The following is a 144,179-nucleotide window of genomic DNA, read 5'->3' as shown; positions in this document are numbered from 1 at the left end:
ACTATCTCCGACTATCGAGAAGTGCCAGCATCTTCTTTTCACATTTGAAATGCCAAGGACAACTTACTCTTGTACATCTTAAGACGTACCAGTAGAAGGATAATTAGAAATTCCCACCTTTTCCCCTTTGAGAAAAGTTGGGATCTGGCATTTTCCAAAGTAGAAGAGGATTATACCCAACATCTCTCAAACCGGTGATGTTCAATTAATAATGCCTTATTAATGAACTCTGAGATAGGTTCAGCTCAGACTGAGTGGACTAACTCATCTTTATTCACTTTTATGAGGCCTCTATGAAACAAAGTAGCAAGGCTCCATTCTATCCAAATGGTTTCTGCTGTCAAATGTTGAAAACAGGTGATATAGGCCTTGCTGGGTTTTGCCAAGAGCTTTCTCTTTGGACAACTCGAGGTCTTGTCATCCAAGCTGAATAATTTGACAGGCATGAATCTTCTGTGGCTATTAAAGGGGTCACCCTAGCTCATGCTGAACCACATAAGACATCAATTATATGACCAGCGTTAGCCCTATCTGGAGCAAATTGAACAGGACAGAACGCAAAAAAGACCATCAGGGAATCCAAAAATTCCTTCAACATACTTAGGTCTCCAGGATAACGTGGAATAGCTGAAGAAACAATAGGAAAATCAGAGGTTCTAACAGGAAGAGCTTGACGTAGAGCTTGGTTTCCATCAAAACCTGTTGTAGTTCATGGGTCTATTGCTGGAACAAAGCTTGACTGGATCCATAATATCCGACTGAGGACAAAAGGTTTGGCATTGCAGTCTGTCATGCACTAAAAGCCTTGTGACAATCCACTGACTGAGAGGAGGTAAGGAAGTCCAGGTTTTAACAGTCTTGGTCTGCCGCAGGTAAGGGCAACACCCCCGCCTTCTAGTAGCTAGACTGTCATCAACACATCAAAGCAACTAAGCAGCTACAACACATCAAAGCAACTAAGCAGCTAGTGCCTTTCAGAAGGAGCCTCAGGGCCTCATTTGGATTTTTGCAGAACAATCTCCATCCTGCCATGGCAACGGTCCCAAATCCTCCATTAGGGTGACAGAGTTATGACTGCCGTATTTAGATCTATGCAGTTTAACCTCCATCTGCACCGATTGAGTGTACTCCATCGAGCGAGCCGTAATACTCCATCACCGTCGGAATGGCGGGATTGAGTTGACGATATGTAGTTATCACAGTTGTGCTGGCAGTGTGCCATCAGTGGTCCCCTGGTGGAAGGAGCCCACTGCAGGACCCGTTCAGCACTGTATTATGGCTGTGGCTATTGAATGGATGCTATCAACACACACCTGATATATCTTGCCCAATCGTGAACACCTGCAGACTGCGCTATAATGCACACTCCTTTTCAGACCATGATTCTTTGCCATTCCACTGCAGCAGAGCATTTTGATGCTGAATTTGCCACATAGAACAATTTTTCTCCCTCTCTGTTTTTTTAAAACTTTTTCTCACATTTGTCTTTTTTAAAACAGCTTTTAGGACATTAGTTATTTTTTTTCATTATAGCAGAGAGTAGGAATCCACATTTAACAGAGGGAGAATTGTCAATCATGGTGGATGGAATTATTAGAGTAGAGCCACAAGTGTTTGGAGCCCAAGTACAAAATACAACTAAACCTCAGAAAAGGAAAATGTGGTCCAAAATAGTTGACAGAGTGAATGCTGTAGTAAACAATCTGTGATAACATGAGGAAATTAGGAAGGGGTGGAACGCCCTAAAGGGGTGGGGGACAATGCGCTCCATGGCCTCCATGTGTCACCTGGAGACCCAGAGGACTGGTGGTGGTTCTCCCAGCCCCCCTTACAACTCTTTCCCTGGGAGGAAAAGGTTTTGCAGATCCTCCATCTTGAAGGTTTGACAGGAATCCCTGGAGGAGTGGAGATTGGTAAGTTGAACTTCACAATGTCTCACTAACCACAAATGTAGTTTTTGCAATTTTGTGAGCTGTTCAGAATGTCTCAAAATCTTTATCAAAACATATGTAGCTAAACTTGGTTCACCAAAATATCACGTTTTATCCAAATTACTAGCATCATGGTTGTATCTCATTTTACAATAATGCTCAAAATGTTCTGCCAGAATGTGTGTTGTTCCCCATGGATCATCCCATGCATTTGCCTACTTCCTTGCATTATTTTAATGTATTTTGTTGTACTTAAAAAGACAGGTTCCAAGTTCCACCTCTTTGCATATGAAGGAACAGTGCTTGTATGTGTTTTTTCACCTATTTACATCATTCACTTAAGTGTGTACATATTGTAAATATGTGTTTTTTTCACTGGAGATATTTAAATAAGTATGTTTGTCTCACATATTAACAATTATTGTCATTGGTGTTTACCAATTATTACAACTACCACACTGCCCTGTCTTTGTCTATGGAAAATAATAGTGGAATATGATGTTGTTCAACCTCACTTTACTTCCATATATGCACATATGTCATAGCGTTATGCATTTGTCATTCACCATTTCAAGCTATGTATGAAAATGTCATGTGTTGTGTTGATCTAGTATGTTGTCACCTTCTTTTTACTCCACTGAATTTATATAATTTCTTACATAATTCTATGGCCCATTTTTATATTTTTTGACGCACAACTGCGCCAACGCAGTTGTGCGTAAAAAATTATACCGCCGGCTTACGCCATTCCAAAGCGCCATGCGGGCGCCTTATTTATTGAATGACGTTAGTTGGCGCTGCGGACTGGTGTGCGTAAAAAAAAATGACTCACACCAGGCAGCTCCGACGTAGGGGAAAATGGAGGTTGGGCGTCAAAAAATGGGGCAAGTCAGGCCTGAGGCAAAATTCAGGCCTCAACCCGATTTGCGCCATTTTGTTTGACGCCCAACCTCCATTGACATGACTCCTGTCTTAGCAAAGACAGGAGTCATACCCACTTGCCCAATGGCCATGCCCAGGGGACTTATGTCCCCTGGGCATGGTCATTGGGCATAGTGGTATGTAGGGGGGCCCAAATCTGGCCCCCCTATGCCACAAAAAAAAAAACGAAAAAAAATACTTACTCCAACTTACCTCAACTTCCCTGGGATGGGTCCCTCCATCCTTGGGTGTCCTCCTGGGGTGGGCAAGGGTGGCAGGGGGTGTCCCTGGGGGCATGGGAGGACACCTCTGGGCTCCTTCTGAGCCCACAGGTCCCTTAACGCCTGCCCTGACCCAGGCGTTAAAAAACGGCGCCCATCAGGCTGGGCGCCGTTTTTTTAAGGCCTGCCCCCTCCTGTGCATCAAAATGACGTCAGAGTATAAATATGGGGCACAGGCCTTAAAGTCATTTTTTGGAAGGGAATGCCTACCTTGCATATAATTAATGCAAGGCTGGTTCCCCGTTCCAAAAAAATGACGCACATGGTGGAACTTTGACGCCCGCGTGGTCGGACGTCAAAGTATAAATATGGGGCAGGGTTTGCGCCGATTGTGCGTCAAAAATTTTGACGCACATTCGGCGCAAACAGATTATAAATATGCCCCTTAGTTTGTTGAATCAAAGAATTGCAATAATTTTCTGTGGCATGCTGAATATAAGTAACATTGATACACAATTTACTTTGCAATGTCCATAGGATGCCCCATCCCATTAATTTCAATAAGTTGTACTATAGTATTTATTTTAGCCTGCTAAGCCTCTCAATTCGCCTCACTACTGTGTTGGGTTGACTGTCCGGTAAATGTAATATACACTTTCGAAATAAAAATGTTAATTTCAGGAAATCTCTTCAACATTATTACTGAAGTTTGGATTTGTATAAATTAACCTGCATGTGTAAAATAATAAAAATTACACAAAGCCCTCGTCATTCTATTAATCATATTTTCCACTTTTAGGTTGCTTCATTTGTAGCAGAAGAGACATTTGAGGTACAATCCAGATTTTTTATGTCATATTGCTTGTAATTCATATTAGGTCCAACACCTAAGGCCAGTGGACCACCATCTGCAAATGAAGATTCCTCCACTGCAGACCAGGGTCAAACCTTCAGTGAAGACACCACTTCTGCAAATCCAGATGATGTGGAGCTGCCTGGTCCATCTAGCCTTTCTGGACAGACAGCTTCAGTGAATCTCACTATGCCCACACCTACACCTCCCACCCCAGCTGCAATAACACCTCAGCCCCAGGATACCTCCACTTCCTTTGTCCACAAGAACATCACACCAGTCTTGTGCTCCCCAGTCCTGGCTGCTGTTGAGCCGCCACCACCACCTCCAGTTCTGCCAGGAGCCAGTGGGATGGGGCACACTGCCTCAAGGGCACAGGTTAGTAGGGGTTAGGGTCATGAGAGGGAATCAGTGGGCCAGCAAAGTGAGGCCACTTGGATAACCGTCACCCAGAACACAATCAACTGAATCTTGGAAGCACTACAGCAGTCCCAAGATGTGATAGACCAGGTCCTTACAAAGCTATGGGACATGAAACAGCTGCAGAGGGAGCACACTGTAGGGATGCAGAATCGCAACTCCAATTTGTGATCCCTGACTGGGGTGATGTTTGACATTTATCGTTATATGTGCAGGGTTTTTCCTATACCATGTACTTCTGTCTGTGATCCTTCAATATCTGGACACAATACACCTTCCTCAGCCACAGACAGGGAGACCCTGCCACAACAGGAAAGTGTTCCACCTACTCAATTCTTTGCAACTGTGGACTGACCCCCAGATGAATATCTCGCCCCCCAGCCCCCATTAGAGGGGACATTCATCCAGACCCTCAGGACAGGATGGCAAGACCTCCATCACCACCTCCAAGAGACGTTGAACATAATTTCTTAGTGTGTGTATACCATTCACTCTGTAGACTATTTCATGGACACATTTACCTTTTCTGTGGACAGTTGTATTTTGTACATTCGACTTAAAACAATTTATGCTCATTGTAAACAGTTTTTTCCACCATGATTGACTTTATTTCTTTTTTCTTTTTCCTTTGATTTTATGTCTCAAACTATTTTTGGTTAATTCATGTTAATAAAATAATTTCACAGAACACAAGTCAACAACTGGTGTTGTATTTATTTTGGTATTTCCTTTTTATGTCTTTCTTCCAGCGTCACTTGTAAAATATATTAATCAATAGGTTTTAAACAAAAATAGCATTAAAAAATTAGGTTATTTGTTTCCTATTTCTAACAAACTTTAAAAAAATGAAATCTCAATATATTGATGTCATACATTTCTAATGAACAATTATTAACAATTCTTTGTCCAAATTTGAGATAATTTTTACACCCAATGCATAATCCAAATAGTCTGTGCCATTTAGACTTTGATTCCCCACGACCTTGACACTATGGAAGAAGGGGAAATAAGACAAATAAAAATATGAAATAGGCAAACTATTATTGATTTATGTCAGCAGATGGAACCAGACTTCCTGCCTCACAAAAGGAATGCTTCATTAATTACACCAACAGTCACAATCATGGCAGTACTACATTTTGTGGCCAAAGGATCATTTCACTACACTCTGGCTGTGTCTGGAGGCATGCCACAACCAAATTGTAGCGGTGTGCTACAAAATGTTCTTTCAACAGTGATGAAACACATCAACAGCTTCATACACTTAACACTAAGTGAAGATTTAGCCAATGTGAAGGGAGATCAGTATGCTATGGCTTGACACACACACATGTGGATTGAGCAAATTAAGAAACACATATTGCCTTGGTTACAACTTCTAACAGAAAACAAGTCTAATACAATCTCAAGAACTTCCACTCAATCACTGCCCAAGTTGTCTCTATACTGGATCTATACACCCAAAGTGTGTGTCTGTCTCAGGATAAACCCATGTGTCCTTTTTATTTTCAAATAGCAACATATGACTGCAAATGCCACAACTTTGAAACGTCCAAATGAAGATGACATGGTGAAGGATCCTAAAACAGAACAACAAGGGGAAATTAATGATTTCACATAAGAAGATTGACTCAAATTATAAGTTAGAAGCACACATATATTTAGCACAAGCAAAGATAATCTATGTCAATAAACACAGTAGTCAATCTATGGAAACTTGGGCCCATATTTATAAAAAATTTGTGCCACATTTGCATCATTTTGTGACGCAAAAGCTGCGCAAAACTACAATATAATTGTATTTTGTATGTTTGCGTCACTTTTGTGCAAAAAAAAATGACGCAAATGCAGCGCAAATAAAGTATAAATATGGGCCTTGGATCAACAAACATCTTTGCCCTGGACTTTCCTGAACTAACCATTACTGCTAGATTACCATCACAGACTGATATGTTCACTTGTTTACAAGTTGTTCTGACATTTGATATTACATTATGAAAAGGTAAACTGACACTCAGGTGAAGAAGTTGTGAATAACACCTTGATCTATGTCAATTCCTTCCTCTTCACCACTGTCATCATCAGTGAGCACTTCAACACCCTTGCCTGATGGATTTTCATAGTCTCCATCCTCTGTCATGATTGGGATGTTCCGTCGCATGGCTATGTTGTACAACATACAGCAGGCAACCATGATTTGGTGCATCTAATCGGGTGAGTAGAAGAGGGCTCCACCGATCTAGTCCAGACATTTAAATCTGCCCTTCAGGAGCTTAAAAGCCCGCTCCACTGGCCTCTATGTTCTTCCATGGGCCTACTTGAAGTGGCCTTTGCCTGGCGGTGTTGGATTCCTCAGCAGTGCTAACAACCATGATCATTTAGCATGGACTGAGTCTCCTATTTTAAAGTAAAAAATATTTTAATAAACAATATCTCATCCCATTGTACATTCCTAAACTATAATTAAAGCAAAGGATCCTTGTGTCATAATGTACTTGCCAACAGGCCAGGCCCTTTCAGGTCCAAGTTATGACACTTCCAAGGGTATGGTGCTGTTCTATAGCACAACGGAATCATGTGTTGACCCTGGGAAATGGGCACACCCACTTGAGATGTGCAAATCAGGTAAGCAGAAAACATGCACATTGATTGAATGAAAGTTCTTCCAATTGCCATTGACCTGTTCCCTGGCGTGTGGTGGCACCAAGGCAATATGTATGCCATCAATTGCTCCAGCCACATGTGGTGTGTTACCCAAAGCATAAAAATCTCTCTTCACATTGCCAAAATTCTGATGTCGTGGAAACTGGATGAAGCTGTTGATGTGACTCATCATTGAAGAAAGGACTCCTTGTAGCACACCACTGAAAGCTGGTTGTGACATGCCTCCAGATACTGCCACAGTGTATTAGAAAGATCCAGTGGCCACAAAATGAAGTACTACCATGATTTTCACTTTTGGTGTTATTGTTGTTGTATTCCTATTGTGAGTCTAAGGATCAGGCTCTAGCTGGTGACATAAATCCAGAATAGTTTGCCTAATCAATATGAACTTTTTTTTAAATGTCCCTTTCTTCCATGGTGGTAAGGTCTGGAAAAGGTATGAACACTTGAGGCTGTTGTTATCTACCTGTCCCTGGGTCCATATGTCTGCATTTGAGTAAGAAAAATTATCACTGAAAAGGGGAAAACCATACTTTGCCAAGCAGCACAAATCTCATGTCTCAGTAAAGTTATATATATTTTCGGTACATATGTGTACACATCATTTACTAGTGATTTTACAACTTAGTACAAACATTTTTGACTTCATTACTTTTTTAATGTGTAAATGATTTATTTGGAATGTATCATTTACACATTATTATTTCTTTTTTAATAAAATTCAGTCAATACAAGTATAAAATACACTGCATCACTATTGAGCTAAAACACAGCAACACATTACATTATAATGTGTCAAATTTAACTAAAAACAGTGTTGTATATATTTTACATTGGTAAAGAAACTACCCACAATTTTGAGTGGTGGTGGCGCCCTCAACATTTAAAAATACACTGGTTCACATACTAAAATGGTAGCTGTCTGATCTTGCCGTCAGGACATTGGCAATCTAATGGCCATCGGCGGAAGTTGATCTCGTAGGATGAATAACACCCCATCACGGACAAAGGCATAGGCTAATGTGTGTGACAGCTATGTACAAAAGTCAGTGGCTGTGTTCGTCTCAATTGAAGATTGTCTCCTTTGCGTACATGTACGTGGTGTTAAGTAAAACGCTCACTTGCCTCCTTACACTGCATCCATCAACAGCTCCTCCACTTTTGCTGCTGTTATCATACTCTAGAAACCAGGATGCCAGGCAAGGTAGGTGACAGCCCCTAACTGCTCAGCTGAGGAGTTGGAACTCCTCACCATGGAGGTCTTGTCTCTGTACAGCCAGTTCTATGGGAATGCAGAGGAACAGGTACAAGTTTGGTTGGAATAAGTATTTCTAACTAACTTGTGTCTTCTTAAGACACAGGCTAATTTGTCCCTCCTAGCTGATGTGTTGTGATTGGAGCGTAGTCAACTCAATAATTTGGCATGTGACATGATGTTTATCAATATTTGAAATTTCTGTAAATTAAAAAGAAAAGCCAACTGAATGAATGAGGTGACTTTTCATTTCTATTTATTGACATATCAAGATTTCATATTACCACTTGCATGATCTTTACTCTCAGTGGCCAGTAGACACTGTACCATAGGTACTGGTGACAAATGCAGCTATATGTCAAAATGAGAGAAATGTAATATGCAAAAAAGAAGCTGTCAGGTTATGGACTTGTCTGAATTTTTCTTTTTTCATTTTAAATATCCCCCATTTTGAGAGAAATGAGGAGCTGTATGGTTTAGATATGTCACGGTGCCACATTTGGGAAAGAGTATATCCTCTGCTGCAAGTACATATGCCACTGGCTATCAATCGCCCATAAAATTATGTCCCATTCTTACACACATACACACCTGTTCATACAGCACCAAAACCCATGCTTTCACTGATATACATAGCAGCCCTACCATACCACCCATAGTCATTGTATGTGGTTCAGATCATTGTATCTGACTCTTATAAGATTAGGCATTAAGCCAATATAGCTATGTGTGGGATTGTGTGAAAATAATGTACAGGTTGTTAGCCTCTAGTAACTCACAATGATTTGGACTAATCAGAAGTGGGTTTCACTACACAAAAGGTTCAGACCCCTGGCCTTCATGACGTTTGTGGCCTGGTTTGGTAACATGAGGAGATAGAAAGCTTTGAGGGTACTCAACAGGTCACTGCAAATTAGTATTTCCTAGGAACTTTGAAATGTTGGTGAATAATCTGTACTGATTGTTTTAGAAATGCTTGTGAGAGGTGCGGCAAAATTGTGTCACAACACTACAGACAAACAAAATGACTCAACACATATTTTGCTTTCCTTTTTCTCAGCTAAACAGGTCAACGCCCATAAAAAGTGAAATATCTGGAAGGCCATCACCAAGAAGGTGCAGACCATGGGGTACTATAAGCAGCGCGGCCTGCATTGTAGGAAGAGGTGGGAGGACCTACGATGCTGGACCCGCAAGTCAACTGAAGTCCAGCTTGGCCAGTTCTCTCAACGAGACAAGCGCATGCACTGTACCCTGACCCCACTAGCGGCCCGTATCTTTGCAGTGGCCTAACTGGACCTTAATGGGCAACTGAGAGCCCAACAGCAGCATCAAGGGGGTGAGTTCTTGTTTGTAGCTATTCTTGTTAGTTAACTTTTTTTTATTTACAGGAAGGTTTTATGACATCAACATGAAGGTTGACATACATCCAACACACACAAGGATTTCTGGAAGTATAAGTTTTGCAGAAGGTGCCTAATGATGTGTTAGGTGTATTGATTTGTGCTAAAGGTTGCCACTAGATTCCTAATCACAAGCCAAGGACTATATGGAGCAGACACATGGCGGCGTAAGAAAAAAAGTTATCTGTATTTTGTCTACGTTATGAGGAAGAGTTGTACTAAACAGGCCCCAATTCTAGATTGGGTTAGTTGTGATGCTCCATCACAAATTTGAGTAGGTAATGTAGACTCTATTACAGGTGATATGGCATACAAAGCACTTATAATACAGTTGACGTTTCTGACTTCACATTGCTGAGTTGGTACAATGGCCAAACAATAATAAGCATCTGGTCCAAAAGGAACCTGTCCAAAGTACACTCATTCGTTAGTATGCACCCACTCCAACACACACAAGCAGCACATACACACACAAACACAACAGAAAACAAAGGCACACACACAAACAATATAGAGACACCACACCCACCACCACCACCACCACCACAAGAATATTCACAGACACAACACCCACATGCACAGCCACTACCACCACCAGCACACCCTCAGACACCACATCCACCATACTACGCACATGCACAACCACCACCACCAAACTCACAGACACCAGACTCACATCCATATCCACAAGCACCACCACCAGCACACCTGATGACACCACACCCAATACTACACCACCATGCACAGCCACCACCACCACCAGTACAACCATAGACACCATACCTACAACCATACCCACATGCACCACCAGATCCCTGAGCACCACACCCAGCACCTCAGCAGCACACCCATCCACACACACACATACATTAGACACAAACTCCCACACTCACCCAAACAACTAACACCCAAGAAAAACACACTCAAATGCATACCACATACACTAAACACACAGCCAATTGCACTCTCAACAGACACACACACATCACCCTCTGCCTCTGCCTCTCCCTCTACCTCCCAACCCCAACTCCCTGCCAACAAACCTACCCAGTTTCCTAAAGAAGATCTTTTATGTGCCCTGGTCTTGACCCCTTCCACATCCCTAACCACCCCTCCCAAATGTAAACCCACCCCTCCCAAACCCCAAGCCACCACTCACAAACTCAAACCCACCCCCTTCAAAACCAAACCCAGCCCTCCCAAAACACAACCCCCTCTCCCAATTAAGCTCATTGAGGTGCCTGCTCTGTACCCAATAGAAGCCCCTTCCTGAGGAGGTTGTACTTGGCAGTGTAAATAGGAGGCAAATTCAGGGCCTGAGGCCCACATGCCTACGCCTTGACTCTTCAGACAGTTTATTTCTTTTTATTTTCATTTCATGGAGAGAAATATCTCATTATTTCATTACAATTTCAATAATTTTCAATACCTCTGTCCTGGCGTTAATTTTACATTATTAGTAATTGTTTTCTGATACTGTTATTTATGCCATTGTGTGTGAAATACACTTAGGGCCAGATGTAGGAAGCCTTTTGCATGTCGCAAACTGCAAAAAACGCAGTTTGCGGCATGCAAAAGGCCGAACGCGATGCTCATCCTCAAATTGCATGCGACTCGCAAATAGGAAGGGGTGTTCCCTTCCTATTTGCGACCGCATCGCCATGCTGAGTTGCTTTGTGACCACGAATGCGGTCGCAAACCAACTCGCAGTTACCACCAGTGTCACACTGGTGGTAACTCATTCGCAAAAGGGAAGGGGTCCCCATGGGACCCCTTCCCCTTTGTGAATGGCGAAAAAATATTTTTTCAGAGCAGGCAGTGGTCCTATGGACCGCTGCCTACTCTGAAAAAAACGAAACCAAATGGTTTCAGAAGTTTTTCCTTTTTGCAACTCGTTTTCCTTTAAGGAAAACGGGCTGCAAAAAGAAAAAAAAAACTGCTTTATTTAAAAAGCAGTCACAGACATGGAGGTCTGCTGACTACAGCAGGCCACCATCCCTGTGAGTGCAGGGACTCGCTATGGGGTAGCAAACTGCGACCCACCTCATTAATATTAATGAGGTGGGTCTTTGCGACCCCATAGCGAGTCGCAGAAGGTGTCTGAGACACCTTTCTGCATCCCATTTTGCGAGTTGCAATTTGCGAGTCAGTCATTTCTGATAGTAACAAGCACAGGTTTTATTTTTGATATATGTATATGGTACATACATTAGTTGTCTACATTTGTGATAGCTATGATAATTTTGGTGAAAGAATTTATCATGTTACTGGACAGTTACACCAAAATGATAAATGTTTCTATTTATGTGACTTGAGAATGCATGTGTGTTTATTTTAGCATGATGTGTTAATGAAATACACATATGCATTACACAGGGAAAATAACACTTTAGAGTTAAATGGCATCTAATGTTTAACAGAAATTGCATAAGCCAAGGGGGAATGTGATCTTAATACATCTCTGACATGTTTGAAGTTTAGAGGTAACATTGGTTGTACATTCTGTGTAAACCCACTTGTTGCATTGTGTAGTGCAATTACTGCATTATATTGGTTTTATCTACTTGCAATTATGTGTACTGATGGTAGTTTAGGCAAATTATTACACACACCTGCATAGACACATTTCGATTTAGGGATTGATGTGACTTTTTGTGTGGGTGCCCATTGGCATGAAGGCAGTTAGTACCAAATTAGTGAGTATTAATGATATATTGAGGTGTGTTTTTTAAAAGTTTTTCTACCTACCACATTACACACATATACAATGCACATCATTGTACTAATGCTTGCAAGTATTCTTAAACATGCATGAGTCCACTGTTAATGTACACTGACAATTCTGGGGATAGCAGGTAAAACAGTCACTTACCTTGGATTTCATCTACAGCAGAGTTGATTTCTGTCTTGGTCCAGTAGCAGCAGCAAAGACAGGACCTGTTTGATCTGGTTCCTGGTGGCAAGAATGGAGAAAATTAAAAAAAAGGTGTTTTGAGCTGATATCCCTCCCAATCCACCAACTCAGGTCTTGAGGTTGAGCTGCCACAGTTACATTGTGGGGAAGGCACATCATGATTGGTCCGGTGGTAAAAGTGGCTGGAGTCCCACTGCCAGCCGCTTTTGCATATGGCGCCATTGACGGGTGTGAGAGAACAGGGCTGATATCAGAGGCTCCCCAACTTTTGGCCCCCATTTTCCACTTTTTGCTGGTGTTTTTCTGACTCTGATGGTGCCATGGGTACTGCTAACCAGTCCCTGGGCCTGTGCTCTGTGTAAAATAAGTATGCAAATTAGGCTAATTATAATTGGCTAAGTCAACCTACCTATAAGTCCCTAGTATATGGTAGGAAATGTAGGTTTAGGAACCCCAGCATAGGTAGTGCCCCCATAGGTGCACTGCTGAGATGCCCAGTGTCATTTTAAAGGCAGGCCTGCCTTGCTGGCTGCTTTTAAATTAAAGTTATGTGCAAATTCGACTTTGGAATTAAAAGTAGTTCCAAAGTCTTAAACTACCTTATTTTTACGTATAAGTCATCCCTAAGGTGTGCCCTATGTGCCCCTAGGGCTGGGTGCCATGTAACTATAAGCAGGGACCTTATAAAATAGTTTTATAAGCCCTGGTGAGTTAAAAACAGCCAAATTCGATTTTCCCTGATTGTAGTGAATGGCCTCCATAGGCTAGAATGGGGAGACTTTATTTTAATTTTAAAAGTCCCCTTAAGTAACAGATACCAGAAGTTTGGTATCAAATTAATTGTTATAATAAATCCCACGACTTTCAGTTGTTGGATTTAATATAGCTTGTTCAGGTAAAGAGTTTTAAACTTTAAAAGTTGCCAACTTCAGCCCTGTAGTGTTTTTGCTGCTGTGCTCTGATTGGCCAGCCTCTGGCAGCCTGGCCAGGCTGCCTTGATGAGGTGTGAAGTGGCCTGGCTCCACACAAAGAGATGTGCCTGTGGGAGGAGATCTCCCCTCAGCAGAAAGAGAGGCAGGAAGGGGGAGGGCTGCCAAACTGGTCTTCAAAGGCAGAGAAGGACATTTGGAGCAACCCAGCAACACCCCCACATCCTGCAAACCCAGACAATTAGGTTCCCTCTTGATTAGATTAGGAGAGGGCAGGAGATGGGTGTGTTTAGGATTTTTAGCCACACCAGTGGGGGGGCTCAGCCAGATGTAACCTCCAAAAATCACTTTCAGCCATGATGGATTTTTGAGGAATGTTGCTCCCTAGGATTGATTTTTGCCACACTTCCCAGGAAATGGTCATCACAGGGGGAAGGACCCTGCACCTGATTGGAGAACTAGGAGCCCCCTGTTTTTCACCCAGGAGCAGGGATAGAACTAGCAGACCTGCACCCACACCTCAGGTGCCTATCAGATTCCAACAATGAAGAACAACAGGAGAAGAAGGACTGCCCTGCTGGACCCCTGACTTGCACATGGACACTGCACTCTGGAGGACTGCACCAGCTGCACACTTGGGCTTCACCACTAAAAGGACTTTACCTGTCTTCTACTGCTTCAGGAAGGGACTCCCTGTTTGCTACAGGTACAAAGAAGCTGCCCAGAGTCCCCTATATCAAGTCCTGCAAACAAAGCCCAGCTGACCAGCGTCCAGTGGCCATTTGAGGATTCTGACCAGGTGCATTCTGGGAATTGTAGTCCCAACTCCCAAGGCGCAACTCAGAGCTTCTGGAACCTTGGATCAAGTTGTAGACACTTCAAGGACACAAAGGACCTCTGGAAGAAGATCCAGAAGTTTGGAGACGTTTGGAGTAACTCCATAAGTTGAAGAGGTGAATTGTGGGAGTTGTAGTCCCAGACCCCAAGAGGCACACCAGAGCCTCTGCACCCTTGGCTGGTGCTGTGGACCACTTTCCTGAATCAAACACTTCTGAAAGTAAGTGTGACAGTGTTACCTCATGGGTGGCCTGAACTCTGGACTTTGTTCCTTTCCAGTGTGACCTTTTTTTAACCCTTTGAGCGCTAGTTGTTTCTATGCGCTAGAAAGCATTAATTCTTTAAAAAATTCATATCTCAGGTTCCCCGTATCCGATTTTATTCGTTTTGGTGTCATTTTAAAGATAAAAATATAATCTATGTTTATAAATTGGTTTTGGATTTTTAAACTGTTTCCTGTGTTTTATTTAGTTACTGTTTTGTGATATTTGCATGCTTTACCCTCTGTCTCCTAAGGTAAGCCTTGTCGCTCATTGCCAGGCTACCAAGGGTTGAGCTGGGTTTAATTTCCTGAGACCTAACTGGACCTAAATGGAGGTTAGTGGCCTGTTGCTAAGTGTAGGTACCTACCTGCCCTTACCAATAACCCATTTTCCAACAACGGGAGTGTACAATCCAGGCAATGATGGCAGTTCATCAACGGACTTTCATCTATGGACCCACCAATATCTAAATAGGGTGGGAAATCTGACAGAAAATCTACGGCAGGACCATTTCCACCAAGATCTAACTCAGCCCTTAGTCTGTTTTTTGTTAAAATCCCCAGCATGAGGAAGCTGCAAGCTGTAGCCGACAAAGGCTCCATGAGTATGAATACCCCTACTGCGAGGTGCCACTGAACATGGTATGATGCTGTTGAGAAGAATGTAACTGGAGCTGCTGTAAAGTAAGGCCACTAGTAATGCACATTAGGTGGATTGATGAGTAGGTAGTTCTCGCTCTTCTCTTGGCTATCTGGGCACTTTTTGGCTGAAAATATTTCAAGTCCCAACTGTTTGACATGGGCTATCTGGGCACCCTGAGCACCACTTCCGAGGGCCCTGGACAGGCGGGGCACCACTTGAAGGATCAGGATTCACTAAGGCAGAGTGCAGGTGCTGGTTCAAGATGGCTGGAGCCTTTTCTGTCTCTGAGGCTTTGATCAGGAGGCCAAGTAACTAGTCCCCGGTGTTAATCTGGAACTCTTGTCTTTGAGAGATCAAGCAAGTCTCAAGCAGCAGAGCAGACCTCTTAGACCACAGGGCAGGCTTCAGACTACAGGACAGTCATCTTGGTGAATAAGGCCAGTCCTCTGAAGTACACAGCAGGCCACAGGCAGCAGGGCAGACCTCTGAGAGTCCTCCACTCATCTATAAATGAACGGAGGAATGGGTCTGAAGGTCCTAATTGAATACCTGGTGCCAGCTTTAAAGTGAAGGAAATTTATAGAGTCCCCCCCACTGATGGTGTTGGAATTTCCTTCCTCCCTGCCCTCACCCCAGGATGGCGGGGGCACAAAAGGCTAGTGGGGAGTTATTTTTGTGTATGCTGAGGCAGCTGTTTGAAGTGGAAATAGGACCTCACAGTAGTGAAAAACATGTGAGCGTTTCACAACCAGTGCATGTAAAACTAAAATTTGCATGTCTTGCTTTTGAAATACAATGCACCCTGCTGTATGGGCTGTCTAGGGTCTACCTTACGGATTACTTATTTGAATTAAAAAGAAAATTGTAGGCCTGGCAATTGTTTTTTTTTTGTCAGGTCAAATTGACAGATTAAAAATGCACACTGGCTGCAATGGCAGGCCTGAGACATGTTTTAAGAGGAAAGTTAAGTGGGTGGCACAATAACTGCTGCAGGCACACTAGTAGCATTTACTTTACCAGCCCATGGATACATGGTTTACCACTTAACTGGGGACTTAAAAATAATTGAAATATGCCAACTAGGTGAAAACCAATTTACTACATTTGGGGTGAGTTAGCACAAGCACTTTAGCTCTGGTTAACAAATGTAAAGTCCACAGACTCCTAAGCCCAACAACAACAAATTCAGCAGAACAGAAGAGGAGCAAACAAAACATTTGGGGGAATACCACCCTAAGGTTGACAGGTCTAACACCTGGTTACTTTAGCCCACCCATCCCTAGTACCTATACTATTGGACCTATTATCCTACCTAAAACCCTAGTGTCTTTGCACAAAACTATATCTTTGTGTGTCAACCCTACCTACACATTAGTGTATCTACTCAAACCTAAACACCCTAGCATCTACCAACACTTTTCTGATGTAACCTCTACCCCTTGCCATACCTTAATCCCTCTACTGTAACCTATACAGATACACATTTCCCCATGCCCTAATCCATCTAATCAGTCATACCTGCACTGTTTTCCCAACCCATCTATACCCCAGTACATTTATGTCAACCTCTATCTTTGCAACCCTAATACTTCTTCTGCCCTACTGTATCTTCAACCTATACTTAAGTGTAAGATATCTGGGTTGGAGGGTTCCAGAGAAGTCAAATGTCACTGTGGATTATCCGTAACAGCAGAAATATTTTGCTTCTTGTATCCTGTGGCTCCAATGATATAAGATAAGTTTTTCAATACTTGAAAGTCTTTCAATATAAAAAAGTGTTTAAACAATTAAAAAAAGAAAGGCATGCAACTAAACATCCCATTTGAGATAAAACAGTGGTACCCTGGACAAAAGGTGCCTTTTCGAGAATCTGTTATAGGTGGGGATGTTTTATTCCGTAATTGCGATGCCGGACACAAGACTTTGATGGCAGAGGGTTGATTGTGGTACTTGTAATGAAGTTCTTAAATATAATAATAAAAATGTTCTTTATGCTTAAGCTTATTTGTGTCTATTGTATAACTAGCTATGCATTGCAAGCATTATTTGTCATACACAGTACAAACTATTTGACAGCTTCCACCCACATAGGGGCCTCAATTTAGGTTTAGCTGGAAAACTGTTCAAGTAATTCAGCAACCACAATTTCTGGTAACATGGGGTACAGTAGTTTGTGGCTGCAGCAGTACCACACTGTTCTGAGTTTAACCATGGGAAATAGGTATTGATCATACAAGCTAGTGTCTGTACACTGATTTTCTGATGTTCTCCCTCATTCTAGGCACTTTTCTCTGCTCACATTTCACCACATTTTTCCTGGAAACGTCAACCATAAAATTACATTTACACTAGAATCAGACTTACCAAAATGCTTACGATAAGGGCCTCATGTCAGCACTCTCTGACAGTGAAGCTACTCTTCAATATGATGTGAACATTAAATGAATTTACCACAGATGTACACTATCACACATAGAACCTAGTGTGAAAGTAGTTAAAAGACAGGTCTGCGGGTAGAAATTCACATGATCTATTTCAAAGAATCAGGATTGGCTGATATTTATACAATGAGATATCAATTCACATAATCTGCTAGGTTTTTTTAGTTTTGGGAGATTGGGTATTCAAGTATGGTGCCCAGCAAAATACTGCTGCGCACCCACAAATACACACTTTTGGCTGTCCACCGATTTGACAGGCCAATTCACACTGTAAAAACATGCACAACCACACACATGAAAAGGCAGGACTAGGGTTATGATTCAAATGACCTCCATCCTGACCCCCTCAAGCTACATAACTTAAACCACTGAACATGATGAACGTCTCACTACTACAGACACTAGTAGAGAAACCTACAACTTCTTCATCAGGTCAGCCAAATATGATGTCGACTTCCAAATATTGTTCAGCCACCACACCTATATATCCGCCGCAATTGTTGAGTGTTAACACACAAATTCATGTTCATGTTGCCATATCTTTCCCGGATAGAGTAGAGTGTGACCCAGCAAGAGTTTAGCTTGTCTTAGTAGCCATTCCTTGAGGTGAGACTCTTGTCTTGAGACTTGGTGGTGAATGGACATTTGTTAATAAGGCCTGTGGTTGCTTAGTGACCTTAGCCAAAGTAAAAGAAAGACTTTAACAGTGTAATAGTTAAAAATTTTAAACATTATTGGTATGGTCATTTTTATAAGTTTCAACCTCTGCATGCCTATGTTTTTGTCAATCGAAGGTTGCACCACCTGGAAACATTTTAGGATAACTGACAGAATATCAGAAATAAAAATATTGTGTGGACAGAATATCATGTCACAAATACCAAGGACTAAAATATCTAGAAGGTAAGTGCAAGTTGGTAAGTATAGATTTACTATTCCTAGCTCGACGTCTATGTACCTTTAGGATGTGTATCATCAAGGTACATATATGTGGCATTCTGTATAGTAAAACTTTGCTTACCTATAGAATTTTACCTTGACAATATTTTCTGTCCTTGATATTCTTGGCACAATATTTTGTCCACACTGTATTTTTCTCTGATATTTTGTCTAAACACCAATGTTTAACTACATAATTGTCACAGAATTTGTGTTTTACCTTTTACCACAATCAGCCGACATGAGATTTTACTTCTCCTATTCTACTAGTTTTTCAGGACTTTCGATTGGTGTAAATTGTAGGTTTGGGAGAAAAAGTATTCAAGTGTGGTGGCCAAAAAAATATCAGTGCACGCTCACAAATACACGCTTGTTTCAGTTCACTGATTTGGCAGGTCATTTCACACCTTGCAAAAATGTGCAAAACCACATGTGTGAAAAGGCAGGAGTAAGGGCATGATTTAAATGATGGTGTTAATGGGCCTTCATCCGTGCCACTACAAGCTACATAACTTAGATCACTGTATATGATTATCATCTCATTAGTAGACATACTAGTAGAGATACCTGCACATCCTTCATCAGGTCAGCCAAATATGTTGCTGACTTCACCAATAATTGTGGCAGTTCAGAGACCCCATCTACAAATCTGCCACATCTTTTGACAGCGTTAGCACAGGAATTCATGTTCATGCCACCATACCTTTCCCTGATGGAGGAAAGTGTAACCCAGCTAGAGCTTTGCTTGTTTTATTAGCCACCCATGGGGATGAAACTCCTGTTTTAGGGCTTAAGGATGCAGGACCATTGTTGATGTGGCTGCTTAGTGACCTTAGACAAAGTAGAAGAAACACTTCAACACTGTAATATTTAAATGTTTAAACATTCCAACCTCTGCATGTATATGTTGTTGCCAATCAAAAGGATGCACCACCTTGACACATTTTGAATGTTTAATAACATTATGATTAAATAATTCATATTTTACCTCTGAAATTATATTTTATAGCAACACACTTATGAAGCCAGTAGGTCTGCTATTTGTTTTAATGCACCACATATGGGAAATGTTTTTCAGGGACTCAGACTTGCTAGTGCACAGAGCAGTAGAGGTGCCTCCAGTGCAAGGGTTTAGTGTGCACCCTCTGTGAGATCTTTTAGAGGGTATCATCAGAGTTATTTGCACTGCTCTATTTTAATATTTGTTAAGTTTTGTGTAGTATGTATTTAATAAATGTTTGTTGTATTACTGAATCCTGAGTCTCTGTCCCACATCATCTCCCCAGACTAACCCTTGGAAAACTCTCCCTCACTACCCTGAGATTCAAGTGCTTAAAATAAATACTTAGTTACATATTTGAGGATCCACAATACAGGAACCCCAGAACACCAGAAGTGAAAGAACCGCAATTCTTACAGTTTGGGCCCAGTATCCTCTATCTGTCCTGTGAACCTTTGGCCCAGAATTCTTCCTGTAAACCAGAACATCTTTCTCCCAATTTTATTGGCATAGGCTGACTGTTAATAGCTCCTTTCAGCAGCACACAATTTATGGGATCTTAGATTAATTAGTCAGTTTCACCAATTGGGTGGAGTAGCATTCCCCCCCCCACCATTGCAAGCACAGCAAAGGTGAAAAATAAAATGAATTTATTATCATTTTTTTTTCACTGCTTCATACCCGAACCAAGGAGCAGGGCTGGGAGAGGGCATCGCTGCTGATTGGCAATGTCGTGGATCCATTTTAGTTTGCTTGGGAATAGGAGATTAGCTTAGCTTTGGTTTGCATGCTGGTGCCCTTTCACCAAGATAAATATGCTTTGTTTCATTATTCATTTTAGCAGTACTTGCAGTTCTTGCATTTTATAAGAAATGTTTTTATTTTATAATCAGTTGCTATTGTGTGAAAGCGTCATTATCAGTAAAGTAGGTATTGGATTGTCATCAAGTCCCTTTGCTTCACGTTAGAAAAGAACAGAATGTGAACAAATTAGGCATTTTGTTATCATATTGCTGATACAGGTTTGTGCACACAATCTAGCGCTTAGGTACATACCCAAGTCAGGATGTCTGCACGGACAATAATAATGGGCCTTATAAAACACTCTGTGAGACCAAGGTCAATTAGAGGGGGGTTCCATCCAGGATATTCCACCTATACTGCACGTCACTTTGCAGCAGACCTCAGCCTTTGTGACTCTACGAAGCCTGACTGGAGGCAGACCTTGTCCTAAGGTAACGGGGCTTGGGGCGCGTCTCATGGACTTGGCTTGGTTAGATTAGCTTTATCATGCCTTAGTCTCTTTAGGGTAGACAATATGCTTTACGGAGGAATTTGCATATTCATGTTTTTTGCAAAATGTTGGGATTGTTCATATTCACATCGCTTATTTCCACAATCCTGATTTTGTCTCTTGTCATTATACTATTCATTACAGTTCATGTATTTTATTGTAGATTGCAGTCTATTCAATAAATGTATTGAAAACTGTTCTGAATCTTCTTTCTTGCCTGTGTGTGTAAGAAACTTACTTCTACCGAGAGGAAAGGATAAGACTTGTTATACTGCAATTTCCTTGAGAGGATTTCAGAGTCCACTGTTTGGGTTCGGGTGAGGTGCTGCTAGAAAGTCGGAAGGGTTGGGCCGACAGTTGCCAACTGGTGTAGGAGTGACTCAGCCGCCTACAATAAGAAGGGCTGCCGTCCCTAATCTAGCAGTCTTGTTGAGATACAAGAGTCCTTACAACAGCAATAGGGGAAGTGTAGTGCCCACTCTAGTTTAAAGTGTGCATGTCACTTTAGCCAGGTGACTTGCAATGGCCATCCTGACATGCATGCTTTAAACCTCTCCAACCTGGGCTGTCTTAAACAGCTGGATAGAGAGGAGGCACAGGCCCACAGCGCCTGAGGGAGTGTTCAGACAGTCCGCTCCAACCAATCCTAGCACTTCTCTCATGCTGATTAACTTTATCGGCAGCGTAAGAGCAGTGTCTGGATTGGTAGAAGGATATTGGCTGGGGCTACAGGGCTCGTGCTCACACTTCATAAGAGGAGAACACCAAGGATGCTTGCATGAGAAAACTTTTTTTAGCTTTTATCATTATCTTTTTTGACCCACTGACAGGCACTGTGAGAAACTTACACTGCCTTCAGCCTCAATTCCAGAGCTCTCAATCATGACCTATTGTAAACAAAACCAACACAGTTAATGAATCATGATTGAGAGCTTTCACATTGAGCCTAAAGACATTGTTGATTTGACACAGTGCCTGTCACTGAGTAAAAAAAATGAACTTTCCTCTCCTACCCTCCACTATTAAATGCCCCCACCCGCCACTGATTTTGTTCCATTTGATGCACTGGCCTGCAAACATATAAACAGAGGGTTATATCATAAAAAAAGCACATTGTAAGAGAACACAAAAACCTTTATCTGAGGCAGCTGGACAGCAAAAAAGGTGAATCCGTTTGAGCACAAAGAATATATTGCTGTTACGAGCCTCTCGACATCATTGTCATGTGTGTTGCAGTTTTGCTCTATGGAGTCCTGTGGTTTGAAGTTTTTTTCTTTGAACTATTTATTGTAAGGTTGTGTTCAAGAATATTTTAGAGGAAGTCTGCTGCTAGTCAATGAAAAGAGTTTAAGCATTCTCCTTAACTCCGGTTTCAGGACTTTATATATAACAAACATAACACGAAATGCCAAATATTAAACAAAATTACATCAGAATAACGAAAATAATCCTCAGGCTTGTCTCAATATAGAATTCAAATTCTTTTAAACATGTTTGTTTTGTTTAACTGTAGACTCTGTCTGTTTTTTCTTTACTTTTTAATACTACAATTCCAACAGCAGGTTAATGCTATTTTTGCAGTTACTTCAACTAACAGTGATTTTGACTTTGTCCCGCGTTTTGAACGAATATTTTCTTCTTCATTGCTTGCCCCTTGCTTGTTGATGTACTTTGTCAAGGCGCTGCAACTACAGTTCTCTTTCTCTAATGTATGTTTCCTCGGTTCTTTAAAAGAGCTTCATGGAAGCTGCGAGCAAGCAGGGCCGTGCTGCTCCCTGGCAGTATTCCAGGCAATTGTGTTGGAACACCCACGATCATTACATAGAAAGAAACAAAATATGGTTGGCATACCTAAAACAATGTCTTACCGCTGTATACTTTCCCTTGATAGAAAGTTCACAAAACTCACATTCACTATATGCAAAACAAAATCCTGAGAATGATAAAATAAACAAAATGCTTATACCAACTTTTATCCACTCACGACCCAGCCAATTCTTCCACTCTCCCAGAACATTACAATCTTTCTAAAGAGCATTTCAAAACAGTTAATCTACGTATAATATACAATGCAATAGGGTGTTTACAAATTACGATCTCTCTGAGAAGACCGTCTGACACTTTTGTTTTTAATTTCCGAATTATAAAATGTAAATCATTCAACAACGTAGACGTGTTACAGTTTATTTAGCTTTTCTTGTAACCAATTCGGGCATTCAGAGGAGAAGATTTTAATTTAAAAACTCTTTTTACAGATTACATCCATATTTTTTGTTATAGTTATGGCATGTTTTGCCTGGAGAATATACAAATATATTTTGTACGTGTTTATTCTCCTGCGATCGTCGTTTCAGAGGGACAAAATAGAATTGACATGAATTACAGTTTTAGCCGAGAGGAAATGGGTGTGAGCTGATGTAGGAAACTGGCCAGCAAAAGTTTAAAAAGTTCCCCTTGACTGAGTCTGGCCATTTAGTCTAGAGGTACGAATGATTGACAGCCCAGTGATTACACACAGTTTTTATAAGGGTCTGGCAGCAGATCAGTCGTTGCTACACTGCTATTGAAAGAGACACACTATCACCCCTCATCTGTTGGGGCCTAGAGGCAATGGATTATAACAGCATCTGCCAGCAAAGAGAAGGAAAGACGTTCTGAAAAAAATCAAGGACAAATTATGCGCTACAATGTGGTGCAAAATGATACTAAGGAATATTTCTTTTGACATCTGGAAATAAACTGCATCTGTAATGATTATTTTGATTACAAATCTTGACCTCTTGTACTTTTATTGGACAAGGCTCAGGTGAATACCTACAGCTCCAAAGCGCAGGAGAATAGCGAACCTGCAAACCTTTCCAAGTATGCGTTTCCCGATGTAAGGGGATTATTTGGAAGCCAGCATGTCCGAGGCTTCTCACATCACTGGTTCTTTTGTGTTTTAATTCCAAAGCTAAAGTAGAAAAGAAAACCTGAGGGGCTATTAACAAGGCTGGGCGTAGTCCCAAACGGAAGAAAATGAGTCTGGAATATTTTCCGCCGGGGCATTCTCTTGAACACAGCATATTTTTAGTAAAAATGTAGCCCAAAATGTCTAAAATGTAGCTCATTTTATGCAAGATGTTTTTACAGAGCAGAAAGCCTGCTTTTCTTTCAAGTCTATCGCTGATCCAATACTGTTTTCAAGGATCTTTTTTAAATGAATTGGAATACCCTGGATGCAGATTGGGACTGGCCTACAGGGCAATCAGGCAGTACCCAATGGAATGGTCTGAAAGATCAATGCGTGTGCCGGTTTTTTAGCAGTCTGTTGACCCATTTTTTCTGCTTATTTTCAAAACATTCCAACAACATTACCTTCAGCAAACACAAATACACGCAGTCTCAAATACCTTGCAAAATACCAATACATTGATCAAGCTCAAAATAGTCCTGATTTGCAAATGTGGGCAACTATTTTTTAGCTCTCTGGTTCGCCAATGGGAAGCACTTTTATTTTGGTGTCCGGGCCTATTATTTCTTCCAGTCTGACCCCTCCTGGATGACCACTGTACAGTACTCAGCCTGATCGATAAACCAATAAAAAAACAGGCTTAGATGGTTGTAGTTCGGAATAGTGAGTATAGAGTTTCAGGTGACCAAAATATCATGATCAAAATGTTGAAAAACAAAAACATTGAAGCTGTAGTATACTGTCTTGTACGTTGTGCAGAGGCAGCTCATGCTCTTGCTATGGCTTATACCAAACAGATCACCCACAAGACCACAGGAGGCAAAGCGCCTCTAAAACAGCTGGCTACCAAGGCTGCCCACAAGAGCACCCCTGCTACAGGTGGAGTCAAGAAGCCTCACTGCTACTGTCCTGGGACTGTGGCTCTCCACCAGTTCTGCACAACTAGATATAGGTAAGTATAGATTTAGGGGCATATTAATCGAAGAGTTGTGAAAGAGCGACACATCTCTTAAGTTAGGTTTATCAAGTGAGACAAGGCCACCTTGCATGGCCTTTCCTGGCTTGAAAAATCTAGAGTAACACCAACACCACAAAATCACTGTGTTGTGTTATTTTGCCCTGGAAAGGCACTATATGAGTGGAATGTGGGTGTTCCCACACACCCATCCCTGGATGCACTACTGGTAAACCTGAGAATGCATCTAAAACCTAAGCCTTTCCAGGTGAGGCATAATGAGGAGAAATACCTTTTTTCCCCTTGATATGTCTCTCAGGATTGTTTTTGTGCTGAAGGTGTCCCTTCTTGCACAAAAACAATCCTGCTTATAATGCAGGCACCCTTGTACCAAGATGCAATGGTGCCTGCATTGGTGCTAGGGAGCATATTGTGCATCTGTGCTGGAAAATGACAGGAATGCACTGTACAATGTTAAGTACAGTGCATTCCTGCCCTTTCCCTATCATGCAGCGCAACAAGATTATTGGAGGTTGGATGATCCAGTCTAAGCTTAAATTCAACGATGGAAAGTCAGAAGTCATTGTACTAGGCAATGCCCCCCCAGCCTCTCCCCTCTCACTGCACTCTGAGGCTTTCAACAATCTTCCTCCTTCCAAGGACCAGGTAAAAAGCCTTGGTTTTTGGCTGGATTCTCGCCTGACCATGGATTATCAAGCAAAAAGAGTCTCCTCTACATGCTTTGGCATTTTAAGAGTCCTTAGGAAAATCTTTAATCTTCTTCCCCCTACGGCCAGAAGAATCCTCGTTCAAACTCTGATCCTTTCCCGTCTGGACTATGGGAACTCACTGTTTCTCAGTGCCCCGGCCTATGTCATAAAAAAGCTGCAGACAGTCCAGAATGCAGCTGCCAGGCTTCTTATCAATCTTCCCAGACATTTATCCGCTAAGCCTGCTCTTTCAACACTTCCCTGGCTCCCCGTTAAGCAGCGTACCCATTTCAAAGCCCTATGCATTGTTCACAGAGCCCTTCAAAATAAGGGCCCGATGTTCCTTAGAAAGCGGCTATATCTTTATGCCCCCTCTCGAAGTCTGAGGTCCTCCTCCTCCCGACATGTGACCATCTCGCAGTCTAAGAGAGCCTGGGGGGCCAATTCCTTTTCCACTAAGGCCACTCGTCTCTGGAACGATCTTCCCTTTGAACTTCGTTATGAGCCCTCAGAGCAGCTTTTTAGAAAAAAACTCAAGACCATTCTTTTCTGTAGGTAACTCTCTGAGTTCTCCTGTTGCCAGCACTGGTCATGTTAGGTTAGCGCTGGGATGCCATAGGGTAACTACGCGCTTTATAAATCCTTAAAACTAAAACTAAACTAAACTTGCTGCTCTCCCTGATATATTTGATAAATATGCCCTTCCACTAGATTTAATTCACATCTCTGTACCTTGATGATATATATATCATCAAGATACATATATGTGGAATAAGCTATACAAATTCAATGTGTATTTACCTGCATTTTTTTGGTCCTCAATATTTGGTCTTAATTATTTAGCAACTCTGTGTTATATATTCAGTATTCCGGACATACATAACTTAGATAAGATACGGTTTTCTTGAAGATAGGATAAATCTTACTTGAAAATTGAATAATAGGAACATAGGAATTCTATATATAGTTAAGGCAAGTTAAGGGAAATTAAGACTGCACACTTTAAAGAGTCATTAACTTGACAGTAATAATAAAAAAGGGCGTTGCTTGTTAAGGGCTGTTGGCAAATGGTGCCCACTCATTGTATGGACCAAATAGAGAGCATACATCAATCTGCACTCCTAATTTGTATAACTGCAATGTTCAGTAATGGTAGTTAATTCAGTAAGTCTCCCCTCACAAAGTCCCCAGGATTGTAATTTCTAACATTGATGCCCTTCACATAAATACAAATGTACGTATTCTAATGACAACATATTTTTGAGACAGTTTAATTCAACATTTGAGCTGAGCCAAACACATGTTTCATCCAGTATGATGTATGGCCAATTAAACCTTCATCAGGACTGAATAAAATAGCTTCTTATACATGTAGACAGTGGCCCTCAATGTATATCATAAGTCACCTAAACATGCCATCAGGTCCCGTCACCATCACTTTAATAATTACAGGTGCCTGAGAATGGTATTTCTTGGGAAGCCTAAACGCCAATACCCATTTCCCCAGTCTCCAGAAAAAAACGTACATGTTCTTATTTACAATGAGGACAGAATAACAGACATAGAAAAAACATCCAACAGCAGTGCTACCAATAGCAGGCATGTAATTAAATTAAATTAAATTAAATTTAGCAGTAGACACTTTAAAGAAAGTCTAGCATGTGCGTGATGAGGTTGACTTTGCTGAACCTCAAACTTTAACTTGAAGTTGTTGCAGAGATGAAAAATGTGTGTGAAATTCAAAACACACAGTAGCTATTTCTACTGTAAATGTAATTTTAAAGTTGGCGTCTATCCCAGGGATCTAGTTTATAATAAGCAACACAGCCTACTATTTATTTAAAGAAGAGGATGATATAATGGGATTTTTTAAATGTTGTAGCACAAAAGGTGCTGCATCAGAAGCCATAGATGTTTGAAGAAGGTGGAAAAGAAGACATTGATAAATGTGAATGTTACACATCTTGCCAGGTTGGTCAGAGCCAGTGCAATAATAGATGTTACCTGTTGCACCCTACTCTATCAATACAGTAATATCAGCCACTTGGAGATCTGCCCATATGCCCACAGGTGATAGAGAAATAGCTGGTTGCCCAGTATTGCCTTGCTGTAGGAACAAACCAACCTACTGCTGGTATTGGTGGCAATGTAAGGGCTCTGGGCAGGTGGTGTGTGGGCAGTTTGCTATGTTATGTTGATTTGTATAGCGCACTAATCACCCAAGAGTGTATCCAAGCACTTAGGCAAGGTGGGTAGGTATGTGGTCCCAAGGTGCTTACATGAAGAGCCAGGTCTTCAGATTCATGTAGAACTCAATAAGTGAAGAGGTGCATCTGATGTTTTGAGGGAGGTTGTTCCATGTCTTGGGTTCGATGGAGGAGAATGAGCGACCCCCAGTTTTTCTTTTGCGGATGCGGAGCATGTATGTGAGTGAGACTGAGGCACAGCTAGTAGGTTGGTGAACGTTTATGCAGCTGTTCAGTTATTTTGTCCATGTGTTGTGTAGGGCATTGTATGTGTGTGTAACAAGTTTAAAGTGCCTGTGCTCGTGAACCGGGAGCCAGTGAAACTTCCTGAGGTGCGGTGTGATGGGAGTGCGGCATGGGAGTCTGCATATGTGTATTGCTACTGCATTCTGGATGGTCTGGAGTCTGTGTAGGAGCTGTTTGGAGATTCCAGCTTAGAGTGTTGTTGTAGTCCAGCCAGCCGGTGATGAGTGCTATATTAGAAAAAGCAATATTATATACTAAATAATTTAGCTTCTATATTCTATATACCTAAAATATCTTACCTTCTATATTCAGTCATATAATGTTTTTGACTTGAAAAGTTTTTGTCACAATATTCTTGCAACAGAATATTATTTGGTAATTCCCCCTTAGGGTCGATGTTTCTACATGCCTTATTTCGTATTTCTCTGCTAAGAAATAAGTAGGCTTAGAATTTATATATATTTAAACCTATCACCGACTACCCCACAAATACTTATGCAAACACACACATGGGAAAATAGTGATTAGAAATAAAGATACAGAAACAATATGTGTGTGTAACCAAAAAATGTTAAATGAAAGTTCATGGATGAGTGACATTTTTGACAAAAAAAAGGAAACTTAACAGAAGAGGAAAACCAGTTACACAAATAAATATTTTTACTATACAAACATAACAGAAAATGATGCTAGAAATTACTATTATCTAAGATGGATGTTTTCTGGCAGTAATATATACACAAAATAAAAACACAATAGCAACGAAAGCAACTGCTGAAGAAATTCAAAAAGATGGCATGAGGGCAATAACAGCACTAGCACTGTTGCTATAGTACATAATCAGCCACCCCTTTCCAGGAATAATGCAAACTTCAGAACACTCATTAATGTTTTAGCTACCCTGCGACCTACATTTTCCTCTTCTGATGATGCCTATACAGCCATCCATGGATATTGACACTGAGCCTTATCTATCAATATTTGTAGAATTGACACTGAGAGACAGAGCAATAACCCCATATCTTAATAGATATGGTGATGTCCTGATCTCTATCATTCATCCCACGCATCGCAGCAACTTTGGCTGCCACTCTGCATTGAGGGACGTTTAAGCGAATTTACCCATTAATTCCCACTAGTGACCTAGTGGTGATTATGCATATCTTAATCTAGTTTTTTTAAAGAATGTATCACCTGCATCTTAGTAAGAGTGAAAGCCACAGCCATTTCCGTTGTATTTACAATTAGAATTGGTTTTCAGAAACAATAAAATTAAATCCCCAGATGCTAACAGACTGAGGAAGGATGACATCTGGAACTGCTATGCTGCAGTATTTCCATCAATTGCATTTTTTGGTGTTGATTATGGTCCATTAGAATTGTACACTGAGACTTCTCTAGTCTTGATAATAGGACTCTGAAAACCAAAAATAATGTACACCAGAGTTACTTCACAATGCCATTTTGGAGCATGTAAAGAAGTACTACTGTTATATGCAAGTTTACGGAACTTTTTGAATTGCAATATTCATTCGAATAGAAAGGACAGTGCCCTCTTTGTACTTTTAATAAGGAGATTAACTTTTCGGGCCAATTCACAAAGGCATGTAAGGGTACGTAAATATGAACTTCTGTTTTACTACTTCCCATGATCATAAATGCTTTTGTAAATTGCCCTCACAGTTTCTATAGTGCACAGAACTGTAAATCGGAAGCAAAACCAGAACCGGAAGTGCATCGCGCGTCACACGCAAGCGAGCGCAGCAAGGAAGCAGATCGGGCCGCACAGGACGCCGCAGTCCGCTCCAACAACTAAACAGCCCTGAACAGGGCCACACAGCCTCCAAGACAACCCCCACAACCCTCACAGCCCCTGGCCTCCCATCCTTTGGAGCAGAGCATGGCAGGGGCAGGACGAAAGGAGTGTGATGGTGAGTCTGAGCGGGTGAGACACAGCGCGAGTGCGGCAGCCACAGGTGGCTGCTGCTAAGAGAGAGCACCAGCCCTCCACGGAAGCTGCCCAGCTAGGTCTGGGTGTGGCTTGTCGGGACGCTGGAGACCCGCTCACCAGCTGCACTCTCCGGGGGCGGGTGGGGGGTCCTCAGCCCCAGGACATCTAGGCCACCCAGGCCACACAGCAAAGCCAGGACAAGGACCAGGCCACGGGTCATAGCAGGTCACAGCAGGAGCCAACTGGCCCTCTCCAAAACCCCACCAGGATGGACCAGAGCCAACCAGCTGCCAACCTGTGCTACAAAAAGATCACAGCATCAGCATCAGCTGGGCTGGGATCAGCAGGATCCAGAAGGGCTCAGATGGCCCCACCAGCAGCAGCCAGCCATCCAGCCAGCGGGCCAGCCAGCGGGCCCACCCCACCAGGCACCCAGGTCCCACCAGGGCTACGGCAGGAGCGCAGTAGGGCAACCAGCAGGGATCAACAGGATCCTGATCCCGAGGCTCAGACGACTCCATCAAGCAGCCCACCAGCGGCCCATCAGCAGCCCAGAGGGGGGTGCACCCCAGGAATCAAGGTACGTGTGCCGCCACATCATCAGATACCCAATTAGCAGCGAAATTATCAGCCACAACCAACAGACACTTAGAGTAGATGAGAAACAGCAAAGGACTATGAGAACACGCAGCTCCCTCCTCCTGAGTGCCCACAACAGAATCCAAAAACTATTGAGAAAAGAGAAAGCAGCGCCCAACAAGAAGGGCGTGGGAAAGATGAAGCGCGTTAGGAGACATCGAACAGCAATAGAGGCCGACCCCCAGCACGCCAGTAAGTTAGAGGAGTCTAAGGTGTGTACCCCCGGGGAGCATAAGCAGGGAGAAAGGGGGTGCCACAGCACTAGGGGTCAAGGAATTGACAAGTATTTTACACCACCGGGGAATTACGTCTGCCGCAAACCCCACTCTGGAGAATTATTCCCAAGACCACAGCCAAATGGAAGATCCTTCAGCGATAGTGCCATTACACTGGGCACCTCCTGGGAAACCTCTCCCCCGAGTACAACAGCACAAGAATCCATGCCGGACTTGTCCAGCCCAAGCGCATTAAACACTCAACACTCCCATGTACCCTGGGCAATTCACTCGAGCATACCATCAAACCTCAAAAGAGGGAACCCCCTGTGTCTCCTATCATAATGATAAAAGGCAGGGGAGGTGCCGGGACACCGAGACCCACACTCCCAATGAAAACAGCACAGATGGTAACCAGGAAAAACCGGGACCAGCATCACCAGGTCCAGCCTCAGCAAAACATGTAATCTCCCCCTGCTGGGAGGCCACATTTACACAGGAAGAATTACAGGAGGTCTGCAAAAAAGAAAAGAAGAAGTGTACAGAGGAAGGGGGAGAGGCCACCCTCCTCGCACAAACAGAAAAAAGCATTAAATATTCCAGCACTATAGGGAAACAGGCACTTGAAACAGCACAAACCCACAACCACCACCACAGCCGCAAGGACACGAAGGACGCCCTGTGGACTGGTTGGGAAGCCCTAAACAGCACCCTGACATCCATAACTAATGCAACAATCTTCAATACTGATAAATTAGATATTCAAATCGCAATTCTGCTAAATTTGGCAACCTCCACAATGGCAATAGACAACAAGCTGGACAAGTTAAACGCGCTCATTCGAAGAGCACAGTCCCACATGGAGGCTGACAAGGGCAAGGTAAATCAGACATACCAGTGTCACTGTAGCCCAATTTAAGATAAACTCCAAGAACTGCCATCAGTCATGTCAATATTAGTGACAGATCTAAAGCAGGAATTGCTCAAGCGGGGAAATGTCAAGCAGCTCCTACAGAGCCTGCAAGGCACAAACAACTCACAGAAAAGAACATCCATCCATCCCAACCAGGATGCAGCAAGTCCAGCAAGCCCAGCAAGTCCAGAACAGGCTTTAGGATCTTCAGTCGAAGACTCAAACCAGGAACACACAGCCACGAATGGCCCCCTTTGTCTCTGTTCTTTCCAGGAAAAACCAAAAACGCCTCAGGAAAATGCACAATAAAATGGTGATGGAGTCGGAAAGTAAATACTTACACCCATCCAGCCACGGCAATCGCAGTTCACCAGGAGGATACCCTAGGGCAAACCAAAAACAACACACAGCCTCTTAACTAGGCGACTCAAAGTCACCAACCACAACAGTCCAGCGGCTGCCTCCACGGTCCAGGAACAATCATATAGAGCTGCAAAAAGAAGGAAAAACAGGACAAACCGGACCCAAGATCATGGGGGCACTGGGCACGAAAAGCACAATAGGAGACTCAAACGGACAAGAACCCAACCACACAGGACCCATAACCGCATAACCGCGACACAGTCTATAACCTCAGAAGCAACTACACCGCTTCCATCAATGGAGATGATGGACTGTTCTGGAATAAATTATAGATCCACCCCCGGCTCAACACACCAGAAAAGAACATGGGAACAAGAAAACAGCAGTAGCCAGCTTTACTCAGACCAATGCAAGGTGCACACACAGGGATCCTTCCCTGGAAAGGATCCAGAGGGCACAAGCAAGCGGAATCAGGGATCCCAATCGTGAGGGGTCTACACACTGGATGGCTAAATCAACAAAGTCCTTCCCAAACCCTACACACCACCAGCAACACACAAATATAACAAATGAAATGATGGCCGAAGCAGAAGAAAGGGCAACCATAGAAACTGCAGTTACAACAGCCCTGCACACCACAATTGGCGTGAAATCAACAATTAAGCTGACATCCCCAAAAATAACTTTTTGCCCTTCCTACAAATCACAGGGCCCTTGGGACACCCTTAATCGTGGCAATCTTCTGAGAATCTGCTGCGCAATCCAAGGACTGGAAACAATAAGAAGTAAAGATTTGCAATACATGGCCTTCGTAACACCAAAAAAAGATGACACCAGTGAAAGTACAGAAGTCTGCTTTAACAGCACCGAGATAGCATAGTTAGTATTGCCCAAATCAGAGACATTCAAAGACTGGGGCATTGAGTTAAAGGAAACTAGGAAAGAAAAATACCCCTCCTTTCTAATCCCGCAAGGGACAACTTCAGGATCCCGAGCAGCGAAGCAGCAATTTGTTCTGCAACACGCTAAAGGGGCATCCCCTACATTCACCGAGAGCCCAAGAGAGATCTCTATATCCATCATGCAGGGCATCTCACAGATACGGCATTGTCAGGAAGGTGGACAGCAAAATGAGTGATGCGGCTGGTACCAATCCACTTATCGATCCTGACTGAACCCTGCAGCATAATGATAGATCTGGAAGTTGCACTGCCAAAACTTTCCCAATTGGACCACCGCTGTCCAAAAGCAACCAGCTTCCGGCCATCGGCAAGAACTTCTGACAACCTGATAATGCTAGCCATGCTCGCTGAAAAATATACAAACAAAAAAATGGCCCTTTACACCTGCTTCGTGGAATTGTCCAAAGCCTTTGATTCAGTGGACCGGAAGAAGCTGTGGGGGGAACCTTAAAATTCTGCCAGAGCTGCTAAAAGGAATACAGCTTCTGTACTCAGAAAATTGGGCAGGGGTGAAAGTTGGAAACAACGGAAGAGTGTCGGCCAGAATCCAGATAGATAGAGGTGTTAAGCAGGGCTGTGTCCTGGCTCCAATGCTTTTCAACCTCTATCTGGCAGATCTGTGCACACAGCTAAACATCATTGCCTCCCATCATCCCAAACTGAGCAACTATCCCCTAACTGCATTACTATATGCAGACAACATCATCTTACTGAATCTCTCAGGTACAGGACTCCAAAAAGTGTTAAGTACCTTCAATCAATATTGCACAACTAATGAGTTGGTGGTAAACACAGAGAAAACCAAGGTAATCATTTTTGGCAAACAGATAATCAAGAAAACTAAATGGTTCTGTGGTAATCAATCCCTGGAAAGAAGCGGAGGCTATAAATACCTCGGCATCTAGCTACAGGAGCGCTGGTCGCATCACCTGCACCTAAACACCATGAAAGCGAGGCTGGCATCACTGCTTTCCTCATTCCTTGCCTGGCCTCAAAACTACAAACGCCAATCTGGTGTCCACTACTCACAGCGATAAAAGCAAAATTCCTGCCAGCCTTAACATACGGTTCAGAACTATACCCAAGCAAATTGAACGACTTCATGAACATTGCACAAAGCAAGGTGTTTCGCCTTCTCTTCCGCCTCCCACACAGCTCCTCGCCAGCGCAGATTAGGTTGGAATTTGGATTACAAGATCAAACATTAGTTCAAGACAGGGCATTACTCAAATACGCAACCAAACACTCTAAAGGCACTTATTTGGGAGGAAATCAACAGAAATCAGGTGGAACTCCCAAACCCCTGGCTAAAGAGAATTACTCTCGCCATAAAGCACCTGCAGGCAGAGGAGTTATGGCAAAAGTTTTTACCCCATAAAAATTTCAAGCAACTTCTAAACAAACAAATCAAGTTGCTCTCCTGGAGCAAGGACAAAGATAAGTTCAGAATTCGAGGTTTGATGGTATGCTTGGATGACAATTAACACATACAAGGCTCAAACAGCTCAACCTTATATGGCAAAAATATTAAAAAGTCACTAAAAATAAAGGTGCTACACGCTAGACTCGGACTGCTACCTGCATTGGAGACTGAACCAAAATGGCTCAGATCCACAAAGAATGGATGATGCAGACTTTGCACACATCACCTGGAAGACTTTTAACACATCCTTTGTATTTGCCCTGCTCTATTACCCTGGAAAAAGCTGTATCTGAAAAACATTTTTAACAACAATTGTATCAGGACAATCCTGTTTAGTCTGAAAGGATTGACTCCATAACACATGGCCTGTTTTGCAAAATTTATTTTAAAAACAGAACATTCCTTAAAACATGCCATAAAAAATGAAGATGAGATGACAAGCCCTCAACTGGCATAGAAAATGAACACCGGCAGCCCCAGGGCTCAACTGGACTAAAAATCACAAAGAAAGCAGGAATGTATTAATTGTTTTATGGTATTCTTAATGTCTCCACTTGTACGGTTGCAATGATTTTAAGTAATTACGCAATAAAGCATAAACAAACTATAGTGCACAATCTCTCAATAATATCAAGTAGATACCTCTTAGGTGAGTTTGTATATCACTAGTATGAAGGAATCTACACAGACGTAGAGACCCTTAGATACTTTAAACTCTTGTCAAAGGCCCTTTTCTATCCCGAGGACGATAGCTTTGCATTCCTGAATCTCAGACTTTTGGAAGAAAAATTATGTGACTAGTTTTCGTGCCAGATGTAAACTACTCACATCAGTACAGTAACTCAATTTGCATACCACGCTCCACCATTTATTTTGGTTTCTTATGCAAGGAGTCATATTCACTTCTACCAAAACACTCCTCCTGAGACTATAAGATATTGAATTTAATATGTCTAGTGCACGAGCTAACTCCTATTTCTTTCTGGTTCAACATGTTGCATGTTCTTGATGAAGAATGAAGTACTCTCTGGAATCGTTATCTCAGGTATTGTTTTGGCTGCTAACAAAGGGATTATTCATGCTGTATTGATTTGTCTATAGTGTATATGATGCAAAGCACAGTTTTCTGAAATGATGAACTTTCGTCACGTTAACAGAGCATCCAAAAGGTCTAGTGAGGCCTCTCAGTAAACTGCGTCTCACCAGATGCGTGTGCAAGTTACACATCAAAATAGAATCCATTGAGTAGAGGGATACTGATGCCTTCGAATAAAGTGCCGCAGTGATGAATTGGATGCACAGGACATCACCTGGACATGTTGTGTTTGGAGTCTGGGTCAAAACAGGACAACCAGTGGGGAAAGAACTAATGGTGTTTGTTGAGATATAAATAACCGGGGTAGTGAAGAAAATAAGAGACAGCATTTCGACAATGACAGCCATTGCAAGGATCTGTAACTCTTTCAGGTTGATAAAATGAGACATAGCAAATGGGCAGAGGAGAGAAAACATCATTAATTTTCACAATGAATGAAGAGATAATGTAGTGAATTGAAGTGGGAAAAAATAAGAGGAGCAAGAAAACGATTCTAAGGAGAGAGTAAAATGGAGCAAAGCGATAATGGGTGAAGTTTAGTGTGGGTAGAACTATCCTACAGAACCTGATGAAAGAGATTAGGAAGGGAGTGTGGAGTGATAAGAGAAAGAAAGAACTAACAGGGCAGATTAACTGCTTGGGAGCTATGCTCCCCTACAGCTATGGGGAGCCATGGGGGTGGAGAAACTGTAAGGGCTATGAATGAGAACTGTAGAGCAGAGAATCCATCCAAGCACAAGCAGAGAGTCTAGAAGAAGGAGACAAAATTAACAAGCATTTTAAATGCAATGGGTCTCGCGTTTGCTCAAGTTAGAGCTATTAGTATTGTAAATTCCTAACTGGACTTTTCTTGCCACATAAATTGAAAAAGGAAAAGTAAAACAGTTGACATAAGCAAGCCGATTCAAAGCACCACAGCCGCCATTAGCATGAGCGCGAAGGAGAGATACAAAAGGAAAAAGAAGTTTGCTAGCAGTCAAACGTATTGGCAAATGTGCAATTATCCATGTAACAGGGTCGATGGCCAAGGCGGTAACAAAAGTGCCCCAAGGAGGGACAAAAACAAAAAGCATTTACTAATGATAGCAAAGGATTTTTGAAAGGCAAGCCCACAAATGAATCATTGTGATGGGTGTGCGGTGGGCATGGTTAAACGCCAATAGATAGATTAAAACAGGCCAGAGCACTAATGTGCTCAACCTCAAAAACTAGGAATGGATAAATCACTAGAAAGAGAAAGAAACACTGAAAGCATGGAATATTGTGTACAGAAGCTATGGGAAGAGCGAATGTATAGATGGGAGAGAGCTTAGACTCCTTCCCTTCATTAGAAATATGAATAGAACATTGAAAGAGAAGAGAAAAGGCAAACGAGCCAACAAAAATGCTTTCACATCTGACTAACGCCCATCTTTCAGCTCACAATGGCCCCTCTCACTGTTGCACTGTCTGGGCAGCTGTTCAACCTGAGCCTCGCCCTATAGTCCGAAGCACTGAGTAGGCAGTGAGTTAGCTTTCTGGTCGATGTGAGCCACAAGCTGAGGTATGACTAGCTAAAGCACTCCTTAGACCGGGCTTGTGCCAGACACACTCTGAGGGGATCCAGACACACTCTTTGACCAGTTCAAGACCAGAGAGGTGGTGCTACGTTTGCTTTTGTTCATTAGGTTTGCCCAGTCTCCCTGTTAGCTTCACAATTGTTAACATCTGTTACCTCACAGCACAGATCACAGGATGTCTTCCTGGATTGCATTGTTCACAAAAACCGAGCCTAAAAATATTCGAAATTGCAAATGTTAACCAAAGGATTGCTAACATAATACGCTGTATGATGTAACTGGCAAAGCAATTATTTAAACATTGGTCTCACTTAGACAACTAAATGATCCCAATATTCGAAAGCTTAAATATAATTCATTAAGGGCAAAAAGCAGCAATGTTCTATTTCTTTTCCTTTATGTCTTAAACATTTTCTAATCCCCAAACACGTGTTATAGTAGGTCATTCGATAATTAGTCATTAGCCAGCAAAATGGTGTTTTAAATCTTGACTTTATGATCTTCTTCACATGGAAATTGTTCTCGCAGGAAGATTTAGACCTGGCCAGGAGGTAGAAACTGCCTCATGCCCTTGCTACGTTCATGATACTGCAATGAGTACTGGACTGAATCTCAGGTAATAATACTTGCCACCACAGGCCTGCAAATATTCTTCAAACCACTTTCAATAACACAGGTTAAGATGAAAGCATAGTCTCTCTTCCTGCATGTGCAGAGAAATCAATCTGCGACTTGGGACATTAGTTTTGGTGCCAACGTGAATTTCAAGCTTCTCAGAATTTCGGGTTCTGGGCGCCCCTCGTCCCAGCTTCAGCCCTCCATGCAGAACTTGTTCAGTGTATGAGTCCGCAGATAATAAAAATGCAGAGTCTGTATGTATTGGCTCGAGCCATGGAGACTGAGAGATATAATAGGGAACTGACTGAGGAATTGTTGCTGAGAGCAAAGGTCACACTGACCCTACAAGAACATAAAGGTTGTGTAAATAAATGACTACAGAACATGTCAAATTAAGAAGCTAAACCTTCTTTCCTTTTAAATTTTAATCTCTGCGTTTTTGGACAAGGATATGTAGCTTTAGCCACCTTGGCCTGTACTTTCCCTGTTTGCACCACAGTGCACCTTTAAATGTGTGTGCTGGTCACAGACTATGAACGTGTAAGCCTATTACAGTAAGTATGCTATGCCCAGCACAACAGTGGATTTGTGCCTGCTGTGGGGCAGCATATTAGTGAAAGGTTTACAAGCTGTTTAATGCAACTGCCCTGCCTTACATTGTGCTCTCATGCCGTTTTTGCGGGGGCAGGGATGCCCTATGCAGGTGGGTGCAGTGAGTGACTGCACCCACCACCAGAGGGATGTCTGTGGAGTCACTAGGACCTTGTTCCCCCTTTCAAGGATCAACCTGTGAGGAAGTCACTGTTGTAGTGTCCTGCCAGACACATTCTAGTGTTTCCACCAGCCACTCTGCTGTGGCAAGCTTCCACACGCAATCCACACCCATCCAACACAGGCGTTACCAGTCAGGTGACCAAGCTAATAAAAAGGGCTGGGCGCACATGCCCTAGGCTAGTTATACGAACCCAACCACTGTGTCTGTGTCCCCTTTATTAGCAGCATGAGGGCCTATGGCCCCCTACACCACAACTGTCAAGGCATAGCTGGATGAATTGCTAACATTTGTGTACTTAGAACAGATTTCAATAAATCCCTAACTAGTCGCCCAGAGTACTCCATAAACCGAGGTACTCAAGCTGTATGGTGCAAGGGAAGACAGAAATTATTGAGCAGGTGGTAATCATCTGAAGTAGGTGCAGGTGGTATATATCTGAGTTAAATTTCATAGAATCTGAAAAAAGGTCACCTTTCCCAGTTTGGGGACTTGCACTCCACATGGACTCATGTGGAGATACTAGGGCGATGTCAGCAGGAATCATTATTTCTAGCCCTTGTAACTTCCAGCGGAATTAATGGGCAACTCTGACTCGGGTATTAGAAAGAATTCTGGACCTCAGTTTAAGAGCTGATAGCAGACCATGGATAAATGAGATCCAGGCCCTCAGAGTGGCTCAAAAGAGGTGCTTATTAATGGTAGCATGTAAAGAGAAAGGTTTCCGAGCAAGAGAGGTTCCTGCAGAGACTGAATATGAATGCTCGCAGCTGGTTCATTCTGTGAGGCTTTCGGTGTGTAGCAGTTTCTTGCAGAGATTTTAAAGTAAATAACACAGGCTGATAACAGTTTCCGATTAGACTGCAGGCAAGATTGTTTGCGAAGCTTAAATAGCACTGGGCTGGATATGAAAGAATATTCAAGAACCTCAAACTGAAACTATGGGCATATTTACAAGCTCCTAGCTTCTGATGCTCCAGTGGCGCTGTGCACTGCATCATATTTACAAGGCTTTGTCAAGCCATTTTCTGTGCCTTAACGCCGCCATGTAAATATGGGCCCCTCTGACACATTTTTCTGTGGCGGGGGCGTGCAATGAGTGTTGCTGTGGGTGTTCCACTTCAACACCCATTGTTTTTGAATGCACCCAGATTTACAAGAATTTGTAAATCTGTGGTAGTGCCAAAAACACCACCCCAGGTTTGGCGTTAGTATGGTGCAACAAGGAGAAATAAGTTTATTTCTCCTCATTTTTGCTTTTTCCATGTGTGCTGATTCTGCTGATTATGTTTATATGCAGGTAGGGGCCCCTTCTTGCACATAAATAATAATTCAATAATGACAATTTGCTACTTCTATAAGTGCTGCACTCTACAGCACACGTAGAAGTGCCAAATCACCATTATTGATTGTTTATGTGCAGTAAGGGAAACCTTCCTGCATATAAGCAAGAATTTCCTTTAACCAGAAACTCTTGCACTTTTGTGCAAGCATGCCTGCATTGGCCCTGGCAGTTAAATTTAGCGCTAGCGCTAGGAGAAACACAAGGGTGTAACAAAGTTTTGTAAATATGGCGCGTCCTGGCATTTCAGAACTGATGCAGCACAGTGCTGGCAATTTTGGTGCAGCGCCGCGATGCACCAGTTCCTTGTAAATCTGGCCCTATATTTTTTCATCTTTGTGTATTAACTGGTTTGCATGAACTGCAAACCTCAGAATGATGCAGCAGTACCACATGAGGGAAACACAGGACCTGCAGTATTGTCATGTCCCTTGAATAGTATTAGGGCCACCCAAGGCTAATTTACGCACTGCTTCAGGGTCAATGATTCATAATAATGGTGCAGTCCGATACCCCTACAGAGATCTGGGTGCATACAACACAATTGAAAAAACACAATCATAGAAGGGACATGTTAAATTACTCTTCATATTTCTGTAGAGTAATAGTCAACAGAGTCTTTCATATAGAAAAATCTCCTCACCTAAATATATCACCATAATATTACTCTTGTTTTTTGTTACAGTGAGATCAAAGTTGTTAGCTAACAATGTTTTATTCCTTTTTACAATAATCAATTGATACATTTGGCATAAATTACTATCATAATTGTTATACAGTAATGTTCACGAAGGGTTACTCTAGCCATATATAGTTATATATATTTAGCTATACATAGCTAATATATATATAATTTATACTTAGTGTTAAAAAATTAACTAAACATTAATGTTATGCCAAATTCTCTGGTCTAAATTTAACATGGGGAAATTATCAGTGGGCAACTTTTCTGGATGTATCTAGGGGCCCAAAAATCTATAATCAACTGCCACCAGTCATGTGTCCAGGCTGTCATCCCCCTTGAGACTAAGCGTGGGGGAAACCAATGGTGGTTTTCACCATTTTCAGAGTAAGCCAAGAGTGTCCCTGGAAAGCACTAGATCTGCAGTTTGATGGTTTGGTGTATAGAGCCCCCACAAACTCTGCTTAAAAGAAAGAAAAAATGAAAACAGCCTGGGACAAATAAAACATTTAGGGATGGTAAAGGGACTGTGCTGACACTGGACATTAATGCGTACACCTGGTTAATGTCTCATTGTCAGCAGAGAGAATACATTGATCCCAGCCATCATCTGATGTATCTAGTGCAGCTTGGTTATACTCCCTGCTTTCTCCACTTCCATGGCTGACAGGACACTATAGTGCATTGTGATTCTATCCAACTTCTACCTCATACTCTTTCCTCCTCTATTTCCCTTGTACTTCTGACCTTAATCATCTCTCTGTGCCCGTGTCCAGAAGTCCAAGTGCAAGTAAATTTCTTTCCTGATGGTATTAGTGGGCTGGATTCTAAATACCAGTGGTCTGATAGAGGTGCAACGTTATATAACAGACAAGCAGTACTCAAGCAGGAAACCATCACATCCCAGAATTAAACGTGAGAGAGGCCAGCACATGCTGACACCACTTCTGTGATCACCTCAGCAACACCCCACACTGTCAAAGGAAATCTAAAGTCATATAATCAATTAAATTGGTGATATTAAAGAATCTTAGTAATGTAAACCATGTTCTGGTTAGCAGCATGCTGGTTAGAGACTTATCTGAAACAACCGTATCTGTTGAGCCAACCAGTGCTTAAGTTGAGCCGGTGGTTGCAGTTAGGGCCCATTGGCACTCATATTTGGGAGAAAAATACATACAAATACATACATGAGGGTAAGAAGTAGGAAGAGAAAGATGGAAAAAACACAACAAAGGGAAAAAGCAGGGATGAAGAAGAACCTTCACAAGTGAAATGAGGCATGGAGTCTCTGATGGTTAATTAAAAAGGCATGAGGTGGAATCAAGACTATGCAACCTTGGTATTCAGCACACCGATATCGAAATGAAACACATATAATTTTACAAAGTAAGAATTAGAGTCCACCATTTGGTTAACCAAATACTATTCTCAAGAGAGCTTGTATTGCCTTGCACAGATGACAAAGGCGTGGACACCAGGAGAAACATCCAGAGAACAGTTTGGCATGGTCGCTTCATCTTGCTGCCAAGTCATAGAACGCCCTACCCCGCCACCACTGCACTTCTCCCTCACTGACTAACTTCAATAAGGGTCTCAAGACCTGGCTTTTCAACTGACCCAGCAGCACAGCACCTGGGTATGCATGTTAGCACATCTGACCTTAATAAGTAAACTTACAAGGGGACGCAAATAAGTCAATGAACCTTTTGACTCGCAATTAAGATGTTCTTCCTATAGCTCCAGTACATAATCAATACCCAATATCAATAATCAGCAACAATCAATAACATCAATAATCAATGGAGTCAGTAATTGTCACGCACCATGACCTTTCAGTCATGAATAACCACACCTTTAGTGGAAGTTAGGATGTTTATTTCCATATATTAACAATGCTAAGGTCATGTAGATTAATCTCAAAATCAAATGAAACACATACAGAAACAATACCGGCTGTACAAAGTGGCAGAAGAAACGTAATCTCAGCAAAGCTTGAACTACAACACATTCTAAGATTACAGTGCATATTAATAACAAAATCAACTGCGTCAAAGTGATTACATACATTCGATTTCAGCAGAGAAATTATTGTGGGTGGGTCCCACTAAATGCCCTGAACGTGGAGACAAATCTGACTTCATACTTTACCAGCTGCCAATGACATCTATTATGAGGCCTGCATGTTTTTTTGTAAAAATGGATGTGTCTAGTATACAACTATTTGTGAGTGCTGGAGTGCAGTACAAAGATCTGGTTAATGAAAGGAATACACAGAAAGTGGGTGATGGAGTGGATGTAAGCAAAACAAAGGTGTTAGACCTGTCATCATTAAGGTGGTCTTACCCCAGCATTTTGGCCTCTCTGCCTCCATTTTGCTGGAACTTTGTTTATTGGCCTTATCGCTCCGAGTACCTTACCACTGCTAACCAGAGCAAAAGTGCATGCGATCACTTCTTAAAGTATGGTAATATTGGCTTATCTCCAATTGGCATATTTAATTTACTTATAAGTCCCTAGTAACGTGGACTACATATGCCCTGGGCCTGTAAGTTGAACGCTACTAATGGGCCTGTAGCACTGATTGTGCCACCCTCTCATATTTAAATATGCCTCAGACCTTCTATTCCAGAACCTGTATGTGCAGTTATATATTCCCATGCCAACCTGGCAAAATAAACTTTTTGCCAGGCCCAAACCTTCCATTTTTTTTTACTTATACCTAATTATACATGTCACCCTAGGGTTGGCCCTGAACAGGCGAGAGGGCAGTGTGCAGTGTATTTAAAAGATATGACATGTTTTTTTAAATTTTACATGTACTGGTAGTGGAAAACTCCTAAATTAGTTTTTCACTACTGCAAAGCCTATCACTCCCTTGGGATGACATTGCAGTAACCTTATTACATTTTATAACTGTAATTTCCAAATAGGAAGCAATATCTTCTTCATGTGTGGTGTCTCTTGAATTATATTTTTTTTTAAATCCTAACTCATGGTGAAGTCATATTTTGAATTGCAATTCTGAAAATGCTACTCTTAGAAAGTTGACATTTTCCTGCCTTAGCCATTTGGTTCCTTCAGGCTGTCTCTGATCATATGACTGGTTGTAGTTGGCAGCTTGGGTCTGTGTGTTCCCCCTAGACAGCTACACACAATGGGAAGCTTAGGTGTGACCGAATGGGCTATCATTGGTAGAATGGGGAGGAAGAGCTGGGCACAGCCCCACTTTGCGTGAATAGGCTGTGTCCTGCCTCCACACAAAGGGCCTAATGACCCTGCATTGTCACTCCAGCTAGCTTGTAGTCAGAGCAGGGGAGGCAGGAAATTCCATGCACTTCAAGGTGACTGTCTAGAAGCTTCTCTTATTTTCCAGAACCATGGCACCAGTATATAAAAGAAGGACCTCAGACACCACCACTTCAGTATACTTCTGGACCTGTAGATATTCTGCCAGGAAGAAGGACTGCTGTGCCACTACAAAGACTGCCAATATGCTGGCCTGCTACTCTGAAGGGGCTGCTGCCTTTCTGTGCTGATCCGCTGCCTGCTTCCCTCTTGTCTGAGGAACTAGAACTAGACATGCCACTTCATCTTAAACCCAGCACCATTGAGTGACTCAAAGGACTAGTCGGTTGGCCTCTCAATTTGAACTTCAGTGACCAAAAAGACTCTCCAACAACTCCTGGACCCGCCTTCAGTATGTTCTTGACCCCAAGTGGTGCCTCTCAGGTCCTGGACCCTTGGTTTGGTTCTAGAGCTCTTGAAATGAAGCTTTAGGGCTGTTGCAACCACGCCCATTTGCATGAGAACCACACCACTTGCACTGAAAATCACTGCAAGCCACTGCCAGCATGTCTATTTGCTCAGCAGCAATAACCACTTGCATGGGACTGCTAGCACAAAGCACCAGCCCGTCCATCCTCGGCACCTAGCCTGCTCCTCATGTCATGCCGGCTACTACCCATGGCACTGTCCTTGCTCTGTGAGACCCTCACCAACGCAAAAGGGAATCTTGGCACAAAACTTGAGAAAGCAACCCATCAGCTGGACTAATCTGGGACTGTATCCGACCCACTCTCCAAGTCTTCACTTTGACCCAGTCCAGCTTGACCAGGTAGCCCTGGTGGTGCTATATGCATTTAGATGCTATATTGTTGTTTATTCTCTAAAAATGCATAACTCTGGTTCTCCTGGTTGCACTTTTAATTTGGTCTTCTTTTATTTATTAAATTAAGCCCTATTTTTCCACCGTGGTGTGGGGGAGTTTTTGTGTGATGTTTTCACTGTTTCACTGTTTGGAATGCCGCACAAATACTTTACACATTGCCCCTAACTTAAGCCTGTCTGATCTGTGCCATTCTAACAGGGGATCAGAACAGATTAATTTGAGGTTTGCTTGTGCCTTACCTTGGCTAGGATTGTGGTTCCAGCTTGACCAGGGCTTTCACCCTAGTCAACCAACAACCCAATTTCTAACAAAAGGACATTTCTATCTGGGGTCCATTATCTGAAGTGATAAACGTGGATTAGGTCTTGCTTGGAGAGAAGGCTTTCTGTTCCTCCTTGATGATCAGAAATGAGGGCACTTGTTTTATCATGGTGGAGAGGCTATTCTTCCAGAAAGTTATGTATGAAATATCATCCTACAAAAATGTCATAGTTTGAGATCAACTATCACAATATTGTAACAACAATGATATGTAGGTAAGATTAGGTATATCAGGTATATATATTTACAATTTTCAACCAAGTCTCCTGGATATGTCTTATGTTTTTTTCAGAAATACAGATATTGTACAGTCTAAAGTGAGTCAAAGAAAATATCTTGGTTGTTTACATTAATGATTTAATGATTTTAGGATGGTGCTGGGACAATACTGCATTCATATGATATGGGTCAGAGTGCATTGAGGCGGCTTGAAGGCTCCCCATTTGAGAGGGGATTGAAGTACATCCATGGGTCTGTAGGTATTACTAATGGAAAGGTGGCTGTATATCTACTCGATTTACAGTTGTTATTAGTTGTTAATGGCATTACATATATCTTTCAAATGTTTGATAGGTTGGTTATAATTGGGATTCATGCAGTATTTCGTTTCGTTTCGTTAAACTTTATTTCGGCAAATATTGCCATAAAAGTCAAGACAAGAGATAAATACAACATACATATATACATTTCACAATTAAATATAAGATACAATACATACAGTTGGCAAGAAATATATGGATGTCTCCATGATTAAGCAATACCGCATATAAAAATATAAATATCAATTTATAAATTAATTAAAAGCCAGAACTAAAAAATTAATTAACTTGGATCGAAGAAACAGTGCATCATATACCTATACAAGGAAGGGAAAGAGCGGGCCACCTAACAAAATATTACAGTTTGTGACCAAGTCGTTTTCTGATAAGGTACACATTAAATAAAAATCTACTTGTGCCAAACACCACTAATTGTGAAGTATTAGACTGAAATATGCGCTCTGCTTCTTTGTAGGATCTAACCCCCACATATTTACAAACGGGTTTGATCCAACAATCCCTTGGTTTCTTGTATACTGGGCAAAAGAAGAGTAGATGAACAACATCTTCTTTAGCCCCTAAAGTACAGAGAGTGCACAATTCACAACCTTTTACCCCTCCCCAATTGCATATGTATGCATTAGTCTGTAAGACCCCATACCTAAACTGTAGATATAGTGTTTTTGCCAGTGGAGGACCGATCTCATCCAAAAATTGTTCGAAATTAGGTGTATCTTTTATGTTCAAAAAATTCAAAGTCAGAATACCAATCGATGAACTATGCAATAGCTCTCCGTTGACATAAGACCAAAAGGTGTCCTTTACATATTTCCTGGTACATATTGTCATATTCTGAGGAGCTTCCCATAGGTGTGATAAACCTAATCTCTCATACCACTTAGATACATATTTTAACCAAGGGGTATTCATATGACCATCTAACTGAGTTAATTCAGTCAATCCACTCTTGTAATCACTCAACTCCGGGGTTACCCATAACCTAACCCAATACAGCAGTGGTCTTAATAATGCTTGATAATCTGCTCTTTTAAGGTTAATATCAAGAAAAACAGGAACTAGAGGAGTTCTTGTCCGTATTTTAAGTAGCCTTCGTACAAAGTGGTTTTCCGTTTTTCCAAAGTTATTGTTACAATAGTAGCCCCAGAGTTCAGCACCATAAAGGGCGGCCGATTGGGCCTTCGCTTTATATACTTCAAGTGCCGGTGAGATTGCTTTAGAATAACTAGCTCCGTGCACTTTTAAAATAGGCATTGAGTTTTGTTTAAGGGATAAGATGCTTTTATCCATCTGTCCTTTCCAGGACAGGTTACTATCCAGCATTAACCCCAAATAATTATAGCTCCCTACCTGTTCCAATTTTTGATTCTCCAAGGACAGATTATTCCTGAGGGATTTCTTGGGGTTTATGGACATATACTTAGTTTTGGTAGGATTTATTTCTAGCCCCTTCCCCACACAATACTTCTGGAAAGAATCCACCAAATTTTGCAAACCTCTCGGAGTTTGAGAAATAAGGATGGTATCATCGGCAAATAATAATGCCGTAACCGGCTCACCACCTAGCTTCGGGGAGTCATGTACACAATTCCTTAAATAGCTCGGAATATCATTAACATATAATGAGAAGAGTGTAGGTGCTAACACGCAACCTTGGCGCACACCACGATCTACAGGTATGGCCCTTGAGGTTTCACCTTCTTTTCCCCATCTAATTTTTGCATAGTTCCCTGTGTGAAGCTTGATAAGTTCTTTAAGTAGTTCCCCAGGGACCGCCATGTTCCTTAATGTAATCCACAACAAATTGTGCGGAACAAGATCAAAGGCGGTCCTTAGATCCACAAATGCCACATAGAGACTACCCTTCCTTATGTTTATATACTTCCAACAGATGCACATAAACCTAAACACCTGGTCAACCGTACTGATTTTTATTCTAAAACCAGCCTGATATTTGGTTAGTATTTTAGTCTCTTCAATCCAATCTAAAAGCCTATTTAAAATGTGTCTGGCATATATCTTTTGTAAAATATCTATTAAACTTATTGGGCGGTAATTACTTGGATCATAGCGATCACCTTTTTTAAAGATTGTTATGATTTCTGCCCCTTTCCATGAATCGGGGATCGGTGTGCCTGCCACAATGGAATTACTCAGGTAATTTATATAAGGCCCCCACACATCCACATCATATTTTAGTAGATCGCCGGGAATTTTATCAGGGCCTGGGGCTTTGCCCATTTTCACAGCTAATAAAGCCTTATTAGTTTCTTCTAAACTAAAAGGTAATGGAGCAATACTCATTTCTAAGTTTGTCTCATAGTCCCCGAAGGACAAACTCTCCTTTTTATTAGCATAGAGCTTAGTGAAGTGATCACACCAAGTATTTTCATCTAGGAAAATATCCTTTGTTGATCTACCCTGCTTATTTCCCTTGGCGATTAAATTCCAGAACATGCTCTGATCCCGTAACTTAGCTGCATTCAAGAGATCCTCCCAAAAACTTTCATCCCATACTTTTTTAGCTTGGGCCATAGTGTTTTTGTAGGCTAGTCTACCGCTTTTTATATCCAAACAGTTCCCGGATTTTACTGCCTGGATCAGTCTTGATTTTGCTATTCGACAATCTTTATTATACCATGGGTACGCGGTCTCAAGATGGTTCCTTATCCTATTACTATCTTTTTTATAAATTTTACTCAATAGTGGAGTTAGTGCATCCACCAGCTTAAGATGTAAATCAAGGACACCATGTGTTCCCACTAATGCTGACTGTATGTCTCCTACCGTCTCAGTAAATACATTGTAAATATTTATCAGCGTCTTTTCTGTTCCCAGGATATATGGCCATCTTAGAGCACGCCTGTTATTGGTTACCTCTAGCTCCGCGACCGTGGTATTTAATAAGGTCTCTTCTTCGGATCTAATAATAAATGATTGAGAGTCCAGCCATTGTTGGAGGGGGAAATGATCACTCTCCGTCCTATGGTCTATCTTAAAATCCGTTATATGGTCCCATATATTCCGGGTAGCCATTACAAAATCTATAAGTGACCTGGAATTTCCCTTTAAATAGGTTGGAGCTGCTGGTCTGTCTGATCGGAATCGACCATTACAAGCCCTTAGATCATGTACCGCAGTCAACTGTAAAATCTGTAAGGCGGCTTTTGTGCTTTTAGCTGAACTTGCAGATTCTAAGGGCAAGATATCATTAGCAGCATCTTGTTCATCAAGTAATTTTTCCAACCCCAAGACAGGCTCATATTTACAGTTAAAATCCCCACCAACTAACACCTTTACATTATCTCCTAATGAATCTAAAAAGGAATCCAAGAGTTTTACCACCTCTGATTCCTTGTTAGATGGGGACGGTCTATTATATATATTTATTAAGTGTATAGTTTCTTTCCCTCTTATATCAATTTTAAGGCCTGGTAGGTCCGGAGAGGGGAAGGATAACTGGGTGACATCTATTTCTAGAGTCACTTTAACCCAGATAACCAGCCCCCCTGAGGCTCTACCTCTAGTTGATGGAATAGCATAAGAACAGTATGTTTTATACCCCAACCTATGGGGGGTTTCTACCATCCAAGTTTCCTGTAGGAATATGATATCGTAATTCTCAATATAGGAACACCATACCACATCCTCAAGGTTCCTGGCTAAGCCAGCTATATTCCAAGATATCAATCTAATATTTGTTTTCCCTTTTACACAGGGTGAATCTAATACTATTGGTAAGTTGTCTTTTTCTATAACATCCTCTAGTTCAACTAAAGGATTTAACTCTTTGTCTTGATTATAGTCTTTACTATCATCATTAACCTCCATAATCACTGTGAGGCACTTATCAGGTACGCCCAAACTGATTACCTCGCTCAAAATAGAATAAGGGGATTTAACGCTATTTATCAATTTAACTGTCCATGAATTTCTGGGGCTCGAAGGTACTATAAGTTTCGGTTCTAAATATTCTATACTCTATTTTTGCTCCCACGTCTGGGTATATACTAACATTTCTGTGATAGATTCCCCTGCTCGTGGGAGTCAATCGTTTTCATCCAAAGTACTCAGTACCGAAAATCTATTTTCAATTGGAATATAAAAATTTGCGCTTCTACTATTAGTCAAAAGTCTGTGTTTTTTAGAAAATTCTGATGTACTGGCTAAATATCTATAAAAATAACCCAGAGGGTGCACACCCACGTCAGACTCCTCTACATCCAAAGAAGCTGCTCTAAGAAGAACAGTCGCAACATGTTGAGGGTGCCTAAAATTAACAATTACACAATCCCCCTTACATTTTTTCCTCGCGTTTCCGATCCATGGTACCCGTCTAGTAGACAGTATATGATCGGATAGATGTGGGGGGAAACCACAATTTTTGTTTAACCAAGCAACTGATTTCCGTTTGAGAGAATCATGTGATTCCTCACGGAAATTCATTGCTGTTGGGTCTAAGGGAGGAACATTCGAAAGGGCTATGACATATGGTTCACAATCAGGTGGAAGATTAATATGATTTGGTCTGTTCACGGTAGTGTAGTGTACCTCACGATATTAGATGCAGCTGCTTTCATATGAGAGGTACTATCCACCATACGTGGTGGCTCCCCAGATTCTGGTAAACATGACCTCTGTGCTACAACCAATTGTGCAGAGTTACCGGATTGAACGGGTAGCTCAGACTGTTTCATAGTCTGTTCCTTACACATCTTATCTAAAAGACCACCCAACCTAGATACCTCCGTAGATAAGAATTCAATTTTTTCCATAAGAGGTTTAGTCATATGGTCTAGTTTTTCCTCAAATAGCTTAGCGATGTGACCCAAGAGATCACAATTCACATCGTCCTTATTAATTATAATCTCGTTATTAGCTACATTACTTCTATGACCATATTCTATTGTTGGTTTAAGATGTACGTTCCCCCGCTTAATTTGCGTTTTTCTGCATTTTCTAACAGCTCTCTTAGGAGGAGAGTGAGACAATGCGGACTCACTCGGGGGCTCCAATGGGTCTTGAATTGGTGGTTCTAAAACTAAGGGTAAAATGGCTGTGTTTTCCAAAGGGGAAGCCTCAATATTAAGGGAATCCACCATAATAGAACCGCTACCATCGTCTACAGAAGAAAAAATTTCTGAGGTAGACTCCTTCCCTAAGGATTTCCTTCTATCAATGTTTATCTTGCTCACCATTTTAACCAAGTAAATATCCAGGGTGGAAATATTTTTAGCCATTCTGCACCACCCTCACGTATATAACAACCACTACTAGTATTAATAAAATACTCAATGGACTGTCTAGTATTTATAGCCCTGCCCTACACAGAACTAATATATCGTAACAAAGTATAGGGCACCTACATATATCAGCAATAACACAGAACAACAAGTGTATATGACCCAGAAGGCGCAATAACTCAATTAAATGGAGCCCAAGTATACGGCTTACTAAAGCGTTATCAGATTAAATAGAAGCAATTAACAGCTTAGCGAATTGGCCCAACCCGACCCCTTCCGGCCCCCTAACGGCCACACAACGGCCCGCCCTTTGCCCGGGCTTAGCCCGGCGCGGCCCGCGCGCAGTCCCACGAAGCGGAGGGCAGGATCAGTTTAATAGCGCCTTCGGGTGTGCAAAATTCGTTGGTTCCGCTTCCAAGTGCAAGGGGACCTGGATAATGTAGTCCCGTCCTGTCCCGACAAACGCTCCCCCCACACAGCGGTCGCGATGTCAGGCGACGGCGGGGGGAGACGTGGAGGCCAGCAGAAGGAACAGCAGCCCCGAGGACCACAGGGGCACAGATATGGTACAGGTATGCAGCACGATGCGGGCGTAGGTAAATTCTGCAAACAGCCCCCGCTCAGCTAGGGGCAGGATCAGTTTAATAGCGCCTTCGGGCGCGCAAAATGCGTTGGTTCCGCTTCCGGGGTGCAAGGGGACCTGGATAATGTAGTCCCGTCCTGTCCCGACAAACGCTCCCCCCACACAGCGGTCGCGATGTCAGGCGACGGCGGGGGGAGACGTGGAGGCCAGCAGAAGGAACAGCAGCCCGAGGACCACAGGGGCACAGATATGGTACAGGTATGCAGCACGATGCGGGCGTAGGTAAATTCTGCAAACAGACCCCCATGCAGTATTTGAATTCCTTGAGGACTGTTTTGCTTCTATTGAAGGGTGTTGGAGATGATTGTCTGTAGTGTACTGGGTATCCTTGATTTCCGTGATGTGGTTCTTCAGGACTGTTATATATTACTACATCTGCTATTTATGCCACAATGTCCCTGCCTTATTATTGCATGTTTGCTGACTATGAATTCTTCAGTGTGCAGGCAGTGTTGCTTTAGATGAGTTCTTTGGCCACAAACTACATGTGGCGCACTCATCGTATACTTTGCTTAACATGGAGTGCTACTTGCACCCCAAACTTTAGTGATAAGTAAACAGTACACCATATAACTTTCAACATGCAAATCCATACTTGCCCCCAGGGTATATGCCTTTTCCCTGCTGTGCAGCCACATGCGTACACTCAGTAACGCTAAACCATAGTTGGAGGAAGATGTGAGTTTTATATAGTGGCAGTGTTAACTCATCTAAGGTAGTGCAGATGGTTGATATGTCTGCTGCAAAGAACGTGTGTCACGCAAAGAACAACATTTTATGTGCCTAGCACAGTGGGTTACTGCTTTTGTCACAGAGATTCTTTTGTTACTGTGCAGTTCATAAGCTACAATCATAATCTAGCACAGTGAGCTATGAACTACCATAAAAGAGCTGCATGCAAACTGCATGGCACAAATTAGAAAGATCTGTTTTTTCCGAGTCTTTCATTTTCCTTATGCTGCTAAAAAATGGTTTGCTTGCGTAGAAATACATTCTTGCTATTAAAGTTAACACTAACCACTGTGTTATGTTCTGAGTCCTGAGTTTGGGCTTCTCCAGACCAAGCACTCTTAGAAAATGCCTACAAGTGTGGCTGACAGGGAATCCTACACCTTTTAGTCCCCTGTAAAGAGTTCCAACACTCTACATTGGTATGAGATGTGCTATAAAACAAATTAATTAAACGTGACAGAGATGAGTGATGAGAGGCCCTTATGGTTTTACTTCCTTTCCCCACCACATATTTATGTGAAAAAGTTTTCTCAGCTTATGTACCTAAAAATTTAAAACAGAAATCGCTTTAGAAATGTAGAGTCTTACCTGAGAATTTAGCTTTACTAAATGAAACCAAACATTGAAAAGTTAGTTGCCGAGATGCAGCGCCAACCTTCCCATTAAAATTGTTCTTTTTTTTTGCATATTTTCTCAATATAAAGTAATTATACCTTTAGTAATTTGAGTATTGTTTTTGGTTTGTACTTGTTTGTGTATCTGTTTGTGAATTACTCTTTTAATGTTTGAAATTTAAACCGTACAAATTGTTTGGGGATCCCTGGCTTCCAGAAATGATTCAGTGGGGTCCTCAGAAGTCAAAAGGTTGGGAACCACTGTTCTAAAATGAACTTTGCACTAACTCACTGCAAACAGTGTTGAAATGTCAATACTGCCAAGAAGGGCTCCATCCTAATATATGTCAGACCCATCTGTTTCCTACTCCTGAACAAATAAATTGTTCAGGTACTCCTTATATCAGTGCTTTTGACTCTGTAATGAATTTGTGCAGTGTGATAAAAAAGAGAAATATATGTTTTTATTTTGATGTTGTATTTTATTCCAGAAACAGCCATTGGTGTAGTGATTACTGGAACTCAGTAGAGATTGTGGGTACATATTTGGAACTTTTGTTGATCTCGCTTTGGGCACTGTATCTTCAAGCAACTTTGGTTTGGCACTGCATCCAGCAAGCCCATGGTAAGTTGAATCTGCTATGAAGTACAAAACGATAAATCTGACTCCTGTGCCCAGTTTGTTACGTTCACAATCTTCAATTGAAAGCCTTAAAGTTTCATTAAAACGTTGTGTGCAAGGTGACTGCACATGCTTAATTTGAGCCAGTTGTTTCTGGTGAGGGGCATTGGCACTTATTTTTTAGGGCAAGCACGTATTTTTCTGTACAGGCATTTATTGCAAGCAAAAGACACAAATGGGAAAGACAGAGGAAGAGAAAAATGAAAAAGAGTCACAAAAGGAGAAAGCAGAAAGCTGCAAGAGTGAGCTGAAGGGGCAAGAAGTGGCTGTAAATGGATTAAAGAGGACAGAGGTCGCTTCAGGATTATGCTGCCTCAGTATTTTGTGCTTGTACATTTAATGGCAGGCACCGCGAGTTTCAAAGGTGAGCTGACTGCTATAGTAACATTTAAAGCAATATTGAAGATAGATGATAAATGTTGAACAATAAGTACAAACCTCCATTCAGTTGGAGCAAAACCGTGATTATGCCCTTTTCAGCACTCTTTGTAGTGGGGCGTTAGTGAATTCAATATAATGATCATTTCGCTGATGTAAGTGATCAATGTTAATGTGCATTCTCATAGTTGACATATTGGGTGGATGAATGAAAAGTCCAAGAGAAAGTCATTTTTGTCATTTCTGTGGAGATTAAGAATTTCAGTGCTATCATCTTCTGTTGACAGGCTCGAGGTCACTCTTACAAAATCTATGGTATCCATTAGATGTTCTTTGCTAATTGTTAACATAGCTGTTAATTTACACTATTTAGGAATTTTTGTTGTCAATCAAATTCTTAGTCTCTTTGCATTTTTCTAAAGAATTCGGAGACTTGTGTATTGAATGGTGTGATTAAATGTAGTTTATAGGTCTTCTGTAACCAAAACGAACCGTTTTAAATCTGAACTTTCACTATTCTAAATAAGGTGTTAATAACCTGGGATAGTATCACAAAAAGAGAGAGAAGTTATGGGCGTCAATTCACCGAAATGCCAGGGGTAGCGGAAGTGACACTATGCGCCCTTTGACCTCCACCTTTACTCAGACACACACTTACACATACACACAAATTCACACTTACACACACTCTCTCTCACATAAACACTCACACCCGCAATCATGCACACAACATAAAATTAAAAGCGTTTTTACTTACCTCAGCTGACATGGGAGGGCATATTTATATTTATTAATAAACTAATAGTGAATATTATTTTATAATTCACTATTAGGTCCATATTTATACTTTTTTAGCACCGCATTTGCATCATTTTTTGATGCAAAAGCAGCTCAAACTTACAAATTACAACTGTATTTTGTAAGGTTGCACCGACGCAAATGCAGCGCTATAAAAGTATAAATATGGGCCTTATTGTAATAAAAAATTGGCAGAAAACGAAGAGAGCGGAGCACCAACTGACGCCCATAAGCACGAGCTGCCACTGCATTCCTGGCGCTGAATTTGCCACCTCTGAATCCAGGGGTCACAAAGGCAATGCTAGGGGTCGCAAAGGGCAAGCCAGGGGTCGCAGCTGTTGCCACCTAAATGACGTCCACGAGATGGGTGCCAATTTGCACGCCAAGCCCATTCAATGCACAACTGCCGGTAATTTTACAAAAGAGAGATGGATGGCTGTCTGTGACACAAAGTTTGTCTCCAGAGCATCTCATATGGTGACAGGATGTGCTATATGCTGTCAATGTCGAGATAGTATTTTGGCAGGAGATAAGACTGATATTTCAAAGGTCATGCCCCTCCATCTCTCGGTTGATATTGACCTCTATGCTGTGCAGGCTTCTCCTCTTCCACCATCTGCAAGTGTCTGTGAATCTGTATTGATAAACCCGTCTGGTATTTGGAAACACCTTTTAGGTTGTGTTCAGGATCTCCTACGACTCTGTAATGAATTTGTGATGTGTGATGAAAAAGATAAATATTTTTTTAGTTTGATGTCGCATTTTATTTCAGCTGTGTTACCATATTTAATTTAAATATACTGTTGTTTTTTTAATTGACGTGTTATACTGCAACGTTTATCGATCAGAGGTTTTCCAATCATTCTGTTCAAGTTTTGTCAAGGACCAGATCCCTTGTAAATAGTTAGCTTTCTTTTAAATCCACTTTCTAATGTGGAGGGTGCTGTTCTTCCTACCCCCACAGCTATTGTTCTGTGCTTCTCCTACAAATGCATACCCTAAGGCCCTTAATACAAGTTGGAATATCTTCCTTGAAGTCATAACCCTAGACAATAAGCCTGCTTATGATGCAAGGATACCAACCTGAGTCAGGGATACAGGCCCTCTGGTATCTCCATATCAAAAAGCATCAGACTTGTAATCATGTCCTTGGTGTGATCAACTGCTCTCCCCTGTAAGAGAAGCAAGCCTAGAATAGCACTTTTTGTAGCATAGAAAATTCTCAGTGATCAGAGATTTTCGGCAGAACAAATCCTAATACTAATGTCGATGGCCCCTACATTGCTCTTTCCTCTTCCTCGGGAAATGTAGAGCAATGCTGCAAAAATGATCTGGGGACACCTTTTTAGCTTATCACTGCACTGACGTTGTGGCGTGATTTCCAACTAGACGTTTCTTTATTTTAACATGTAATTGTATTTGACAATGTCATTGCATGGAATATTTATTTTTCATCATATTTCAATTTGCCACAGCTTCTTCAAGTTGATATTTTTCGTTGCAGCACAGTATTCAAACTATGTTGATTAACTGAATCTGATACGTAGAATTCGTAGACTCAATATGTTCAGACATTGTGAAACCCTTATACTATAAGGGTATTCATTTGTCATTTTGCCTAACCGTTTCCTTTTCTTTTTTTGAAGAATAATTACTTTCACTACAAAGCCTGCCTGTATTCTACTTTATCAACTAAATTATCTGCTCTGGTTCCTTATCTCGATTTCATCTGCCTAAAGGAATATGAAAATATGAACCAATATTTGACTTCAGCAATATGTCATTACTACCAGATCCAAATGCTCGAAAATACTAATAAGAACCATAATTTAATATAGGCATAGTTTAATGATTTCTTTCTTCAACAGCTATATTTTGTGGTTGCCATACAGAATATTCAAACGTAGACTGCTGTCTTACTTATACTGAATGATATCTTATAGATTTTTTTGTGTAGCACAACATTCAGAAAGCTTTTTAACACTGTAATACCAGACCAGGTTGTCTGATAGAATAGCAAAGATAAAAATAATGTGTGGACAGAAGACTGTTTCAAAACTATTGAGGACTGAAATATTGAGACAGTGAGTACAAATAGGTACATATATGTAGAGTTGAGTATTGTAAAAAAAATAAAAAATGTGCTTACCCATAGAAACTTACCTTCACAATATTTTTGTCCTCCATATTCCTGACACACTATTTTGCCCCAAAAAAAAAAAAAATATATATATATATATATATATATATATATATATATATATATATAATTTTTTTTTTTATTGCAGTACAAGAAAAGAAACAGAGACACATATCTGAATACATTGAAAGAACTCTCAACCCTTCCTCTTGGTACATTTCCTTGTAAATGCCTATCAATACCTATGAGGTTCTGGTGCTATGGACATTCAATATCTGTGAGCCTGTGCCTCCTTGAGCTTTTTGGTATAGGTATCCTTTGGGTGCCCCTTGGGCAGTTATCTCCCCCTCTGTTTCTGGGCACTTCCACCAAGTCCCGGAGTCCAACTAGGGCCCTGATGTTTCGCCTACCCTCCTCCCATCCACCCCCATATTTTCTCATACTTCTTTTCATTGCCTCTACGATGGTAAACGTCTTTTTCCAAGAGCTGGCATCTGTCCATTCCTTCCCACCATTCATTGTATCTCAGTGGTGTTCCAGATCCCCATTTTCTGGCTATATCTCTTTTAGCCCGCATAAAACTAAGATTAATCAGTAGTTTTTGATACCTAGTGTGATCAGTTTGTCCCCAGATTCCCAGGAGTGGTGTTTCTGGTTTCAGTTCCAGGGGGTTCCTTGTAGTTTCAAGGCCTATCCCACCTCTGTCCAAAACCCTTCAATTTTAGAGCAGCATCATAATATGTGATAGAACGTCCCCACATCCCTGCAAACAATCTGCATTCGCTGCCCTCCCAATTTTGTGCAATAAGGATTGCATGTAATACACATTTAAATTGTATTGTTTTGAGCAATGTGGTAATAGCTACTTCTGCTGGGAACATAAGCTCCTCCACTCAGTCTGCTTCCTCCATTTCCCCACAGTCCCCCCTCCACTTTTCCCACAGTGTTTCTAGTGAGGGTTTCATGTTTCTCAGTATAGTGCCGTATGTGAGAGAAATTTGTTTCCCTGGTATCTTGCCCTCTAAAAGTCTTAGCTCCAAGGGGGCATCTTCCAGTGTCTCTGACACCACAGGACTGGTGAGGCATTGGGCTGCTTTCAGCTGGGTGTTCTGCAGCCATTGCGTATCTGAAATTTGGTATTCTTTTTGTAAATATGAGAATGGCATCACCTTGTCTGCAACCCACACTTCAGCCGGAGATGATATTCACAAGCATCCCAGCCCCGAAACCCACGTACAGCAGTCACCTTGGGCAGCTGTGTGCCCTCCCAGATTGGTGTTTTCAGGGTCAAACAGTTGGCCCACCCCATTTCTCTGGTGAGCGAGCGCCATGTCTGAATAGTCACTGTTGTCGGGCAGAATGCGGGTCCCAGTTTTTCACTGTAGAGCCAGTGTAGGTAGCTGTTGTTATTCATACATTCTGTGTCCAACCAAAACGCCAGGTCCTCCCAATAGGCAAAGGCCCAATGGTTGACTATACTTACTTATGCCACTTCATAATATTTCTGAATGTTTGGGATGGCAAGTCCCCCTCATATTTTGACCTCTGTAATGTGGGGAGGGCCACTCTAGGCTGCCCACCCGACCAAATAAGTGTGCAGACTAGGGCTTCGACTCTAGTGAAGAACAAGTCTGGAACAGGGTTGGGGAATTCTGGAGCACATAGACAAAGCAGGGGAGGGCTACCATCTTGAATAACATGGTCTTCCTCATCAACGAGACCGGGAGGGACCACCAGTGTTTCACATTCTTCTCAAAGCTTTTTAGTGGGGGGATAGGTTTGTTTCATAGTAGTGAGTGGACTGTCTAGTGATCCAAATCCCTAAATATTTGAACTTGTCTAGTTAGATCCACAGAGGTAACTCCATTGTTTGGCTTGGCATCCATGTGACCACCAGTAATGGCAAGGACTTGTCCCGGTTGATCCCAAACCATAAGACTTCACTGAATGTCCGGAAGATGTCTCCCAGACATCCAATTGAGGAGGGTACCTGTGTCAAATATAGCAAGATATCATCGGCGTACAGAGGGATGTGTTCCTCTCTGCTGCTGCTAGGTGGCCAGCCTCAGATCAGCACATCTGTCCTGATCCAGTTGGCCAGTCCCTCTACCGCCAGTGCGAATAGCTTCGGTGACAGAGGGCAGCCCTGTCTAGTCCCCCTATATAATCTAAATTTGTGTGAGAGATTTCTGTTTGCCTTCACTTTTGTGATGGGGTTGTCTTTTATGAGTCTGATCCACCTCCTGAACTTAGAGCCGAAGCCCATTTTTCCCAGGTCCCCAAACATATACCGCCATTCCAAAGAATCAAAGGCTTTGTTAGCGTTTAGGGAGACTATTGTTCTCCCTTTGGCTGAATTTGTTATCGGGCCAGGTTATTAAGAAGCCTCCTGAGATTCAGTGCTGTGGAGTGGCCTGGTATAAATTGACACTGGTCTGGATGGACCAAAGTCGTCATTACTTTCCTAATACTGGTCGCCAACACTTTAGACAGGATTTTGATATCAACATTTAACAATGGGATCGGACAATATGAGTCGATACGGCCTCTGGGCTTGCCCGGTTTGGGGATCAAGACAATCATGGTTGATCCCATGTCCCTAGGGAGTTCCCTGGTTTTAAAGGCCTGTAATAAAGTTGTATGTAATTGTGAAATTGTCTATTTACTGAGCTTTCGGAAAAACTCCACTGGGAACCCATTGGATTCCTGGGTTTTCCCTGCCTGCAGTTGCCCCAAGGTCGACGTCAGTTCTTCCTTTGTGATATCGTCCTCTAGCACTGCACTTTGTAGAAGAGGAACAACCAGGAACAAAGGGCGCATGGAGAGAGAGATGAGGTGAAGCTTGAAGGGCACAGCCCATACCCGACCAGAGATGACCAAGCAGGACGAGTGAAACGAGGCAGGAGACACCAAGCTGGCAGAGGAAGAAGAAACGTGGTCAGAAGATTGCTGGACCCCGATGCTACCGGATAACATGCAAATGCCTGCCACAACTCAAGGAGAGTTGTGGCAGATGTGGTGAGAGGGTAGGGGGCCAGCTGTTTGCACCGCATTGTTTTTTCTTTCTTTTTGGGATGTTTTCTTTTTGTCATTTTATTTTTCTCTCTCTCTTTTTCCTGCACTACTAAGGAGAGGAAGGGTGGGGAATCTCAGGGACGTTGACCTGAACCACAAGCTGATGCATGAAGCCTTGAAATCTATCAGGGCTGCGTTCTGAATATTTAAGTTCCAGTACCATTACTTGACTTTCATTGTATTTTTTTTCTTCCTTGTCCTTTTCATTATTCTGGGTCTGTCACCCTATACCTTAACGGAGCATGACCTGTATATGGCCTCACCCACAACATGGGAGTTACTGTTTTGGGGTGCAATGGTAGTGGTTTAGATAGACCAAACCAGGGGCAAATACTTACTGCATTGTGTCTCCTTCTTTCTGAGGGTGCTGGTGGGCATCAATCCGTTTAGCTCTGAAAAAAGAAAGAAAACAAGAAGAACATTACCATCTTGCGAACAGTCAACCTACGGAACGGGCATCTTACCTAAACTAAAGGAACATAACCAACTATGGAAAAACTACTATTGTGCTGCTACTATATTTATACTTTCAATAAACTCCAAAATTCACCATAGAAATAAGCCTCATTGAGGGCCAGATGTAGGAAGTTCCGATTTTGCAAATCGGAAATTGCGAGTCGTTGCGACTCGCAATTTCCGATTCGCAAAATCGGATGCAGAACGGTGTCTCAGACACCGTCTGCAATTCGCTATGGGGTCGCAAAGACCCACCTCATTAATATTAATGATGTGGGTCGCATTTTGCGACCCCATAGCGAGTCCCTGCACTCACAGGGATGGTGGCCTGTGGAAGACAGCAGACCTCCATGTCTGTGACTGCTTTTTAAATAAAGCAGTTTTATTTATTTTTATTTCGCAGCCCGTTTTCCTTAAAGGAAAATGAGTTGCAAAATAAAAAAAATAACGAAACCATTTGATTTCATTTTTTCAGAGTAGGTAGTGGTCCACTGGACCACTGCCTGCTCTGAAAAAAACATTTTGGGCAACATTCACAAAGGGGAAGGGGTCCCATGGGGATCCCTTCCCTTTTGCGAATGGGTTACCACCAGTGTGACACTGGTGGTAACTGCAAATTGCTTTTCGACCGCATTCGCGGTCACAAAGCAGTTTAGCATTGCAATGCGAGTCGCAAATAGTAAGGGGACACCCCTTCCTATTTGCGAGTCGCATTCACAATTTGCGAGTCGGTACCGACTTGCAAATTTTGAATGAGCATCGCGATGAGCATTTGCATGGCGCAAACTGCGATTTTCGCAGTTTGCACCATGCAAAATGCTTCCTACATCTGGCCCTGAGTGCTTTGGTGCACTTGAAAGGAAAGAAAACATAAAGCTAGGACATTTTTTGTATATCCCCTGTCTGAGTATATATGGACTTGCCTTTGTCCTACCAGACATTTGACTCCTAGTGTGTTGTGTGTAGAGGGTCTGCTTCAAACTGAATTTTTGTGTTAGATAAAAGTAAGACATGTAAAATGCCTAAAAGTATATTGTACCTGTAGCAGGGATGGCTGTTCCTTAGGAAAGTATTGTGAGCTAAAATTTAAAATCAATAAGGCTATCTCAACTAAGGCTGCACATTAGAGATGGGGTGGGCAGAATTTTTAATTCTGCCAGCAGAATTGGCCGAATTTAGCAATTCCACCTGAGGCTTGTAACACATAATTACTGATAAATTCCAGCACGATGCTGCACTGATGGAATAATCACTTCAGCACTAGTTTTTACTAGGTTTTTACAGCATCTCGAGCCTCTGTTGCAGGGAAGGCAATACCTTCCGAATAGCAGACAACAGTAAGTGAAACTTTCTAACCAATGAGAGGCATCAGGCGTTAGCCAATACGAGCTTGTGCAGCTCAACGTGTACCTGGGCAAAAAAGCCCATATGGCCGGAGCCCATTGAATATATTAGTTATTTGCTTGCTAATAATAATATATATTGCACGGAGTGCAGTGCATAGTTTGAGGCTGCCTGCGGATCAGGCCAGCACAGCACACTGCACATCTGACTCCTCCGCCATGTTCGAAGGAGGCGATGGGGGGGAGATCCACTTCCTGTGCCCTGCGAGAACGTCTTTTCCCACCACTGTCGTGCCTACCTGTTGCCGGGAGTGAGGTGAGGGAAGGTGTTCCTCACAAAGTATTTGCATGTTGTACTAAATGTTTTTTTACACTTATATTTTTTTTATTTTTTGCCTTAGTAATGATTACTTATTAGCCAAGGCCTAATCAGATGCAGGTGTTAGCGCATCGGACCTTAATAAGTAAACTTACGAGGAGACGTGTATAGGTCGATGAACCCTTTGACTCATTCAGGATGTTCTTACCATAGCTCCAGAACAGAAACAAAAATCTATATGCAGTAATCAATAATCATTAGTCAATCAATAATCAATGGAGTCAGTAATTGGCACACACCATGACCTTTCAGCCATGAATAACAACACCTTTAGTAAGTTTAGTAAGTTTATTTCCCTTATATTAACAATGCTAAAGTCATGTAGATTAATCTCAAAATCAAACGAAACACATAACAAAATAATACTGGTTGACCAAAGCGATGAAAGAAACGCAATCTAATCAAGGCTTGAATCACAACGCATTCTAAAGCAACTGTACAGATCAATAGAAAAGTCAGTTGCGATGAAGTAATCACATATATCGAATTCAGCAAGATAGCTCGTCAAACATTTATCCCTGCAATTTGTCAGTTCTCATGTGAATAGCCTCAATTAACCCAGATTAGCATCAGCATGTGAGGCTTCATGCAAAGCAATTTAGAACACAAATTTAGGAAGATCACGTAGCTACGAAAACTATTAAGACAGCGCAGTTGGTACCTAGAAAGAAAAGGCATAAAATGCAATTCAGTCACGTTGTAATATCTACCTATCCATGGTATGGGTCAGCAAGCAGAATCAGTCTTCGTCCTCAGGTCATCAAACGATCAGCAAAACATCAGGCTCTCAGTCAGAGAGTATGAGCCCAATGACAGAATCTTTAGTCTCTTCTTAAATTGATATTGCATCTCATAACAGGGTAAAATCTGAAAAATCCGGTCTAATCTGAACCTCGTTTCCTCTGTCACGTTTTTATATCAAAGTCACCCAAACTATCCCCTAATTCCCAATTGGTCAATAAATTGTACGTTATTACTCTGTACAGTGAAAGTTCTATACCAAATGTATGAATTCAAATATTTCACACTTCACACGTCGTTGATTGGTCTGCTTTACTATGTTCTCATCATCCAGCTAGTCAGGTATCGAATTTGTTGCATCTTCTTCACCAGTCAGTGCCTTCATTGTTCCCATCCTGGGAAAGAACCTCTAGCACACATTACACACATCTTGATACATTCTAAGGACACTGTCTCCTGTTAGTTGGTTCTCATGGAAAGCTTCTGCTAAGCATTTTAACAAGACAATGAGCATTTCTCAGTTAGTTCGCTCTGTCAGCATTTGTATTGTATTAAAAGCTAATAAATACAGCTTCTGCATGATGCCTTGCAAAACTAGGCCAAGACACTCACTAAACTAGAACATACTTCATAACCCTTAATATGACATATTACTACATTAATCTAATACATTTTCAATATTTCATAAGTATTAATGATTATTTAGTACATTTCGTGAACACTGGTGCCCATTCTTCGAAGTCACAATTTCAGACATGCACATTTATTCTTTACCTTATTCGTTTTCTACATAAGTCATTATTCAAAATACGTGAAACACTCATTAATAATTTCTACTTAAGCGATCTGCTTCAGCACATGCCAAACGCCACTTTTGAGAATAGCTGCCTCTGGCAGCCCCAATGATTTGTTTGAGTCAAGGCAGGGGTGGAGCTGGCGGCACTGGCCGCGTGTTGTTTTGTTTACAGAGAAAGCTCGTTTGGCCAGAATTAGCTAACGTATGTAGAACGGGTACATATACATCTGCACCCAGTATTCTAACAATTTATGTTCATAAAAAGTTCAACGGGGTAGAAAATGCAATTACTGTGGTGAGCATGAATTTCAGCATTATGGGAGTCAATCAATACCAAGTCTGAAAGCTCCACATGCCTCTCGATGGTGAACTTTGCAAAAGTTAATCTATCTATTTCCGATTATGAAGCCCTAGTCACACACTTATCTCCATCTGACCTGACTGCTTTGCAAAGCAAATGATAATCTCCCTTTCGGAATGTGTGCCCATTATAATGAGCCCCATGTATCTTTGTTTCCTGAGCCACAATTCACGCAAGAAAATTCACTAGGCCCGTATTGACCCTAAAACGTTCAACTCCCCCCACCCCAACCCACCCCAAAAAGCCGAATAAACTTGTTTCAGTAAGTAATCTAATTTCAAACGGTGACCTTACTAAATAGAAAAGTCCACTACTTGTGTAGTCTCTCACAGTTTTTTGTTTTAAATATAGGAACGAGCATGTTAATAACTACCGAATACATTTATTTGTGAATATGAATTGCTTTGACAAATTATACCTAATCTTTTTGGCAATTTGAGTATGGAGTTTGCGATTACTTGTAAATTCTTAGGCTTGATCAAATTTCGATATAGGGTTTCATGTTTCCAGTTGCTTCGATATCTGTCATTGTGCCATTTGCTTCCACTTTTTTTCTACAGTTTACAAGCATGAGATAACATTTCTCTCGAAATAAGAAATGCTCTTTCCTCAGGATGCCATGAATGTGTTCCATTAGCGTGTGTTAAAGCTGTCAGAGTTTCTCTCTGCTTTAAAGGCGTCGCTTGTTCGCCTGACAGACAGGTGATACGACTACAAGTCTGTGCGCCGATTACAAAGAGAACACATAACGTAACAACCAAATCAAAACAACCATAATGAAACAACACAAAATATACCATGACCTGACATATATAACACAAACCACATAACTTATTGCACAGGTGTAAAGGGTGCCTCTGGTATTTCAATAATTTAAGTTCCAGCAAATCATTGACAAGGAAGAGACCATTTCTTTCTTTCTAGCGCTATAAGCATATTACAGTGTGTGCTCCTTTTGGTGAAGCTGTGTGAATGTATAGGTGGTTTTATTTTGGTTTTATCATTTGACAGAGGGAGACTTATTTCGCCCTATAGTCCAATCAATCTTGTAGCATACCATCTGCCCTGTTGTGTTCCACCCAGGGCCGGCTTTAGTACTGGTGGCGCCCTGTGCCACAGTTTATTGTGGCACCCCCTCACCCCATGACCTCCTCTTCGGTTTCACTCACTACCACATGGCAAATGTGCCCCCTTATCTCTCCATCACTCCCCTTTCACATACATTCATGTGCTTTAAAGCACTTGTAAAGGCTGGTTTTACTAATCCACTCAGCTAGCCATATAAAATATAGAGGCAAATTTTATTTAAGCCCCTAGTGCCATTCTAACGCCACATTAGCTTCATTTTTTTTACACTAATGTGGTGTTAGAAGGACAAAATCGCTGTGCCATATTTACAAAGTGGTGCAATGCACTTACACTTTTTATCCCTTTGAGCTATATTATGCCTGCTCCAGGCATAATGTATGCAAAGGTGGAATTCCTCGTTAGGGAGGATTAAACAAATTGTGCAAAGAAATCTGACAGATTTCTTTGTGCCATTTTCTTCAGGGACTTTTAATGCCTGCTCAGAGCAGGCGTTAAAAGGAGGCGTCTGTTGGGTACAATGGGCCTCTGGGTGCTTTGCAGGATTAGCATCAACATTTTTTATGCTGATCCTACAAAAATTCTGACACTAGTTCCCTAACTATCGCCATGTTGCACCATATTTTAAATACAGCGCACATATGGTGGCATTAAGGGAGCGCTATGGGGTGCAAGAAAAGTGGTGCAACACTATGTGCAGCGCCACTTTTTCAAATATGCCCCATAGGAGCATATTTAAGAGCCTCTAGTGCCATTCTAATGCCACATTAGTGTAACTTTTTTTAAGCTAATGTGGCGTTAGAAGGACAAAAACTCTGTGCCATATTTACAAATTCGCCACTTTGTAACCTTTTGCGATACATTATGCCTGCACCAGGCATAATGTATGCATAGGGGTCATCCCCCTTTTATGGGGGCCAAAAGATGGTGCAAACAAATCTGACAGATTTCTTTGCATCATGTTTTTCCAGCACTTTTAATGCCTGCTCAGAGCAGGCATTAAAAGGAGGCTTCCATTGGTTACAATGGGCCTCTGGGTGTTATGCAGGATTAGCGTGAACATTTTTTATGCTAATCCTGCAAAGCGCCAGAATAGCACAAAAAATTCTGATGCTAGTTCCCTAATTACCGCCATGGTGCACCGTATTTTATATATGATGAACACATGGTGGCATTAGTGAGGGGTGCTAAAGGGCGCAAGAAAAGTGGTACATCACTGTGTGCAGCACCACTTTTTTCAAATATGCCCCATAGGGAAGTGCTTAATTTCTAAATTAAAAAAGTGCAGGTGCCCAAAGCGCTCCTCTTAAACACACAGCTGCTGCAATTAAATGTCTGAACATGGAATACAGAGGCAGCGTAATCCTGAAGCCATCTCAGGCCTTTTCAATCCATTTACAGGCACTTCCTACCCCTTCAGCTCACTCTTGCGGATTTCTGCTTTTTCCCATTGTGACGCTTTTTCGCTTTTCTCTTCCTCCGTCTTTCCCATATGTGGCTTTTTCTCGCAGTAAATGCTTGAGGCAGAAAAATAAGCACTGGCCCTCAAAAATAAGTGCTGGTTCTCCGCACTAGAAACAACAAGCACAAATTAAGCACTGCCATAGGGGTATATTTGAAAGCCCCTAGTGCCATTATAACACCACATTAGTGTCATTTTTTTACACTAATGGGGCGTTAGAAGGCCAAAAACGCTATGCCATATATACAAAGAGGCGCAATGCATGCATTGTGCCACTTTGTAACCCTTTGCGCTACATTATGCCTGCGCCAGGCATAATGTATGCAAAGGGGACATCCCCCGTTAGGAGGGCCAAAAAAATGACGCATAAGAAATCTGTTTGATTTCTGTGTGTCATGTTTTTCCGGCACCTTTAACGTCTGCTCAGAGCAGGCATTGAAAGGAGGCTTCCATTGGTTACAATGGGCCTCTGATGCTTTGCAAGATTAGTGTCAACATTTTTTACACTAATCCTGCAAAGCGCCAGCCTTGCATAAAAAATTCTGGTGCTAGTCCCCTAACTACCACCATGGTGCACCGTATTTGAAATATGACGCACACAGGGTGGCATTAAGGGGGCGCTAAGGGGTGCAAGAAAAGTGGCGCTGCACTATGTGCAGCACCACTTTTCTAAATATGCCCCATAGTTCTGTTTTTTGCAGCAGGCATATTAACCCTCTATGATGCCTTATGTTGAGTCAAACTCTCATTTTTCTCTCCAGCAGGAACATTAATCACAAGAGGTATCTTGACATTTTAGTTGTTTCTTGAAGGCTAAAAGCACAAGGGACTTTTTAGCAGGTGCTTTTAAATCGCAAGTTTCGGAAGTTATTGATAAACACAGCGCCCCCCTGAGGTCAGCGCCCGGTGCAGTCGCACCGGTCAAAACCCGGCCCTGGTTCCACCATTGGCCAGCACCAGGGGTGTTCGGGCAGTTTCCATCCATTAATAACTTCAAATATTAGGAAAGGACGGAGGCGTGCTCGAGGTGCTGAGGCAGTTCGCAGGCTTCCGATCTACAGCCAGTTCAACTTTCCGCATGTCTCAGTGACTCCTGTCTGTATTCCCAGATGTGGATGTAACCACGCTCACGTCATGCGTAGGATACTTGTAGGAAATGTGGATGGAATTCTTCTTCTGTGGTTGGCATTGCAGCCATCCTTCTGCTTGGCTGTTAGCTTGGGTGTTTTGTGAGAACCAGTTCAGGACTGTTCGTTTTTGCCCTTGGGCATTTCCCCAGTGAGGGGGAGCCATTGGAGGCCCGTTGTGAGGCTGGGAGGCCGCTGCTAGCATCTCTGTCACTTCCCCAAGCTTTCCTCAGAAGGCTGGAGACAGAAAGGAAAGCGAGAGTAGAGACAGATAAGAGAGCGAGGAGGAAGGGCTCTGGGTGGACATTTGTTTTCACTGTACATGCTGCTACAACCAGGGTTTGAAAATGCAGAGCCTTGATGCCCTGCGCCCCCAGTTTGCCTTTCGTTTGCTGTCACCAAATATCGTGCTTGGGTTTTCAGACCATGACGCCCCGAGACGTGACACTTTGAAATGTATACATACTTTCAAGGCGACTTAACAAAGAACCACTAGAAGACCATACATAGTCAAGCATATATCACTCTGTGACAAGCAACTCTGGCTGACTGCTGAGCTTCATCCATTCTAGGGTCTGAATCCGTCCTATTCACTTTCCCCACACGAACATGAGCGGTGCTTCTTTTACCCTGTTGCCAGCGCCATGTCCGAGAGCGAAGGCAATCCGGAGCCCGGCACAATCCCCAACACCATCAAAGATACAGTGAAGACCCCAAAAGATAGGGAGGGGTTTGTTGTGCGACCAGAGAGCACATTGCGCAAGGTACTGAGGCCCATATTTATACTTTTTGACACAAAACTGCGCCAACGCAGTTTTGCGTCAAAAAAATTAGCGCCGGCTAACGCCATTCTGAAGTGCCATGCGGGCGCCGTATTTATTGAATGACGTTAGCCGCCGGCGCTGTCTGGTGTGCGTTAAAAAAAACGACGTACACCAGGCAGCGCCGGCGTAGGGGGAAAATGGCGTATGGGCGTCCAGAAATGGTGCAAGTCAGGCTGAGGCAAAAAAATCGCCTCAACCCGATTTGAGCCATTTTTTTACGACGCCCATCCCCCATTGAAATGACTCCTGTCTTAGCAAAGACAGGAGTCATGCCCCCTTGCCCAATGGCCATGCCCAGGGGACTTCTGTCCCCTGGGCATGGTCATTGGGCATAGTGGCATGTAGGGGGGCACAAATCAGGCCCCCCTATGCCACAAAAAAATAAAAAATAAAATACCTACCTGGACTTACCTTAATGTCCCTGGGGTGGGTCCCTCCAGCCTTGGGTGTCCTCCTGGGGTGGGCAAGGGTGGCAGGGGGTGTCCCTGGGGGCAGGGAAGGGCACCTCTGGGCTCATTCTGAGCCCACAGGTCCCTTAACGCCTGCCCTGACCCAGGTGCTAAAATCCGGCGCAAATGCGGGTTTTTAGACACGCCCACTCCCGGGCGTCATTTTTGCCCGGGAGTATAAATCCGACGCAATAGCATCGGAGTCATTTTTTAAGACGGGAACGCCTACCTTGCATATCTAACGCAAGGAAGGTGTTCACGCAAAAAAATGACGCTAACTCCATGAACTTTGGCGCTAGACGCGTCTAACGCCAAAGTATAAATATGGAGTTAGTTTTGCGTTGAATTTGCGTCGGAAAAAACGACGCAAATTCGGCACAAACGGAGTATAAATATGCCCCTGAGAGAGTGAGGTTTAACGGGAAAACGCCCGAGACTGCATGCAGGAGCGGGTTGTTGTTATCACCCATCAACAGGATGGAAAGTTACTGCACTGAACCTTTCTAGGGGTGGCTGAGCAATACTCCGCCCGCGGAACTCAATGGAATTTGACGGAGTTTTTCGGCAACGCCGCAGAATTCCGTGGAGTAGCCTGATAAAACGTTAATTCTTGGGCTTTTCAAAATATGTATTGCAAATCTAATCCATTGGTGAAGTCAGTGTAAATATTTTACTAAATGTACTTGAAATAGTCACATTTTGCTTGCCTAAAGTCCTTACAGGCCCATTTGCATTAGCTTCTGTCAACCAGGAACTGTATGGGCTCCTCGGAACACAGCCACATGGTAGGACCACAAGACAGGCTTGTAGCAAAGAGGGCCAGCAAGACCCTTTGAGGAATCAAGTAGCTGGGGGACTGCCCACTCTGAGGGTGGAAGGCTGTAGTCATGGGATGAAAGGAATGCATTGCATTGAAATATATACAGTTGAGCAACAGTAATGGGAGTACTTCCAAGGTTGGGAGCACATTAATTACCTGAAGCATCATTTAGTTGTTTATTGGCTGCAATGCCTTGTTGGTTAGAGGGAAGAGGTGCAGTGGTACCTTGGTTGACAGGTGGTCTAACGTTATTTGGTTTGGTTGTCAGCTTGCAGCCTTTCCAGTTTTAGTTTACATTCTTGTAATTCAGAAAGAGCTTTTAAAGAAAGTTTGAAGGACCCAGTACTTTGGAATAAACACGGAGTGACTTCTGAATTGGGAGTCAAAGCGGCCCTTTTAGCACCTCAAATATGTGTGAGAGCAATTAGTTCTTTGAACAGAAGGAATATTAGACTATGTTAGACAATGAATCACTCTCAATAACATCATAAAAGGCGTGCACCTTGTAGGCTGCTATTACAGCTCTTTTTTTGTTTCTAAGACATGAATCCTCAACATAATACACAATGTCACAGTTTGGTAAATGCGCATCAGTGAGAATGATAAGGAGTTTAGCTGAATGTAGTTCACAAGGATGGAGAAAAGAGGAAAAGAGAAGCTAGGTTCAAACAAGAGATTGTACAAGTATGTTATGAGACATGAGCCTTTCATACTTAGACAGTCTTTACATAGCTTGGTGCTAAGTTTGTCAACAACAGTGCAGCTATGACACAAGTGAAAGTGAGAGAAGAACCCAGTACAATGCTGTCAGATGCCGTGCCCACAGTGTGTAGGCATGTAGGCTGCATTCAGAGAAAAGGAAATATAGGGACTTATTAGAAGGAGCTTGAGCTGCCAATGCATCAAACATTTTGATTCATTGGAGGCTCATTCAGTACAGCATATGTTTACAAGGTGACACATCTAGGCTGATGCATTATTTTTAGTCATCCTGTATCGAAATTGTCCTACACTTGATCTGGCTGCATCACAAAAGTATTAAAGTATGCAAGGTATGCATTCCTGCATGTTTCACCACAAAAAAACAATGCATGGATATTTACTAAGAAATTGAAAAGTAATGAATTGGATGGTGTTAGAAATGGGGTCTTTGGTTGGCAGTCAGGTTACCTCCTGTCCAAGCAAGGACCCTCACTTTAGTCAGGGTAAATCACACACAATCCAAATTATCCTGTGCCCACCCTCTGGTAGTTTGGCACTGAGCAGTCAGGCTTAACTTAGAAGGCAATGTGTAAAGTATTTGTGCAATAAGTCATACAATAACACAATATAGCACCACAAAAATACACCACACAGTGTTTAGAAAAATATATAATATTTATCTGAATACTTGCAGGTCAAAAAGATAAAAGATGCAATAAGAATTTGTAGAAATATCACTGGAAAGTGATATAAAGGCGGTCATTCTGACCGCGGCGGTCGCCGCCCGCCAAGCGGTTCCCGCCGAAAGACCGCTCCGCGGTCAAAAGACTGCGGCGGCCATTCCGGCTTTCCCGCTGGGCCGGCGGACGACCGCCAGAAGACCGCCGGCCGGCCCAGCGGGACAGCCCCTTCAACAATGACGCTGGCTCGGAATGGAGCCGGCGGAGTTGAAGGTGTGCGACGGGTGCAGTGGCACCCGTCGCGATTTTCACTGTCTGCACAGCAGACAGTGAAAATCTTTGTTGGGCCCTGTTAGGGGGCCCCTGCACTGCCCATGCCAGTGGCATGGGCACTGCAGGGGCCCCCAGGGGCCCCACGGCACCCGTTCCCGCCATCCTGGTTCTGGCGGTGGACACCGCCAGAAACAGGCTGGCGGGAAGGGGGTCGGAATCCCCATGGCGCTGCTGCAAGCAGCGCCGCCATGGTGGGTTCCCTGGGCCAGCGGGAAACCGGCAGGAAACCGCCGGCTCCCCTTTTCCGACCGCGGCTTTACCGCCGCGGTCGGAATCGCCCAGGAAGCACCGCCAGCCTGTTGGCGGTGCTTCCGCCGCACTCCGTCATGGCGGTCATGGACCGCCAAGGTCAGAATGACCCCCAAAGTGTCTTAAGTCTTTAAAAAGCAAACAAAGTCTCTTTCAAGCACAAATTACCTGGTTGGAGTGAAAAATCTCTGCAAAGGGCCGCAGAGGAGGAGATGCGTGGAAAATGGTGTGTGCGTCAATTTCGCCCCTTCACACACAGACTTCCGTCGTTATTTTTCATGCGGGGAAGACGTTGCGTCAATTTCTGGTGCGCGGACGGGTCTCCTCTTTGGGTCGCGAGGTTATCAGACGCCCGGGGTCTGTGCGTGGAATCCTGGGCTTGTTAACCAGCTGTGTGTCGTTCCGGTGGGCTGCGTCGATTTCCCCTCTGGAAGTCGGGAGGCGTTGTCCAGACGGGCCGTGCGTCGAAGTTCCAGTCGTACCGCAGGCACCACATCGATCTTTTCCTCACAAAGTCGAGCGGCGTCGTTCCGGTTCGGCGAGCGGTGAATTTTTCACCACGGAACAAGCTGTGCGTCAATTTCTTTGCCGCACAAGGAGTCCAGTTGCAAGAGAGAAGTCTTTTTGGTCCTGAGACTTCAGGGAACAGGAGGCAAGCTCTATCCAAGCCCTTGGAGATCACTTCTGCAGCAAAGCAAGAAAGCAGCAAGACAGCAGGGCAACAGCAAGGCAGCAGTCCTCTGTAGAAAGCAGTCAGGTGAGTCCTTTAGGCAGCCAGGCAGTTCTTCTTGTCAGGGTGCAGGTTTTGGTTCAGGTTTCTTCTCCAGGAAGTGTCTGAGGTGGTAGGGCAGAGGCCCTGTTTTATACCCAAATGTGCCTTAGAAGTGGGAGAGACTTCAAAGAGTGGCTTAGAACTGCACCAGGTCCCCTTTCAGTTCAATCGTGTCTGTCAGGGTCCCAGTAGGGTGTGTGGCAGTCCTTTGTGTGAGGGCAAGCCCTCCACCCTCCCAGCCCAGGAAGACCCATTCAAAATGCAGATGTATGCAAGTGAGGCTGAGTACCCTGTGTTTGGGGTGTGTCTGAGTGAATGCACAAGGAGCTGTCAACTAAACCCAACCAGACGTGGATTGTAAGGCACAGAAAGATTTAAGTGCAAAGAAATGCTCACTTTCTAAAAGTGGCATTTCTAGAATAGTAATATTAAATCCAACTTCACCAGTCAGCAGGATTTTGTATTACCATTCTGGCCATACTAAATATGACCTTCCTACTCCTTTCAGATCAGCAGCTACCACTTCAACAATGTATGAGGGCAGCCCCAATGTTAACCTATGAAGGGAGCAGGCCTCACAGTAGTGTAAAAACGAATTTAGGAGTTTTACACTACCAGGACATGTAAGCTACACAGGTATATGTCCTGCCTTTTACCCACACAGCACCCTGCTCTAGGGGGTTACCTAGGGCACACATTAGAGGTGACTTATATGTAGATAAAGGGGAGTTGTAGGCTTGGCAAGTACTTTTAAATGCCAAGTTGAGGTGACAGTGAAACTGCACACACAGGCCTTGCAATGGCAGGCCTGAGACAATGTAAAGGGGCTACTAAAGTGGGTGGCACAACCAGTGCTGCAGGCCCACTAGTAGCATTTAATCTACAGGCCCTGGGTACATATAGTGCACTCTACTAGGAACTTACAAGTAAATCAAATAGTCCAATTTGGTGTGATCCAAGGTTACCATGTTTAAAGGGAGAGAGAATATGCAGTGGTAAAGTGTGCAGAGTCTGAAAAACAGCAAAAACAGTGTCCAAAAAGTGGAGGGAGGCAGGCAAAAAGTTAGGGGTGACCACCCTAAGGCTGTCAGGTCTAACAGATGGGAGTTTACCGCAAGTGTACAAATGCATCAAAATTCCAGCTCAGGCATAGGAAATGACTCATTGGCATTGGAGTATAAAGAGACGTCTGACATAATAGTTTTGTAAGCTCAACTAGAACAAGGAGTTCCTTGTGTTGCAGCTGGGCTTGGCACAGCGAAGACTACAAGCCCCACCACCCCAACCACATGCATCTCCACTCACCCCCTCGCTACAAAGGCAGCACAGGAGAAGGGAGCACATATATCGGCAGCGACTTAGTCTCCTTGACCTAAGGAAGGATGAGGTCATCACCCACTACCAGCTATGGAGGCAATCAGTCGGCCAATTGCTGCATCAAGTAGCACCTAGGCTCCAAATCCCAACTGGGCGGAACACCAACATCCCACCACAGGTAAAGCTTATGGCTGTATTCCACATGTTGGAGTTAACTCCTAGCCACCCTTCTCAGCTCTTCTCAACACTGTCCTGCATGCCATCATAAGCCTTACACTGCAGTGCCTCCTCTTACCCAGCACACAACAGCAGCTGGAGATAAAACAACGATTCTATGCCATCGCCGGCTTCCCACATGTGCTGGGTGCCATGGACTGCACACATATGCAAATTTTCCCCCCAGCAGCTACATCACACATATACCGGAACCGGAAGCACACACACTCCATTAATGTCCAGGTTATCATGGATCATCCCGGCCAGTTTACCAACATCCTGATGAAATATCCTGGGAGTGTGCATGTAGCTCACATCTTCCGTCACTCTGTCACCATCAAGAGATTACAGAATGGTAAATAGGGGAATGGCCTACTTGTTGGTAAGTACATAAGAGGTATCTCTCCCATTGGTAAACATGGGGATTGCCTTGACATATCTTTCAAGTGTGATTTCCCATTGTAGTAGATAGGGATATAGGGTTTGAGGTCTCTGAACTCACAATTTAAAAATACGTCTTTTGGTAAAGTTGGTTTTTAAATTGCAAGTATTAAAATGCCACTTTTTGAAAGTGGGCATTGTCTTTCTTAACCATGCCGTGCCTCTGCCTGTCTCTGGAATACACGCCTGGGTTAGGATGACAGTTGGGCTGTTTGGAAATTCACTCTAGACAGTCACACAAAATGAGCTGACGTGTTCCCTGCATATCGTGATGGGTCTTCCTGGGCTAGAATGGTGGGAGGAACTGACACTTACTCCTGACTAGTACTGTGCCTGTCCTGCGCGAAAGAATCGACACATCACCACGCAGTAAGGAACCATTGCTTTTCAATGCCTCACCTCCCCTGCAGCCTGCGTCGTCTTTGTATCTTTTTAGCACAAAGTGGCTGGGATGCGACAAAATCAATCATTGATTCCTTTGAAGTAAGACCCAATTCAACCTTTAAAAAGGTCTTTACTTCTGTAAAGACCATTTTGGTTTTGTTTAATTCAAATAAATATTAGCTATTGTTCTAAGCTTGTGTGGAGTACTTTGGTGGTGTTTTTACTGTGTTACTGTGTGTGTCTGTGTTTGTGTGTACAGATACTTTATACATTGCCTCTCAGATCAGCCTAACTGCTTGACCATTACACCCCATGTTAGAAATGAGGTCTCTGGTTGGCAGTCAGTTTCCACTCTGTCCAAGATGGGACCCTCACTGTAGTCAGGGTAATGGAGATACACACCTAGGTTAACCCCTGCTCACCCTTTTGGTGGCTTGGTACAAGCAGTCAGGCTTATGTCAGAGGCAATGTTTAAAGTATTTGTACAAAAATACACAGTAATACAGTGAAAACACTACACAATGGACACCACACCAGTTTAGAAAAATAGCCAATATTTAACTAAATCAAACAAGACCAAAATTACAGTAAAGTTATTAATTTTTTAATGATGAGTCTTACTCCATAGAAAACAATGGATGCGTTCATGTTACACAAAATACCTGGGGTGTGTCAAATATAAAGCTGCACAGGTGACCATGCATCGGAATAGTCAACGATGTATCGATTCCGCACTCACAAGTGAGGCTGTGCGTTGTTTCTTCTCCAGTCGGGTAGGTGATGCGTAATTTTTGTCTCCCACAAGACAGCCATGCATCGATTTCTGGACAGGCAATTGGGATCTGAGCAAGTTCATGTCAATTGTGACACCAAGCAATATTGAGTGAGAAATCCAGCCACATGATGACGAGAATCCATGCTATGTCGGGTTTGCGTCAATTTCAGCAGCCGAAAGCGGGTGTTGCATCGTTTCTCCAGCTGCAATGCAAGTGATGCATCAATTCCTCAGCCGCGATGTGGGAGGTGCGTCAATTTCTATCACGATGCAGGTGGTGCATTGTTTTTACAGCCGCATTGCAGGTGGTGCATCAAAATTTTCTCTGCACCAATACTGTGTGTGGATTTCCACCTTGGTTCACCAGCTTCACCTTTCAAGGGCCCTGGGACTGGATACGGCACCACTTGGCAGCATAGGAGTCTCAGCAGAGGCTCAAGGAGCTGGCAGAAGAAGTCTTTGAAGGCCCTGAGACTTCAAATCAGGAGGAGAGCTCAGTCCAAGCCCTTGGAGACACTTCACCAGCAGGAATACACCACAAAGTCCAGTCTTTGTCTTCTTTCAGACAGAAGTAGCAACTGCAGGCCAACCCAGAAAATCACAATTAAAGGCAAAGGGGCAGGACTCCTCCTCCAGCTCTTCTCCTTGGCAGAGGTTCCTCTTGTTTCTAGAAGTAAACTAAACTCTGGGGTTTTGGGTCCATACTTATACCCCTTTGTGCCTTTGAAGTTGGCAAACTTCAAAGGAGAGTCTCTGTTGTTCACAAGATCCTGCCTTGCCCAGGCCTGGCCCCAGACAGACACCGGGGGCTGTATACTGCATTGTGTGAGGGTAGGCAAAGCCATTCAGGTGTAAGCGTCAGCTCCTCCAGCCACTCCAGCCCAGATGACCCATCAGGATATGCAGGCTACACCCCTGCTCCCTTTGTGTCACTGTCTAATGGAGATTCAAAAACAGCACATCTGTCATTCTGACTCAGAGAGGGAATACATAAGCAGGCAGAGTCACAGAATGGTTTAAGCAAGAAAATGCCCTCTTTCTAAAAGTGGCATTTTCAAACTGACAACCTAAAACCAACTTTACCAAAAGATGTATTTTTAAATTGTGAGTTCAGAGACCCCAAACTCCACATCTCTGTCTGCTCCCCAGGGGAAACTGCACTTAAAGGAGTTTTAAAGGCAGTCCCCATGTTAACCATTGAGAGAGACAGGCCTTGTAACAGTGAAAAAAAGAATTTGGCAGTATTCCACTGTTAGGACATGTAAAACACATCAGTACATGTCCCACCTTTCACATACACTTCACCCTGCCCCTGGGGCTACCTAGGACCTAGCTTAGAGGTGCCTTACATATATAAAAAGTGTTTGGGCCTGTTAAGTGGGTACACTTCCCATGTCGCATTTACAGGTTACAAATGCACACACAGACACTGCAGTGGCAGGTCGGAGCCATGTTTACAGGACGACTCATGTGGGTGGCACAGTCAGTGCTGCAGGCCCACTAGTAGCATTTGATTTACAGGCTCTGGACACCCATAGTGCAGTTTACTAGGGGATTACTAGTAAATTAAATATGCCAATCATGGATAAAGCAATCACCAATACCATTTAGACAGAGAGCACTTGCACTTTAGCACTGGTCAGCAGTGGTAAAGTGCTCAGAATCCTAATGACAGCAAAAAACAAATTCAGCACAAGATCAAAACAGGAGGTCAGAAGCCAAAAAGACAGAAGAAACCTGACAAGTCTAATTCTTGTCCCCCCAGCTGAAAGTGGGGAGAACTACCCAACCACTTGGGAGTTCTCATCACCAAGGTGAAAGAACCTGGACAGACCATCAGCACTGACCTGTTCTGCTCCAGGGCGGTGGTCCACCGTAAAGTCCATTCCCTGTAAGGAGATGGACCACCTCAACAGTTTTGGATTCTCACCCTCATCTGCATTAACCATCTGAGGGGGCTTGTGGTCTGTCTGAACCCGGAAGTGAGTCAAAAACAAGTAGGGTCTTAGCTTCTTTAGCACCCAGACCACAGCAAAAGCATCACATTCTATCGCACTCCGCCTGCGTTCCCTGGGAAGCAACCTCCTGCTAATGAGGGCTACAGGCTGATCTAAGCCCTCTTCATTAAGCTGTGAGAGTACTGCTCCTATACCATGATCTGTGGTGTCGGTTTGTACAACAAACTAATTGGAGTAGTCAGGTGCTTTCAGCACAGATGCTGTGTACATGGCAGCCTTCAGGGAATCAAAAGCGGTCTGGAAAGCCTCTGTCCAGATCAATTTCTTGGGTTGCTTCTTGAAAGTCAACTCATTGAAGGGGGCAACAATGGTGCCATACCCCTTGACAAACCTCCTATTTTAGCCAGTGAGGCCTAAAAAGGCCCACACCTCAGTCTGGGACTTAGGAGGCTCCCAAGCCAGAATGGTGTTAATCTTTGGCTGTAGGGGTCCATCTGGCCACTCCCTACCTGGTGTCCCAAATATACCACAGAACTCTGCACTATTTGGCATTTGCTTGCCTGAATAGTGAGGCCTGTCTTTTGGAGGGCCTACAACACTCTGCAGAGATGCTGCAAGTGTTCCTCCCAAGTGGAACTGAACACTGAAATGTCATCCAGGTATGCTGTGCTGAAGTCATCCAGCCCAGTCAACACCTGGTTGACCAACCTCTGGAATGTGGCAGGGGTATTTTTCACACCAATTAGCATCACTTTGAACTAGAAGTGTCCATCTGGGGTAGAAAATGCTGACCTCCCCTTAGACCCCTCAGTTAGGACAATCTGCCAATACCAGATGTCAGGTCAAATGTGCTGAGGTATTTGGCAGCTCCCAACTGATTGATGAGCTCATCAGCCCGGGGGATGGGGTGTGTGTCAGTTTTAGTGACCGCATTGAGACCCCAATAGTCCACACAGAACCGGACATCTGGGGTGGCACCAGGAGCAGCAGCCTTTGGGACCAAGACCACAGGGCTAACACAAGGACAGCTAGAAAACTCAATGACCCCTAGGGATATCATCTTAGACACTTCATCCTTGATGAGTGTACTGTCCCCACTGTCCACATCGTATGTACAAAAGTGTGTGAACCCTGTGGTCAAGGAGAATAGGGAGGCAAACTGACCAAATACCTCCCTCTGTTGTTCTGAGGTCAGGGAGGGGGAGAAGTTTACTCCCTCCACAGACCCATCCTTTTCTCCAGCAGACAGGAGGTCAGGAAGAGGCTCATTCTCTTCCTCCACCCCATCATCTGTTGCTAGGAGCATGGACAATTCAGTCCGTTCAAAGTGTGGCTTGAGATGGTTCACATGCAGGACCCTTAATGGGTTCCTGGGAGTCTGCAAGTCCACCAGGTAGGTGACTTCGCTCTTGCACTCCACTACCTCAAATGGCCCAGTCCACTTGTCCTGGAGTGCCCTAGGCTCAACCTGTGCCATTACCCACACTTTTTGTCCAGGCATTCTGGTCATACCACCGTTTCATGTCTGTCTGGCTTGCTTCCAGGTTCTCTTGTGTGAGAGCTCTGAAGCGAGCAGTCTGGTTTCTGAAGGCCAGCATGTAGCTGGATACATCCTGGGGTGGTTTACTGGGGGCCTTTCTCTAAGCCCACCTTCACCAGACTCAAAGGTCCCCTGACCATACAGTTACCCAAAAGGACTAAATCCAAGCACTTTTTGAGACACCTCCATGTAGGCTAACAGAAGGCATGGCAAGAGGATGTCCCCCTTCTTCCTCAAGGTCTCTGAAAGGCCCATGATCATGTCTTTTTAAGGTGTGGTTGAACATTTCAACCGGACGATTGCTTTGGGGGTGATCAGGAGTGGTGCACTTATACGTTACCCCCCAATTCGTCCACAGAGACTTCATACAAGTAGATAGGAAAGCGGGTACCCGTATCAAATACCACTTACTTGGTGAACCCCATATGGGTAAAAAGATCCATCAATGCAAGACCCACCACAGGCGAAGTGATTGACCTCAGAAGAATGGTTTCTGGGTACCGGGTGGAATGGTCCATCAAGACCAGGAGGAGCCTGTTGCCCATAGCTGTCTTGGGATCCAGAGGCCCCACAATGTCAATACTGACCCTTGCAAAGGAGGTACTAACCACTTGAAAAAGTTGGAGGGGAGCCTTACATTTCACCCCACTCTTGACACTTGCCGGACAAGTCCAGACCCAACATCTCCAAGTGTTACCTGTGTTCTCCCTCCTTCCAAGGGGAATCCTCCAGGTCATTGCCAAGCAAACAATCCACAGGCATGGTTGGACTTACAGCTACCTTCAAGGAACCTGAGACCCCCCCATTCAAAGGGAACCTGTGCCACTCTGCAAAGGCCCTATGAGTTGTCCACTGCAACTACTTAGTGAAGTTCACGGGGATCTATCTGCTCATCAGTAGTCACACTGGATCCTGTGTCTCTCAGAGCCTCCACCCTCTGTCCATTAGTGGTCATCCACTGCCGGTACTTCTTTGTGTTCTCAGGCACAAGGGCTCTCTGGACCATCTCACTGTCCCCTAGTGAGACAAGGGTCATCTCAGCTGGCTCCCACCCACCTAGAACCAACTCCTCCCCAAGGTCTACACTAGCCAAACTCTGGGACTGAGCACCAGTGGGTGCCGGTGTACTCTCAATCAAATCAATCAAAATAAATTTATAGAGTGCGCTACTCACCCGTGAAGGTCTCAAGGCGCTGGGGAGAGTGGAAGGAGGGTCACTGTTCGAACAGCCATGTCTTGAGTTTCTTTGTGAAAAGCAGGAGGTCTTGGCTCTTGCAGAGGTCGGTGGGGAGGGAGTTCCAGGCCTTGGGGGCGAGGTAGGAGAAGGATCTGCCTACTGGGTGGTGCGTTTGATGCGGGGGACTGTGGCGAGTGCGAGGTCGGCAGATCGGATGTGGCGGTTGGGAATGTGGAAGTTCACTCATTAGTTGAGATAGGTTGGGCCGGCGTTGTGGAGGGACTTGTGTGCGTGGATGAGGATTTTGAAAGTGATCCTCTTGTCGATGGGGAGCCAGTGAAGGGGTTTGAGGTGTGATGAGATGTGTTTATGGCAAGGGATGTCCAGGATGAGGCATCCAGCTGTGTTCTGGATTCTCTGGAGTTTGCGTTTGAGTTGATGCCGGCGTAGAGGACGTTTCTGTAGTCTAGCCTGCTGCTGATGAATGCGTGGGGGATGGTCTTTCTGGTCTCTATGGGGATCCATTTGAAGGTTTTTTTCAGCGTGCGAAGTGTGTTGAAACAGGAGGAGGTGACGGCGTTGATTTTTTGGGTCATTGAGAGGGAGGGGTCCAGGATGATGCCAAGGTTGCGAGCGTGGTTTGCAGGGGTAGGTGCGGGGTCTAGGGAGGTGGACCACCAGGAGTCATCCCATATGGTTTTGTTGGGGACAAAAATGATTGTTTCGGTTTTGTTGGAGTTGAGCTTGAGGTGGTTGGCTGTCATCCAAGTGGCAGTGTCAAGGAGTGCAGCGTGGAGGTTGGTTTTGGCGGTAGTAGGGTTGCGGGTGAGGGAGATGATGAGTTGGGTGTCGTCTGCGTAGGAGAAGATGGTGATTCCATGTGGTCGGAGGATGTTGGCAAGCGGGGTCATGTAAACGTTGAAGAGGGTGGGGCTGAGGAAGGATCCTTGGGGGACACCGCAGATGATTTTGGTGGCAGTGGAGTGGAAAGGGGGGAGGCAGACTTTTTGGGTTCTATCGGTGAGGAAGGAGGTGAGCCAGTCTAGGGCTTCGTGTAGAATCCCTGTGTTGTAGAGGCGTGTGCGGAGTGTATGATGGCAGACCGTGTCAAAGGCCGCAGAGAGGTCCAGGAGGATGAGTGCGATGGTCTCTCTGTCGACTCTGGTTCTGATGTTGTCAGTACATGCGATGAGGGCGGTTTCCGTGCTGTGGTTCTTGCGGAACCCGGACTGGGAGGGGTCAAGTGTGTTGTTTTCCTCAAGGAAGTGGGATAGGCAGGTGTTTTCCTAGTTTTTCAGCGACTTTGGCGGGGAAAGGGAGGAGAGAGATGGGGTGGTAGTTGGAGAGGTCGTCTGGGTCAGCTTTGGGCTTTTTTAGGAGTGCAGTGATTTCTGCGTGCTTCCAGGGGTCTGGGAATGTGGCGGTGTCAAATGAGGTGTGGATTATGTCACGAAGTATGGGGTCGATGGTTGGGCTGGCTTTGTTGTAGATGCAATGGGGGAAGGGGGCAGAGGGGGATCCAGAGTGGTTAGAATTCATTGTTGTTTCAGTTTCTTCGTCGGTGGTTGGGGCCCAGGTGGTTAGTAGGCAGGGGGGGTTGTGAGGGGGGTCTGTGTTGGACGGTGGGGGGCGTCTGTGGTGGGTGTGTGTGGTGTGAAACTATTGTGTATGTCTAGGATTTTGCAGTGGAAGTGGTTTGAGAGGGAGTCGCAGAGGAGTTGTGTGTGTGTGGGGTCTATGTTGCTGGCTTTGGATTTGGAGAGCTCTTTGATGATAGTAAAGAGTTCTTTGCTGTTGTGGGAGTTACTATCTATGTGTTCCTTGTAGTATGCTCTTTTGGTGGTGTGTATGAGTAGGTGATGATTGTGAATGGAGGTTTTGAGGGTGGAGAAGTTAGTGGTTGAGTGTTCCTGTCGCCAGGCTTTCTCTGCTTTGCGGCATTTGCGTTTGGAGTCTTGTAGTTCAGTGGTGAACCATGGGGCGTTTTTGATGTTGCCGGTGGTGATGTTTTTTCTGAGGGGGGCAAGTGAGTCTGTGCAGGTGGTGATCCATTTTGTGAGGTTGTGGGCAGCAGTGTTGGGGTTGTTGGTGTGGACGGGGGGGTTCTGTGCCAGTTGGGAGTTCAGGTGTTCTGTTGGGATCTTGTCCCACAAGCGGTAGGGCGTGGTGTGTTGGTGGTGGTGTGTAGGGGGTTTGGCGAAGGAGAAGTGGACGCAGTGGTGGTCGGTCCAGTGTAGTTCGGTGGTGTAGGTGTAGGTTATGTGTTGCTCGAAGTGAAGATTGCGTCTAGTGTGTGTCCTGCTGAGTGTGTGGGTGCTCTGACCAGTTGTTTGAGTCCAAGGTTGGTGAGGTTGTCTAAGTGGGAGGAGGAGTTGTGGTCTTGAGGGTTCTCCAAGTGAAAGTTGAAATCACCGAGGAGGATGTAGTCTGTGGAGATGAATGCGTGAGAGCTGATGGTGTCGGTGATGGTGTCGCAGAAGGGGGGCATGGCCCTGGGGGTCTGTTTATGAATGTACCTCTGAGGGTGGTATTGTTGTTTATGTGGATTAGGAAGTGCATGTGTTCTGCGCTGTCGAGGGTGTCGTGTGTGTTGGATGGTGACCTTAATGGTGTCTTTGTGCAGGATGGCGATGCCACCTCCTGGTTTGTTTAGGCAGAGTTTGTACGCTTCAGGGGTGGCTGTGGCTATGTTGGGCTCAGATGAGTGGTTCGTCCACGTTTCTGTGAGGAAGACGATGTCAGGTGAGTGTGATGTGATGAGGTTCCAGAGTTCTATGGCGTGTTTGTGTAGGGATCAGGGCCTGTATTTATACTTTTTTACGCTAAACTGCGCTAACGCAGTTTAGCGTCAAAAAGTTTTGCGCCGGCTAACGCCATTCTGAAGCGCCATGCGGGCGCCGTATTTATTGAATGGCGTTAGCCGGCGCTAACAGACCGGCGCTGCCTGGTGTGCGTGGAAAAAAAACATGTACACCATACAGCGCCGGCGTTGGGGAAAATGGCGTTAGGGCGTCTTAAAATGGTGCAAGTCAGGTTGACGCCAAAAAATCGCCTCCACCTGATTTGCGCCATTTTTAACGACGCCCAGACGCCATTTACATGACTCCTGTCTTAGTAAAGACAGGAGTCATGCCCCCTTGCCCAATGGCCATGCCCAGGGGACTTATGTCCCCTGGGCATGGTCATTGGGCATTGAGGCATGTAGGGGGGCACAAATCAGGCCCCCCTATGCCAAAAAAAAATATAAAAAAAATAAAAAATTATACTTACCTGAACTTACCTGAATGTCCCTGGGATGGGTCCCTCCATCCTTGGGTGTCCTCCTGGGGTGGGCAAGGGTGGCAGGGGGGGTCCCTGGGGGCATGGGAGGGCAGCTGTGGGCTCATTTTGAGCCCACAGGTCCCTTAACGCCTTCCCTGACCCAGGCACTAAAATCCGGCGCAAATGCGGGGGTTTTTGCCCCGCCCACTCCCGGGCGTGATTTTTGCCCGGGAGTATAAATACAACGCATTTGCGTCGCAGTCATTTTTTTAGACGGGAACGCCTACCTTGCATCTCATTAACGCAAGGAAGGCGTTCACGCAAAAAAATGACGCTCTTTCCTCATACTTTGGCGCTAGACGCGTCTAACGCCAAAGTATAAATATGGCGTTAGTTTTGCGCCGAATTTGCGTCGAAAAAACCGACGCAAATTCGGCGCAAACGGAGTATAAATATGCCCCCAGGTGTTCAGAAGTAGGCAGTTGAGATGGTTGTGGGGGGTGTTGTTGTTGTGTTGTGCAATGATGTTGGTGTGGGTGCTTATGGTGTTGCTGTGGGTTGTGGAGGTGTTGCCATGGAGTGTGTTCAGGTTGTGGGGTTTTATGTGGTGGGGCCTGCTGGGGTGTGCAGGGGTTGTGCGGGGGTCTGTTTTGTTGAGGTTGTGGTGTTTGGTGTGGGGGGCACTGGGGTTGGTGTGGGGCATGTGGGTGTAAGAGGTGTGAGAGGTGGAGCAGGAAAATCGGGAGGTGTAGCAGGTGAAGGGTCCCTGTGTGTGTGTGGGGTTGGTTTGGGTGCAGGCGGGGCATGGTCCTGGGTTGAGGGAGTGGAGTGTGTTTGTGGAGTAGTGTTGTCTGGGGGGTCTTGGCTGGGGGAACCAGGGAGACTGGCCGCAGTCCAAGTGCATACGGGCGGAGACGGGCTTGCCTCTGGCACGCCTCCGGCGTGCCAGCGGCGCGGCCACACAGTGGCCGCCATTAAGAGAGTGGGGTGGGAGGGTGAAGCAGCTGGGAGGAGGGAGGGAGGGCCAATGGGCTTGCGCGGGGGCGGGCCGCAGGAGAGGCAGCGGCAGGGGAAACGGAGACCGGGCGGAGCCGGTGAAGAGAAAAAACGGTTGGGAGAGAGGGAGCGGAGCGAGCGCTAAGAACAGGGGGGCAGGGGGACAGGGGGGCAGGGGGGCAGAAAGGCACAGTGCAGAGGCTCACAAGAGGAGTAGGAGGCTATGAAAAAATGGCATAAACAGAATACAAAAAATACGTACACGGCATATACAGAGTACAGAAATAGAAAAAAACAAAAGGACTTACCTGGTAAACCGGAGCTGCCTACCACTAGGCACCAGGAATGAGGCACAGGCGGGTGCCTGCGGGTGGAGGAGGGCCTCAAACTACCGTCCAGGCGGCAGTCGGACAGATCAGGGGCACGGGGCAGGCTGGTGGAGCCAAGTGGACTCCTGGCCACAACCAGGTCAGAGAGTCACACGGAGCTCCGCGCAGCGTCCGCCATTAAGAGGGTGTGGTGGGAGGGTGGAGCAGCTGGGAGGAGGGAGGGAGGGCCAATGGGTGTGCGCGGGGGCGGGGCCGCAGGGGAGGCAGCGGCAGGGGAAACGGAGACTGTCCGGAGCCGGTGAAGAGGAAAAACGGGCGGGAGAGAGGGAGCGGAGCAAGCGCTAAGAACAGGGGGGCAGAGGGGCAGAAAGGCGCATTTGGGGTCCCCCCCTCACATGAACCACCTGGTCACATGCATAACAATTACGCGGGGACCCCTTTTCATAGGTTTCCCTTTGGACAACCATGGTTTCTTTTCATAGGGGGCTGGGAATCTGTACCCTGGTAACTAAGTTGTGGCCTCCACAGACCCACCACCAATCAGCTTCTGGAACCAGATTCATATGGAGAGCAGACTCATACCCCTTCAACCACAAGAATATGTCATCCTCCCTTTTGTAATCCTTCACAAGGTCTTCAGGAATGTGCACCCTCCTCTCAGGCTGCATTGTGATATTGCTGCCATCATCCCTACTGGACTGGCTCCTCTGATCCAGCTCCCTCAAGCTGAGCTCATGAGCCAGCAGTATATTCTTTTCCTCTATGGTCATCCTCATTTCTTCCATCTCCCTTTGCATCCTAAACTGTTCCAACTCCAGCTGGTAAGCCCTCTCTGCCTTTCTGTCCTGTAACTCTTCAGGAGTCATACCCTAGGGTGACACACCGCTACCTGCACTGGAGACCCTCTCCCTGGACACAACAGGCCCACCCACTATAACACTGTGTATGGCTTGAACCTCCTCACCCTCCTCTTCCTCCTCCTCCTCTGTGTGCCCCTCACCGTCATTGGCTGTCACCCTGGCACTCAGTGCCTTTTGCAGCTCCTCCTTCCTGGTAGAGCCCTTAATGGGACGGTCAAGATTTATTTTTGCAGAACTGCCTCAACCGATCAACTGTATAGCACTCCAGTTTCCCTAAGTCCAAAGCAGCTCCAGTTGATGCATCGCCAGATTGAGGCATGATGAAGAATCAACAAAAGTGCAAGTTCCAAGACAGGAAAAGAGTTCCCAATCAAGTTCAAAAGTCAGTGAAAGATTAGCAAGAATATGGGAGTAGGGAAAAATCCAAAAAGAGGAAAAAACTGAAACAAGCTGTATGCAGTTATGTAATGGACTGCACTGAAAACAGTAGTGTATACTTAATCACTGTATGTCAAGAACAAATACACAAGTTCAAATCCTCACCATTGATCACAAATGTTAAAAATGGGGTCTTTGGTTGGCAGGAAGGTTACCCTTGTCCAAGCAAGGACCCTCCCTCTAGTCAAGGTAAAGGAGAATCACCCTCAGTTAACCCCTGCTCACCCTCTTGGTAGCTTGTCACGAGCAGGCAGGTTTAACTTCAAAAGCAATGTGTAAAGTACTTGTACCAATACACACAGTAACCCAGTGAAAACACTACAGAATGACACAACAGAGGTTTAGAAAAATAGGTAATATTTATCTAACCAAAATGACAAAAAACACCATACACAAGTCAAGATATGAATTTTCAAAAGAATAAGGAGGGTCATTTGACCGCCAGGGCCGCGAATGACGGAAGCACCGCCAACAGGCTGGCGGTGCTTCCTTGCCCACCGCCGCGGTCAGAAAACCGGGGCCGGCGGTTTCCCGGCGGTTTACCCCCGGCTGGGCGAATCCGCCAGGGCAGCGCTGCAAGCAGCGCTGCCTTGGGGATTCTGACCCCCTTCCCGCCAGCCTGTTTCTGGCGGTTTTCACCGCCAGGAAGAGGCTGGCGGGAACGGGTGTCCTGGGGCCCCTGGGGGCCCTGCACGGCCCATGCCACTGGCATGAACAGTGCAGGGGTCCCCTAACAGGGCCCAGGGCGGCTTTTCACTGTCTGCTTAGCAGACAGTGAAAAGCGCGACGGGTGCAACTGCACCCGTCGCACTGCCGCAACACCGCCGGCTCCATTCGGAGCCGGCTCCTGTGTTGCGGCCCTCATTCCCGCTGGGCCGGCGGGCGCTAACTTGCTTAGCGCCCGCCGGCCCAGCGGGAATGTCTGAATGCGGGAAGCGTTATTTTGGCCGCGTGGCGGCCAAATGGCGCTTCCCGTGCCGCCCGCCAGAGTTAGAATGAGGGCCTAAGAGTCTTAGGCCCTCGTTATGAGATTGGCGGCAAATGCCACCTACACCCACGGCGACGCACACCAACATACCGTCGCTGTGGCTACTGACCTTCCATGCCATTATGACCATAGCCGGAATTCCACCAGAAGGCTGACAGAATTCCGGCGACGGTCATGGCGGCGGATAGCGGTAAGGCCACGCCAGAAAAACACCGCCTACCGTATCATGTTCCATACTGCCTGGCAGTGTTTTGCTGGTGCACACTGCTGCTGGCAGCAGCACCGCGTCTCGTCTCCTGCCAGAGGACCCCCTGCAAGCAGGTAAGTCGGGTTCTCCGACAGGAGAGGACCCCTTGCAAGCAGGTAAGTCGGGTTATCCGACAGGAGAGGGAGGTGGGGGGTGTTGTGTGTGTGTGTGGGTGTGTGTGTGACTGTGTGAATGCATGCATGTGTGTGTAATGCAGGTGTGCATGAGTGTGTGTGTGTGTACATGCATGTTGTGATGTGTGCATGCATGTGTGCCTGGATGTATGTTTGTGAGTTTTGCAGTGGGGAGGGGGGTCGGGAGGGTGTGGGAGGACCCTGTGGAGGGGCATGGGGGCGGGGGAGACACCTATTAGTGCCAGGGAAGGAATTCCCTGGCACTGATAGTGCCTACTGCCATGGTTTCCGTGGCAGTACAGAAACCACAGAAACCATGGCGGTGGGTGGGGTCAAAATGCCATGGGGGGGCCTAGTGACGGCCACTGGCCAGGAGACAGAGATCTCCAGCCCGGCGGTCGTTACCGTGGTCCAGCCGAGGCATTCGGTGTGTTAACTTGGTGGCTTGGCTTTGTCCAAACTGCCAATGTCATAATAGTGGAGGTAGGTACCGCCAGCCTGTTGGCGGTAAAACCTCCACTATAGCACCAACCGCCGGGGTCGTAATGACCCCCTTAATTCTTAGAAAACAGAGAGAATGCTGTTGTTACCTGGTTGGTGTCAAAAATAAAGGCGCAAGGGCGAGCGTGCGGCAGATAAGGGTAGCAGTGTGTCAACTCCTTACTCACAATTGAGGCCGTGCGTCATTTCCTTCTCTGGCCGGGTCGGTAATGCGTCACCAGACGGGGCACCTCTGATCCACGCGGATTCAGGTTGGCATTGACGGCCATGGACGACGCTTGGAAAATCCGGTCACACAGTATCAGAAAACCACGCTGCGTGGGGTTTGCTTAGTTATGAGCCTCCATAAGTGGCTGTTGCACATCATTTCTCTAGCTGCAATGCGTTGCTCTCCCAGCCATGATGCAGGTGGAGCATCGATTTCAGTCAGACCCACCTCGCAGTAAGTTCCCCCCACCTCCCAGCCCCTCGCCCTGCCCCGCGCTACTCACCCTCTCTCCTGCTTCTTTTCTTCCTCTCTGTTCTTCCTCCTCGCTCCTCTTCTGTAATCTTCTTCTGTACTCTTCTATTCCCCGTCTTTTCTCTTCTTCTGTGTGCCTCTCAGCCTCTCCTGTCGCCTCTCTTCTTCTTCTTCTTCTGTGGTCTTCTGCCTTCTGTTCTTCGTCTTCTGTATCTTCTTCTGTGATCCTCTGTCTTCTGCCCCTTCGTCTTCTGTTCTTCTGTTCTTCTGTTCTTCTGTCTTCTGCTTTCTCCGTCCTCCGTCTTCTGTTTCTTCCTGCGCCTGCCCTCCTGCTCCTGCCTCATCCCCCTCCCTCACTCGCCTCCCCCTCTCTACCACCCCTATCTACCCCGTTCGCTATCTGCCTCCCTCACTCCTCCTATCTACCAATGTACCTATCTCTCTATCTCACTATCTAACTCCCTCACTCACCACCTCCTCCTATCTACCTATTTTTCTATCTCTCCATCTATCTATTTCTCTATCTCTCCCCCCCTTCCCGCCACCCCCTCTGTTACCTATCTTCCTATCCTCTCAGTCTACCTCTCACCCTCACCCACCTCTACAACCCCCCCTTCCCTTTCTTCCCAACCCTACTCCTATCTCTCTCCCTAATCTCCTAAACCTCCTATCACTCACCCCCCTCCACCCTTAAGCCCCCTCCCCAGGCTCTTCTCACTCTACCTGTCCCCCCTCCCTCGCGCTTTCCCGCCGCGACCTCCTGCACGCCCCCGCCCCCCAGCTCCCATTCGCCCCCAGCTGACCCCTCCCCCCCTCCTCCCTCTTATGGCGGCCGCTGCGCGACAGTGGTAGCGACCTTTGACCCAAGGGTAGGTCGCTCCCCCTGCCGCTGCAGCTCCTCCAGCTCCTCCAGGTTCCTGAGACCCACCTCGCAGTAAGTACCCCCCCACCTCCCAGCCCCTCGCCCTGCCCCGCGCTACTCACCCTCTCTTCTGCTCCTGCTTCTTTTCTTCCTCTCTGTTCTTCCTCCTCGCTCCTCTTCTGTAATCTTCTTCTGTACTCTTCTATTCCCCGTCTTCTCTCTTCTTCTGTGTGCCTCTCAGCCTCTCCTGTCTCCTCTCTTCTTCTTCTTCTTCTTCTGTGGTCTTCTGCCTTCTGTTCTTCGTCTTCTGTATCTTCTTCTGTGATCCTCTGTCTTCTGCCCCTTCGTCTTCTGTTCTTCTGTTCTTCTGTTCTTCTGTTCTTCTGTCTTCTGCTTTCTCCGTCCTCTGTCTTCTGTTTCTTCCCGCGCCTGCCCTCCTGCTCCTGCCTCATCCCTCTCCCTCACTCGCCTCCCCCTCTCTATCACCCCTATCTACCCCGTTCGCTATCTGCCTCCCTCACTCCTCGTATCTACCAATCTACCTATCTCTCTATCTCACTATCTAACTCCCTCACTCACAATCCTCCTCCTATCTACCTATTTTTCTATCTCTCCACCTATCTCTCCATCTATCTATTTCTCTATCTCTCCCCCCTTCCCGCCACCCCCTGTGTTACCTATCTTCCTATCCTCTCACTCTACCTCTCACCCTCACCCACCTCTACAACCCCCCCTCTCCTATCTTCCCAACCCTACTCCTATTTCTCTCCCTAATCTCCTAAACCTCCTAACACTCACCCCCCTCCACCCTTAAACCCCACTCCCCTGGCTCTTCTCACTCTACCTGTCCTCGTCCTCCCTCGCGCTTTCCCACCGCGACCTCCTGCACGCCCCCGCCCCCCAGCTCCCATTCGCCCCCAGCTGACCCCTCCCCCCCTCCTCCCTGTTATGGCGGCCGCTGCGCGACAGTGGTAGCGACCCTTGACCCAAGGGTAGGTCGCTCCCCCTGCCGCTGCAGCTCCTCCAGCTCCTCCAGGTTCCTGAGACCCACCTCGCAGTAAGTACCCCCCACCTCCCAGCCCCTCGCCCTGCCCCGCGCTACTCACCCTCTCTCCTGCTCCTGCTTCTTTTCTTCCTCTCTGTTCTTCCTCCTCGCTCCTCTTCTGTAATCTTCTTCTGTACTCTTCTATTCCCCGTCTTCTCTCTTCTTCTGTGTGCCTCTCAGCCTCTCCTGTCGCCTCTCTTCTTCTTCTTCTTCTTCTTCTGCCTTCTGTTCTTTGTCTTCTGTATCTTCTTCTGTGATCCTCTGTCTTCTGCCCCTTCGTCTTCTGTTCTTCTGTTCTTCTGTTCTTCTGTTCTTCTGTTCTTCTGTCTTCTGCTTTCTCCGTCCTCCGTCTTCTGTTTCTTCCCGCGCCTGCCCTCCTGCTCCTGCCTCATCCCCCTCCCTCACTCGCCTCCCCCTCTCTATCACCCCTATCTACCCCGTTCGCTATCTGCCTCCCTCACTCCTCCTATCTACCAATCTACCTATCTCTCTATCTCACTATCTAACTCCCTCACTCACCACCTCCTCCTACCTACCTATTTTTCTATCTCTCCACCTATCTCTCCATCTATCTATTTCTCTATCTCTCCCCCCTTCCCGCCACCCCCTCTGTTACCTATCTTCCTATCCTCTCACTCTACCTCTCACCCTCACCCACCTCTACAACCCCCCCTCCCCTATGTTCCCAACACTACTCCTATCTCTCTCCCTAATCTCCTAAACCTCCTAACACTCACCCCCCTCCACCCTTAAACCCCTCTCCCCCGGCTCTTCTCACTCTACCTGTCCCCCCCTCCCTCGCGCTTTCCCGCCGTGACCTCATGTACGCCCCCGCCCCCCAGCTCCCATTCACCTCCAGCTGACCCCTCCCCCCCCTCATCCGTCTTATGGCGGCCGCTGCGCGGCTGCGCGCAGCGGGCACGCTGCTGGCGCGCCAGAGGCAAGCCCGTCTGCGCCCGTACGTGCCTGGCCCGTGCCCAGCGCCACGACCCCTAGTCCTCAGCTCTCCCAAGCCCCGCTGATCCACTACGACCCCACCACCCTCCACGCCCTCAAACCAGGGCGCTCCAACACCTGCTTCCAAGCTCACCCCAAACGCACCCATGGACCCTTCGCCTGCAACTTCCAAACGCCTCTTCCACCACGCAACTACCACGACCACCAGCCCACGCGCCATCAACCACCTCAAGTGCATCCTGGTCAACGCTCGTTCTGTCCACAAGCACGCTGTTGAACTCTGGGACCTCCTGGACTCCACAGCACCGGACGTCGCCTTCATCACGGACACCTGGATGAACGCCTCTTCGGCCCCAGACATTGCCACTGCCATCCCCGAAGGCTAAAAGATCTCCAGAAAAGACCGCACCAACCAAGTAGGAGGAGGTATCGCCATCGTCTTCAAAGACTCCATCAGCGTCACCACCTCCACCGAAGACACCCCTCTCGCCGCTGAACATCTGCATTTTCAGATTCGCACCGACCCCAGGACCACCCTCAGAGGATCCCTCGTCTACCGTCCCCCCGGACCGCGCGCCCCTTTCAGCGACTCCATCGCCAACTTCATCTCCCCGCACGTCGTCGCCTCGCCGGACTACATCCTCCTAGGCGACCTCAACTTCCATCTGGAACAAAACAACGACCCCAACACCACCGCCCTGCTCGACAACCTCGCCAACCTCGGCCTCAAGCAACTGGTGAACACCGCCACCCACATCGCCGGACACATGCTTGACCCTATCTTCTCCGCCAGCAAACACGTCTTCTTTAGCCACACCTCCGCTCTACACTGGACCGACCACAGCTGTGTCCATTTCACATTCCGACGCGAGACTCGCCACCTCCGCACCCAACCCATCCCTCGTCGACAGTGGAACTAAAGCCCCGAAGAGCAACTCTTCTCCGCACTTGCCGTCAACCAACCCACCCTCACCACCGACCCCAACGACGCAGCCCTCAGCCTCTCGAACTAAATCTCCAACTGCGCAGACAACCTTGCTCCCCTCAGACGCACGCATCAACAGGCCATCACCAAAAAACCTCTCTGGTTCTCTGACACCCTCAAAGAATCGAAGAAAACTTGTTGCACCCTCGAGAAGGCCTGGCGCAAGGACCACACCGCCGACAACATGACCGCCCTCAAAAACGCAACCCGCAAACACCACCACCTGATCCGCGCTGCCAAAAGGAACTTTTTAGCATCGTCAAAGAGTTCTCCAACCCCAACGTCAATGCCAACGCCGTCACGCCCTCACAAGACTTGTGCAACTCCCTCGCCACCTCCTTTCATCGCAAGATCTGCAACCTCCACGACAGCTTCGGACACCAGACCCAACCAAGCATCACCGAACCCACACCCCCGACCATCACCCTCAACGACTGGACCCACATCAACACCGAAGAAACCAAAACCACCATGAACTCTATCCACTCCGGCACCCCATCGGACTCCTGCCCTCACTTCATCTTCAATAAAGCCGACGACATCATCGCCCCGCACCTCCAGGCCGTCATCAACTCTTCGTTTTCTTCTGCTACCTTCCCCGAATGCTGGAAACACGCCGAAGTCAACGCCCTACTAATAAGCCTACGGCTGACCCGAGCGACCTGAAAAACTTCCGCCCCATCTCGCTCCTCCCCTTCCCCGCCAAGGTAATAGAGAAGACCGTCAACAAACAGCTGACCACCTTCCTGGAAGACAACAACCTGCTCGACCCTTCACAAACCGGATTCCGAACCAACCCCAGCACTGAAACCGCCCTCATCTCAGTCACAGACGACATCAGAACCCTGATGGACAACGGTGAAACAGTCGCCGTCATCCTCCTTGACCTCTCGGCTGCCTTCGACACCGTCTGTCACCGCACCATAATTACCCGCCTCCACTCCACCGGGATCCAAGGCCAGGCCCTGGACTGGATCGTCTCCTTCCTCTCAAACCGCTCTCAAAGAGTTTACCTCCCACCGTTTTGCTCAGACCCCACCGAGATCATCTGCGGCGTACCTCAAGGCTCATCGCTCAGCCCGACACTCTTCAATGTCTACATGAGCCCCCTCGCCGACATCATACGCAAGCACGACATCATCATCACCTCCTACGCCGACGTCACCCAACTTATATTCTCCCTCACCAAGGACCCCGCCAGCGCCAAGACCAACCTACAAGAGGGCATGAAGGACGTCGCAGATTGGATGAGGCTCAGCCGTCTAAAGCTGAACTCTGACAAAACGGAAGTCCTCATCCTCGGCAACACCCCGTCCGCTTGGGACGACTCCTGGTGGCCGACGGCCCTCGGCACCGCACCGACCCCCACAGACCACGCCCGCAACCTCGGCTTCATCTTGGACCCTCTTCTCACCATGACCAAGCAAGTCAACGCCGTGTCCTCCGCCTGCTTCCTCACCCTCTGCATGCTCCGCAAGATCTTCTGCTGGATTCCCGCCGACACTAGAAAAACCTTGACCCACACCCTCGTCACGAGCCGCCTGGACTATGGCAACACCCTCTATGCTGGGACCACCGCCAAACTCCAAAAACGCCTGCAACGTATTGAAAACACCTCGGCCCGCCTCATCCTCGACGTACCCCGCAACAGCCACATCTCCGCACACCTGAGACACCTGCATTGGCTCCCAGTCAGCAAAAGGATCACCTTCTGACTTCTCACCCACGCACACAAAGCCCTCCACAACAAGGGACCGGAATACCTCAACCGTCGCCTCAGCTTCTACGCCCCCACCCGTCTCCTCCGTTCCTCTGGCCTCGCGCTCGCTGCCGTCCCTCGCATCCGTCGCTCCATGGCGGGTGGGAGGTCCTTCTCCTTCCTGGCAGCCAAGACCTGGAACACCCTCCCCGCCAGCCCTCAGGACCACCCAGGACCACTCCGCATTCCGGAGACTCCTCAAAACCTGGCTTTTCGACCAGCAGTAACCCCTCCCCCCCTTCCCCCTAGCGCCTTGAGACCCGCACGGGTGAGTAGCGCGCTTTATAAATGTTAATGATTTGATTTGATTTGATTTGAAAGCCAGCGGCGCATCATTTATCAGCCGCTTTGCGGAAGGTGCATCAAAACTTTCCCTGCACGGTGGTCTGTGCATGGATTTTCAGTTTTTGTCTGCCAACTTAACCTTTCTAGCGCCCAGGGACTGTATAGGGAATCACTTGGCAGGGCAAGAGTCTCAGCAGAGAGTCCAGCTGATGGCAGGGGAAGTCTTTGATGGCCCTAAGACTTCAACAACAGGAGGCAAGCTCAGTTCAAGCCCTTGGAGATTCTTCTCAATCAGGAATGCACAACAAAGTCCAGTCTTTGTCCCCTTTCACAGGAAGAAGCAGCATCTGCAGGATAGCCCAACAAACCACAGTCACAGGCAGGGGCAGCACTTCTCCTCCACTCTTCAGCTCTTCTCCTTGGCAGAGGTTCCTCTTGATTCCAGAAGTGATCACATTTTCAGGGGTTTTGGGTCCACTACTTATACTCCTTTCTGCCTTTGAAGTAGGCAAACTTCAAAGGAAAGTCTCTCTTGTTTGTAAGATCCTGCCTTGCCCAGGCCATGCCCCAGACACACACCAGGGGTTTGGAGACTGCATTGTGTGAGGCACAGCCCTTTCATGAGTGAGTGATCACTCCTCCCCTCCCTCCCAGCACAGATGGGTCATCAGGATGTTTAGGTACACCCCAGCTCCCTTTGTGTCACTGTCCAGAGGAGAGGTGCAAACAGCCCAACTGTCAAACAGACCTAGACAGGGAATTCACAAACAGGCAGAGTCACAGAATGGTTTATGCAAGAAAATGCATACTTTCTAAAAGTGGCATTTTCAAACACACAGTATAAAAACAACCTTTACCAAAAGTTGTATTTTAAAAATTGTGAGTTCAGGGACCCTAAACTGCAGATTTCTATCTGCTCCCAAAGGGCACTTTAATAATATTTAAAGGCAGCCCCTATGTTAACCTATGAGGGAGATAAGTCTTGCACAGTGAAAACCGGATTTGGCAGTATTTCACTCTCAAGACATATAAAACACATCAGTATATGTCCTACATTAAACTTACATTGCACCCTGCCCATGGGGCTTCCTAGGGGCTATGTTAGGGGTGCCTTACATGTAAGAAAAGGTAAGATTTAGGCCTGGCAAGTGGGTACATTTGCCAAGCTGAATCAGCAATTTAAAACTGCACACACAGCCACTGCAGTGGCAGGTCTGAGCCATGTTTACAGGGCTACTCGTGTGGGTGGCAAAACCAGTGCTGCAGGCCAACTAGTAGCATTTGATTTACAGGCCCTGGTCACTCTAGTGCACTGTATTAGGGACATACTAGTAAATCAAATATGCCAATCATGGAAAGCCAATTACCCATACATTTTACATAGGAGCACTTGCAATTTAGCACTGGATAGCAGTGGTAAACTGCCCAGAGTAACAAAAACAGTGAAAACAGAGTCACACATCAACAACCTGGAAAACAGAGGCAGAAAGTTAAGGGAGACCACACCAATGCACACACACTTTGGTCATGCACACACACTTTGGCAATCCTAACATCTCAAAGTGCAACCTGAGCTCCACCTCCTTCCAGGCAGTATGCTCCAGGTCATTCCCTAGCAGACAGTCAACAGGCATGGATGGACTCACTGCTACCCTCAAAGAACCTGAGACCCCCCATTCAAAGGGAACTTGGGCTACCAAACATTGGCACTCACTTTTGTCTACTGCTACAACCACTGACATCAGACGCATCCTCGACCTTGGGGGTACAGCAACACTTATAATTCTTGACCTATATGCAGCTTTAGGCTCCATTTCCAGACTCTGCTCCATCGGCATCCAAGACAAAGCACTCAGCTGGATCTCCTCCTTCCTCTCCAGCTGTATCTTCCTCCCTCCCTTCACCTAAGCTCCCAAAGACATCATCTGTGGCATCTAACAGGGCTCCTCCCTCAACCCCACTCTCTTCAATGCCTACATGACTCCTCTAGCCAACATCACTTGCACCCAAGGCCTCAACATCATCTCCTATGTCGGCGACACACAGCTCATCCTCTATCTCGCAGACAACGCCTCCTCCACATGAACCAACTTCCAAAACACCATGACAGACATCGCTACCTGGATGAGGGCCAACTGCCTCAAGCTAAAATCAGACAAAACAGGGATCCTCATCTTCAGAAACAAGCCATCCCCCTGGAACACCACGTGGTGGCCTTCTGCCCTCGGTCGCCCTCCCACACCCACAAGCCATGCGTGCAACCTTGGTATCATCCTAGACACCCAACTGACCTTGAAGCAACAGATCAACACTGTCTCATCCACATGCTTCAACATCGTACGAATGCTATGCAAGATTTTCCAATGGATACCCGTCTCCACCAGGAAGACAGTCTCCCAGGCCCTCATCTTTAGCCATCTTGACTTCGGGAACACACTCTATGCCAGAGCACCAAACAGCTCCTAAACCACCTCCAGATCATCCAGAACGTCACAGCAAGCCTCGTCCCCAATCTCTCAGAAGGACCAGCATCACCCTCCACCTCCAGGCCCCCCACTGGCTCTCCATACAGCAAAGATGCCTCTTCAAACTCCTCACACATGCATACAGGGCACTATACAATGCCTGACCAGTCTACATCAACAATCGTCTCACTTTCCACCAACCAACCAGAGATCTCTACTCCGGCACCCTCGTCCTGGCTCACATCCCCCACATTCGCCACAAACGCCGTGGACGACGTTCCTTCTCCCACCTCATCTTCAAAGCCTGGAACAACCTCCACCTCCGCTCTTACACCTCCCTGTCAACCTTCAGGAAACAACTCAAGGCATGGCTCTTTGATCACCGCCAGTCGGGCAATACCAGCAGCACCAAACCAGCATCTATAGACCCTCCCAGGGTGACATACTGCACTTTATGAGAACCCCTGATTGATTGATTGATTGATTGATTGTTTAAACCCCCCTTGAGTGTGTCTGGGGCCAGGACAAGAAAGGCAGGGGCTTGTGCACTACAAATACTTATCAATGAAGTTTGCCTACTTCAAAGGCAGACATGAGTATAAGTATTGGATCTCTGAGACCAAAACTTTAGAACATTTCTTGATTGAGGACATTCTGCCAGGAAGAAGTGCTGTCTGAGGGACTGCCACTATGCCTGTTGCTTTGTGGTGCTGGCCTGCTGCTTGCTGCTTCTGTCCTGTGAGTGACAAGACTGGACTTTGCTTTCTACATTCTGTTTTCCAAGGTTCTCAAAGGGCCTGAACTGAGCTTGCCACCTGTTAACAAGTCTCAGGGACATCAAAGCTTTCATCTGTCACTGCCTGCGCTCGTCTGCTGAGAGTACTGACTTGCTAAGTGGTGCCAACACCAGTCCCTGGGGCCTTAGAAGTGTAAGCCGGTGTTCTGAAGAAGGAAATCCATGGACCGATGTGCCACAGCAGCAAAAGAAAATTGAGAGAGTGCCTGTCTTGCAGCTGCAGAATCGATGCAGTGCCTGTTTCACTGTGGCTCCATCAACACAGTGCATCTGGATTTTCCATGCATCGGCCCTGGGGCGTCAATTTCTCATCAACCCCACACAGCAGTAGGGAAATGAGGCTGTGTGTCCAGAAATCAACTCATTGCCTTGCCTGCGAGGAAAGAATCAATGCATCACCTCCCCGGCCAATAAAGAACTGAAGCATCACCTCTCCTGCAAGAAAATAATTGATGCATCTCCTCCCCTGCGCAGTAAGCAACCGACTCATTGCTTTGCTTTTCAATGCTTCACCTCCACTGTAGCCTGCAACATCTTTGTTTTTGACGCATCCCAGGTACTTTGTGCTAAAAAGATACAATCACTGTCTCCTATGGATTAAGAATCATTTCAACCATTACAACGTGATATCTTTACTTGTCTATGTTAAATTTTTGTTGTTTTGGTCTTGTTTAATTCAGATATTTATTGGCTATTTTTCTAAACTGGTGGGGAGTACCTTTGTGGTATTTTCACTGTCTTACTATGTGTGTGTACAAAAACTTTACACATTGTCTCTGAGATCAGCCTATTTGCTTGAGCCAAGCTAACAAGGAGGTGGGCCAGGGTTACCTTAGCTGTGTGGCTCCCTAATCCTGACTAGAATGAGGGCCATTACTTAGACAGGGTGCAAACCACTGCCAACTAGAGATCCCATTTCTAACATGTTACCTTGTAGATATGGCTATGCAGTGTGCTCTGTTGAACCATCATTAAAAGTGTCATTCTGGTGGCACACAGGGTCTTGTAAATAAGCCCATAAGTATTTTTATGGAAGGCTCAGATATTTATTTTGGGTAGGATGCCATGATACCCTGTAAATCTGATAAATAAACATGACATGGCACAAGAGCATGTTCACAGAGGCATTACAATTGCAAAAACAGGCCATGCTGTGAAGACTAGGCCCACAGGTGCTATGTGAGACAACCAGCCCAGTGTAGGGAGGTTTGTCACCCAGTCTGGTAGGTCATTGCTGAGTTAAAACTGTGGGTCTCAGCTTTCATGATTGTTACTGGGGCTCGCAGTCACATGTCATCATGCCACAGGTTGGACAGGGTGTTTGGGTCACCCCCCAGATTTCAACACATGCATGTATATTGCGAGAAGTGGTTATGATTCCTTCATGATCCTGTACAGGGCTTGGATGAAGATTGCTCATTTATAGTGCACTTTTTACATGTAAGGAGCTAAGTGAAGAAGACAAATAAGCATGGATACTTTCTGATTTGTGTATCACTGTGAAGATCACAAATTGACTTGAGAAGGCCCAAGGGGCATCATGCTATGCAGAGTGTGGTCAGTCAAATTTGCCTGTTCACATCACCATCAAATCAAGGCGCCCTTGCACCATGTAGCAAGCTAGGGTGGTCTTGTACCCTGCCTGCACTTTGCAACTGATACGTGATGTTCCAGGTATTGTCTAAATACCCCACAACATGGCATACATATATTCATCATCTGGACATTCCAACTTAGCCCTATGCTACATGTCCAATGTACTGCCAATACCAGGCATTAGTGAAGTCAAGGTACTGTGCTTCATATGTACACAGTGTAGACATTCAGCATTCACATAGCATTGTACCTTTTCCTGTCTTTTAGGTGGGCCTGACCACTACACCCGTGAGCGGGAGGTGGACACCTTCAGGGATCCTAATGCTACCAGTGAGTGTCACCTGATTGTTTATGTGCACAGTAAAGAATGTGTGTGTTCATGTATATTGGTTTTAGTGTGTTGTGTAAAGGGTATCGTAAGTCATCAGAAACAAGCTTTTGCTGACATGTAGATACTCAACAGTAGGAGGTCAAGGTAGCATGTACAATAGAAAAGGTTACTTTGCAATGTAGAACAATTTCTTGTGAATGCAGGCCCATGTGATGGATGTCTCTGAACCTGATGTGCTAATGTTGTGCCAACTATGTTGTTGATGCTTAAGGCACATGTACATTCACCTGCCCTAGATAACAAAAGATGTGCATTAGTCCAAAAGTATGTCACACATAGTACGAACAGTAAGTGTCAACATGTTACCCGAAATAAGTAACATAAATGTTTTATGGTACAGTCTAATTGACTGAAGGCATGTCAGACATTAATGCCACTGAAAATGCAAATTGCTCTGAGATCCATATATCTACAAGTATTGCAGTGCCTAAGTATTCGATCTGGGAAGATTTAAATCAGGCCCAATGTCTTCATAAAGTATTAGTTACCATTAAACCTATTCAGACAATTATGTGCAAGGTAGAGCAATGTATACTCAGACATCTGAGATATAGAGGTTACATGCACACACTCATCATATGGATTTAGTATTAGTTGATGTGCACCTAGGTAACTATCCATACAGATATGTAAAGACAGATGCTTGGATGTGTAATGGTACACATACTAATGTTTGAATTTTATTATGTTATCTATGTGAAAGTGTTTCAGGTTTGTTCATGAGTCAATATTGAAGAAGTGCCCAGCAGGTCTGCTGATTTGGAGGTGGTTAGCCACACTCTGACTATGTTACAACTACCTGACACAGAGTCAGTGAATGCTGCAATATGTGTGGGCTTATGTCTTTCACATTACAGTGACACTTTGGTGTGGCATGACGTGTACTTCTTACACATTACTCTTTTCAAATAGGTGACTGATCCTATATTATATTCTCTTGCAGGGTGTACCTGGACCTAGATGTACCATGTGTATAAAATATCATTGCCCAGATTATTTGTTAATGATGACATAGGTATAAGTTTATTGGGCAGGCAAAGCCATTTCATATACTCACAGGGGCAAGACATTAGCAATTTAGCATTTTAACATTAGGAGAATTACATACTTTCTTATGACGGTTGGTCATGAGTCGTTACTTAGAAGTCTGTTTTTGCGCTGGATATGCCACTGGTGTTGCTAATACGGGTTCACGCATGTAATTGATGACAACAGGGACAAGTTCATCTTGGTTTGCTACATATGTCCTCCCTCTCCAACAGAACATGACCCAAGAGCAGAAGAAGGACAATTGGCTCTGGTTTGAGGGATGACACCACATTCAAGAATGTGAGCAAGGCCGTAAGGTGGATGGGGAGAAAGTTTGTAGAATGCAAGGCTGCCGTGTCCTGACTTTCACTACCTCTGGGATATAAAGTGGCAGACAAGGAATGCACAAGTGCAGCGGGAGATCTTGGGGCTGTAACTGGACCTTCAACAGCACAGTCAGCATTTGCACCACAGAGAGTCCACACAATGCCAGGGGATAGCTCTGAGGTGGATTAGCAGGCCAACAAAGACAATGTTGAGATTATGATGAGGCTGACAGGCCTTGAACTGCAGATGGCAAGTATGATGCAGAAGATGGACAAATTACAGAATTCTGTGGACATAATTTTAGAACAAATGTAGTAGACTGATACATTTTGCCAATCCCTAGCTTTTTTGTTTTTGTTTTTATGTATATAATGTTAGCATACTTTTGTTTAGGTTTTAGATTAGGGATAGGTTAGTTAGTTTGTAGTGATTTTATACCTTTTAATATTTCACAGTTGCTAGTGGGGGATATGGGTTGTTATGTTATTTAGTGGGTGAAGGGTTGATGTTTAGTATGTGTATTTAACCCCTAGAGTGCAGGCGTCGGCCACTGGCCGACGCCCGCCATACCTCCCTAGTGCGGGTCACGACCAGTGGCCGACACCAAGGAGGGGGTTAAAAAGTCCTCGGGAGACACAGAAGAACATTTGTGTCTCCCCGCCTCCTCACCTGCCCCTTTGTGACGTCAGCGCTCCACGAGGCGCGCTAATATCACTATTTTGTTTTCGCCATTGGAGCAGGAAGCGGGCTTCTGGATGCTTCCTGTTCCAATGGGGAAAATGGCCCCAAACAGCCTTCCCGACATTCATGAGAGTCTCCCCTTTCAAACAAGGCCTTCCTGAACCCTTCTAGACACCAGGGATTTCACTTGGGGGTTGGTCAGTCCCCTCAGCAAACGGGCCCACCAGGGTAGGTGTCTCCTGGTGGGGGGGGCGCAATCGCACCCGATCGCACCCCCCTAGGGGCAAAATAAAAAAACATTTTTTTTACAGGGGGTCACCCGTGAGCAGGGCGACACCTTGTGGGGTCAGTAACTTTTTTTAGTAGTTGTATGGTTTACCTCTGGGCCACTACGGCCCCCAAGGAAACCATATAGCTACTAAAAAATATATATATATATATATATATATATCTATATATATAGGTATATCTATCTACGTAGATAGATATATCTATCTATGTAACTATCTATGTAGATAGATTTATCTCTCTATGTAGATCAATGTGTGTGTGGTTTCCCTGGGGGCTACGATCGGCCCCAGGAAAACCAGACCAGACCCACATATAAAAGTGATCTATACATATATATATATATATATATATATATATATTCGCCACCAGTTGTCTTGCAGTTGCAGTTTGCATCTTCAAAGCAATGCACATACTTCAACTGACACGTTTCAACTGTAGCTTTTAGGCAGCAACACACACACACCCACCAGCAATTTTGTGACTGTCTACGTAGGCTAGTGTTTTATAGCAGCAGTTTAGCCAGTAGCAGAGATGGCATCTCGTTGTATGACTGCTGCTCAAGCCCTCACTCAGGTTAGAGGACAGCTCTGATGTAGGGTCAAAGACTGAGACAGCAGATACTGAGACAGCATCTGAGGGATAGAACAATGGTACAGTCTCTGGGAGTGATTTTTCAGTCAGAGTCATCCCATTCAATAACTCCTCTTCCAGTGATTATGAGGGAGGTGATAAGGACAGTCCTGCTGTCCCTTCGCAAGCACAGTCTGTGCAATGGGAAAATAGCGGGTTAGCCCAACCCAGAGAGCAGGTGCATGCGGCAGCAAGCACAGAGAGAGTATTCTCTTGGGAGCTCCCCAATTTAGTTCAGCCCCAAATTCCACCGCCCAAATCGTATTGTGGAGACATCAAAATTATCTCTTACAAAACAAACTGGTTTTGTGAGGCAGGCATCTGCGTTTTTGGTCCTGGGCTCGGTGGCCATATAGGGAAACATACTAAACCCAGACATTTCTGGAAACTAGACATCTGGGGGAGTCAACAGAAGTGTGACTTGTGTGGATTCCCCAAAGTTTACTTACCCAGAATACCCTGGAAAGCTGAAATGTTGAATAAAAACTCTATATTTTCTTGCATATATGTTACACAAACTACAGGAATATGCTGGGATCCACAAAATTCCTACCACCCAGTGTATCCCCACGTGTCCTGATAAAAACACTACCCCACTTGAGTGCCTGTACCTAGTTCCTGCATCAGGAATGGATCACCCCAGGGTCAACAGTTGCCGTCATGTAAGGACCAACATTGACCGTTGTGTGATCTATTCCTGTTGCGGGCAGTAGGCCTACACACACAAGTGAGGTACCATTTTTATTGGGAGACTTGGGGGAACACTGGGTGGAAGGAAATCCGTGGCGCCTCTCAGATTCCAAAACTTTCTGTCACCAAAATGTGAGGAAAAAAAGTTTTTTTTGTCAAATATTGAGGTTTGCAAAGGATTCTGGGTAACAGAACCTGGTGCGAGCCCTACTAATCACCCCATCTTGGATTCCCCTAGGTGTCTAGTTTTAAAAAATGCACAGGTTTGGTAGGTTCCCTTATGTGCCAGCTGAGCTAGAGGCCAAAACCCACAGCTAGGCGCTTTCCAAAAAACACGTCAGTTTTCAATGTAAAAAAGTGATGTGTCCATGTTGCGTTTCCTGTCCCGGGCATTAGGCCTACCCACTCAAGTGAGGTACCATTTTTATTGGAAGACTTGGGGGAACACAGAATAGCAGAACAAGTGTTATTGCCCCTTGTCATTCTCTACATGTTTTCCTTCCAAATGTTAGGCAGTGTGTAAAAACAACATCTATTTGAGAAATGCCCTGTAATTCACATGCTAGTATGGGCACCCTGGAATTCAGAGATGTGCAAATAACCACTGCTTTTCAACACCTTATCTTGTGCCCATTTTGGAAACTCAAAGGTTTTCTTGATACCTATTTTTCACTCTTTATATTTCAGCAAATGAATTGCTGCATACCCGGTATAGAATGAAAACCCATTGCATGATGCAGCTCAATTATCGGCTCTGTGTACCTAGGGATCTTGATGAATCTACAAGCCCTATATATCCCCGCAACCAGAAGAATCCAGCAGACGTAATGGTATATTGCTTTAAAAAATCTGACATGGAAGGAAAAAGTTACAGAGTAAAACTTAGAGAAAAATGGCTGTTTTTTTCAGCTCAATTCCAATATTGTTTAATTTCAGCTGTTATTTTCTGTAGGAAAACCTTGTAGGAGCTACACCAATGACCCCTTGGTGTATTCAGAATTGTGTCTACCTTTAAGAAATGTTTAGCTTTCCCAGATCCAGCATTGTTTTCACACCCATTCCTGTCACTAACTGGAAGGAGGCAGAAAGCACAAAAAACAGTAAAAATGGGGTATGTCCCGGTAAAATGCCAAACGTGTGCTGAAAAATGTGGTTTTCTGATTCAAGTCTGCCTGTTCCTGAAAGCTGGGAAGATGATTTTAGCACCACAAACCCTTTGTTGATGCCATTTTCAGGGAAAAACACCTCAAGCCTTCTTCGGCCGCCCTTTTTAAAAAAAAACAAATGACATTTTTGCTGTATTTTGGCTGATTTTTTAGTCTCCTCTAGGGGAACCCACAAAGTCTGGGTACTTTCGGAATCCCTAGGATGTTGGAAAAACAGGATGCAAATTTGACATGGATAGCTTATGTGGACAAAAAGTTATGAAGTCCTAAGCACGAACTACCCCAAATAGCCAAAAAAAGGGCTCAGCACTAGGGGTGGGAGGGGAGTAGGGGTGGCCCAGCAGCTAAGGGGTTAATAAAAACCAAAAAATAACATATTAAAAAATAAAAAATAAATATATAGTTGTTTAGATTATAATGTTTAGTTAGTTTATGTGTAGGTGTGATGTATGTTTGTCTTGAGTCCTATTGTGAATTAAGGTAGTTGGAGGGTTGATATTTATTATGTCTGATTTGGTATATGTCTATATCTTGATAGGTTAAGGATAGGTAGGTTAGATTATTTGTAAATTAAGGTAGAATAGTTAGCATATGTTAGATTAGGCATGGTTTGCTTAGGTTTTTAATGTAGTGTAGGTTAGATTTTTTTTTAGGATTTGACATGTTAAGAGTGTTATTAATTAAAAAAAAGTATTTTCCTAGTTCTCTGTCCTCACCCACAGCACATCTAGCAGCTAGTACTGGACTCTTACAACAAGATATTCAAATTCTACTTGGGGGTCCTCAGAGTTCAGGGCTTGGGGTGGTGTGGCACTTGTGCACTGTGTGGATCCTCTGTAGATCCTGCAATGCTGTTTGCCCTCCCTTCTCCCGGAGATGGTGTGTTGAAGGAGGGCAGAATTTTTCCAGAGTGTGTCTATATCAAGGGCTCTCAGGGTCTCATCCTCCGCCAGAACATCATCCTAGATAGGCAACTGCTCAGGTGATGTAGGTACATCTGAAACAAGAGAGAGTAGTGTTAATGGTGTTCTAGGTTAGATGTGTGCATGAGTAATCTGATTATCATTCAGACTTGCTAATGTTTGACTTTCAGTACAACATTGATGCACAGGATGTCTGTTACTCGGAGGTATAGAGTCCAATTTGTACTGTAGTTGCCAATGAGATGGCAGTATCTATACGTTCTTAATACAATCCCTGTCTGACTGACAAAGCAGACTATTTGTATCATGACACATATTGCAACACAGTAACACTGTGTGGAGAGTTACCTAGGATCACTAGACCTACGATTCCTGCATGTATGAGAAGAGATCAGGTCCACATCTGCCAAGATGATTTGCATGATTTTTCATGATGTCTATGGTGATTGTGTTTTAACATGTTGACAACACTTCTGTTGAGATTGCACTTTATCCCCAGGTAGCCTGTGGCAGAGGACAGGAACGCATACTGTCTAGTTGGTACAGGCCATTTATCCGGTTTCCCCATGTTTTTGACATTGTGTTGTGTGACTTATTGTTTTGGTACATTATGTTGTGCATTGCACTACATGTGCCAGTATTCACAGGTTGACCTGAAGAGGTGCTGCACTTCACACATGTAATGGATACACATGATGGAGTCTGAATGCGCTCTGCGACATATTACTTGGCAGTGTGAGTGACATTTCAGTGGCAATTAATGGGGCATGATCCAGAGTTCTGCCCTTTGCCCGGCAGACAGTGCAGTGGAGCACTGGGAGCTAACTAACTGCCCTGCACAACTTGATTGCTATGCCCCTATTGCCCCTTGTTGATATTAACCCTGTGTCTGTAGTTGTTCCTCATGTACTGCTCTGTCGTGTCTTGAGACTCCAGCCACCAACTCATCTGGAATGACAGCTGCCACCTGCTCTTCCAAAACATACAGCTCCTCCAAGGGCCCCGGACTCCCTCTTTCAGAGTGATGATGGAATGTCAAATAGCCTGTTTCCTCACTACTGGCAATTTTGAGGTGAAAAAGAGCTAATGTTGGTGCTCCATCACCTGAGTGATCAAGATGTCATTTTCCCCTTCACTGAAATTGCACTTCCTCTTCCCCTGGGAGTCTGTCTGGACATCCTGGCTTCTGCTGGGGTTGTTGTCCTTGTGTCTGCTGTATGCTGCCAGCTCCATGACTGCCATCTGTGAAGTGTGGCATTTTTTTCCATTGATGCATAATTTTTTGGACTTTTTGTTGACACATTCAACACTCACAAGTGACGCAGGGACAATATGCGTCACCTTATGTGCCACAAGTCAGCCCTGCATCACTTTTGCAGCAGTAGTGTCAGATTTCCCTGCAACAAGGTGTACACGGATGCGTCATTTTATTTGGATGACTAAGGGCCTGATTTAGATCTCAGTGAAGAGGTTACTTCATCACAAACGTGTCAGACATCATGTCTGCCGTAGGACAATCACAATAGAATATAATGGGAGCGTAATATGGCAGACAGGATACCCCTTACGTTTCTAACAGAGTATTCCCCTCCTCCATGATCTAAATAAGGCCCTACATCTTCTACTCCAGGGCTACTCCAGGGATAGAATATCCTTACATAGGCTGAAGGACATCAGCTTAGACATGGGTGATACCATTAGTGTTGTCACTGTCTTCCTTGGTAGGGATGTTATTCCAAGAACAGTGCCTTTGACTCTCTGGAGTGAAATTTCATTTGCAAACCCAGTCTCTTCAATATGCTTCTTTAGAATGATGAGATACTTAGTGAGACTGCCTTTGGGCTGGCAATTGGTACATTGTCATATTATTTCATATCTTGTTTTTGTGCCACTCCTATTATTGATTGCCACAGTTACATCATCTGTTGCAGCCACTTTTGCTAGGTTTGCCTGTTTTCAACTATCCGGCCTATCGCTCCATCCCCTAGCATGCCATCTGATGCACCTTCAGCATCTCTTGCTAATAAGATGAAATTCAAAAATCTTTCTTCTTCAACTTCTGAACCTTCATCTGTAATATGGGAAATATAGGAGGGTTTGCAGAGGTGACACAGTCCTCTGTCCCAGTAATGACTAATTTGGTGTCTCAGTTTCTCATGCATGTCTTTCGGTAACCCACACCCTCCGTTTCATGGCTCCTTTTTGCCAATTTAGAAAAGCATTGTTCTGAACTAGTTTTATACTTTGTACCCTTCATCATTTTTAAGATTATCCAGCACTTACCCCTCATTACAACATTGGCAGTAAATCCCGCTTACCGCCGTGCAGAAGAACGCCAACACACCGCTGCGGCGGCAGAATTCCGCTACAGCTATTACAACCCACAGCCCGGAATCCGCCGAAATCCAGACACCCACACAAGTCCGCCACACCAAAGGTCAGTGATAAACTGGTGATAACAAAACCGACACCGTCACGCCAACAGGAATACGCCCACACTATCACGACGCACGAATCCACGCGGCGGTCTTTCAACCGCGGTATTCCATTGGCGGTACACACCGCCGTGCTCAAAATACACACTTATTTACAAAACACAACCACATTGGACAATTTGAAATACACACACCTGATACACATACACACACCACTCCCACACACTCAATACCATATAAAACACACACCATTATCACCCACAAACCCCTACGACAAAAATTGAGAAAGAAGCCCAGAGAGAGACACCACCATCAACAATACTAGCATCCACAGGCACACATCACCATCACTCACACAACATCCACGCACCTCAGACAATACACACAAACACATCCCCTCACCCATCACAACACACACCACCTCACACATCACCCACACCACACCATGGCACCGCAAAGACACCCCAGGTTCTCTGAGGAGGAGCTCAGGGTCATGGTGGAGGAAATCGTCTGGGTAGAGCCACAGCTACTCGGATCACAGGTGCAGCACACCTCCATAGCTAGGAAGATAGAGCTATGGCGCAGAATCGTAGACAGGGTCAATGCAGTGGGACAGCATCCAGGAACTAGGGATGACATCAGAAAGAGGTGGAACGACCTACGGGAGAAGGTGCATTCCGAGGTCTCAAGATACCAGATTGCAGTTCAGAGGACTGGCGGCAGACCCCCACCTCCTCCCCCACAACTAACAACATGGGAGGAGCAGGTCTTGGCTATACTGCATTCTGAGGGCCTCGCAGGAGTAGCAGGAGGAATGGACTCAGGTAAGTCAAATCTTAACTATTACACCCCCCACCCTACCTGCATGCTATCACATCCCCCACCCTCACCCTCACCCCATCACTACAACACCTCACAAATGTCCCACTATCACAACCCACACATCCCAACACCAAGCCCTGCATGCATACCAAAGCATGGACACCCATTGTCACGTAGGCTCTCATTATCCTAATGAGACTACTGGATTTGGAGCGGCAAGATCGTTCACAGTGTGGGGGACTAAGTCTGACCCACGGTGAAGGACCCTTGTCGCCCTAAATCCGGGTTTTGCTCCGGCTAACTAGCAGTGCCTCATCTCTCCCAGAGGGAGGAGACAATTGGGCAGCCGAGCGCATGACATCTTAGTACTTCCCAGGTCAGTCGTGGTGAGTCAGGTCACAACCGGTTCTCTCATACACAGTGCGGTCTCATATATAAATGACAAAGGCAGTTTAGGTTTTAAAGATTAGTTTAATAAAACGACTGCATTTTAGATAGCAAAGCGTGAGCTGCAATAACCAGAACTACACAACACAGTAGGATTAAAATAGTCACAATGAGAGTGAAGCACAAGAATAAGGCTATCATAGTGCAATTATATTAGGGTCTCTCTAAGTTATAGCCTGAGCACAGCATGTAAATCTCTAAGCCTGCCTTTCAGGTTCCCCCGGGAGGACATCAACCCTCATACCTGAGCAAAGGCCTGTAATCTGCATCAGCATCTGCAACGGGGCAGTCAGCATCTACTTGTAGGTTACTGGTCCGAATCTCCCTCTTACGTGTACTGGGACTACAAAGTGTTTTTATAACTAACACGCAGATGTTCTAAGAAAACGTCCCTACGGAAGGATGTGTATTTTCTACGAACACTAGAGACTAAACTTCTACCACGTTTACCGGCAATGTACCAGACTGTAGCCTTGACTGAAGCACAGAGTGAGCAAGAATACATTGTTTGAGAACACAGTGCTGAACTAAGCTAAACAGTGTGATAGGATGAAATAAAAACAAGACCGTAAAATTGGTTATTTTAAAATAACAGTGCGAGGTTGAATAAAATGTATTTAGGGCAAAGTGCACAGAGGCCTAATATGTTAAACTAATGCGCACGAAGCTATATTAAAAAATTGCTACACTACACCCTCCCCTTGTCGGTAGAAAGTGGTTTAAGCCGAAGCTAAAAATGCCCTAAGCTAAAATATAACTAAAACCCTATACAATTTCGACAAGTTAAGTGGACACACCAGCAAAATAATTTGAAATTTAAAATATGAGCATGCGGCCAAAGCCGAATCCAAAAACAATGTAAATTTAGGATAGATCCAAATCATTCATTGGTCATGGAAAGCAGGAGATTCACCACTACGGCAGATGACAAAACCGGAAAATCCACGCCAAAGACTAGCAAGGAGCAGGTGTGTTCCAAAGCCCCAGTGTCAACCAAGGCGGCATCCCGTGCAGTGCCTATGAACGAGTCAACATCAACTTCCTCCAGGAAGGGTACCTCGTAATCAGCCTCTCGAAGCAAATGCAGCCGCACCGTGCATGTCTGGTAATGAGACCTCATCAAGAACATCAACAGATCAGCATCAACCACTGGGGGGCGTTGCTGTGAGAGACAAACGTCCAGTGCATGTTCAAAAGAGCACCAACGGCACCGAAACACGGGCTGCACACAATCCAAAACCGGTCTGAATGACAAAGACCAGTTACACTCCAAATATTCCAGGAGTGTTGCTCCAAAGTGCTGCATCATGCGTTCACTACACAGCTGTGCTGATGGGAGCGCCCACATTCGTCCTCATTGTGGCGGGACAGCCATTGCGGAAAAACAACAGGAACAGCAAAATGCCGGCTAATAAAGCCAAAGTTATCGGAAATCCCCCAAAAATGCTTCCGAAAATTGAATGAATAGCTGAAGGTATTAAACCGAATATGGAAGAGAAGGTGTGAACGAAACCAATATCAACAGCTTTGAAAAAATGTGCTAATCCAGCCGTGCTGGAAGCATTAAATATATGTCCCACGAGTTCACCAAAGTGGCTCGGAAAGTTTGTATTTAACAGTGACTGTATTTCCGCCGATGACCTTCCCACCTGAAGTGAGTAGGTCTTGTGTGCAGATGTAAGGGCCACATGCTTCTGAAACAATAACGCCTTCCGTCTGCTTAACTTGTCAAAATTCACCTTGGCAGTAGCAATGTGAGGCCAAATATCCACTACCTCCCTAATTTTAGTGGGGGGGAACAACACGTTCCCGCAGCAAGTAACGACCTTACTGACCGAAACATCGTAAACTATTCCGGTCCGCATACCACAACAGTCTTCACTATTGAGGAGGACGTAGCTGCCGTTTGAAAGCACCTGGAACGTGTGTTTAATCAAGGGAACTGGAACGCCCTTCAGATAGCAAGTCAAATTCGCAACCGAGGCATTACACGCCTCATGCAAGGACAGCTGCTTACAAATCATCGAATGGCTGACTGAAGTCTCACATTCACTGCCGCTTAGAAAGACCTCTTTCATGCCACTGAGGCATTTGTACAAGAAGGGAAGCTCCCACACCTCATGGATGTAACTATCTCCCAGCTTCTCATATCTGCCTACCGGAACATGTTTCAAACAAGAAGTGAATTAGAGAAATAGGCAGATTAATAACCTCATGTATCAACCACTCTGCTGAGGGAATCTCGGCCACTGTAAAAGGCAATCTTTCTAACTTTTCAATGTTAAGCATGACATAAGTCGCCTCCTTCTTAGACATTAGTTGTTGTTGTTGCATCAAATTAAAGGAGAAAAATATTTCCCTGGCACTGATGTGCTGCCACGGAACTCGACCCGCCTTCAATGTCTGAAGCGTCCAACCCAACTGCATAATGGATCTGGTCTGACTCTGTCCATGATATAAAAAAGACATATCAGATCGTATAATGTCTATAGCAGAAGAAACAATGTTGTTAATTGTATAAATTTGGTCGGACAAGATGTGAGTTCCATTATCCACAACAGCTAATGCTTTTTCCATATTTTCCTGATCTATCTGCCTTAACCGGGCTGCAGCCTCTTGTTGGGAAAGCTTCCATGTTTCATTGTATACTTCATACAAGAAACACTTCCTACGTGGCATCTTCGGACCTGACAAAAAATCTTGTAAGTCAGTGTCATTAGACAGGAGAGTGAGATGTGTCTTGACTGCATCTAGCGAGGATGATTTTAGCCATTGCTGGCACAATTTTCCCACACTATATGTCGTAATTATTTCAGCATGTTCTGGTGATATATAGCGAGGGTCTGACCTACTCGTTCGGAAACCCCCCGAGGAGGTGACAAAACGTTGATGACACCCGTTGGTATCTATTGGCCACAATAACCACCCGCCTGGATGTGTCAATGAAGTGTTAAATGTACAATTCTGGACCCATTCAGTAAGCTCACTAAAAGTGGCATTTATGTATTTTTGGCAATTATTATTTTTTGCAGGGGCAGGTATACTGGGCATGTTTAATTCTCTGATTGTAGCTAAACCTAAGCAGCTGGTCTGCTGTACTGTTTCATTTAAAAAAATCATTTGAGCGGGAATGAGACATGCTCTAAACAGTGTTTCTCTACCCTTAGTTTACCAATTCTTTGTTCCCCAAACACTTTTCAAATCAACATTTTTTTACCAATATTCATAACCTTCAATTGACAACCGGGAAGCAAAGGAATCCGAATATATGAATTTCGTGTTGGTCAGCAACATTTGTTTATCTTTAGTCGGAGTTAACTTAAAATAATGTGACTCAGCATTCTTTTGATGGTGCCCAGAAAAATATGTAAATTTATCAAAATAAGTTTTGGAACTCCCTTGCGGGGAAGTTGGGCAATGTTCCCATTGCGTATAGTCAAATATCGATTTGGGAGTACTTGCTTTATGTATGAAGTGGTGCCCATAATAATTATAGCAAAACATGTCACCATAATAGTCTGTAAACTTGTAAACATATTCATTTTCATAGACAGTGTAATATTGCAATTCTGTCATCATTGAGTCAACTGTCTTCACATCCCAATCATCAGATACAATGCCTGGTATCGCTATATCATTCATAGATAACTTTAGCACATATGGTATTTCAATTATTTCAGTGGGACCATATATATCAATCAATACTTTATCCCACACAATCCCATCTGGAATTGGCACTGCAGAAATGTTCACAGAGGACAAGTCTCATTGAACCTTATGTGATGAAAAATGTGGTTTCAAGACCTCCTCCACCTGTTCAACTGCTTATCTTTCAGGAAGAAAATGACCATGTATCAACAGAAAAAAGGTAACGACAAACCCAATCCAAATAAAAAATGCTAGCCTAGTCAATAAAAGCCACAGATAGTTCCATGGAGAAACAAAATACGTATCTTTAAGCCAACGCATCAGCTTACGTGGACCTGACAGGTCAGCTGTCGAAGAGGCAAACGAGTCCGCTAGACCATCGTTTTTGTCGGCAAAGTAACCAGAGGCAGTTCGTGTAAAAGGCGTTGCTGTAGTCAATGGAGGAGTTGGTGTTTCTCGCGGTGGTACACTGTGGACAGCACCATCCGTCACATCTGTAGTCATGGTGACTTGATCAAATGTTTCTAATTTGGTCGTTGTTAGTGGAACTAATGCGAGATCATCATCCACCCTCCCCAAGCTCGGAGAGTTACCAGTATTGGTATAGACAACTTGAAGCGGAACTTCGTCTCCAGTAGTGAGAGGGATTCGGGAACTACTGGATGTTCCTCTTGGTCGGCTGTGTAGAATCGGCCACATGTTGTAACTTGACATTGTCAATAGAAACAAAGCGATTTTCTTTGGCACCTAGCAAAGGGGGTAGAATAACAGTTCTCGTTCCCTGTATCCCCAACACAGGGACTGGTGCAGGATAAGAAGGGCCAAATTCTTTTTTTACTGCGACCTTTTCACGCACAAGATCCCCAACCCTGGGAATCCAGCTGGTGTTACTGGCACATCCTTAATTCCTGTGGAGGCAGCACTTTTAGAAGAGTTATCTTCACTGAACTGCTGTAATTCCTGTAAAACAGTGACACGATCATTTATGTCAAAAGGTGTTTCCGCCGCCTCCACACCAGGACCATCAAGCTCCGGAACAAACATTTGTATTCCGAACAGGCACTCATATGAAGAACGACCCCCCAGGGACCTTCTAGGCAGGTTATTTAGTGCTCTATGAACTCCATATAGGTGGGTTAGCCAACTACAACCCGTACCTAAGACTCTGGCTGTTAAGGATTGCTTTAAATCGCGGTTTAATCGCTCCACGACAGAATTTCCCTCAGGATGAAATGGAGACGAGTACGGAAGCTGGACCCCCAACAAAGCCATGGTGTCCCTGAATGCCCTTGAGGCAAAAGCAGGGCCCTGGTCCGAATGGAATGCCGCAACTGCATATGTACAGACAAAGACTCGCAATTCTTTAATAACAGTCCGAGCGTCAGCCGAGCGTTGTGGCCACACCCACACAAATCTGGAGCAGGAATCAACAGTGACTAGTATATATTTGTATGCACTATCCGGTGTTAATGAACCACAATGATCCAGATACACACATTGTAATGGTCTGTTTGAAATTAAGAGGGGTGTCTGCGGCAGGCGCTTAGCTGTTCAAACTTTAATTTGTTGACAGATGTCACAACAAAGGACATACTGCTTGGTCTCTTTATAGAGACCAGGCCACCAATAGCAGGCCTGTAATAGCACAATTGTAGCTGCCACTCCCTCATGTGCTGCTCTAATCAATTGTGGTCTTACATCTTTATTGGGGTTGTCACGTACGCCTACGCCTGGAATCTTAACTTCACCGTTCAGCATACTTCCCATCAAGTATTGGTATTTATTAGGAAATCCCTTAGGATAAGGCGTGCCTTCAACCGTAGCTTTTATGGCAGCAATAATGTCTGTGTCTGGTTTGGATCTAGAACGAGTCACTGCAGCTACAGTGCTTCATCAGCCAAAGTATTTCCAGCAACGTGTATTCCAACTCACTGGTGTCCAAGTGTATGCACAACATGGACCTTTGGTAGCGTCTCTTTCAGGTCTGCTACCTTCACCCACAGTAGTCTGTGTTTAATGGTGTTGCCTTTCGAATCTCTGAACCCATTCAAGCACCAGTAATGCAGGTATTCATTAAAAGACTGGACGCAATAATATGAATCACAAACAATCAGTGTAAACCGTGTCAGATCCGTATGTTCTAGTGCCATTAGTAGAGCTTTTAGCTCAACCAATTGTGCTGTGCAATCCCCTAAGGTCTGGGTATAGGTATGTTGGGGGCAGAATTTCTCCCCCTCCATATAGCCGCTCACCACCGCACATGCAGCAGAATATTGATGTTTTGTTCCAACCGCCGGTTGCGCAGAGCCATCAGTGTACATGACTACCTGATATTGGTCTATAGGCAATGTGTCAGCGGGAACTGGATATTCAACTTCATATTGTAGAAATTCCTGAGTTTGTAACTTTGGGTCAAAAATGTAGTCTACATCAGTGGCTGTCAAGGACGTGGCCCATTGAATCCATCTTGGGTGGAGTGCTTTTGCGTTCGGGACGCTAGCTTTTGTAACAGCCTCAAGGGCCGGAATAGGAGAAACGACAATAATGCGTTTTCCCTGGGTCAAAGGTCTCTCTTTAATAACAGCCATCTGTACAGCAGTGAGAATTTTTTCTGTGGGTGCAAATCGTTGTTCGGCAGCGGAATACAAGTGTGACTTGTATGCTATTGGGACTGACTTACCTTCGTTAAATGTGACATAAGTAAACCCAATGGCCCCAGCTATCACCCTGATGACCAAATGTGTCTTATTGTCCCATGTGTGTAGATGTTTTGCTGCAAGCATATCTGCTTGTAACTCTCGAAGAGTATGTGTATGTTCTACTGTCCAAAATTTGCTCGAAAAATCAGGACGTATTAATTCATATAAAGACTTTATGCATGTAGCATAATCCGGAATGTATGTTCTGCCAAAATTCAGAAAGCCCAACAATGATTGGAGCGTCTTAATCGTATTTGGTGGTTGCAATTGTACACACTTTTCTAAGAATTGTGGCACTAGGCTCTTCCCTTCATTCGACAGCTCATATCCCAAGAACAGGACGCTGAGGAAGGCAATTTTTGATTTTTTAAAGTTACATTTGTAGCCTATTTCGGCAAACCCTACAACAATGCGGGCTACCCGTCTTGAATGTTGTAGCAACTCATCATCCGTGAGATATATATCATCCTCATATGACAACGCTTCAGGGTCTAACTCGTGTAAAATAGCAGTCACACGAGATGAAAACAGTCCTGGGCTGTTCTTATACCCCTGAGGTAAACGATAGCATTTTTTCTGGGAGCCTAGTGCGCTAAAGCTGGTTAAATCCCGGCTTTCAGGAGCTATATTCTGGCAGAAGAATCCATTCGAGATATCCAAAGTCGTTTTATAATTTTTCTGCACAATGTTGCTCATTAATGCGGTGCTATGCGAGTTTTGTATAGCATATGTACGTGTATGTCCATTCAAATGTCTGTAGTCTAAGACTATTCTGTATGAATGGTCCGGCTTTGCTACAGGAAATAAGGGATTATTCATCGGTGAGACACAGGGTTCAATTACCCCCTGGTATTCTAATTGTGTAAGTATCTCTCTCACCGGTGCCCTTGCTTCATGTTTTATGGGATACTGCGGTTGTGGCTGAGGTTCACCTTTAATGGGAATTACATGATATGGAGAATCCCTGCCCCACCCTACCTGATTTCTATATAAGGCAGGTGCCTGTGCGAGAGCCCATTTTATAGAATAGGACTCTGCGAGTTCCTCTGGAACAAGGGTCGAGAAGGAAGGTTTAATAACCTCCTCCCCAGCTGGGCAGGTGAGGACAAAATCAGGCAGCCAATCTTGTTTGGCCAGCAAAGTGTCATATATCTTAACTACACGATCCCAGAAGATTGCGTGTATAGTGTGTTCAATGTCTCCTTCTAATTGTAAAGTTACTCTATACACCCTATCGGGTTCGGAGACATGCATATCTGCTGTTTCTACTTGTATGAAGTCAGCAGTTGCTTTCACCTCCAGATGCTCTAGAAGATTCCGGCGAACTATTGTGACCTCTGCCGCGCTGTCTAGCAGTGCTAGAGCCCATTTCTTGTTCTTCAAGAGAACCCTCTTCCTGAGTGGCATGTCTAACTGAGACTGCTGCCACTTTTTTCTTTTTAAACTGTTGTTTTTGTTGTACTGGTTTCTCTTCCTTCTTAACAGAAACCTCTGATGAGCGTTGTGATTCCTGTCTGGGTTTCACATACTCTGTTCTCTGCTCTGACCGTCCACCTCTCTCTTTTCTCTTTTCCGATGAGTCCTGAAAAGAACAAGATTGGCGTGTATCAGTATATTGATATCTATCAGGCATTTTAATATTCTCTCTATTTCTGAGATTATACCTATTCTGCGGGGTCTCCGTACGTGGGGATTCTCCCCTTTCTTTTTTAGGTGTTTGTTGTTTTTTTCTCCCAGCGCTTCTTATTACCCTCAGGTTGCTGTTTAGTATTATCTTTATAAATCTTTCCCTGACATTGAGGTTTTTGTGGTCTAGCCCACAGGCTATCTCGACCGATACTGGAATATGTTTCCGCTATTATTTTAGGCAGTTCCCGCTCCTGATCTTGTTGCGGAACGTCACGAAGACGCATGCGCACTGCAAGTGCAACTCCTTTCCCTTTAAGATTGCTTAGGATTATCAAAGACACGTGGCAAAATTGCCCATCAGTTGCATTCCCAAATCTAAGGCCGGGGCAGCCTCATATTCGTCTTGAATTTGTTTGAGCACTTCCGGTAGATTGGCTAGTGTCAGTGTACCGTGTGCCATTGTATAGAGCGCGGCAAACACCGTGCCCCATGTATTACAATGTTCCACTGTGGGAACCATCCCAAAGGGTAAACACATAGTTAATATCCTATGTTTGTCCTGAGGTCCCATATGGGGAAATATTGCCTCCAGCGTATTAATTTTTTGTGTCAGCTAAAACGGAGTCTCCTCTTATTTTTCTGGGACTTTACCCATAATAGAGTGCACAGTCACCGGATTTATACCTGGTGTTACTGCGTGTGGTTGTGCTGGAGCAGCGCGCACTGGGTTTGTATTTAGTGTCTGCATCACAAATTGTACTAATCATCTATATATTGCTGTTAAGTCAGTATATAAGCGTCGAACCTCAGCCACCGCCATATTTGCAGCTGCAGGATGAGGTGTATATGTGGCCAATAAAGGGCAGGTAGGACCATCATTACTTAGTGGACCTAACCGTACTGGTAATATCGTATGGGGTAGGGCGCCATCAAGCCAATTATTATGGTCTTGATAAGATAGAGGTATCTCTAAATATGCGCACGTCCTGTATTGTCGAGGCACGTTCGCTACTGTATATGTATGGAATGTATTTGTGTTCCCATCAACTGCTGGAAATGTGACCCAAGAGTAAAAAAGTTCTGTTCTATAGGCTGCGTGGGCGTCCACCACAAACGTGACTGGACCACCCTGGGCCGTAAGGCTGTGTGCTAGCAAATGTGCTGTGAGCGGTTGTCTCATGTTAAGAGCTTTTTGTACAACCTGGGGATTCGCCATCAGAAAAGCACCAAGAATTCAGAGAAGGCACGCCAAAACGGGTTTCTGCCTTTGAAGGTTCAAGCTTGAACAACCACCCGCTGTAAATAGGGTTACCTATCCTCAGTACCACGGACGTCTCCGTATACGGAACTGAGGGATCATTATATTATTTAAGACCAAGATATGCCCGTGGACCCGAAAATTGGCGCCTGACCAAACATTGGTGGCGCCATGTCGCGTAGGCTCTCATTATCCTTATAAGACTAATGGATTTCGAGTGGCAAAATCGTTCACAGTGTGGGGGACTAAGTCTGACCCACGGTGAAGGACCCTTGTCGCCCTAAATCCAGGTTTTGCTCCGGCTAACTAGCAGTGCCTCATCTCTCCCAGAGGGAAGAGACAATTGGGCAGCTGAGTGCATGACATCTTAGTACTTCCCAGGGAGGTCGTGGTCACTCAGGTCACAACCGGTTCTCTCATACACAGTGCAGTCTCATCTATAAATGACAAAGGCAGTTTAGGTTTTAAAGATTGGTTTAATAAAACAACTGCATTTTAGATAGCAAAGTGTGAGCTGCAATAACCAGAACTACACAACACAGTAGGATTAAAATAGTAACGATGAGAGTGAAGCACAGGAATAAGGCTATCATAGTGCAACTAGATTAGGGTCTCTCTAAGTTATAGCCTGAGCACAGCATGTAAAGCTCTAAGCCTGCCTTTCAGGTTCCCCCGGGAGGACATCAACCCTCATACCTGAGCAAAGGCCTGTAATCTGCATTAGCATCTGCAACAGGGCAGTCAGCATCTAGTTGTAGGTTCCTGGTCCGAATCTCCCTCTTACATGTACTGGGACTAGAAAGTGTTTTTATAACTAACACGCAGATGTTCTAAGAAAACGTCCCTAAGTAAGGATGTGTATTTTCTACGAACATTAGAGACTAAACTTCTACCACGTTTACCGGCAATGTACCAGACTGTAGCCTTGACTGAAGCACAGAGTGAGCAAGAATGCATTGTTTGAGAACACAGTGCTGAACTAAGCTAAACAGTGTGATAGAATGAAATAGAAACAAGACTGTAAAACTGGTTATTGTAAAATAACAGTGCGAGGTTGAATAAAATGTATCTAGGGCAAAGTGCACAGAGGCCTAATATGTTAAGCTAACGCACACGAAGCTATATTAAAAAATGGCTACACTACGCCATCACCAAAGCATGTCCACTACAGCTACCCACACAGATCCCCAAACCAATTATCACACAAGGTCCTACACAAGAATGCAAGCACTGGAGTACAGGGTCACCCACCCATTGCACACCATGGCACACACAGATGCAATAATCATGCCTTTAAACCCCTACAGGACCCCTACCCAACGTCACAGGACAGGAGGTTCCAGACATGTCCACTCCCCCTCAGAAAAGGCCCACAGTGATGACAGCAGCTCTGTCCAACTGGATCAAGATGACCAGCCCGGCCCATCTGGGACCTTGGGACAGTCGGTTCCCCTGACACTGGCACAAGCCACCACAGAGCCTCCCCCCTCAGGAAACACCAGCACAGCACCCACCCAGCGGGTCCATCCCTCTGTCCCCAGGACACGTCAAGCAGCAGTGTGTCTAACACTACAGGGAACCCAGGCAAACCCACCAACCCAAGAAAATCAGGGACCTGGGTCAGTGACAGTGGGCACACGGTTCAGGAGACAGAGGCACAGGATAACAGGGGAACTGGGAGGACTGCTGTGTGACAGGGGGAGGACAGGCCCAGGGAGCCCACTCTCCACGAGACCCTCTCCAACATCATGGGAGCGTACCATCATTCCCAGGACACGATGGCAAAGGTACTGGCCAAGTTTCAGGAGACCCAGCGGCTGCAGGAGTAACAGTATTTGGGGATCAGGGAGGAACTTAGGTCCATGAACACCACCCTGGTCACCATTGTAGGGGTGCTGAAGGACCTTGTGAACACCAGGAGGGACACTGTGGCACAACAAGGGGCCCCTGACACTAGCCTGGATGATGAACAGCCCACCACCTCCGCCGGCGCTAGTGGACAGGAGGCATCGCCACAGGACCATGACACCAGTACCCCAACCCCTGCAGAAGGAGAATCACCCCGCAAACGGACCCTGAGATCCAGGAAAAAGACAGGGAACAATGCCAAGACCCCCACCGGGAAATGAGACCCCCCTGAATGTCATCTCTCTGTCCCACTTCGTCACCCTGTCCATCCATCAACTGTCCTAGCTCCACTTCCTATGCCGCTTTGGACAATGCACCTGTGAAACAAATAGACTGGACTCTGCCATGGACATTCCTCCACCATCACCCCTGCCCATTTTACAACCCCCTCCACTATTTTGCACTGAAATAAACACCCTTGAATCACAAAACAATCTGGAGTCAGTCTGCTTTCACAAATGTGTATTTGCAATAACTGTGGAATATAGCAATGTCAATTGTATTGTCAACATACCAATGTAACACAGCTCTAGTCCATGAGGTAATATAGCAGAGGTCACACAGTGGGACCCACATCTGTGAAATGGAAAGGCAAAGTGACAAGTCAAGGTACATAAACTGGGTGAAAGTGACTGACATATGATAGGTCTAACAATTGTATGAGAGGTGTGAGGCAGTGACATCTTCTTACCTGTGTCTCACTGGAAGTATTGCTAGATAACGTTGTTTCTGTTGTCGATATCCTCTTCTTCTGCCTCTTTTTCTTCACTGTCCACAGGCTCCAAAGCTACCACAAGACCTCCTTCTGGACCATCCTCCTCCAGAAAAGGAACCTGTCATCACAATTCAAGGTTGTGCAGCACACAGCAGGCCACGATGATCTGGCACACCTTCTTTGGTGAGTAGTAGAGAGAACAACCTCTCATATGGAGGCACCGGAACCTGGCCTTCAGAAGGCCGAAGGTCCTTTCAATCACTTTCCTAGTTCACCCATGTGCCTCATTGTAGCGTTCCTCTGCCCTTGTCCTGGGATTTCTTACTGGGGTCTGTAGCCATGACAGTTTGGGGTAACCAGAGTCACCTGCAAATGTCGAGGGACAACTGTGAGACACTAACCCTTAGGGACAACCCCAGACAACTATTCACAGGGCATATGGTCCTTGTCCTCACCTATTAGCCACACATGGTGCCTCTGGAGTTGCCCCATCACATAAGGGATGCTGCTATTCCTCAGAATGTAAGCGTCATGCACTGAGCCAGGAAACTTGGCATTCATATGGGAGATGTACTGGTCGGCCAAACACACCATCTGCAAATTCATTGAATGGTAGCTCTTCTGGTTTCTGTACACCTGTTCACTCCTGCGTGGGGGTACTAATGCCATATGTGTCCCATCAATGGCACCTATGATGTTGGGGATATGTCCCAGGGCATAGACGTCACCTATCACTGTTGGCAAATCCTCCACCTGAGGGAAAACGATGTAGCTGCGCATGTGTTTCAGCAGGGCAGACAACACTCTGGACAACACGTTTGAGAACATAGGCTGGGACATCCCTAATGCAATGGCCACTGTTGTTTGAAAAGACCCACTTGCCAGGAAATGAAGTACTGACAGGTCCTTCACTAGAGGGGGAATTCCTGTGGGATGGCAGATTGCTGACATCAGGTCTGGCTCCAAATGGATACACAGTTTCTGGATTGTTGCACAATCAAGTCTGTAGGTGACTATTACGTGTCTCTCTTCCATTGTCGACAGGTCCACCAGCGGTCTGTACACTGAAGGATGCCGCCATCTCACCACCTGCCCCAGCGGACGTGCCCTATGGAGGAGAACAGTGAGCAGAGAGTCAGCCAACACTGAGGTATAACTAAATGTCAGTAGCAAACATTTGTAAATCCGCAATGTGCCTGTTACTGTTTGTATGCAAGGCCTAGATAGGTGTGACGCAGTTATTATTAATGCCATGTGGCCCCCTGAAATGGCAGCTGCCTGACCTGTAAGGTGGGACAAGGGGATATGAGGTAACTGCGCTGGCGTTCTACACCGTCACGGTAGGCGGTCGAAGACCGCAGCGCAATCCTGCATTGGTTAACATTGGACCCTATGGGTCCCAAGAGCCAATGATGATGTACGCTGGCGGTGACGGTAAGCACCGCCACGGACGTGACCGCCATTTTCTGTCTGTTCACTCAATTGATACCTGACCTTCGACAGGAGAGGACCTACACTGCAAGTGCTGCTGGGACCTCAGTTTGGAAGCGACGATGGCTCATGTGTCTGGGGAAAGGGCCCCTGCCTTCACTTCGGAGGAGTTGCAGAAGTTAGTGGATGGAGCCCTCCCCCAGTACACGCTTCTCTACGGTCCTCCAAACAGGTGAGTACACTGTGAGCATGCTGCATGGGCAATGCCTGTTTGGAGTGGTGTGGATGGAAGATACATAGGGGGGACTGAGGCCTGCATGTGCGGACGGTGAGTGTATGTGTGTCAGGGCAACGGTGGGAACGTGGGCCAATGACTGTGACGGTCCGGACGGTTAAAGTTTTTCCTTTTCCCCTGTAGTATTCCTCTAGGTCAGCACCCACCTTCGCCACAGGTACCTCAGGCCCTGTCCCAGTCAGCCCTGCTTCCCTCAGTGAGGAGGCTATTGACCTCCTGAGATCCCTCACTGTTGGGGAATCTACCATTCTGAATGCCATCCAGGGTGTTGACAGGCATTTGCAACAAACAAATGCATACCTGGAGGGCATTCATTCTCGCCAGGCAGCCCAACAGAGAGTATTTCATGCTCTGGCCCCAGCACTGATGGCAGCCATTGTCCCTGTGTCCAGCCTCCCCCCTCTAACTTCCTCCACCCAGACCCAATCTCCTGTACCTCAGCCTATCCCAAGCACACCATCAGACCAGCATGCACACACCTCATCACACAAGGGTGACTCAGGCAAACATAAGCACCACACATCCCACAGGCACGCACACAAGCATCATTCCCATGCAGACATAACAACATCCACTGCCTCCACTGTCTCCCCCTCCTCCACGTCCTCCTCCTCCCTCCCAGCCCTGTCTCCACTCACACCTGTATGCACTACATCCTCAGCCACTACCTCCATCACCAGCACACCCATCAGCACACACTGCTAACGTGCACTCACCACCAAACTACCATTTACACATCCCCTGTGTCCTCCACCAGTGTGTCTGTGAGCCCACCTCCCAAAGTACACAAACGCAGACACACACCCACCCAACAGCCATCCACATCACAACAGCCTCCAGCCCATGCACCTTCACTCAAATACAGCATTTGTACACCTGCTACAACCACTACATCTTCCTCCACTCCCAAACCCCCTCCACCAGTGTGTCTAAAAAACTTTTCCTGTCCAACATTGACCTCTTCCCTACACCTCCCCCCCGTCCGTCCCCTAGGGCCAGGCTTTCCAGGTCCCAACCCAGCACCTCAGCCACCACATCACCAGGCACACGGATCCCAGCAACAGCTGGCTTTTGGAGTGCACCAAGCATCAGGACAGCCAGTGTGCCATGTAGCGAGGGCATGGACATTCCGCCACCTGCGAAAGTTAAAAATTTGCCCACATCCCGGAGGGAGAAGGTGAAAACACCTGCAACCAAGGGCTCAGGCAAAACAAAAGGGGATGGTGGCAAGACAGCTGCACCACCATCCAAGGTGGGGAAGGGCCAGAAAATCAAGGGCAGGTCAGGAGAGGGCATGGTGACACCAACTATGGGACCAGTGTCACACCTTCTGTCCACGTTGACGCCAACCGGTACGGCGGAGAAGACCGCCACCGCCACATGCAACGCCACCAGCACCGCCACCAGCACCGCAGTCACTGAGCCCGCCACTAGCACCGCCACCAGCACCGCTGCCACAGAGTCCGCCACCAGCACCGCTGCCACAGAGTCCATCGCCAGCACCAATGCTACAGAGTCTGCCGCAAGCACCACTGCCACAGAGTTCGCCGCCAGCACCGATGCCACAGAGTCCGCCGCCAGCACCGATGCCACAGAGTCCACCGTAAGCACCGCTGCCACAGAGTCCGCCACCAGCACCGATGCCACAGAGCCCGCCGCCAGCAACGCCACTACTGACACCGCCACAAGCACCGCCAGCGGCCCGCGACATCCTGACCCAGTGGCACCACCGCAAACATGGCTACCATCCCCAGTGGTTAGTCGACCGAGCCTGGTGGTCAGTTCCAAGAGCCTGGGCAGCTTCCATGATGCACCACCTTCAGTTGAGTATTCTCTCCGTTTGAAGTCTGGTATCGAGTGTGGGCCTCGCCCATGCATTTTGGGCCCAGTGGTCCACGGGCAATAATTGGTGCACTATCTGGCCTTGTGTAGTTGGTGTACATAATTGTATGTACTGTATTTCGAATTTTGACTGCTGTTTTTTTCGTGATTACAATAGTTCATCTCTGGGCACAAAACCCCCTCCAGAACCAGTGAAGAAAGGCATCCACTACCTCAGTCCTTGGCAGGATGAAGCACTCTGGCCACAAAGCCCCCTCCAGAACCAGTGGAGTATCACATCCACTACCTCTGTCCTTGGCAGGATGAAGCACTCTGGGCACAAAGCCCCCTCCAGAACCAGTGGAGAAAGGCATCCACCTGAGAGACTGTGGCTTTGCACTCCCCAGGATACAGCAGTGGGCAAACCACCCACTGGAGAGACTTGAGAGACTGTGGCTTTGCACTCCCCAGGATAAAGCAGTGGGCAAACCACCCACTGTAGAGACTTGAGAGACTGTGGATTTGCACTCCACAGGATACAGCAGTGGGCAAACCACCCACTGGAGAGACTTGAGAGACTGTGGCTTTGCACTCCCCAGGATACATCAATGGGCATGGAGCCCCCTCATGGAGCAGTGGCGTTGTGCACTCATCCGGCTGAGGTGCCCCCTTCCCTTCCCCCTGAGGTGCCTGTTTCTTTTTGATCTGATGCCCCTGCAGTGTTCTCTCCGTTTGAAGTCTGGTATAGAGTGTGGGCCTCGCCCATGCATTTTGGGCCCAGTGGTCCACGGACAATAATTGGTGCACTATCCGGCCTTGTGTAGTTGGTGTACATAATTGTATGTACTGTATTTTGAGTTTTGACTACTGTTTTTTTCGTGATTACAATCGTTCATCTCTGGGCACAAAGCCCCCTCCAGAACCAGTGGAGAAAGGCATCCACTACCTCAGTCCTTGGCAGGATGAAGCACCCTGGCCACAAAGCCCCCTCCAGAAGCAGTGGAGAAAGGCATCCACCTGAGAGACTGTGGCTTTGCACTCTCCAGGATACAGCAGTGGGCAAACCACCCACTGAAAAGACTTGGGAGACTCTGGCTTTGCACTCCCCAAGATACAGCAGTGGGCAAACCACCCACTGGAGAGACTTGAGAGACTGTGGCTTTGCACTCCACAGGATATAGCAGTGGGCAAACCACCCACTGGAGAGACTTGAGAGACTGTGGCTTTGCACTCCACAGGATACAGCAGTGGGCAAACCGCCCACTTGAGGTCCTTGAGAGACTGTGGGTTTGCACTCCCCAGGATACAGCAGTGGGCAAACTACCCACTGAAAAGACCTGAGAGACTCTGGCTTTGCACTCCCCAGGATACAGCAGTGGGCAAACCACCCCCTGGAGAGACTTGAGAGACTGTGGCTTTGCACTCCCAAGGATACATCAGTGGGCAAACCACCCACTGGAGAGACTTAAGAGACTGTGGCTTAGCACTCCACATGATACAGCAGTTGGCAAACCGCCCACTTGAGGTCCTTTAGACACTGTGGCTTTGCACTCCCCAGGATACAGCAGTGGGCAAACCACCCACTGAAAAGACTTGAGAGACTCTGGCTTTGCACTCCCCAGGATACAGCAGTGGGCAAACCACCCCCTGGAGAGACTTGAGAGACTGTGGCTTTGCACTCCACAGGATACAGCAGTGGGCAAACCACCCACTGGAGAGACTTGAGAGACCGTGGCTTTGCACTCCACAGGATACAGAAGTGGGCAAACCGCCAACTTGAGGGCCTTGAGAGACTGTGGCTTTGCACTCCACAGGATATAGCAGTGGGCCAACCACCCACTGAAAAGACTTGAGAGACTGTGGCTTTGCACTTCCCAGGATACAGCAGTGGGCAAACCACCCACTGGAGAGACTTGAGAGACTGTGGCGTTGCACTCCCCAGGATAAAGAAGTGGGCAAACCACCCACTGGAGAGACTTGAGAGGCTGTGGCTTTGCACTCACCAGGTTACAGCAGTGGGCAAACCACCCACTTGAGACACTTGAGAGACTGTGTCTTTGCACTCCCCAGGATACAGCAGTGGGCAAACCACCCACGGGAGAGACTTGAGAGACTGTGGCTTTGCACTCCCCAGGATAAAGCAGTGGGCAAACCACCCACTGGAGAGACTTGAGAGACTGTGGCTTTGAACTCCCCAGGATACAGCAGTGGGCAAACCACCCACTGAAAAGACTTGAGAGACTGTGGCTTTGCACTCCCTAGGATACAGCAGTGGGCAAACCACCAACTTGAGACACTTGAGAGACTGTGGCTTTGCACTCCCCAGGATACAGCAGTGGGCAAACCACCCACGGGAGAGACTTGAGAGACTGTGGCTTTGCACTCCCCAGGATAAAGCAGTGGGCAAACCACCCACTGGAGAGACTTGAGAGACTGTGGCTTTGAACTCCCTAGGATACAGCAGTGGGCAAACCACCCACTGAAAAGACTTTAGAGACTGTGGCTTTTCACTCCCCAGGATACAGCAGTGGGCAAACCACCCACTTGAGAGACTGTGGCTTTGCACTCCCCAGGATACAGCAGTGGGCAAACCACCCACGGGAGAGACTTGAGAGACTGTGGCTTTGCACTCCCCAGGATAAAGCAGTGGGCAAACCACCCACTGTAGAGACTTGAGAGACTGTGGCTTTGAACTCCCCAGGATACAACAGTGGGCAAACCACCCACTGAAAAGACTTGAGAGACTGTGGCTTTGCACTCCCTAGGATACAGCAGTGGGCAAAACACCCACTGGAGAGATGAGAGACTGTGGCTTTGCACTCCCCAGAATACAGCAGTGGGCAAACCACCCACTTGAGAGCCTTGAGAGACAGTGGCTTTGCACTCCCTAGGATAAAGCAGTGGGCAAACCACCCACTTGAGAGACTTGAGGGACTGTGGCTTTGCACTCCCCAGGATAAAGCAGTGGGCAAACCACCCACTGGAGAGACTTGAGAGACTGTGGCTTTGCACTCCCCAGGATACAGCAGTGGGCAAACCACCCACTGAAAAGACTTGAGAGACTGTGGCTTTGCACTCCCCAGGATACATCAATGGGCATGGAGCCCCCTCATGGAGCAGTGACGTTGTGCACTCATCCAGCTGAGGTGCCCCCCCTTCCCTTCCCCTTGAGGTGCCTGTTTCTTTTCGATCTGATGCCCCTGCAGTGTTGTCTCCGTTTGAAATATGGTATCGAGTGTGGGCCTCGCCCATGCATTTTGGGCCCAGTGGTCCATGGACAATAATTGGTGCACTATCCGGACTTGTGTAGTTGTTGCACATAATTGTATATACTATATTTCGAGTTTTGGCTACTGTTTTTTTCATGATTACAATCATTCAACTAATTTTCTTTTGTCCGTGCGTTCTTGTGGGGGGTGTAAATGTTATGTTGCAGCATGTATTTGTGTGTATGTTGTAGTGTGTGAGGGTGGGGGTATTGCGTGTTGCGTGTGTAACTCTCTTTTCCCTCCCCCCTCCCCTGTGTTGTAGGTGCAGTACTCACCGTGGTCGTTGCCGCCATCTTTGTTGCTCCTGATGGAGGAGCAGGAATACCATTGCAGGGAGTATTTGGAGTTCTGGCTCCATGGCGTCCTAGTTCCTCGTGGGGTGTGGAGAGGTGAGTGTTTTCCCTTCCGAGTCCTGTTTCCGCCGTGTTTTTGTTCGCGTTGGTTCCGCACCAGTAAAGGTGGCGGATTGGCCTCTCATAATAGTGTGGGCGGTACATAGTCTTCCGCCTGTCTGTTGGCGGTGACCGCCAAGCTGTTTGTTTCTACCGCCGTGGCGGTCGGAGTGTTAAAGTGGCTGTCTATGTTGGCGGTTTCTGCCATGGTCGTGATTCCATTATTTTTTTTCGCCGGCCTGTTGGCGGTATTACCGCCGCTTTAACACCGACCGCCAGGGTTGTAATGAGGGCCTTAATGTCAAAAGGTACCTTCTCCTAGAAGTTACTTTTTATCCTCACTGCTAGTCTTCACCTTACCTACACAGGCTTTTTCCATTGTGGTAGTACATTGCTTGGGTGATAGTCGTTTTGCTTGGGCTTTTTCAAACTAAGATTTCTATTCCCTCGTTTCCTTACTGCACCACCATTCACAAATAGGTATACAAGTAGGAGTTTACCAGCCTTGTGCCACAGCTTATTCGATGGAGTAGGAAGAGTAGGATGGATAAGGATGTGCCTAACTGTTCATTTGCCATCTGTTCTGTTCGTATTTAGGTATCCTTCAGCCATTTCAATGACAAAGTTACCATCTTCTGGAAAATACTTTTTATTCTCACCGGTAGAGAAAATAACCCAGCCTTCAATATCCATAAACATGATTATTCAATAATGGCGGTACATTGCTTTTCGGAGAGTCCTCTTGCTGATGCTCTCTCAACCTTAGATTTCTAAGCCCCATTTCGTTACTGCACACTTATTCACAAACAGGTACCCAATTAGTGGTCTGCTGACCTTGTGCTCTACTTATCTCATGGTGAGGTGAAGTAGGAGGGCAGAATGGATGAGAATGGGTCTAACATCCCTTTCCTGTCTGTTCTTGTGCAGGGAGCTGTACACTGACCCCCTTTGCTTTTCATAGACTCCCGACTGCAGGTGAAGAATCGGGGGTACTTCAATCTTAATCTATAAGTATAATATTCATAGAAATCCCACAACTGGTCGTATGGACCTTTGTTCGTCAACAAGAAGACAGACTTAGGAGCTAGTATTTAAATGTATTTCCATAAACACAATGAAACCATTAGACTCCACAGTAAATGAGCAGGAGAATATAAATAAATTCAAAAAGGATTTATTAGAAGGTTTTTATTAATGCAATGGCATTAATCTATTAAGGATTCTAGTCCAAGCAATCATGAGTTACAAACGTAAATAGTCCAAGACTCCATATACAAAAATCTTCTGTTCTTTCATGAGAACCTCACTATCATTTGTATAATACATAACAAATATCATCCACTAGGTAATGAAAAGTCATGCAGAAAACACAGCACCTGCAATGGAAAGTCACATAATATGCAAAACAAAACAATATAACATTTTCAGGCTTTTCAGGCTTTCACTTATAAAGTCAACATTCAAAATGACAGTAGAAAAACTGACTAAGAGTAACTATTTAACAAGTTAACTCGGGTGCTTCTCATAATGGCCAAATGCAGTCTCCTACTACAAAATATATAATTAATATACACATGGTATTTAGCAATGTAAATCACATTTTGCTTATAAATGCACCATTTATGTAAATGTAAAATTAAGCTCCTTTAAAGTAGTAGTTCCACAGTGGCTAGATAAGTGCACCTCATTCATTCAAACATGTATCCATTAGGGTCTATGTTAGGGAGTCTAGGCAATTCATGAACTCCCTTTCCATTCTAGAGCCTTCTCGCTCTATACCATGTGTTAGACCAGTCAGCTATAGGGTGGTCTTCTCCCAAACCTTTTGCCAATTTCTCTCCTGTTTGCTGAAATTTGTTTTTGTTGGCTTGAGGGCTCTGTGATTTTTAACTCAGCTCACCACTGCTGAAGTGCTTGTACTTACTCCTTACAACATGGCAAAATTAGCCCACACTTAATTGGCAAATTTAAATTGCTTATAGGTCCCTAGTGAGGTGATACAACATGTACAATGGGCATGCAAATTAAGTACTACTAGTGGGCTTGCAGAACTTGTTGTGCTACACACTAACAAAGCTTTAAAAAATATCTCAGGCTTGCCATTGCAACCTGTGAGTAGTTTTAAACTGCCAATTTGACCAGTAAAAATAAACCTATTCCCAGGCTTACATTTACCTTTTTTCATACATGTAAGCCGCTACTGAGGTAGAACAAAAACAGCCCATTGTTCAGGGTGCAGATAGTCAAAACTTTAGACATATACTTTTAAGTTTTACCTGTCCTGGAAGTGAAAAACCTGCAAATTTATTTTTTACTATTTTGAGCCCTACCTCTCCCATGAGATAACATTTGGTTACCTTATTACATTTAATACATGATAACTTTTGTTTGAGAACAGGTAGAAATGTGATATTTAGTCTCTAAATAATTATTTAAAATCCTCCTTAAGAGTATAGTCAGGTTTTAAGCCATGATTCTGAAAACTCCACTATTAGAAAGTTTACATTTCTTGTCTTAACATTTTGGTGACTGCAGCCTGGTTCACGGGGCACATGACTATGATTAGAGTGACAGTGGACGTTTGTGTATTACTCTCATATGTTGAGACAAAGGGGGACTAGATGTTGGCAGGATGGGCCATCCTGCCAGGATTTGAGGGTCGGAGCGGTTACTGGACCTGCTTACTTTCAAAGGACTTGGCTCACCACACTCACAAAGAATTTCGCACTACTCTTTTGTCACATTAGATCGCTTTGCAATTGGGCAGCGAGGAAGAACATTCCAGAACCATGTGAGGGGGTGGAAACTCCTCAGGTTTCTTCAATTTCAAAGCTGGCACCAGGTATAAAAATAGGACCCTCAGACCCACTGTTCAGTTCACTCCTGGACCTGTGGAGGACACTCAGAAGGCTTGCCTTGCACTTCATAGGACTGCCCTGCTGCATGAGGTCTGCTGTGTACTCCAGAGGACTGCCCTGCAGTTTGAGGACTTCCTTACTGCTTGAACCCAGGACTATTGTAGTGACTTCAAGGGCTAGATGGCTGGTCTCCTGTTCTTAGCTACAGGGATGCAAGAAGCCCCAACAACTTGAACCCTGCACCTGGACCCTGTCTGAAGTGATTCCTAACTTCCATTTGCTGCCCACCGAGTCCTGTACCCCTGGAAGTGGTGCTAAAGGTGCCCAAACAGTCAAAACCCAAACTTGGAACTAAGAAAATGTTCAGCCAACAAGTGCTCTTAGAATCAATAGGAAACCAGGACCTACCTGTTTGCCATTCCTCCCAAGGTGCATAACCGGTTCGTCTAACTTTGCGGTAGCTCCGTTCTTCTCCACAATAGCAAATCTGGTTTAGCAGCTCCTCACTGAAGGGGCATGCAGCCTCATGCACCCTCATCAGCTACAGCCTGCAGCTTCATCCCACTAGAGATTTTTAACTTTCAAAATAGTGACAAAGTCCAAACATAGAAAACCTCACCATGACTTAGTCCAGCAGCTCCTTGATGATGTTGCCTCCTCCTCAGACACCGAAGGTTCCTTCCCTCGCTGAACTTTACCTTCTCCGATATTTTTCCTTGAAACTTCTTCTAAGCGCAAAGGTAAGCTGAGATAGGGCCCAATCCACTTCATGTATCCTGATGGCACTCCATCGTGGTGGGCCATAAATTTTGAGAGCCCCGGTCTTGTGTGACGGGATGGTCACATTTGGCACTGTGATCTTTGAGGTGCTAATTTTCACTGAAAATCATAGCTCCATTTCTGCTGACTGAATTTTTGTTGCTTTGGTGTCTAATAATTTATAACATTTTACTTTGTGTTTTCCCTTTATTTCAGTTTGAGTGCTGAATATATACTTTACACATTGCCTCTATGTTAGCCTGGCTGCTTTTGTGCCTAGCTACCGGAGGATGAAGCCCAAGTTAATTTGGCGACTTTTTGTGGGTCACACTGACGGAGTTTGTGGTTCTTGCTTGAGAAGGGTTCACACACACCCTTAACCAAAAAACCGGGGGCATATTAAAAAACTTTTGACGCTGGTCAGTGCTGCAAGCCTTCTGCCCTGTGTCAAAAGAAAAGGGCAGGACTGTGCCGTATCTACAAGATATGGTGCATTCCTGTCCTTTTCCCCGTGCGCTGGTGCACAAATGGCTGCCATGCTTCAACGCAGGCACCCTTGCACCATGGTGCAAGGGTATATACATTGCGGGGATGATTGTCTTTGTGCAGGAAGGAACACCACACTCATGAGAGGCATTTTACTCTTTCTTTATGTGCTGCAGAATGCAGCACACATAGAAAAAGAAAAAAAAAAAAAGAAATTAAGGGAGTTCTCCTTATTGCGCCTCCCTGGCATAGGTGTTTGTTGCATTCCCAGATTTGTAAATCCTTATAAATCTGTGAATGCTTCAAAATCCATGGGTGTTGCATGGGAACACCCACCACAACATCCATGGAACTCCTCTTTGATGCAGATTAAGACAACACAGTGACTTGCGCTGCGTTGCCTTACTCCATATCTACAAGACCATGTAAAAAGCTATTCAAAGTGGCTTTGTGTGGCCTTGTAGATACAGACTTGCACCATCAGTGTATCAAAAAAAGTAATGAACCAGTGGTGCAAGCTGCTTGTAAATATGGCCCCCATTTTCTATCATTGGTGCTCAGTGGTATGTTTGTGCAGTTCCACTGCCACCATATATGTCCGGGAATTTCTAAAACAACATTTTGAAAATCGGAGTGAATGCGAGGAGAGGAGGTATAGGACGCAAAGTCCTTTTAATACAAATCTCACCTCAAGTATCCTACACATTACTAAGTATTGATCCTTCCCTGTGGAGGGTTATATTTTGTTAAATTGGAGCTCTGTCTTCAGTGGGGACATCACTTAGACATTGCTTAGTGTTGATGAAAGACTGTCACATGCCCAATTGGTGTAATGCACCATCCTTGGGTCTCATCCTAGTCCCTAAAAACCTGGATTAGCTCAACCAGTTTTCAGGGAGCACTTAGGATAATTTCTCCTACCGGGTTCCTATGCTAAAAATACATAAAAAAAACACCTAAGGTATCCCTTTTGTTGGAGGTGTTTCTGATATGAATAAAAGGATGTTTTAGGGAGTATGTGGACGTACTGATCCTATTCCCTCACTATGCTAGCTGACATGCTTCAGGCCCTGTTATACTAGGTAAATGGGTCCAGGGCTTTCATCAGGACTATAAAGAAGTGTTTGTATGCCCTGTGACAAGTCTTACCCCTATTCACAAGCCACAAACAAGACACACAACATGTAATACATATATCATATACTTTAAAGACAGTTTTGCCTTTGTTCAATGAAGGATTTTCCACTTTGGTTGCTCTTGCTATGTAGCCTATTTACTACATGGGAGGAGTGTGGGTCATACCCCTGTACTCAAACATTTTTCAAGGGTAACATGCCTCTTCTCAGCCTATTTGGTCCCCATAAATACACTTCCCCAAATATGCCCCATACTCCTTTCATGTAGTGAGGAGGCAAAAATGGACTCCCCTACCAAGGTAGTGAGCAGTATGTTCTCCCAGAGCCTGTCCCCTGAGGAGTTGGCAGGCAGGAAGTCTGAGAGAGAGCTCAGACTACAGATGGCCAAGGTTAAAATGGAAGTAAGGAGGGTGGGGCTAGACACAGAAATAGGAGAGAAGAAGCTGGCTCTGGATAAAAAGAGAATGGCTCATGTGATGAGTCTAAAACACCTGGATCTAAATGACAAGCAAGCAGCAGGGTCCAACAGACTGGCGGCAGCAGTCCGCACTCCAATCAAAAGGCGAGAGTCTGCATACACCAAGACCTGGTGCCCAGCTTTGTGAACTAGATAAATGATTTTCTGCAAATGAGATAGCTCTGAGGATGTACAGGGTCCCAGAGGAGGACTGAGGAGCCAGTCTGTTATTCTATTGTCCCTGGGTGACAAAGAGATGGTACCCAAAACCAACTTTTTATCACTAAGAGGAGGGCCAAGGGAGATTTATAGACCTGCAGGTGTCAACTCTCAAATCAAGTAATCAACTCACATGAAAACCACCTAGGTCTTGAAGGGAAACAAAAAAAATGAAACAATATCCTAGCTGTATAGGAATGCACCTTCTTTAGGACAAAACGGTGAAATCAAGTGAAATAAAACTGACTCCAGGACATGTTATCCACTGTCATATGGAATAAGGGACAATTTACCTGCAGTAGCCCTTCCCTTGTGTTAGACCTGGTATCATTAGCGTGGTCTCCCCTAACCTTTTGCCTCTACTTCCCAGGTTGTTGCTGTGTGCTGGACTCTGTTTTTGCTGTTTTTGTTACTCTGGGCACTTTGACACTGATGACCAGTGCTACAGTGCAAGTGCTGCCTGTGCAAACAGTATGTGTAATTGGCTTTTCTATAATTGGCATATCTGATTTACTAGTAAGTCCCTAGTAAAGTGCACTGAAGGTTCCTAGGGCCTGTAAATCAAATGCTACTAGTGGGCCTGCAGCACTGATTGTGCCACCTACATGACTAGCCCTGTAAACAAGGCTCAGTCCTGCCACTGCAGTATCTGTGTGTGCAGTTTTTAAACTGCCAATTCGACTTGGCCAGTGCATTCACTTGCCAAGCCTAAACTTTCCCTTTTAATACGTGTAAGGCACCCTTAAGGTAGGCCATAGGTAGTCCCATTGATAGGGTGCAGTGTCTGTTAAAGGTAGAACATATACTTGTGTGTTGTTATATGTCCTAACAGTGAAATACTGCCAAATTCAGTTTTCACTGTTGCAAGGTCTATCTCTCTCATAGGTTAACATGGGGGCTGCCTTTAAATATCCTTAAAGTGCAGTTTTCCTTTGAGGGCAGATAGAAATGTGGAGTTTAGAGTCTCTGAACTCACAATGTAAAAATACAACTTTTAGTGAAGGTTGTTTTTAGATTGTTAGTTTGAAATTCGCACTTTTAGAAAGTGGGCATTTTCCTGCTTAAACCATTCTGTGACTCTGCCTGTTTGTGGATTCCTTGTCTGGGCCAGACTGACAGTTGGGCTGGTTGTGCATCTCCACTAGACAGTGTCACAAAGGGGGCTGGAGTGTAGCTTGCATATCCTGATGGGCCATCTGGGCTAGAGTGGAGGGAGGAGTGGTCACTTACACCTGAAACAGCTCTGCCTGTCCTCACACAAAGTAGTCTCCGACCCCCTGGTGTGGTCGGGAGACAGGCCTGGGTAAGGCAGGATCCAGGAAACAACAGAGACTTTTCTTTGAAGTTGGACAAATTCAAAGACTGAAAGGGGTATAAGTATGGACCAAAAGCCCCAGACTTTAGATTACTTCAAGGATTCAAGAAGAACCTCTGCCAGGAGAAGAGTTAAAGAGATGAGAAGTGCTGTCCCTGCCTGTGACTGTGCTTTGTTGGGCTATCCTGCAGTTGCTGCTTCTGCCTGCGAAAGGGGACAAAGACTGCTTGAGAGATATCTTCAATGGCTTGGACTGAGCTTGCCTCCTGTTTTTGAAGTCTCATGGACAGCAAAAGCTTCACCAACCAGTCTCTGAATCTACATGCTGTGGAATCTAGCTTGACATGGGGTGCCATTCCAGTTCCTGGGCCCCTGGAAGTGAATTTCTGGTGAAATCCTGTGAATTGATGCCGGACAACTCCATGCGACTTTGCAAAGGATGTCGCTGCACGAAAACCGCTACGCCGCCTGCAGCTGGATCTGTGGTCTTTGCTAAGGAGCAACAACTCCTCTGTCAACGCAGGCCCAACGTTGCTGCAGCTGCTGACATCGGCACAAACTCATGAGATCAGAGTGGTGTACACCTGATGTTCATGACGCCGACTCCGTCGCAGTGCCTGTGACCCTATGACGTGATTGCAACCCCGTGAGGTCACCCCGCAGCATTGTGACTTCGCCGGACTTCAACTTTGCTGGAGGTGCTAAGGGACTGACTCCTCGCAACTGATGCTGCCTAACCTCTACCGCTGTGCATCAAGGACCAGACACCTCTTCACAAAGCATTCGTTCCTTCACCTTGCAGCACCTGATCCTATGCCTCCTCATTCCCAGACTCAGGGCACCGGCCTTTTTTGCACCCGTTTTGCTAAGGTACTGTACCTGGGGGTCGGTGTGACTCCTTAAACGGCACCAGTGGCATTGCATTGGGGGAAAAAACACCGGCCAGAAGCCGCTTTAACATCTGATTGCAGACTTTGTGCCTCTAGACACTATTTTGATGTTTTTTTATGGCAAAAGTCAAATTTTTAATTGTGTATTGTGGATTTTATCGTATTTGATCTTGTCTTATGTAGATAAATATGTACTATTTGTCTAAAACTGCCCATTTTGTGGTGTGTCATTGTATTACTGTGTGTGTGTCAACACCAGGACAGTGCGCGCTCTACGGGCATCTATAATGCAAAAACCCAACACTCGCAAGATAATGTAATTTATGCATTGTGATGATATGTTATTCTTTAACCTTTTGCATTGCAGAATTCCATCCACAAGATTCATTTTTAAGGTGCTTATAAATACTGTACATTTGCAATGTATTGCTGCAGACATTCAGAGTGTGTTAGGGTGTGGTCCCTTTCCAGGGCCTTCTAGAGACTTTCCCTGCAACATGCCTGGGCGTGGTTCTAGGCTGGGCCAAGACTCTATAAAAGATAGTCAGCCCAACTTCCAGTGCTCACTATTCAGAGGTCCCGGTGCAGAGCAGCAGCTTCTTCCTGAGCTCCTGTCCCGGCGGCCTATTTGGATTTTCCAGTCTTTTGCACTCATCTCTCATTGGTGATCACTGTTTCCAGGCGGTAAGACGGTGTTTGGACATTTCCCAACACCGTAATTGAGAATTTTCATATTCTTGATTTTAATTCTTAAATGAATAACAGATTACTTGTGTGCTGCCATTTTTTGACATTTGTATGGTGGTTTGCAAATAGGGAGGACGCGCAATTTATTCCATAAAGATTTGACTTTGTTATTACATTGTTGTTCATTGCGCGCTGATATTTCTTGACATTTACATGATGTTTTACGAGTTGGCAAGACGTGCAACTCGTTTCATGAGCATTTAACTTTGTTGTTCATTGCGCGCTACCTTTTCTTGACATTTACATGGTGGCATTCGAATCGGCGAAACGCGCGATTCACTTCTCGTGTGTAATTCATGCTGTTCATTGTGCGCTACCATTTTCTGGCATTTACATGGTGGCATTCGAATCAGCAACACGTGCGATTCTTTCCTTGAGTGTTTTTTCATGTTATTCATTGTGCGCTACCATTTCTTGGCATTTGCATGGTCGCATTTGAATCGACAAGACGCGCGATTCTTTCCCTGAGTGCTTTTCATGTTGTTCATTGTGCGCTACCATTTCTTGGCATTTGTATGGTGGCATTTGAATCGGCAAGACGCGCAATTCTTTCCTCGTGTATAAATAATGTAAATTACTGTGCGCTACTATTCTAAGACATTTTCTTGGTAGCATTTCAAGTTGACACGTTGCGTGATTTATTCCTTGAATCTACGTTGTGTGATTTCATGGTGCACAATCCTTTATGGTGTTTAACACTCATATAAAAATCTGCAATGTGCGCAATTCAGTTCCCAATGTTTTTTTCTGAGATGAACACAACAATACCAGAGTTCTAGATGTAATGCTGTGTGTTCCTGATATATATTCTTAAAAGGAGATTCATATGGTTGTTTAGAAATTGCTCAGAGTGTTTCCTTTTTCTCATGCTAAAGAAAGTACTCGAATCTGAAAGTCCTATTTAACTTTTCCTGTTTCCTCCTCAGGCATTCGGTCATCTAAAGCCTAGTCAGTTTTAGGACTATTTTAGGGTTGTTCATGTTTTTTCAGAAAAGACGAAGCTTAGAGTTGTAGCATGGTACTGATTTCATGAGATATAATTTTGATGTTGTGTTTTAACCTTTTGCTTCCTACAGGTCTCCTTCCCAGCTGTTCTCGTCCTAATCCCCTTTTCCCCACTTGGACTCTCTTAGACTATGTGATAAATCTAATCAGAGTATTGGAGCTGTCTTGTGGTGGAAGTGTTGGGAACGTGCACAGACCCCAAGGATCTGGTGACTCTGACAGTGTGTTGGTACAAATACTTTTCACATTGCCTCAGGGTTAAGCCTTTCTTCCCATGCCAAGCTACCAAGGGGATGAGCGGTGGTTAACCGGGTGTGTTTCTTCTTTACCCTGCCTAGAGTGAGAGTCCTTACTTGGATGGGGGCAAACTGACTGCCAACCAAAGACCCATTTCTAACACCTTGTTTTTAATTCTGACCCGGGTACACACAAATACAACTGATTGCTTGTCCTGGAGTCAGTTTATTTCACTTGATTTCACTTTTTCACATTCTACACACTGTGCTAGCCCCACCACTGATTATCTCACCACAGGGTATCTACCTCTGTCTCAGAACATCCGAAGAGGTCCTCCGTCTCAATGAGGGAGTTGTACTCCGTACTGTGATTAGTTGTCTCAATGCAGGGAGATTCCCAATGAGGAAAGAATGCCTCCTGCGGTGGGTGAGGGAATTCGTCCTAAAGAAGGTACATTTCTATACAGCTAGGTTAGTGTTTCCTTTTTCTATTTCCCTGAAAGCCCAAGGTTATTTTTTTGTGAGACCAAAATCCACATGCCTTCCGAAACTTCCATGTGCAGGCAGTGGGTCACCATCAATGACCAGAGGATGGAGGATCTGAAGGATACAGGAACCAGCAAGACTACAGTAAGGTGGCATCTGGAATCCTCAGAGTAGGTAATCCCCAATACATTTGACCAGGTTGTAGTAGCAGACACCCATGAGAGTCACTACCCAGTGACTCTGGTTCCCTTTGAGTGTGAAGGAGAGTCTCAGGTGCTCTGAAAGCAGCTGTGAGCCCTGCCATGCCTGCGGATTGTCTGCTACACAGCGATCTGGAGTACACTATCTAGAGAGAAGTGGAGTTCCAATCACACCTGGAGATGTTAGGATTGCCTGAGTGGGTGTGGCTGACCACAAGGCGAGTCAAGGAAGCCTGCAGCCTGGAAAAATGGCTCAGGCAGCTGTCAAAAAGAAAAAGTGCTGGGGGTATGGGAAACCAGTCCCTTAAAAAGTCCCACAGTCCCGAAGGAAGAGGCACCTGAAGTGCCGCCTACCAGGTAGGATACTGCAGCCCTGCGAGACCTGCCTCAGCTTGCTAGGTGGCATGTTGAGGGTGGCCCCACCAGGGAGGGGTTTCTTAGTGCTCAGAAAAACGTGGCCATCTCTAGAGGGCTTGAGGCGGTAAGCTAAAGCCTAGGCAGCTGGTGAAACCTCTAGAGATCACTTTATTTATTGTATAGGTAGTCTAAGGTGCTTGTGTCGCTAGTCTCCCAGTGCTACACAGCATTCCTACTACATCTGGCTCATGAGATACCCCTAACAGAGCATCTGGAGCAGGACAAGATCTTTGCAAATCTTGTCTGCAATTGTTATTGGTCCTGGATGAAGACATCTTCAGATACATTCGCCAGGACATGTGTCACCTGCCAGGCCAATGGGAAAACAGGGAAAATGCTAAAGACTCCACTGGTTCACTTGCTTGTCATTGGCAACCCCTTTGAAAGGGTGATCATCAACATTGTTTATGCCCCTGGACCCTAAAACGGAAGTGACTAGGTCCCTGATGGGGATTTTTACCAAGATGGGGTGTCTTGCAGGGGCACCAAGTTCATGTCTGCATATGTGAAGCCCATGTGGAATAACCTATAAGCTTCCATACTTTCTCACACTCAGACCAGTGGGCTTGTTGAAAGGTACAATAAGACCCCAAAGGGCATGCTTATGGGCCTACCCGAGCCCCTGAGGCGGAATTGGGATGTGCCATTCCTGCTTTTTGCCTGTGAGATGCCACAGAAAAGAGTTGAGTTTACCTCAATTTAACTCCTCTATAACCACCCTGTTAGGGTACTTTCCCGTTTGGTCAAGAAGGGGAGGAAGTAAGCTCTTAAGGATATACTCAGCTACATGATGACTCTGAGAAACCAGATGCAGTACTTCTGAAAGAAGGCATCTGCCAATTCAGAAGCCAACCAGGAGGTGATGAAGCTCTGACATGACCAGAACTCCACTCTGGTAAGATTTCTGCCTGGCCAAAGGGTATAGGTGATGGAGTCAGAGGAGGCCATGGCTCTCCAAGACCGCTGTTCACATCCTTATGAGGTAGAGGAAAGAGGGAGGTCACCTACTTAGCCAACTTCAAGACCCCCAGGAACCCCTTAGCAGTGCTCAAACCCTATTATGAGAGGGCTAAGGTCACCATGGTGCTGGTGGCAGATGATAGGGTGGAACAGGAGAATGAGCATCTCCACAACCACCTATCTTCCAAGGAGCAGGATGGGTAAATGGAGGATGTCAACCCCTCCCCTGACCCGAGAGCAGCATAAGGACAGTCACCAGTTGTTGGGGCAGGTTGCCTCTCTGTTTTCCCTTACTCCTGGTCTTACAAATTTGTGTATCAATGATAGACTGTGAAAAATACAATTTAAAGGTTATCTGACAGATAACAGAGAAGTTTCTGAGATGCTTGAATTAGAGGTGATTGAGGACTCCAGTAGTCCTTGTCCAGCCTAGTTGTGCTGGTACCTAAAGCCACCCACTAGGCAGTGCCCAGAACGCAGGTTTCTGTGTGGATTACAGGGGGCTCAACTCAGGCTCCAAGACTGATGCTTACCCCTCCCCAAGCTAATGAGCCCATTGACAGATTGGGAGCTGCCAGGTTCCTGAATACTTTTGTTCTGATTACATTATACTGGCAGATTGTTCTTACTGAGGGGCCTGAAAAGAGTTCAGCATTCTCTACCCCAGAGGGCCACTACCAGTTTAGGGTGATACCCTTTGGGCTGAGGAATTCCCCTATCAGCTTCCAGAGTTTGGTTGTCAGGACACTGGCTGGAATAGTGTGGGCTACCTGGCTGACATAGCAAGCTTCTGCTCCATGTGGGAAGATCACCTGTTTCGGCTCCAGAAGGTGCCTCAAGTGCTGCATCAGGAAGGCCTGGCAATTGGGATCAACAAGTGCTAGATATGGGAGGGTTCTGTTGTTATCTGGAACACCTTGTGGGCAGGGGCAAGGTGCAGCCCCTCCAAGCCAAGATAGATACTACCCTTGCATGGGAACTCCCCCAAACCTCAGTCAGATGTAAAGTCCTTCATAGGCCTCACTGGATATTATAGGAGGTTTATCAAGGAGTATACTATTAATGTAGGGCCCCTGACTGAACTGCCTTCAATGAAGCAGAACATGAAGGTGATCTTGACACAGGCATGCCAGAAAGCCTTTAACATCCTTGTGGAGGCCATTTGTACAGCACCGGTACTCAGGACCCCTGACCTCTCCAGACAGTTTATTCTGCAGACAGATACTTCAGAACATGACATAGGGACTGTACTATCATAGTTAATTGAGGAGGGCCTTGAGTTCATATTAAAGCTTCAGAGTATGGGGTAGGGGCAGTGCTCTCACAGCTGAATGAGGAGGGCCTAGACCAACCTGCAGCCTTTAACAGTAGGTTACTTCTCAGGGAACAGAGGTGGAGTGCTATTGAGAGAGAACCCCTTTTCTGGGGTCTAAGCGTTGAACAAGCTGAGATCATATCTGTTTAGGACTCACTTCTGAGTTCGGACAGACCACAGGCCCCTCACATGGCTCCTGCAGATAATGGGTGACAATATCAAACTGTTAAAGAGATCCATCTACCTACAGGGAATGGACTTTACAGTGAAACACTACCCTGGGACAGATCACTCCACTGCTGATGGTATATCCAGATTATTTTGCCTTATTCATAATAACTCCCATGAGGGTGGATTGTTCGCTCTTTCAGCTTGGGAGCAATCTGCAGGTTCAGACGTAAACATAAAAGTGGGTCCGAGGGTCCTAATTTCATACCTATTGCCAACTTTGATGTGGAAGAAACATCTGGAGTTTTATCCTCACAGAAGTGTCTGGAATTGTCTGCCTCCTTGCCCTGATCGCAGGCTGTCTGCAGTAACAATAAGCTAGTGTGAAGTTTTTTGTGTCTGTACTGAGGCAGCATCTTTGAAGTACAAATGAGGCTGTGTACAGCTCCTCTCCCTTATACTGCTAAGATTGCTCATCATTCCAACACCCAGTCACTCTACTGTGTGGCTGTCTGGGAAGATGTACACAAAGGCCACCTGCCAGCCACAGCTTGCTATGTGGCCGAGGAAACAGGCTAAAAGTATCAAATGGTTTGTATAAGAAAGCGCAAACTTGCTAACAGTGATATTTTCAGAACTGTGACTTTCAATTCGACTTTACTAGTAAAGAGGATTTTAAATTACAGTTCCTTAAACACCACACATGATATTTCTACCTGCTCCCAAACAATAGCTATCACTTATTACATGTAATAAGATGAACAAGTGTTATTCTGTGTGAGGTAGACCTCCTAGCAGTGACAAGTACATTTGTGAGTGTTTCACTACCAGGACATGTAAAACTTAAAAGTGCATGTCTATCTTTTTAAATATGATACACCTTGCCCTATGGGCTATTTAGGTCATAACTTAGGGCTGGCATATATGTATTAAAAAAGGGGTTTTAGTCTTGCAAGGGGTTTATTTTGCCAAGTTGAAGTGCCAGTTTAAACCTGCATACAGGCTGCAATGACAAGCCTGGGACATGTTTTAGGTATCTACTTAAGTGGGTGGCATACTAAGTGCTGCAGGTCCACCAGTAGCATTTAATTGACCAGACCTGAGTATATGGTATAGCACTTTCTTAGGTTTGTACAAATAAATTAAATATGCCAATCAGGAGTAAGTCAATGTTACCATATTTTAGAGAGTGAGCACAAGCACGTTGGCATTGTTTAGCAGTGGTAAAATGCCTCCTACGGTCAACAAAAATAAATTCAGCAAAACAGGAAGGAGAACCGTAAGGCTGATATGTCTAATAACGAGGATTTTACCCGTCAAAAGGATTTATTTGACAGATTTAATTGCGATTTTTACACTCCTATAGACAGACCACAGTGGTAGGCCTGAAAGCATGCTTGCCTTGCAGTGGATGGCACAATAGGGTCTGCTATTCACTAGTGGCATTTAACTTCCAGGCCCTGGGTACACTTTGTATCATATACTAGGGACTTCTAGTCAAGTTAAATGTACCAAATAGGAGTATGCAAATTTGACCATGTTAAAAGGGGGAACATAGTGGAGTAAAGTGCACAGAGTTGTAAAGTCAACAAAATATAGGGTCTAACAAAAGGTGAAAAATCCATGGTGTCCGTATAGAAAAGGATGGTTTCCCACAAAGGCCAATGGGCTAAATTGCAAAGTGCTCAGGCACTTCTAATTTGTAGCATTGTGCAATTTAGAAGCATATTACTCATAGTAAGCATGGTGTGTTTTACTACATAGATGTAATAAATATTGTTCACATTGTGCCTTAACATTTTGGAGCATATTTATACTTCGTTTGCGCCGAATTTGCGTCGTTTTTTTCGACGCAAATTCGACGCAAAACTAACTCCATATTTATACTTTGGCGTTAGACGCGTCTAGCGCCAAAGTTCATGGAGTTAGCGTAATTTTTTTGCGTGAACACCTTCCTTGCGTTAATGATATGCAAGGTAGGCGTTCCCGTCTTAAAAAATGACTGCGATGCATATGCGTCGTATTTATACTCCCGGGCAAAAATGACGCCTGGGAGTGGGCGGGACTAAAAAACCCGCATTTGCGCCGGATTTTAGCGCCTGGGTCAGGGCAGGCGTTAAGGGACCTGTGGGCTCAGAATGAGCCCAGAGGTGCCCTCCCCTGCCCCCAGGGACACCCCCTGCCACCCTTGCCCACCCCAGGAGGACACCCAAGGATGGAGGGACCCACCCCAGGGACATTAAGGTAAGTCCAGGTAAGTATTTTTTTTTTTTTTTTGTGGCATAGGGGGGCCTGATATGTGCCCCCCTACATGCCACTATGCCCAATGACCATTAGTAAGGGGGCATGG

This window comes from Pleurodeles waltl, chromosome 1_2 (genome assembly GCF_031143425.1).
Source record: "Pleurodeles waltl isolate 20211129_DDA chromosome 1_2, aPleWal1.hap1.20221129, whole genome shotgun sequence".
NCBI lineage: Eukaryota > Metazoa > Chordata > Amphibia > Caudata > Salamandridae > Pleurodeles > Pleurodeles waltl.
Note: the sequence above shows the minus strand (reverse complement) of the source record.